Source organism: Loxodonta africana, chromosome 5 (genome assembly GCF_030014295.1).
Source record: "Loxodonta africana isolate mLoxAfr1 chromosome 5, mLoxAfr1.hap2, whole genome shotgun sequence".
Lineage (NCBI taxonomy): Eukaryota > Metazoa > Chordata > Mammalia > Proboscidea > Elephantidae > Loxodonta > Loxodonta africana.
Window position 1 is genome coordinate 157,926,759 of NC_087346.1, and position 136,396 is coordinate 158,063,154.

Below are 136,396 nucleotides of genomic sequence, written 5' to 3' on the forward strand. Positions count from 1 at the left end.
GGCTATCTGCTTCTGAAAGGCCGTAGCCATAAAAACCCTATGGAGCAGTTCTGCTCTGCACACATGGGGTCACCACGAATCAGTATCAACTTGGCAACTGTGCCAAACGCAGAGCTAACAACAAATATGTTATCTCATTTAAAATTCTCATTTACAGGATTTGGGGGAAAAAAAATGAGGCACAAATTGACGAAGATGCCTTGCCTGGTAGGAAGTGGATCCAGAATCAAGGCTAGGGCTGCCTGCCCCCAATAACCTACTGCCGTCAAGTCAATTCCAACCCATAGCAATCCTGTAGACTTTCTCCAAGGCTGTAAATCCCTACAGAAGCAGACTGCCACATCTTTCTCCCGAGGAGCCGCTGGTGGTTTTGAACCACTGACCTTTCGGTTAGCAGCCGATCACTTTAACCAGTGCGCCACCAGGGGCTCCTTCCTTGCACAGTCCCCTGGTCCCCAGCCAGCACCGCCTCTTGGCCCTTGTACTGAAGCGCGCAGATGTAAGACCAGGCAAGAGAGGAAATTAGTTCCTCTCTTGAGACAGGAGCAGTCTTCCTGCTCCTCCTTATTATCACTGGCCTGTGGTCTCAGGGCCCGGATGGCTCGCTGACCACCTGTTCCACAGAACTCAGCGTGCATTTCAACGCGGGCCCCTCTGAATTTCTCTTAGGTGGTGGTAATAAGTCACATTTGTTTTTGAGCACGTGATTGATCTTCCCTGCGCTTCCTCTGGCTACCACCCCGCCGCTGCTCCCCTAAAAGCAAAACACCTAAAGAGTTGCCTCTTATCCCCAAGTTCCTTCCCGCCTGTTCTCTCTGGAACCCACTCCAATCAGATTTTCGCCCAACTACCCTTCAGAGGCTCTTTATCCAAGTCGTCCTGGACTGCCACGTTGCTAAATCCAGTGATCCGATCTCGGCCCTCCTCTCTGACCTGACATGTCAGCCACAGGCGACCCTGCTGACCGCCCCCGCTTCTGAAATGCTGTCTTCACGTAGCTGGAGAAGATCACACCCTCAGCTTTGCCTCCTCTCCTGGCTGCCCCTTCTCAACCTCCTTGGCCTGCTCCCTTCTCCCCCCTCTTCTACCCGTTAGTGCCGGAGGCCCAGTATTCAGTCCCTGGGAGCGTCTCTATGCACCCCTCTCCCTAGCTGATTTCCTGCGGTCGTGTGGTTTTATAAGCCCTTAGGGTTAGTGTTAGGGTTTTTATAAACGATTTACCTGTTCATCGCCTCTCAGAACCCCAGCCCCGTTCACCTATTCATCGCTTATTGGATATCTAACAGTCCCCTTCACACTCAACGTGTCTAAATTGCCCTCTCAGTCTTTCCCCATAAAATCTTCTCCTTCCCCAGCCATCACATCCTCAGCAGAGACCTCAGAGGAGGCACTTGGTAGATTGTGCCCTGGGTCTGTCCTTGACCAACTCTAAGGCCAGGGGCTGTTGTAGCTGCTCAGAGGCTCCCTTCCTGTGCCTCCTTCATCGTGAGGTGGGTGTGTCAGTTAGGATTAGGTTCAGCAGCATGTAACAGAAAACCCCAACATCATAGTGACCCAAATAAGATTATTTATGTTCTCAAAAAGAGATCCACAGGGAGGCAATCCCAGGAGGATAGGGTGGCCCCAAGGTTGTCAGACACTTCTAGCTTGCTCTTCTGCCATCCTTAACATGCTGCCTCAATGCCCAGGATAGCTGCCTAAGTTCCTGCCATTCCCTCCTGCGTCCAGGCAGCAGGATGGGAAAGAGAAGACGGAAATTTTCTAAGAGTTTCACACCCTTTCCACTTCTTGGTGGTGGAAGAGTTTGGCCACGTGACCATACCCAGATGCCAGGGAGGGTGTCCTGACACTCTGGGAAATGTCACCTTTCATTTGAACAGCAGTAAGCCCAGCTAAAAGTCAGGGTTCGTTACTCAGGAGGAAAGGGAGAGTAGAGACTGAAGAGCATCCAGCGGAATGTGCCACTTGGGGCTGTGCTTTGGGCATGAGCCATCGGAGCGTGACTTGGCAGAAACCCTCAGGAGACCAGCTCAAATCTCGGGAAAAGGACATAATTTTAATTAACATACATCTGGGATCTTCTGTAAACGGAGCCTCTTTGTGGCTGGGAGTGTTGAACTTGTATGTCCCCGATAGAATTCAGGCCTCCTCCTGGCATCTCATTTCTGTCTAGGAAGGATTTGCTAAGACAAGAGAAGCTTTAGTTCAGCCCATCTTTAATGTGGCCTTAAATACAAGATCACTGAGCCCAGATTAAACCCGAAACCTGTTGCTGTCAAGTCAATTCCGAGTCATAGCGACCCTGTGGGACAGAACAGAACTGCCGCGTAGAGTTTCCAAGAGCAGCTGGTGGATGCGGACTGCCGACCTTTTGGTTAGCAGCTGAGCTCTTAACCACTGCACCACCAGGGCACCAAGCCCAGATTCACCAAAACAAAAAACCGAGTCCAGATTACGAAAAATAAAAAACAAACCCATTGCTATAAAGTCGATTCCGACTCATAGCGACCCTATAGGTGCTACTCTGTGGCACATGGGGTCTCCATGAGTCAGAATCCAGAAGACAGCAATGGGTTTGGTTTTTTCTTTTGTTTTTCTGGTCCCACGGATATGGTTTTTCACCTTTAAAATAAAGCTGAAGTGTTAAAAGCAGGCATCCAGATTGGATGAGCCTTACTACTTATTTCCTAAGTTCACGGGCTGTCAGTGGGGGTTCAGCACCCAAGACCTCTGCTCCTGGTGCCTGGTGCCCACCCTCGAAGTGTACCTGCTCTATGCCAGATGTGGGACGCAGAGCCCACCAGACAAATGCCCTCAAACCAAGGAGCCCCCAGGCCCCACAGTTCAAGCCCCGCAGGGGCCCCCCTCTCTCCCCACTGCCTGCCACGTACTTCCAACACAACTCCTTCTCCATCTTTGACTCAGCTCCTGTGACTTGTCCTTGGCTGGCCACACGTTCCTTCTAGTTCTTTCCATCCCAGGCCACTCTGGGTTGGGGGGGGGAAATTAGTGTGGTTGTCTCTTGCTCCTTCTTGATTTGCATCACCAAAGGGTCCCTTGGATTGTCCTTTCTTCAGAGTTTCTCAGGCTCCAGGACAGAAGGGAGGGCAGGGAACCAAGCAATGCTGGGAGCCACTGATGCTGCCCACAGGCGCTCACCTATCAGGTTCAGGAGGCTGCCCTGTTCCTCCAGGCACAGCAGCCACAGGGAGGCTGGGGACAAGGATAGGCCCCATCCTGGGGCAGCCCCCACCCCAACCTGACTACCACGTGCGGGGAAGGAACCCGCTCCTTAACACTGTTTCCATAAAAGTAGACTTTTGTCTAGCTATTCTCTCACTGCTGGAGAAAGATATGGCAGTCTGCGTCCGTAAAGATTTACAGCCTTGGAGACCCTGCGGGGCAGCTCTACTCTGTCCTACAGGGTCGCTATGAGTCAGACTCTACGGCAGTGGGCTTGGTTTTTGGTTTTATTCTCACTTGTGCATCTCGAAAGCCAATGTGTGAATGTTATTTTCCTTTATCACTTGTGTTGGTGCGGGCGCCTCTCCATGGTAGGGACAGCTGAGCCTGAGAGGTGATTGAGGTCAAGGCAGAGGGGGCGGGGCCCTCAGGGAGGACGTTAGAGCTCAGACTGGGCCACCCCCGGCTCTGCCTACCTCACCCCAGGCGGTAACAGAGCACTCATCCTTCTGATCACACCCCCGAAGAAGTATGCATTACGGTAATACCAACCGCATTGCTATCGAGTCAATTCAGCTGCTGGTGGGCCTGAACCACCACCATTTCAGTAGCAGCCAAGCACTTAACCACTGCACCACAGGGCCTCTTCCGCAGGACACTGTGGAGCTGTAAAAACACCTCAATAGGGAGACCCTCAGGGTGAAGACAGGGATTGAGGTTGCTGAGCCACCAGGTACACTCCATTTTCTGTGGCTGCAGAGGAGCTGCCTGGGATGGAAGCCACAGGTCCCCCTTCCGTACTGAGTGGTGCCCCAGAAACGTGCCTCCTGCCTCAGCACCCTCGTTCTGGCCCTTCTGGCTGTGCTGTGTCCCCAGCAGGCCCCTCACTGGCCCTATCCAGCTGAGGCCTCCCAAGGAGAGAGCAGGCCTTCAGGGAGTGGCCAGAGTGGCAACAGGGTCAGTGTCACAGGGTCTGTGTCACAGGGTCAGCGTCAACCTGTGAGACAAAGGACCCTCTCTGAACTCACAAGAAGATCCAGCTAGAGGTGGTTGGAGTGAAGGACCCTTGGGGACAGGTGGGCTGGGGGGAGCCCACTGCAGTGCCAGGTGGAAGGTCCCCAGGAGGCTGGCCATGGAGGGCGGCAGAGTGAGCCAAGGGTTCAGGGAGCCCCCTTCTCCTCCAGGAAGCCCTTCCCCCCTCCCCCCAGCTTCACTTCTTGTACTCAAAGCTAGCCCTGACTCCAGAGCCCACATCTCAGCATTTGGTTCTTAGATTTGGGCGGCTGTGGCTCCATCTCAGATCCGATAGGTTTGAATCTGGCGCCATCTGAGCCAGGGCAAGTGGCCCGTCTCCCTCTAATCCCATGTGGTCCTGATGCACTGAGGCAAAGCGAAGTTCCTGCTAGCCTCCGACAAGCGGGAGGGTGGCCAGGGCTCTGTCACTGTTGCAAGCCTGAGTCCACTCTGCTTGGCCGGCCTCCAGGGGCAGTGATGGCATCTGGGCTAGCAGCTAACTTGACACAGTACCCAAATAAAATGGATCACACACTCTTCGGTACAAGAATTTTTACAGAACTGTGAACTCCGGCACCATTGTCATCCTTCATGATGCTCATTGTTGTTGTTAGCTGCTGTCCAGTTGGCTCCCGACTCGTAGCAGCTCAATGCCCGATGGCAGAAACACTCTCTGGTCCTGCGCCATCCCCGTGATCAGTTGGGATTGGATCACTGTAATCCATAGGTATTCGCATTGGCTGTTTTTCAGAAGCAGATCGCCGGGTCTTTCTTCCTAGTCTGTCTTAACCTGGAAGCTCTGCTGAGGTCTGTTCAGCATCCTAGCAACACACTAGCCTCTACTGACAGGTGGGTGGTAGCTGCACACGAGGTACACTGGCTGGGAATTGAACCCGGGTCTCTCAAATGGAAGGCGAGAATTCTCCCCGAACCACCACTTCCCCTGCACAGCACTATTCCATTGCCTCGTCCAGTTTGCTAGTTGTCAGCAGAGCACAGCTTCTAAATCCATCAACTCCCTGGGAAAGGCCTCCAGGGCCTGTGCTCCAGGGCTTCAGGCCACGTTCGTCAGATTTCCGAATTCCCAGATGCCTTTCCCCTGGACTTATTAACGAGCGCCTCCTGCTGGCTCTGGTGACCATGCTGTAGCCAGGATAGGGCCCCAGAGCAGCTCCTAGGAGGATGCCTGGCAGAGACAGGACAGCTCCCGGTTAGGGGTGGTACAGAGGCCTGGATGTGTGGCCATCTGTGAGGGGTGGGCAGAGATGCTGGGCTGGAAGGCAGGCCCTGGAAGAGGCCGCCAGGTGCTGTGTGCCTCATGAGATGGTCCCCCTGGAGCCTCACCTCTACCATGTCCTCTGTGCTCTTGTGCCAATGTCATCCGGGATCACACTGCATCACCTTCCCAGAAGTTCCTGTGGCAACCCCTTGGGTGCAGTTCCCTGCTTCCCAATCCCTCACCTGCCACTTCCTCGGCCCACTTCCCAAGTTTAGCCTCCAAGGGAAGGTGTGGGGCCATCCTTGTCTGAGAGTGTTTCTTCTACCCAAAAAGATCAATGCTTGGCCTAGGTCCAAAGCCATTCCCTGGAGACTCTTGCAGGCATCTCTCCAAACCCCCGGTGCCCCGCGTTGCTGTTGGGGAGCCTGGGACTCCTCTGTATTCCTGATCCTTCTGCACAACCTGCCTTCTCCTCTGGGAGCTTTCAGGGATGTCCCCAGGGTCCTCAGTGTCGTAATGACATCGGCCTTCTTCACTCATGAGGCCAGGGTGTTCACCCAGCCCCTGCAATCCGGGAAACGGCGTCCTTCAATTCTGGGATCTTTCCTTATATCATTTCTTTGATTGTTTTTTCCCCCCTCTGTCTTTCTGAAACTCCTGTTAATTGTAATGATTCCCTAATTTTTTTACCATTTTTCTCCTACTTTCTCATCTTTATATTTTTCTACTTTCTGGAAGATTCTCTCAACTTCATCTTCCTTCTCTCCCATTTGTGTTTTCAGTCCTGCTGTCATAGGCCCTGGTGGCACAGTGGTTAAAAGCTCAGCTGCTAACCAAAAGGTCACCAGTTCAAATCCACTCGCCGCTCCTTGGAAACCCTATAGGGCAGTTCTACTCTGTCCTATAGGGTTACTATGAGTCAGAATCTATGACTATGGGTTGAAATTAACTTGTCGACGATGGGTGTGGTTTTTGGTGGTTGTATTGTTAACTTTCGAGAGCTCTTTCTCCTTCTCCATGTGTTCCCTGCTCCCTGTCTCTTGGATGTGGAGTCTTCTTTTATCTCTCGGAGGTGGCGCACTTGTTTGTTTCTAGGGTTTTTTCGGCTTCCTACGTTGCCTGTTTTCTCTGGTTCCTTTCTTGCTGGTTTCTTTGTTTCTGCATCTTGTGTTAGAGGCTTCTCTGAAGTGTCAGCTGACATTTGGCCCTCTGCTCATCTTTAAATTGATTGGAGGGGACTTATCAGCCAGTGGGCCTCCACCTGTGGACAGTGAGATGGGTCAGCAACTGGCTGCCTCACTGGGACTCTCCAGTGGCCGTGTATGGAGGGTTCTCTTGTCTTTCTCCCCGGAGAGGAGTTGGCCGGTCTCTAGCCTGGAGGGCTAGGGTTGAGGGCTGGCACCTGGAGCTGCCCCAGTTCTTTGGAAGGTGATGGGTGGGGCAGAGGGTACTCCCCCTGGCTTGGCTAGAGCTGGACCATTGCTGGTGCCCAGGAAGACCCACAACGGGGTGGCCTCAAACCTGGCGGAGCACAGAGTAGCCACCCAATCAGTGTAGATTCACCGGGGAGGCAGGAAGGGGCCGTTGGCGGCAGCCCTGAGCAGCCCGGCCATAGCCCAAACTTGCACCCTGCATCGGAGGAGGAGAACCTTTGCTAACGAGGTCCATCTCTGTCTCTGGGCAGTTTGGAGACCACGTGGTGTCCTTAGAGACAGCTCCAGGGTCTCAGCCCCTCCCCACATAGCTTATCCAAGGTCTCCCAGACAGGGGCTTTAGGCAAACCTGTGTGCCCCAGCTGGTGTGGTTCCGGAATGTTCAGTCCCCATACAAGGCCTGGCAAGTTACCAGCTCTGCTTCCTCTCTGGGTCTGGGTCCCCTTATCTTTCAAATGGGGGTTGTCATGTATTGAATTGTGTCCCCCCAAAATATCTGTCAACTTGGCTAGGCCGTGATTCCCAGTATTGTGTGATTGTCCACCAATTTGTCATCTGATGTGATTTTCCTATGAGTTATAAATCCTGTCTCTACAATGTTAATGAGGTGGGATTAGAGGCAGTGACGTTAATGAGGCAGGACTCAATCTACAAGATTAGGTTGTGTCTTAAATCAATCTCTTTTGAGATATAAAAGAGAGAAATGAGCAGAGAGAATGGGGACCTCATACCACCAAGAAAGTATAGCCAGGAGCATGCATCCTTTGGACTCAGGGTCCCTTTGCAGAGAAACTCCTAGTCCAGGGGAAGATTGTTGACAAGGACCTTCCTACAGAGCTGACAGAGAGAGAAAGCCTTCCCCTGAAGCCGGCACACTGAATTTGGACTTCTAGCCACCTAGACTGTGAGAGAATAAACTTCCGTTTGTGAAAGCCATCCACTTGCGGTATCTCTGTTATAACAACATTACATAACCAAGACGGGGTGTTGAATCCGTGACCCCCTAAGGCTACTTCTTGCCCTAACAGTTTGATGCTTTCCCTTGGGGCAAGGCTGCTGAGTAGCCATCCTTGCACACTGGCTGGTCTGGGGTGAGGCGCACAGAAGCCTTCTATACCACCTGTCTGCCAGGTGTCCCCACCCTCAGGCCCAGCCCCAGTAGGTGAGTCGTTCCCACCTGCAGCACAGTGGTGGGGCCCAGGGTCCTGGGAGCAGCTGATAGACTCTGTGCACAGTGGGGGTCCTGGGCCCATAAGGGCAGCTGGGCCCTGGAGCAGCACAGGCCTGAGGGAGACAGTCTGGGAAGTGGGCTGGGGTCACCTGAGTCAAGGTCCGCTCTCATCCCATGCTCTACACCCCACTGGGTCCATGTCTCCACCCCCGGTAGACCTCCAGCCAATGTTGGTAAGGGTCCTGGCAGCCCAGCAGGTGAGATCCAGTGGGAGCCCTCCACAGTGGACGCCGTGACCGTGTAACATTGTAACCTTGTGACCTTGTAGGGCCTGCCAGCCCAGAAGATGGCCTACTATGGAAAATGCATTGAAGTCGTGATTGAGCAGCTCAGCAAGTTTAGACCGGAGAAGGACAGCCCCGAACAGTTCCTGGAGGCTGTGTCCCTCATCCTGCAGGTAGGCTGGGAGCTGCCTTGGGGTCCTGCCGGGCAGCTGAGCCATGACTCCTGCCAGCTTGCTACTGACTCTCAAATCCACGCCCAATAGCTCTTTTCCTTCCTAAAGAAGGAGAAGATTGGGCCACAGAGCCTAGACGCTCCAGGGCTGGACATGTCAATTTCATGCTCTCACAGTGTGGTCACAGGGTTTTCCCTGGAACCCCTAGGGGTGTGACCCTCTCTGTCCCGAAAGATGTTCCCAGCACCCAGAATGTGGCAGACTAGACTCTTATGAACAGTCACCCTGGCACCGTGACTTAGGGACACGTCCCCATGTTGTGCCATCCTCAGCTACAAATACATAAGAAGAGCCACCCCACCGAGCACCTCCATCTCCACCGTGCGCCCATTGGCATCTTAGGAAACTAGGAGAAGCCCTGAAGAGCAGTACCCCTCAGGAATCATGTCCCCTGCCCCAAAAGCCATACTGTGCCCAGAGCAATGAGGATGGCCACAGCCATGCCTCATGCTGTCCTGGTGTGACAGGGCCCTTATCTGGGACTCAGAGACCACTGGCCAGGCCTCCCAGCACTGGGGCCCTCGTCTACTCTTGACTCGGTTCTCAGTCTGCTCCTGGGAAACTTGAGCCTCGAAGAAAGCCACTTGCCCTGGAAGGTGGCAGTGTCAAGGTACAGGCCAGTTTAAGCCACTGCAAAGGGGCTGCTGCACAGCTGGAGGTAGGAGGAGCCCCACCTTTAGGCAGGAAAGGTCTTGGAACAAGAACCTGGGGCCTAGTGTGTCTCTCGAGACAGCAGACCTGGCATCACAGTCCCAGCCCAGCCCAGCCCAGAGGGTAGCTCTGGTAGCCCCATGGGGGAGCCTTGGGGACAGTGTCACCCTACTGTTGTTGTGTGCCGTTGAGTCAATTCTGACTCATAGCAACCCTATATGACAGAACCGCCCCATAGGGTTTCCCAGGCTGTAATCTTTGTAAGAGCTGATTTCCAGGTCTTTCTCCCATGGAGCAACTGGTAGGTCTGAACCACCAACCTTTCTGTTAGCAGCCAAACACTTAATCATTGTGCCACCAGGGCTCCTTAGTGCCACCCTTGAGTGTCTTAGTCAGGGACAAGGCCTCCCACCTGCACATCCCACCAGCTACAGATACTTCTGTAGACCAGGCAGGTGCGGAGCCTGCAGCGTCTCCCCGGAGAGGCAGGTGCTGGCCTGGGGACTGAGAGAGGCTTAACCTCCTCCAGCTCCCACCTCCTCCCACCACCCACACAGGGAGCCCTCAGCCTAGCCGTGCAGCTGCTGAGCAATGATCCCCACACCCTCGGGTGTCCCTGTCCTTGTCTTCTCCTCCATGGCCCACCCCGCTTCAAGTGGCTACAGAGGGGCTGGTGGTTCCCGGCCAGGACAGGAACAGGTTGGTCTTCTACGCAGTGCCCCTCCTACCTCAGCAGCCCCCACTTGAGGCCCCATCACGCCTATGATGAGGTGTGACTGAGTTGAGTCCATCCATTAGGACAGGTGCGAAGGGAGCAGGAGCCCTGATTCCAGGGGTGCTGCCTTCAGGACTTTGGGGTGCTGGCCCCGTGGGATGGTTTGGCCGCCAGAGGCTCAGTCCACGGGAGGATCGATGTATCTCCAGTATGACAGGCACAGGCTTGGGAATCCCTGCCTTTGACCTTGGTCAGTGCTGCTCCAGGGGGGCTGGCCCACATCACCTGCTCAGGTGGCCGTCTGCGTCTGCTAGGCCCCTAGACTGGGAACAGAGCCTAACCAGGGCCAGGCGGGTGGCCCCGCTTCTGCAGGAGGGGCCGGCCCTGGGCAGCCTGTTCAAAGACGGTTTCAGGGACTTCAGGGACCAAGGCTTTGCCATGAGAGGATACCTGAGACCACTGACCATGTCGCTGCTCCCCAACTTCAGGAAGAAGTGTCACCAGCTGGGATTCAGCTAGGACAGGAGCGGGGTAGCAGGGCTGGGGGAAGATGAGGCCCGTGTGCGAAGTGCCAGGTTAGAGACAAGCAGGAAGGGGTCGAACGTGACCATGAACAGCAAGATCCCCGGCTCCTGGCCCGCACCACAAACCACACAGTGCCCTCAGCGGCGCCGGGGGCACCACGGGCAGCCGGCATCACAGCCTCACACAAGGCCCAGCTGGATGGAGTGGCCCCACTGTCCCCTTAACCCTCATCCACAGCAGAGGTCTCAGAGGCACGTCAGGGGGGTCATTTGCACTGGTCACACAGCACATCCATCAGGAGCTGAACGTGGGCCGACATCAGGGTCGACACCATCAGCACGGTGGAGTGGGGTCAGAGATGTGGGGAGGCTGTAAGGAGAGGGGGCTGCTGGATGGGTGCTGTAGATGAGGGAAGGAAGGGCTTGGAAGGGGTTTTGGCGTGGGCAGGCAAGGTGGACACATGGGCCTCCTGGGTGCAGGCACCGCCACCCGGTGTGAGTCACAGGCTGGGAGAGACTGGGCTGGACCTGGTGCCACAAATAGGATAAACTGGGAGAAAGGGGGTGTCATGGGGGCACCACAGGGGGACGAGCCTGGCGTGTTGAAGAGTAGAGCCCTGCAGGATGCGTGGGCAGAGATGGCGGAGAGCCAGAAACGGCCCTGAGAGGGGAGGGTCGGTGCCCTCCTTACCCCTCATTGCTGCTTCTGGCCTTCTCCCTCCCGAGGTAAAGCCACCCCCACCCCGCTCTGAGGCTCACGTCACAGACTCTACCCCACTCTCCTCATTACTGTCGTTTCCTGACCCCGTGGCTCCCCTCATCTCTGACTCTTGTCCACTACAACCCCCACCCCCCGCCCCACCCTCCCCAGGTCTCTAACAGCAATGTCCAGGACCTACGCTAGCTTCCTCCTCCTCCACGCTCTGGGGATGGCACCTCCCCCCACACACCCCCCAGGTCTCTAACAGCAATGTCCAGGACCTACGCTAGCTGCCTCCTCCTCCACGCTCAGGGGATGGCACCTCCCCCCACACCCCCATGGCTTCCAGCTCCTGCCCTGAGACCTGAGCATTTTAAGGAAATGATGGAAACAGCCAAGGCCCAGCCCCCTCACCCTTCTCTTTCCCAGTGTGACACAGGGCAGCGCTCCATGCTGCCAGCACCCCCACAGCTCAGAGCACTTCCTGTCCCACCACCAGCCTGCCCCCTGCCCCCTCCGTCTCCCCTGCATCCCCTCTCTAGGGGACTTCCTGTCAGCACACAAACGTGCTGTTGTTTCTCACTCTTCACAGAAACCTCCAAATTCCTTGTGGCTCCCGCCCAGCCCCATCTCGACTCCCACCTGCAACAAATCACCAATCAGCTCCCTCACTGCGTCTTCCGCACTCTCCTCCCCACCATCCCCAGCCCTGCGCTGGCCGCTGGCCGCTGGCCGCTGGCCGCTGGCCGAGGACCTCCGTGTCTGGTCCAGCCTCCTCACCCAGCTGACCCTCCCAGCCCTGGAAGCTCGGCTGGGCCTCCTCCCTCCCCCCAGTGACGTCCCCTCTCAGCTCGGGTGGGCCCCCCCTTCCTCTGTCCGTTCAACAGTGGGGTGCGTGGGCACACCTGTACACACACCTCAGGCATCTCACCTGCTGGCAGCCCCCCATATCCTCCCTCAGGCCACGGGATTCACCCATCCACAGGCAAATTCGACTCCCACAGGGCGTCTCCAGCGAAAGCGTTCAGAAGAAATAACCGAGCGCCCTCCTACAACCCTCCCACCCACACGAGCTGCTCCCCAGCTGCCCGGCCCCACCCGGCCCTTGCTCAGGTGGGAGCCTTGAGCCCTCCTGGGCTCCTCCCTGTCTCTCCCCTACACCTGTCATCGGCTCCCCCGCCCCACCGATGCAGCTGGCACAGCTCTGCCTGGGTTCATTGCAAAGCCTCCTGACCAGTCTCCTCATCATGCACTTCCCCTCTACAGTGCCTTCTAGAATGTGCTAGAACGTGGGATAGGTAGTACCAGGTCTGCTAAGACCCCCCTACCCTCCCATGTGGCTCCTCTCCCCTCCTCACCCTCCTGTCCACTCTGCTCCAACCACACTGGCCTCCTGGTGTTTCTGGAACATGCTCCCCCCAGGATCCCCGCCTGGGACACGCTCCCCAGCTGCTCAGGGGGCTGTTCGGGTGTTCCTCGTACACACTGCTGGGGACACGGCGGGGCAGGGAGGAGGGCTCCCCCAGGCAAAAATTGTAAAGTTGACGTTTCTGTTTCTTGAGCAACAACATCTCTATTTCTCGGAGGCCACATCTAACAACTTGCCATTACCACACTGATTAAAACTGCCGCATGGATTGATCAGCAAGGGGGGCACGTTACCATCCCTCACCGGACAGCCCTGTCAGGCAGGAAGGCAGGAGAGGGTATCTTGTGGCTTCCAGCCACCTCGGTTTCCTTCGCCTGCTTTTCCGACTTTCGTCTTGGCGCCCTCGATGTATCGGTGACATGAACCACAGACTCCTATTGTGGTTAAGTCAGCATCCTGGCCCGCCACCCTGCCACGGACCCCTGGTCTTGCTCTGCCATTGCCCTGTGGTCCCAGCAGACAAGCTCAGTTCTGGGAACGCTAAGTGACGTTTATAGGAGGAGGTGCCTGGTGATGGTGAAAAGCTGGCAGGCTTCCAGACTCCACTTCCCGGCATCCAGCCCTTCCTCCCCGGCCTGGCTGTTCTCAGGGGGCTGGCCAGGGGCCGAACTTGCCCAAGGCCTGTGATGTCATCCCACACTCAGGGCCCCTTGGCTCTAGGCCCCCCTCTGGCCTCAGGGACGGGGCCGGCCCAGTATTTGGGCCCACTCCCACACCGAGGGCTTCTGAGGAGAAATGGACCTCACCCTGCCTCTCCCTGTGAGTGAGCAGGGGACCTGGAGGAGCCTGGGGTCAGGTGAGCCTAGTATGGGGTCACATTCAGGGAGCTCTCTTACCGGGTGTGTCTCCTCCCTGGGCCTCAGTCTCCTCTCTGCGGACGGGGCTGAGTGCCACATGTCCCTGGTGGCAGAGGACTGGCCATGGGCCCAGCCTGCTCTGTGGGGCTGGGCGACACTTACTGACACCCACCCACTTCCCACTGGGCCCTGCGCCTTCCAGAACACCTCGGCTCCCCTGGGGACTGACAGCATGGGGGCCTGCAGCCGTGGGCTCCAGCCTCTCCCCTCATTAAAAATGTATGTGCACAGTTCCCAAACTCAGACAAGATTAAAGAAAAATGGAGCCGCTGCTGTCAGCCGTGGGATAGGGGGTGGGGTTGTTGACAGGTGCCTGCAGGTTGTCCATACAGCCAGCCGCTGACTCAGGGCACCCTGCAGTGCCAGCCACACTGACTCCCTGCTTTCTGGCCTGCTGCCCCACATGCCTGGGCTTCCTTAGACAAAACAGAGACAGTTAAAGGGTGAGGCCTAGGGGTCAGAGGAACCTGAGAGGGAAGCCGAGGTGGAAGCCCTATTGCTGAGGCCAGAGCCAACCCTGAGCAGGAATGCCCCCTTGTGTGCCAGGCACAGCAGCAGCTCCAGGGAGGGCACTCGCCCATGGGACCTGCTCTGTGCTGGCCTGCGCTCTGTGCCGGACCTCCCCAGGCAGGTATTCCGCTCCCTCGCCCAGCAAACATACACCAAGCACCCACGTGACAGCTTCTAGCTGGGTGACGTCAAACTTTTGGAGGTGGATAGTAGTGATGGTAGCAAGACATGGTGAAAGTAATTAATATCACTGAAATGTACACTTAAAAATGGTTAAAATGGCAGTTTTTTGTTACATATATTTTTTAACCATAAAAAAAGTCACCCAGCATCCCATGCTGTTAGAAGTGTGTTTCCCTCCCTCCATATGTGTTTTACATCTGCTGGGATCCTGGTGTACATTTTCGTTGTATTAACTACTTTATCATCTCATTGTGAAGCCCTGATGGCATAGTGGTTAAGAGTTGGGCTGCTAACCCAAAGATTGGCAGTTTGAATCCACCAGCTGCTCCTTGGAAACCCTGTGGGGGCAGTTCAATTCTTTCCTATAGGGTTGCTATGCGTCGGAATTGACTCAATGGCAATGGGATTTTTTGGGTCATCTCTTTATACATCCTCTAGAAGCATCATTTAATGGCTGCATGATACTTGTCCCTGACAGGGAGATGTTACATTTGATCCAAACCAAACCAGTTGCCATTGAGTCGATCCCAACCCATGGCAACCCCATGTGTACAGAGTAGAACTACTCCTTAAGGTTTTCATGACTGAGACCTTTCGGAAGCAGATTGCCAGGCCTGTCTTTCAAGGTGCATCTGGGTGCATTGAACCTTTCTGTTAGTAGCTGAGTGCTTACCTATTTGTGCCAACCAGGAACTCCATATATTGGACCCAGTAATGCCCCTACTGTTAGATATTTAGGTTGCTTCCACTGCCCTAATGTCTGCTTGTACTTGGCTATGGCCTGCATTCTGGACAGTTCCCTTGGATTCCCAGAGGTGTAATTACAGGATTGAAGGGCACAGAAAACACGAGGTTCCTGACACCCATTTCAGATCACTTTCTGGGAAAGCTGACAGCATCGGTCCCCATCTGTCCTCTCTCCTGCTATGCCAGCAACATTCTCATTCTTTCTTCTTTTCCAAAATGCAATTTTTTTTTGAGCAGGTAATACACCACATGCACGTGACAGAAACCCAAAATTGTTCCTGGGATAAACAGGAGATGGCTGCCCCCACCGCTTCCCCTCCAAGCTAGCTGGCACCTTGGGTCTTATACCTGGCAGGTTCAAGCAGACTTCCCTTCCTCGGCTTGTGCCTCCTTCTTTGTAATGTCTCACCTCGTCCGTGTTTGTTTCTGTCTGCATCCACCTCACTGTTGCTAGTGCAAAGGAGCCTGGTGGCCCCTGGAACCCGAGGCTCCTGCATTCATGACGGCGTGTCCAGTGCCACTGGCTCCTTCTCGCTGAGCTCACTTCCTTCCCTGGCGTGTCAGGGAGTGGCCTGCGAGTGACCTCCTCTGCCTGTCTTCCTCCCAGACACTGAGCCCCCTGAAGCGGGCGTTTATTCTGGAGGTTCTGTCCGGGTGCCTCGAGTACCAGAAGTTACTGAAAATTGTGGTGGACGCTTTCTATGTGCGAGATGGGCAGTTCTGCCTGTGGGCCGACTACAGCCTTTTCCAGGGTAGGTGCCTATCCCTTTAAGACCAGCTGCTGGCCTTCCTGTGTCTTCTGCCTTCTGGGGGGCTCCCATAGCCCTCACCTCACTTGACCCTTAGGGTTGTCCCCTGAGTAGGTGGGCCAGGGGATGTGTTATCTCACCTTACAGACATGCAAACTGAGACCCCAGGCTGGCTAAAGGCCATTTAGTGCCCTTGGGACTTGTGCCCAGCCTCAGGGCAGACAGACCTGGGCCCCAGCCACCCTTGTCTAGAGCTACCTCCAGCCCCCTGAGGGAGGCAGTCTGGGTTGAGAGAATGGCCCAGAAAGCCGGCTTGGGCATAGTGACAAGCCCTTCATAGGCCAAGTTCCTGACCTCTGGCTCCAAGGTCCGTGGGCAGGGTGGACTGTCCTGGGGGGGGCAGGTTAATATGAGACGCTGTCCCTGCTGGGCTTCTGCAGGCCTCTGATGGCCACTGCTGCATGAGGCAGGGCAGCTATCTGTGGCAGGGTAGCCAGTGCCTCCACTGGGGGAAGTCCTTCTAGCCTTGGAACCCTAGTGTGCGAGGAGCAGGGGGCGGGGTTGGCGGCTGCGGGGTGCCACAGTCACCATCAGCATCCTCCGCCCACACACCAGGTGGCATAAGAACAGCCCCTAGCTCCAAGGACCCTTGCCAAGCCCAGGTACGTTCAAGTTCAGTTGCCCTTGAGACCATTAAGACTTTCCCCATTGATAAACTAGAATCCAAAATGACGTAGCTTGTGTGAGAACTTTCTGGAATCTGCGTGGGAGGGTTTTGAAAGCCATGCCCTGCACTACGAGCATAAGACAAGCTCACTCGTACATGGTCGTCACTGTATCGGGGTGGCAGGTGGAGGCTTTGCCTGACTGCCCTACACACGGTGATAGCACGGCTGTGTAGCCCTGGGCCCCCGCCTGGATTCTGGTGGCCCTCTGTGGGGATGGGCCCACACGTCCCACACTCACCCCATCTGCGTTTCCTCAGTGATCTGCTACCTGGCCACTTTCCAGCTGGAGGAGCTCGGCTTCCAACTCTTCTGTGAGATCGTCAAGTCCCAGCCCCTGGACAAGATGCGCAAGGTGAGCCCACCACTTCTCCTCCCACCTGCAGGGCTGGGGCAGGGGAGTGGCCACCTGGGGGAAGCTGAATTTCTCTTCCTAAATCCTAAAGGCAAAGCTGCATCCAATCAGTCGCTGGCCTTTAGCCTCTGCTGCTGGTTTTAAGAAGGAAACGCTGGTGGATCCCTCTGTGTTGACAAGACATTGCGCCCTCTCCGCACTGCGAATGTGCTGTTTGTCCCAGGGAAATGTGATTCCAGGTCCTGGGTGTCACGGTGGGCGGTCCCAACTGGTGGTTAGTTATAAACCAGGGTAGGTAGCCCTTGCCTGTCTGGTCGTCACCCTCTGGGCCTGGGGAACCTGCCCCTGTGCCTTCTGACTCAGGAGCAAACTCCACCCCGAGGGCTAGCAGGCTGTGAGGTGGGAGTCCTGTGGAGCCACCCACCTGGCCTGGCCAGACCACGCCTGTGTCTGCCCACTCACATTGGCGTAGAGCTTAGCCTTATGCCTGTGGACCCTCTGTGCCCGAGCTTGTTGCCATGTACAGGAACCCCTACCGATGGAGTGAGTGCCGTTGTAACCGGACTATTCCAGGTCTGCTCAACGGGGTCATAGAGACATGAAACAGGCAAAAGCCAAAGAAGAAGCCTTATTTGGTTGGCCAAGCAAAGGAGCACGCCGGACTTGCGACGCCAAGATGGCTCCCTGAACAATGGCCGAAACAGTATTGATTAGGGGAAGGGTCCGGGGAAAAGGAGCAAGGTCATTCATTGGTCTGGCCAAAAAAGACATTCCTGGGCCAGCTGGGGCGGGGGGTGGTGGGGTTGTCTCTCAAAACAGATCTTAGGCTCAGACCCCTTGCTTCTCAAAGTCTTCCCCCAATCTTGGGTCACTAAAGTTTGATTCCATCCAGAGAAAAAAAGTTCCAGGGTCACCCAGAGGACAGGTCTGATGGTTCTGTGCATGTTAGGTGGACCAGATTTGGTCTTAACTGGTTCTGTGGTCTGCAAACCCCACCTCTTGTTTTTCTTATCTTGGGCAGGAAGTTGGTCCATTGCCTAAAAAACATCTGGAGAAACCAGTTAGAAGGGGAGGTGGCTCACGCTACTCTACTTACAAGTTGGGGGTTGGTAATGGTGCCTGGAGGCAAGGATCTTACTGTGGCCCAGCTTCCTCCACCCTCCATGCTTATGCTTGCTTTATCCTCACAAGGACTCCGTAAGGTCACTCCTCCAGGAAACTGAAGCCCAGAAAGGTTAAGTAACCTGCCTAATGTCACACAACAAGTAGGATGTGGAGCTGGCTCTCGGGCCCAGGCACGGGTGTGCTCCTTAATTGCTTTGGGAGTCACCAAGCCAGGGGAGCAACTTGTTGGAGACAAGATCTCAATCCCAGGAGGGCTTCATGGGCCCCTCTGAAAGGAAGCAGCAAGCTCTCCAGGGATGGAGCAGGGCATGTGTAAAAATAACGTGGGGACAGTGTCTGACCTCCTCCAAACTCACAAGAGGGAAGGAGAACCAAAATCAACACTACAAGGCTAACTCCCATGAGGTGGAGGCCAGACAAGCCTCCTCTCTCCACCATCTTTACTACTTCTGACACCAAACCTTGCACAGCACTCTCTTCTTCTCTGCCAGGTTCGATAATTTATTGCAATGACCATAAACCATACTCATGCTTATGTAGTTTATTAGGGAATAACAGTTATAATTCAGGATCAGAACACTCAAGAGACAGTTCTTCAATCAGGACAGCCCCTGCCCAGCTGTGCTTGCATGCACGCCTCTCCCTGGCTCCTGGACCCCTGCCCAAAGGCACTGAGCTTTCTCTCTCCATGGGCTGGGAAGCCCACAACGCAGTCTCCTGCTGCCTGGCCTTTCCTGCCACTGCTTCTCATGTTCTTAGGAGTTACAGCTTGCTCTCTCTCTCTCCCTCTCTCTCAGTCTCTTACTTCCAGGAGCTTCTCAGTGCAGGGATCCAGAGCCCAAAGCACTCGTTCTCGGCTCCTGGCTGTTCTTGCTTGGTGGTGGTACAATCCTCCTCTCTGCTCTGGAATTGGCTATTTTTTTTTTTTTAATAATTTTTATTGTGCCTTAAGTGAAAGTTTACAAATCAAGTCAGTCTCTCACACAAAAACCCATATACACCTTGCTACACACTCCCAATTACTCTCGCCCTAATGAGACAGCCCGCTCTCTCCCTCCACTTTCTTTCTTCCAGTCCATTTCCCCAGCTTCTAACCCCCTCCACCCACTCATCTCCCCTCCAGGCAGGAGATGCCAACATAGTCTCAAGTGTCCACCTGATCCAAGAAGCTCACTCCTCACCAGCATCCCTCTCCAACCCATTGTCCGGTCCAATCCATGTCTGAAGAGTTGGCTTCGGGAATGGTTCCTGTCCTGGGCCCACAGAAGGTCTGGGGGCCACGACCACCGGGGTCCTTCCAGTCTCAGTCAAACCATTAAGTCTAGTCTTATGAGAATTTGGGGTCTGCATCCCACTGCTATCCTGCTCCCTCAGGGGTTCTCTGTTGTGTTCCCTGTCAGGGCAGTCATTGGTTGTAGCCGGGCACCATCTAGTTCTTCTGGCCTCAGGATGATGTAGTCTCTGCTTCATGTGACCCTTTCTGTTTCTTGGGCTCCTAATCACCTTTTCTCCTTGGTGTTCTTCATTCTCCTTTGATCCAGGTGGGTTGAGACCAATCGGTACATCTTAAATGGCTGCTTGCTAGTGTTTAAGACCCTAGATGCCGCTCTTCAAAGTGCGATGCAGAATGTTTTCTTAATAGATTTTATTATGCCAATTGACTTAGATGTCCCCTGAAACCATTGTCCCCAGACCTCTGCCCCTGCTATGCTGGCCTTCAAAGCATTCAGTTTATTCAGGAAACTTCTTTGCTTTTGGTGTAGTCCAATTGTGCTGACCTCCCCTGTATTGTGCGCTCTTTCCGTTCAGCTAAAGTAGTTCTTATTTACTATCTAATTAGTGAATGCCCCTCTCCCACCCTCCCTCCCTCCCCCATCTCGTAACCACAAAAGAATATTTTCTTCTCAGTTTAAACTATTTCTCAAGTTCTTATAATAGTGGTCTTATACAATATTTGTCCTTTTGCAACTGACTAATTTCACTCAGCATAATGCCTTCCAGGTTCCTCCATGTTATGAAATGTTTCACAGATTCCTCACTGTTCTTTATCGATGCGTAGTATTCCATTGTGTGAATATACCATAATTTATTTATCCATTCATCCGTTAATGGGCACCTTGGTTGCTTCCATCTTTTTGCTATTGTAAACAGGGCTGCAATAAACATGGGTGTGCATATATCTGTTTGTGTAAAGGCTCTTATTTCTCTAGGATATATTCCAAGGAGTGGGATTGCTGGATCGTATGGTAGTTCTGTTTCTAGCTTTTTAAGGAAGCGCCAAATCGATTTCCAAAGTGGTTGTACCATTTGACATTCCCACCAGCAGTGTAGAAGTGTTCCAGTCTCTCCACAACCTCTCCAACATTTATTATTTTGTGTTTTTTGGATTAATGCCAGCCTTGTTGGAGTGAGATGAAATCTCATTGTAGTTCTGATCTGCCTTTCTCTAACGGCTACCGATTGTGAACGTTTCCTCATACATCTGTTAGCTACCTGCATGTCTTCTTTCGTGAAGTGTCTATTCATATCTTTTGCCCATGTTTTCATTGGGTTATTTGTCTTTTTCAGTTGAGTTTTTGCAGTGTCATGTAGATTTTAGAGATCAGGCGCTGATCAGAAATGTCGTAGCTAAAAACTTTTTCCCAGTCTGTAGGTAGTCTTTTGACTCTTTTGGTGAAGTCTTTGGATGAGCATAGGTGTTTGATTTTTAGAAGCTCCCAGTTATCTAGTTTTTCTTCTATGTTCTTTATAATGTTTTCTCTCCTGTTTATGCCATGTATTAGGGCTCCTAACGTTGTCCCTATTTTTTCTTCCATGATCTTTATCGTTTTAAATTTTATATTTAGGTCTTTGATCCATTTTGAGTTAGTTTTTGTGCATGGAGTGAGGTATGGGTCTTGTTTCTTTCTTTTGCAGATGGATATCCAGTTATTCCATCACCATTTGTTAAAAAGACTGTCTTTTCCCCATTTAACTGTTTTGGGGCCTTTGTCAAATATCACCTGCTCATATGTGGATGGATTTATGTCTGGATTCTCAATTCTGTTCCATTGGTCCATGTATCTGTTGTTGTACCAGTACCAGGCTGTTTTGATTACTGTGACGGTATAATAGGTTCTAAGATAAGGTAAAGGAAGGCCTCCCACTTTGTTCTTCTTTTTCAGTAATGCCTTATTTTTCCAGGGCCTCTTTCCCTTGCATAAGAAATTGGTGATTTGTTTCTCCATCTCATTAAAGAATGTCCTTGGGATTTGGATTATAATTGCATTAAATATATAGATCGCTTCTGGTAGAACAGACATTTTTATAATGTTAAGTCTTCCTATCCACGAGCAAGGTGTGTTCTTCCACTTATGTAAGTCTCTTTTGGTTTCTTGCAGGAGTGTACTGTAGTTTTCTTTGTGTAAGCCTTATACATCTCTGGTAAGATTTATTCCTAAGTATTTTATCTTCTTGGGGGCTACTAAATGGCATTGATTTGGTGATTTCCTCTTCGATGTTCTTTTTGTGGGTGTAGAGGAATCCAACTGATTTTTGTATGTTTATCTTGTATCCCGATGCTCTGCTGAACTCTTCTATTAGATTCAGTAGTTTTCTGGAGGATTCCTTAGGGTTTTCTATGTATAGGATCATGTCATCTGCAAATAGAGGTACTTTTACTTCTTCCTTGCCAATCTGGATGCCCTTTATTTCTTTATCTAGCCTAATTGCTCTGTCTAGGACTTCCAGCACAATGTTGAATAAGAGTGGTGATAAAGGGCATCCTTGTCTGGTTCCTGATCTCAATGGGAATGTTTTCAGGCTCTCTCCATTTAGGGTGATGTTAGCTGTTGGCTTTGTATAAACAAACTAAAAAACCCAGTGCCATGGAGTATAGATGCCCTTTAGTATGTTGAGGGATTTTCCTTCTATTCCTGTTTTTCTGAGAGTTTTTATCATGAATGAGTGTTGAACTTTGTCAAATGCCTTTTCTACATCCATTGGTAAAATCATGTGATTCTTGTCTTTTGTTTATGTGGTGGATTACATTAATTGCTTTTCTAATGTTGAACCATCCCTGCGTACCTGGTATGAATCCCACTTGGGCATGGTGAATTATTTTTTTGGTATGTTGTTGAATTCTATTGGCTAGAATTTTGTTGAGGATTTTTACATCTACATTCATGAGGGATATAGGTCTGTAATTTTCTTTTCTTGTGGTGTCTTTACCTGGTTTTGGTATCAGGGCTATGGTGGCTTCATAGGATGAGTTTGGTAGTATTCCATCCTTTTCTGTGCTCTGAAATACCCTTAGAAGTAGTGGTGTTAACTCTTCTCTGAAAGTTTGGTAGAGCTCTGCAGTGAAGCCTTCCGGACCAGGGCTTTTTTTTTGTTGGGAGTTTTTTGATTACCTTTTCAATCTCTTCTTTTGTTATGGGTCTATTTAGTTGTTCTACCTCTGTTTGTGTTAGTTTAGGTAGGTAGTGTGTTTCTAGGAATTCATCCATTTCTTCTAGGTTTTCAAATTTGTTTGAGTATAGTTTTTCATTGTAATCTGATATGATTCCTTTAATTTCATTTGGGTCTGTTGTAATATCGCCCCTCTCATTTTTTATTCGGGTTATTTGCTTCCTCTCCTGTTTTTCTTTTGTCAGTTTGGCCAGTGGTTTATCAATTTTGTTGAGTTTTTCAAAAAACCAGCTTTTGGTCTTGTTAATTCTTTCTATTGTTTCTCTGTTTTCTATTTCATTTAGTTCAGCTCTAATTTTTATTATTTGTTTTCTTCTGGTGCCTGTGGGTTTCTTTTGTTGCTCTCTTTCTATTTGTTCAAGTTGTAGGGATAGTTCTTTGATTTGGGCCCTTTCTTCTTTTTGGATGTGTGCATTTCTTGATATAAATTGGCCTCTGAGTAACACTTTTGTGATGTCCCAAAGGTTCTGACAGGAAGTGTTTTCATTCTCATTGGATTCTCTGAATTTCTTTATTCCGTCCTTAATGTCTTCTATAATCCAGTCTTCTTTGAGCAGGCTATTGTTCAGTTTCCAAGTGTTTGATTTCTTTTCCCTGCTTTTCCTGTTATTGATTTCCACTTTTATGGCTTTATGGTCAGAGAAGATGCTTTGTAATATTTCAGTGTTTTGGATTCTGCTAAGGCTTGCTTTATGACCTAAAATGTGGTCTATTCTAGAGAATGTTCCAAGTGCGCTAGAAAAGAAAGTATACTTGTTTGCTGTTGTGTGGAGTGTTCTGTATATGTCTACGAGGTCAAGTTGGTTGATTGCGGCATTTAGATCTTCTTTGTCTTTATTGAGCTTCTGTCTAGATGTCCTGTCCTTCACCGAAATTTATGTGTTGAAGTCTCCTACTATTATTGTGGAGCTGTCTATCTCACTTTTCAATGCTGATAGAGTTTCTTTTTTGCATCTTGCAGCCCTGTCATTGGGTGCATAAATATTTAATATGGGTTATATCTTCTTGGTGTATTATCCCTTTAATCATTGTATAGTGTCCTTCCTTATCCTTTCTGATGGATTTAACTTTAAAGTCTATTTTGTCAGAAATTAATATTGCCACTCCTGCTCTTTTTTGACTACGGTTTGCTTGATATATTTTTTTCCGTCCTTTGAGTTTTAGTTTGTTTGTGTTTCTAAGTCTAAGGTGTGTCTCTTGTAGGCAGCATATAGATGGATCTTGTTTTTTAATCCATTCTACCACTCTCTGTCTCTTTATTGGTGCATTTACTCCATTTATATTCATGGTAATTATGGATAGGTATGAATTTAGTGCTATCATTTTGATGTCTTTTTTTTGTATGTTAACCGTTTCTCTTTCCCACTTGATTTTATGTGCTGAATAGATTTTCTTTATATATTGTCCTTTCCTTATATTTGTTGTTGTTGATTTTGTTTCTGCTGAGTCTGTATTTTTCCCTTGTATTTTATTTTGATGAGTAGGATAGTTTGTCTCCTTTGTGTTTACCTTATTATTTACCCTTATTTTTCCAAATTTGAAACTAACTTTTATTTCTTTGTATCGCCGTATCTTCCTCTCCATATGGAAGGTGTATGATTACATTTCTTAGTCCCTCTTTATTATTTTAATGTTGTCTTCTTTTATATAATAACATCTCCTTTACCCTGTGTTGGGCTTTTTTTTTTTTTTTTTTAAATCTTGCTTTGTTTTTTTTGGATTTTCTTGTCTGGGTTGACTTCTAGTTGCTCTGCCCCGTGTTCTAGTGTTGGGCTGATACCTGATATTATTGATTTTCTAAACAAAGAACTCCCTTTAGTATTTCTTGTAGTTTTAGTTTGGTTTTTACGAATTCCCTCAACTTGTGTTTATCTGGAAATGTCTTAATTTCACCTTCATATTTAAGAGGGAGTTTTGATGGATATATGATACTTGGCAGGCAATTTTTTCCTTCAATTTTTTAAATATGTCATCCCATTGCCTTCTTGCCTGCATGGTTTCTGCTGAGTAGTCCGAGCTTATTCTTATTGGCTCTCCTTTGTAGGTGACTTTTCATTTTCGCTGCTCTTATAATTCTCTCTTTACCTTTGGTTTTGGCAAGCTTGATTATAATAAGTCTTGGAGACTTTGTTTTAAGATCTACCTTATGTGGAGTTTGATGAACACCTTGTGTAGATATCTTCTCATCTTTCACAGTATCAGGGAAGTTTTCTGCCAACAAATCTTCAACAATTTTCTCTGTATTTTCTGTTATCCCTCCCTGTTCTGGCACTCCAATCACTTGTAGGTTATTTCTCTTGATAGAGTCCCACATGATTCTTAAGGTTTCTTCATTTTTCTTAATTCTTTTATCTGATTTTTCTTCAAATATATTAGTGCCAAGTGATTTATCTTCGAGTTCAGAAATTCTAGCTTCTACTTGCTCATTTCTGCTCCTCTGACTTTCTACTGAGTTATCTAATTCTGAAATCTTATTGTTAATCTTCTGAATTTCTGATTGCTGTCTGGCTATGGATTTTTCCAGCTTATCAAACTCTTCATTATGTTCCTGAATAACCTTTCTAATTTCTTCAGTTGCTTTATCTGTGTGTTCCTTGGCTTGTTCTGCATATTGCCTCATTTCCTTCCTGATGTCTTGAAGGGTTTTGTATATTAAACTTTTGTATTCTGCATCTGGTAATTCCAGGAATGCACTTTGATCTAGAAGATCCCTGGATTCTTTGTTTTGTGAGCCTGTTGAGGTGATCATGGTCTGTTTGTTTATGTGACTTGATATTGACTGTTGCCTCTGAGCCATCTATAAGTTATTGTATTAGTTTATGCTTGCTTACTGTGTCGTAGCTGCTTGGTTTGTTTTGTTTTGGTATACCCCTATGGGTTGCTTGAGTGAGCTAGCTTGATTATTTTTGCCTTTGGAGCTCTGGTGTCCTGTCCCCAGCTGGCTAGACCTGTTATCAGGTGTATCAGTCTGGGAGTCCATTCACTGTTCTTGTATGAATTCAGCTCAGGTTTCTAGGTAGCTGATATCAAGTGTGTGGTACAGGCTCTGTCCTACAGTCTTAGAGGGGCAGGGGTGATTGGCATATATACCGGTATCTGATTACAGCAGGAGGTCACACTCTGAACAAGGCAGGGAGCTGAGAATCAACCCCCAAGTGCCTCTGAGGAAAACGTGTCTCTGTTCCCTAGAGTGTGCTGGTGAGTGGGTTCTGCAGAGGGACCATGGGCACCCAAAGTTTTTGGTTGGAAGGACTGGGAGGTACCAGTTATCTCTGAACCCCTGTCCTGGGTGGCCAGGTGACCTGAGTTGTAGCTCCACTACCAGCCCTTAGGTCCCTGATGTGGATAGGTGAGGACCTTGTTTAATAGGCAAAGCAATGTCAAATGTCAAACACTCACCTCTCCATCGCACAGCTGAAATGGTTGGAGTTTGCCAACAAGGGCCTATTCTCCCGAAATAGGCCCATACAGGTCCATGCAGAAGGGAAAGGTGCTCAAGGTCCACGAACAGTTTATGCCTGGACAGGAGCCACTTCTCTCCTGAGCTCCCCCGGTTAATGAAGCTAGCAAATTACCTTTTCCCCCCAGTTGCAAATTTTTTCCTTCCCCAAGGCCAGGAGGATGGCTCTAGGTGCTCACCAGGGTCTACCTCAGGCCCAGGGATTCAGCTGCTAAAGGCAGCTTGGGGGTGGGGGGGCGCGGTAAAATATATGCAAGTACTTAGCTTTTGCCAAAAGCGCCCTTCTCAGGTTTTGGAGGTGTGAGTAGGCTGTGTCACTGGCTGCTTCTCCCTGAGGAAACTGCGGCCGAATGCTAGGAGCAGCCCGCTGCCACTGCCGCCACCGCTCCAGGAATGGTGCCTGAGAGCTCCCCGTGATTCAGGTGCGGCAGCTCCTCTCCGCTTCTGAACAGCCTCTTCCTCCCCCTGCCCCTCAGTTCGTTGTCTAAGCTTGTCTTTGATGCTCAGGGCTCCCAGCCTGTCACAAATATACTCGTTCCACTTATTTTTTCGGGTCTTTGTTGTAAAGAGGGCTCGAAGGAAGCATCTGTCTATTCCGCCATCTTGGCTCCGCCTCAAATTGGCTCTCTTTTAAGGCAAAACTTACCAACCACCTTGTTGTTGTTGTTAGGTGCCATCAAGTCGCTTCCGACTCATAGTGACCTTACGTACAACAGAACAAAACACTGCCCAGTCCTGCACCATTCTCACAATCATTGTTATGCTTGAGCCCGTTGTTGCAGCCACTGTGTCAATCCATTTCTTTGAGAGTCTTCCTCTTTTTCACTGGCCCTCTGCACTACCAAACATGATGTACTTCTCTAGGGACTGATCCTTTCTGATAACTTGTCCAAAGTTTATGAGACGTAGTCTTGTCATCCTTGTTTCTAAGGAGTATTCTGGTTGTACTTCTTGCAAGACAGCTTTGTTCATTCTTTTGGCAGTCCATGGTATAGTCAATATTCTTCATCAACGCAACTCAAAGGCATCAATTCTCTTTCCGTCTTCCTTATTGCATGCATATGAGGTGGTTGAAAACACCATGGCTTGGGTCAGGCGCACCTTAGTCTTCAAGGTGACATCTTTCCTTTTTAACACATTAAAGAGGTCTTTCGCAGCAGATTTGCCCAATGCAGTGTCTTTTGATTTGTTGACTGCTGCTTCCATGGGGGTTGATTGTGGATCCAAGTAAAATGAAATCCTTGACAACTTCAATCTTTTCTCCGTTTATCATGATACTGGAAACTCTGGTGGCGTAGTGGTTAAGAGCTACGGCTGCTAACCAAAAGGTCAGCAGTTTGAATCCATGAGGCACTCCTTGGAAACCCTACGGGGCAGTTCTACTCTGTCCTATAGAGTCACTGTGAGTCGGAATTGACTTGATGGCAATGGGTTTCGTTTGCTTTTTAGTATCATGATGTTGCTTATTAGTCCAATTATGAGGATTTTTGTTTTCTCTGTGTTGAGGTATAATCCATACTGAAGGCTGTGGCCTTTGATCTTCATCAGTAAGTGCTTCAAGTTGTCTTCACTTTTGGCAAGCAATGTTGTGCTGTATGCATAAGGCAGGTTGTTAATGAGTCTTCTTCCAATCCTGATTCCCTGTTCTTCTTCATATAGTTCAGCTTCTCAGGTTATTTGCCCAGCATACAGAATGAATAGGTATGGTGAAAGGTACAACCCTGACCTTTTCTGACTTTAAACCACGCAGTATCCCCTTGTTCTGTTTGAACTACTGCCTCTTGATCTATGTACAGGTTCTTCATGAGCACAATTAAGTGTTCTGGAATTCCAGTTCTTTGCAATGTTATCCATAATTTGTTATGATCCACACAGTCAAATGCTTTTGCATAGTCAATAAAACACAGATAAACATCTTTCTGGTATTCTCTGTTTTCAGCCATGATCCGTCTGACATCAATAATGATATCCCTGGTTCCATATCCTTTTCTGAATCCAGCTTGAATTTCTGGCAGTTCTCTGTTGACATACTACTGCAACTGCTTTTGAATGATCTTCAGGAAAACATTACTTTCATGTGATAATAATGATATTGTTTGGTAATTTCCGCATTTTGTTGGATCGCCTTTCTTGGGGTTAGATGTAAATATGGACCTCTTCCAGTCAGTTGGCCAGGTAGCTGTCTTCCAAATTTCTTGGCATAGATGAGTGAGCACTTCCAGCGCTGCATCCGTTTTTTGAAACATATCAATTGATATTTCATCAGTTCCTGGAGCCTTGTTTTTTGCTAGTGCCTTCAATGCAGCTTGGACTTCTTCTTTCAGTACCATCGGTTCCTGATCATATGCTACCCCTTGAAATGGTTGAATAGCAACCAATTCTTTTTGGTATAATGACTGTGTATTCCTTCCATCTTCCTTTGATACTTCCTGCATCGTTTAATATTTTCCCCCTAGAGTCCTTCAATATTGTAACTCGATGCTTGAATTTTTCTTCAGTTCGTTCAGCTTGAGAAGTGCTGAGTGTGTTCTTCCCTTTTGGTTTTCTATCTCCAGGTCTTTGCACAGGTCATTATAATACTTTACTTTGTCTTCTCCAGCCACCCCTGGAAATCTTCTGTTCAGTTCTTTTACTTCATCATTTCTTCCTTTCGCTTTAGCTACTCCATGTTCAAGAGCAAGTTTCAGAGTCTCTCCTGACATCCATTTTGGTCTTTTCGTCCTTTCCTCTCTTTATAATGGCTTCTTGGTTTCTTCATGTATGATGTCCTTGATGTCGGTCCACAACTCATCTGGTCTTAAGTCATTAGTGTTCAGTGCATTAACTCTATTCTTGAAATGGTCTCTGAATTCAGGTGGTATATACTCGAGATTGTTCTCGGCCCTCATGGACTTGTTCTAATTTTCTTCAGCTTCAACTTAAACCTGCATATGAGCAATTGATGGTCTGTTCCACAGTCGGCCCCTGGCCTTGTTCTGACTGATGATATTGAGCTTTTCCATCATCTCTTTCCAGAGTTATAGTCAATTTGATTCCTGTGTATTCCATCTGGTCCACATGTATGGTCCACATGTATAGTAGCCATTTATGTTTGTGAAAAATGGTGTTTGCAATGAAGAAGTCGTTGGTCCAAAAGCAAAGTTGCCTGAATAAACTGAATGCTTTGAAGGCTGGTGTAGCAGGGGCGGGGGTTTGGGAACCATGGTTTCAGGGGACATCTAGTCAATTGGCATAATAAAATCTATTAAGAAAACATTCTGCATCCCACTTTGGAGAGTGGCAACTGGGGTCTTAAATGCTAGCAAGTGGCCATCTGAGATGCATCAATTGGTCTCAACCCACCTGGAGCAAAGGAGAATGAAGAACACCAAAGACACAAGGTAATTATGAGCCCAAGAGACAGAAAAGGCCACATATACCAGAGACTACATCAGCCTGAGACCAGAAGAACTAGATGGTGCCCAGCTGCAACCAATGACTGCCCTGACAGAGAACACAACAGAAAACCCCTGAGGGAGCAGGAGAGCAGTGGGATGCAGACCTCAAATCCTTATAAAAAGAACAGACTTAGTGGTCTGACTGAGACTAGAAGGACCACGGAGTCATGGTCCCCAGACCTTCTGTTAGGCCAAGACAAGAAACATTCCCAAAGCCAACTCTTCAGACAGGGATTGGACTGGACTATAGGATAGAAAATGATACTAGTGAGGAGTGAGCTTCTTGAATCAAGTAGACACATGAGACTATACGGGCAGCTCCTGTCTGGAGGGGAGTTGAGAAGGCAGAGGGGGTCAGAAGCTGGCCGAATGGACATGGAAATAGGGAGTGGAGTGTGCTGTCTCATTAGTGGGAGAGCAACCAGGAGTATATAGCAAGGTGTATAAAAATTTTTTATGAGAGACTGACTTGATTTGTAAACTTGCACTTAAAGCACAGTAAAATAAAAAAAAAAAAGTCATTGGTCTTGCAAAATTCTATCATGCAATCCCTGGCATCGTTTCTAACACCAAGGCCATATTTTCCAACTACCGATCCTTCTTTGTTTCCAGCTTTCGCATTCCGGTCACCAGTAATTATCCTGATTGCATGTTTGATCAATTTCCAACTGTAGAAGTTGGTAAAAATCTTCAATTTCTTCATCTTTGCCCTTACTGGTTGGTGCGTAAATTTGAATAATAGTCGTATTAACTGGTCTTCCTTGTGGGCGTATGGATATTATCCTATCACTGACTGTGTTGTACTTCAGGATAGATCTTGAAATGTTCTTTTTGATGATGAATGCAACACCATTCCTCTTCAAGTTGTCATTCCTGGTGTAGTAGATCATATGGCTTTCCAATTCAAAATGAATTTTCTTAGATTTGTAGTTCATACATTCCACATTCCAATTATTAATAGATGTTTGCAGCTGTTTCTCCTCATTTTAAGTTGTGCCACATCAGCAAATGAAGGTCCTGAAAGCTTAACTCCATCCACGTCATTAAGGTCGACTCTACCTTGAAGAGGCAGCTCTTCCCCAGTTGTATTTTGAGTGCGTTCCACCTGAGGGGTTCATCTTCCGGCACTATATGAGACAGTGTTCCACTCCTATTCATAAGGTTTCCACTAGTTAATTCTTTTCAGAAGTAGACCACCAGGTCCCTCTTCCTAGTCTGCCTTAGTCTGGAAGCTCAGCTGAAACCTATCCACCATGGGTGACCCTGCTGGTATTTGAATAGCGGTGGCATAGCTTCTAGCATCACAGCCACACAAAAGCCCCCACAGTACGACAAACTGACAGAATCACGGGAGCCACAATTATGGCCATTTATGGGCCACAATTACCCTATTACACAGTCCCTCCCAATTACCTGGGTGGGAGTTACAAGACTGTGGCTAGAAAGGCCACACAAAAGTAATCAGTCACACACAGCGTGGAATCAACCACCTGGGACCACAGCCCCCAAAGACCTTGGCCCTTAACAAGGTGAAACAAGACAGAGTGCTGCCCTAAGTCAATATTTTATTTTTAAGGATATTTTTCCTTATCTACATATAAAACCCAGAAAAAAAAAAAAAAACGAGTAAGTACATATTAAAAAAAAATTTTTTTTTTTTTTACATATAAACATAAGTAATTCCCAATGAATAAATACTTTTATATTAAGCAAGGCTTCACTTTTTTTTTTAAAAAAAGAAGCAGAATGAAAGGCATTTCTGAGAGCTCTTTGAGACCGACCCAGGGCTGGCTTCACAGCATGTGAACTGTGCAGGCACATGTGGTCCGCGCTTGGGAGGACCCTGAGCTCAGAAAGGCTCCATGCTCAGGAGGGCCTCATGCTCGGGAGGACTTCAAGTTCAGAAGGCCCCTGACCTCAGAAAGACCCCGTGCTCAGGAAGACCATCATTCAGAAGGAACTGCGCTCAGGAGGACCTTCAGGAGGACCTGTGCTCAGGAGGACCCTCACTCAGCAGGACCCTTGCTCAGAAAGACCATTACTCAGAAGGACCTGTGCATGGGAGGACCCCATGTTCAGGAGGACCTGCATGTGGTTAGCGCTCTGATGTCACCGTCTTGAAACTCTTATGGAGCCCGCACACTTCAGGGCTCTGGGGAGGAGGGCAGCCTGGGTCTTGAGGATGGGATCAAACTGTCAGAACCGGCCAGCCACCCTCTGTCACCTCTGTGGTCAAGAGTGACCCAAGTGGCAGTGTACACTGGTTTACGGTAGCCTCAGCCCAGAGTGCAGACAGATGGACAGTCCTGGCTGGACCTCCCAGCCCACCGTTTGTGGCCTCCAAGGAGGTGATATCTGCCACTCTAGGAGGAATGGCCCTGGGAAAACACCTGGAGGGGGTCAGGCGGTCCTGCTGGCCCCAAGGACCCCCGCATTTACATGCTATTGGAATCAGCTCAATGGACAGAGGGATTTTTCAAACCCACTCCCACCCCATTACGTTCTGTGGTAGGGCTGCCCCCACCACACCCAAAGTGTGAATCACGGCCTCATTCCGGAAAGCCCTGTTTGTGGGCTCTACTCCTGGTTGGGCGACCTGGGAGGAACCAATGGCTGTGCCCAACTGAGGGTGGGCTGGAGGGCAGGGAATAGATCCAGGGGTGCCCAATAGTAGAAGCCACTGCCGCCTTCAGGCAGGAGGTAGAACGGCATGGAAAGATGGAAATGAAATGGGAGAGGGAACGGGAGAGAGGGGGCGGGTGGGGGGCCAAGCCATGGGGGCTTTGCATCCCTACAGGGAGAGAGGGCCTGGCTGGGCTATGCCTGCCCCAGAGGCCTCTTCCTCCCTGGTGTGTGGGCAGCTGTCTCTTTTCATGGGTTCCTGACCCCCTGCAGAATGGCTGTGCCCCTGGCCAGTCTCCCCCTGCCATGACTCTGTTCCCGTGAGAAGGGGGTCTGGACCCAAAGCAGCCGAGCCCCTCTGAGGACTCCTGCTCTCCCCACCGCTCAGTTCCTTGGGTTCTTCTTCAACCCCCTGCACCTGTGCTCCTGGATCAAGGACGAGTGGAGCCTGGTCTATGAGACGACCTACGTCAAGGAGACCTGGATCGACCCCTTGATGAGGTGGGTGTGGACAGTGGGGGGCACAGAGGTGCCGAGCAGACAGAGGAGGGCAGGGGCAGGGCCAAGCAGGCAGAAGGGTGGGCATCACTGCCATCTCACCCCAGGTGGCTCTGTGGGACAGGTGTTCTGTGAGGGGTGGAATGGGTAATTGTGCCATGTTGGGGTGAGGACCTGGAGGCTCAGAGGAGCCCCAGCTACCCTCCAGGCCGGGTGGCTGACTAGTGGCCATATGAGGTGCTGCCAGGTCAGGGGGCGGAGAGCAGCTCCCTCTGCTCTGAAGCCCACCCGCTGAGCAGGGGGCTGGGGTGGTGGCAGCTGGTGGGGAAAGGAAGTGGGCACTCTGGGCCATGGCAGCCCCCAGCCCTGCGGGGACCCTCCCAGGCTCTGGACCTGCCTTAGCCTCTGCAGATCCCAAGGGGGCGGGACAAGGAAACCGGCAGCTGGCCTCCCAGTGGATTCAGGCCTAGATTCCTCTCTGGCATCTCGAAGGCACCACTCCCAGGCCTATCACCCCAAAACTGTCCTTGTTGCGTCCCCCTGCCCCCACAGCCCGGGGCAAACCCTAGAGGTTCTCTTGGTGCAGACTCATGGGCAGAAGAGCCAGCACAGTCTCCTGGAGTCCCTGTCCTTGGCCCCCATGGAGATGCTGCCGGGGCCAGCGTGCCTGCCCCCCAACTGATTCCCTTCTGATATGGCTGGGGGACAAGCCACCTTACCCTCCTGGGGACAGACAGACTGACTGTTCTGGCACACACAGACTGTTTGCAGGAGACCTGGAGGCCCAGGGGAGGTGCAAGCCCCTCCTGTGGGGAGGATGCCCTGGTCCCCAGGGAGGTTGAATGTCTCCTTGAGCTGTCCCTTTCCCTAGAGGAGCAGTACTCAGTCCCGGGCCACCACTGCCAGCCTCCAGAGAGCCTTCAAGTCAGGCAATGGACGGACTTGGCGTTTGCTGCCCACAGGGCACCCACAGAGACTTGGCAGCATCCCCCACCTCCCACCCTGCCACCCCCAGACATGGGCTTCTCTGTCCTCTCTGGAACCCAGCCCATGGCACACCTCCTGCCCCCTCCCCATACCACCCAGGCCCTGGAGGAAGGACTTCAACAAATAACAGACTCTGTGTGGCCCGAAGAAAAGCCCTTTCTCTCTCTTGGTGGCTGTGGTTCTCATGGTGGGCCCAGGGGAGCGATGAAAGGCAGGGCTGGTGTGGAGGCAGGGAGAGGGGCACCCCGACCTTGGTGTGGCCCTGATTCAGGGCATACCCAAGGCTCTACCCGGGGACAGCTGGGTCCCCCATGGAGACACAGGTTCCAGGCTCCGGGCCCTTTGCCCCACCCTACTTTTGCAGCTTCATTCCCACCTGTCCCCACAGTGCAGCTCTGGAATGTTCCTTTGCAATGGCTGCCCCTCCCTCCCCCATGCCATCTGCTCTCCCAGATTAGCTCCATATCCCAGCTGCTCCTCCTCAGATGCCCCACCCCTGCATGGTGCCTGTACTGCCCCCTCCCCAGCTCCCCACTCACCAGTGTGGCCTGGAAGAACGATGCCTCTGGACCTCAGTTTCCTCATCTGAGAAAGAGGCATGCTGATGTGTGTGTCACGGGGGTGGGGTTGGCACTGGGCCTGCAGAGTGGCGCTTCCCAGCAAAGGGGGGGTGTTGATTCCACTATCACCCTCACCTGAGGCAGGCCCCAAGCTCAGCACCTGTTACCTGCTCAGGCAGCAATCCTGAGCAGCTTCTCCCTCTTTGGGCTCCAAGGTGGCAGCCAGAGGTCCAGGAGCTGATCAACGACCTGGAGGCAGTATCGGCCAATCAAGCCCACCTCGTGAAGACCAAGGCCAAGGTCACAGAGCCCAGGGAATTCAAGCTGACTGCCCCCAGGCCCCGTGCCATCCCAGTGCCCAAGCCAGTGCCCATCATGGCCAAGCCCAGGCCAGTAAGTGCAGGCATCACATGTGCATGGGCTTGCCACCACCCACAAGAACCTTACTGCGTCACCATGTCCTGGCCTGGAGAATGGACCACGTGGGCCAGTGGGGGGCTGTACTCCTCCCTAGGGCCACATGGGCAGACCTGGAGTCCATCCACTGGGCACCTGTGCTCCCCATGCTGGGTCCCGTCAGCAGACATTGAGTGAAGCTTTTGGGGCATGAGACTTAGACGCTTCTGGAGATGGAGCTTGGAGCCCACTTTTAACTCTGTGCCAATGTACTGTCTCCTCACCCCCATTAAATATCATGTGTGTGGATCAACGGTATACTCTCTGGGCTGTGGGCAGGCAATAGTCCCTGTCCGTGTGAGCCCCAGTCACACGGGCCTGTCCCCACCCCAGGCCCTTTGCACATCTCTGCCCTCTGCCCAGAGCCTCTTGCTCTTTCTGCCTCACTGACTTCTTATGTCAAGATGCCTTGTATTACAAGTAAGGAAAAAGGACTGTGTTAAACAATAGAGAACTTACTGACTCTCGTGACTAATGTAGGGTAGGCATCAGGCATAGTTTGATCAGGGCTCCAGCTCTGCTTCTCTGTGATCCTCTCCACCCTGTTGTCTATGAGTCAGCTTCATCTTTGAGATAACTTCTCTCATTATAGCAAAAAGTCCAGGCCTCACATACACGCTCTACACCATCCATGGCAGAAGAGGACATCTGGGGCAATCAGACTTTGGAAAGGAAAGGAAAAGTCTGATTAGATCATCTTAGTTCACATGCCTACTCTTAAACTGATCACCATGACCACAGGCACAATGTTCTGATTGGCTATGGACTCTATCCTGAGAGCTTGGGGTGGACTGATCTCCCTAGAACCAGAACAGATCTGAGAGCTCTATGGAAGGGTAAGGAGATGGCACTGGGAGGTCCTGGGGCCCACCCCACTCCCACTACCATTCAGGATTCATAATCTTTGTTTCCAGAGGCTTTCCATGAACCCCTCAACTAAATCAGTTAGTTTCTTTCTCACTGATTCTAGCTCTTTTCTTCACAGCATCAGTTAGTTTGTAGTTGAGTTATTTGTAAGTCTGTTTATTATCTTCTCCACCAGACCTCGTGCATCTTATTTGCCCCATATTCCCAATAACCTGGCACAGTCCTGGCTCAGAGCAGGCTCTTGGTAAATACTTGTCAGATAGATGGATGATAGTATGGGTGGATGAATGGGTGGGTGGGTGGGTGGGTGGGTGGATGGATGGAATGGTAGATGAATGGATGGATGGAATAGTTGGTGGATGGATGGATAGATGGATGGACAATCAGAGCCTCATGGCTGAGCAGCCCAACAGTTACCCCATCTGCAGGATCTTTGGCGTTTCATGCCACAGATTCTCTGGGCTCAGCGTGTTGGTCTTGGTTCATCCTGACAGCTGTATTTCTCTCCCTCTCTACTTGGTGGAACCCCTACCTGGCACCTTTCCATGTCCCGCTCTGCTCCGTAGCTGTGTGCCTCTCAGCACCAGGCGTAAGGTGTCTGTGGGCGGTCACCTCCCCTGGGATCTATGGTGTGGCCGTGCTGAAAGCTCAGGTTCATTTTCTGTGCCACCCCTGCCCCCGCCCAAGACCCCTTCCCTGTCTCGGTGTACCACCCCTGCCCCCCGCCCAAGACCCCTCCCCCGTCTCGGTTTACCACCCCTGCCCCCGCCCAAGACCCCTTCCCCGTCTCGGTGTACCACCCCTGCCCCCGCCCAAGACCCCTTCCCCGTCTCGGTGTACCACCCCTGCCCCCGCCCAAGACCCCTTCCCCGTCTCGGTGTACCACCCCTGCCCCCGCCCAAGACCCCTTCCCCGTCTCGGTGTACCACCCCTGCCCCCGCCCAAGACCCCTTCCCCGTCTCAGTGTACCACCCCTGCCCCCGCCCAAGACCCCTTCCCCGTCTCGGTGTACCACCCCTGCCCAAGACCCCTTCCCTGTCTCGGTGTACCACCCCTGCCCCCCGCCCAAGACCCCTTCCCTGTCTCGGTGTACCACCCCTGCCCCCCGCCCAAGACCCCTTCCCTGTCTCGGTGTACCACCCCTGCCCCCCGCCCAAGACCCCTTCCCCGTCTCGGTGTACCACCCCTGCCCCCCGCCCAAGACCCCTTCCCCGTCTCGGTGTACCACCCCTGCCCCCCGCCCAAGACCCCTTCCCCGTCTCGGTGTACCACCCCTGGCCCCGCCCAAGACCCCTTCCCCGTCTCGGTGTACCGCCCCTGCCCCCGCCCAAGACCCCTTCCCCGTCTCGGTGTACCGCCCCTGCCCCCCGCACAAGACCCCTTCCCCGTCTCGGTGTACCGCCCCTGCCCCCCGCCCAAGACCCCTTCCCCGTCTCGGTGTACCACCCCTGCCCCCCGCCCAAGACCCCTTCCCCGTCTCGGTGTACCACCCCTGCCCCCCGCCCAAGACCCCTTCCCCGTCTCGGTGTACCACCCCTGCCCCCCGCCCAAGACCCCTTCCCCGTCTCGGTGTACCACCCCTGCCCCCCGCCCAAGACCCCTTCCCCGTCTCGGTGTACCACCCCTGCCCCCCGCCCAAGACCCCTTCCCCGTCTCGGTGTACCACCCCTGCCCCCCGCCCAAGACCCCTTCCCCGTCTCGGTGTACCACCCCTGCCCCCCGCCCAAGACCCCTTCCCCGTCTCGGTGTACCACCCCTGCCCCCCGCCCAAGACCCCTTCCCCGTCTCGGTGTACCACCCCTGCCCCCCGCCCAAGACCCCTTCCCCGTCTCGGTGTACCACCCCTGCCCCTGCCCAAGACCCCTTCCCTGTCTCGGTGTACCACCCCTGCCCCCGCCCAAGACCCCTTCCCTGTCTCGGTCCAGCACCCACTTCAGTCCACTCATCCATTCAATATTTTTTAAATTTATTTTGTTATCGAGAATATGCACAGCAAAACATACAACAATTTATATGTGTATAATTCAATGACATTGATTACGTTCTTTGAGTTGTGCAACAATTCTCACCCTCCTTTTCTGAGTTGTTTTTCCCCCATTAACATAAACTCACTGCCCCCTAAGCTTCCTATCTAATCTTTCGAATTGCTGTTTTCAGTTTGATCCCATATAGGTAGTTTTTAAAAGAGTGTAAAGCTCAAGGCAGACTTTGGTTTACTAGCTAAGCTAAACTATTGCTTGGTTTTAAGAAGACTTCAGAGATTTAAAGATTATCTCAGAGCAACAGTTTTTTAGGGGTTCATCCAGCCTCCATGGCTTCAGAAAGTCTGGAGTCCATGAGAATTTGAAATTCTTCTTTGAATTTGCCTCCTTTTGGTCAGGATTCTTTTACAGAAGGCTTGATTAAAGTGTTCAGTAATGGTAGCCAGGCATTCAATAAATGTTTATGGAGTGCCTTTTTCATAGTAGGTGTTGGAAACCCTGGTGGCATAGTAGTTAAGAGCTATGGCTGCTATCCAAAAGGTCGGCAGTTCAAATCCACCAGGTGCTCCTTGGAAACCTTATGGGACAGTTCTGCTCTGTCCTATAGGGTTACTATGAGTCAGAATCGAATTGACTCGATGGTAACAGGTTTGTTTTTGGTTTTTTAGTAGATATCAGGCATAGTTGTAGGTACTGAGGATACACCTGCAAACAAAAATTTCTGTCCTCATGGAACATGAGTCCAGTGGGGAACTTTGTACCTATGTAGGTTTACAGGGTCCTTCTGACCGTAGGGGTGGAGAGGGGTGGTGAGGGGGTGATTTGTGGAGATGTTTCGAAGCAGGTGTCAGGATTTGCACATGAATGTGGGTGTGAGAGACAGAAAGACACTGAGCGGGACCCTGAGAACTTGGCACGGGCAAGGAATCAGGGTTGGGGAGGCTGGGGAATGGAGGGCAATGATTCCGATTTGGACGTGATGCCTGTCAGGCTTGCAGGTGGAGAGGGCGTGGTGTCATAAGAACGCATGTAGGACTCTAGAGTTCAGGAGTGTCCAGGCTGGCTCCCACCTACCCCTCCGTAGACACTGTTCCCTCCAAGGTCACTGAGGGCCTCCCAGAGCTGGACCCAATGGACACGTCTCAGGTTGCCCTGGTCTCTGCAGTATTAAGTCAGGGGCCCCTCCCCTTCATGGAGTCCAGGACACCCCCTTGGCCTCTTCTCCCCGTCAGCCACTTCCCGCATCCACTGCCCAGTCACTCATCCTGGGCCCATCCTTCCCGTAAGCCACCTTCTCTTCTCACTCTTTGCCCAGCCCCTACCCCTGCCCCATGCTGAGCCCCAGACCCCTGTATCCACTGCTGGCTGGCTGTTCTTCCCTTCCCCTCCCCTCCCCAGATACTCACCAACACCCAGTGGGCTCAGGTCCGAGCTCAGCAGCTCCCATGCCAGACCTGCTTTTGCTACGGCTCAGGCACTATATCTGCCTCTTCTCTGTCTGAACCCAGAGTCACCCTGGCCACCGCCTCCCTTCACCCACACCAGGTGGCCACCAGCCTGCATTCTAGACACCCCTCCCATCTGCAGCTGTCTGACCCCGGGCTCTTCTTCCCGCCACCCACAGATCCCACAGAGCACCTATCAGCTGCCTAAGGAGCAGCAGCTGCTGGAGATGACCAAGAGGTATAACCGCTGGAAGGCCGAGGTGAGCTGCATGTGGCCTTGCCCTCTGAGACCACCATCTGGGGGTGTATGAGGGTAGGAGCACCCTCCCCAGCTGATTGTCCCCATGGGAATGAGGCCATGGGACAGGTCACCCAATGCAGCTGGAACGTCCAGGCCCCCCAGGGACAGTCTCAGCATGTTGACCCCTCCCAATCTGCAAACCCCCAGAGCATCAAAGAGCAGAGGGGTTCTCTGCTGAAGGTGTTGTGGGGGACAGAGAAGGGGGGCGAGGTGGGGAGGAGGAAGACAGGCAGGGAGGAGGGAGAGGAAGGGGACGGAGGAGGCGGGAAAGGTGAAGTGGGAGAAGGAGGTGGGAGGGGAAGAAGCATGAAGAGGAAGAAGAGGCAGGAGGACAAGAGGAGGAGGTGATGAGGAGGGAGAGGGGAGGAGGAGAAGCAGGAAAGAAGGAGAATGACCGTGAGGCGAGCAGGAGAAGGAAGAGCTGGTTGGTACCTTCCTGCGGGCCGCGGGGTGAGGCCCAGCCACGTGTTGCTGCAGGAGCTGCTGCTGAAGGCGAACCTGGAGGAGCTGCGCTGCGCCATGCCCAGGTCCCGAGGGGAGTCCCTGAAGCAGGTAAGGCCCGGCTCCCCGTGCAGGCCTCCAGGCAGGAGCGTGTCCTCATGTCGCACGGAAGTTCTTCCAGAAGCCACAAGCCCTTACTGAGCATTTCTCCACTGGGGGCCATCAAGGGGCAAGTGTCTGTGCTGGTGGAAAAGTGCCCCCACAGCCACACTGTTCCTGCTGGGCAGGGTTGACACAGGGAGGTGTAGATGGGGGCAGGTGTAGACAGTCCAGGTGTAGAGGTGGGTGAGTATAGACGGGGCAGGTGTAGACAGTGCAGGTGTAGAGGTGGACAGGTGTCACAGGGGCAGGTGTAGACAGGGCAGGGGTAAACGGGGCAGGCATAGACACAGGCAGGTGTAGAGGCGGGCAGGTGTGGACGGGGGCAGGTGTAGACAGTGCAGCTGTAGAGGTGGACAAGTGTGATCGGGGCAGGTATAGACGGAGGCAGATATACACAGGACAGGTGTAGATGGGGCAGGTGTAGACAGGGCAGGCGTAGACACGGGCAGGTGTACATGGGACAGGTGTAGACACAGGCAGGTGTAGACACTGCAGACATGGGCAGGTGTAGAGACGGGCAGGTGTAGAGGGGCAAGTGTAGAGGAGGCAGGTGGAGACACAGGCAGGTGTAGAGGCCCATCAGAAACAACGGGGAGGAAACTCACAGGGAAAACAGCAACAGCTGCTGCTATCTCTGGGCATTTTATGAATTTTCCACACTGAACATTTAATGTTTCTATAAGAGAAAAACTCACAATATATTTGTGAAAAAAGACAAAGTAGGACGAGGAAGCTCAGGGTGAGGAAGGACCAGTTCTCCTCCTGATACTCCTGCAGACGGGCTGCCTGTGCCCTCCTCTCCTGAGTCCCCACCTAAGTGCCCCAAACAGGCAGAAGTAGGCCACCCTCCAGAGCAGCTAGGGAGTGGCCCTTTACCAGCTATCCCCTGCTGTAGTTCTGACGCCTCCCCAGGGTGTGTCCACAGAGCAGTGGCAGGCAGACCTGGGGAGCAGCCCAGGTCTGTAGGCCCCGCACCTTCCCTGCTTCCTTACCTGGGCAGGCCAATGCCTCAGCAAGGCAGGAGGTGCTGGAGGCCAGAGGTGCTGCCCTTCGGGGACTGTGGGTGGGCAGGGTAGGAACAGTGAAGGGCGCTGGTGTCAGGACGCTGGGGCCCTCACTCACCCAGGCTCGTTTTCTGCTGGGATTTGGGGGCACCTGGTGGGCATAGGGGCCAGGTTGCTGGCTCTGTTCTGTCCTGCAGGGCTCCAAGAAGAAGCTGAAGTTCCGAGTCCCACCCCGGATCCACAGGACACCAAAACTGACCTTCTACAGGGTGAGGGACACACAGACCATCGGGGCAGGCACGGGTACCGGGAGAGAAGGGTGTGAACCTGGTGCCCACCTGCTGTGTCTGTTCTGCTCTGGGGGTAGGATGGCCTGTGCTGGGGGACCTGAAGCCCTCAGGACAGGCCTGCCCCTTGCAGTGGGCAGGTGTGGAGGGCAGGAGGGTAGCAACCCTCCAGCCAGCCCTCTGGTCTCCCACAGCCCAACAATGTCCCAGTCAAGCTGAACGCTGCTGCCATCCTGCGAGAAGGGGCCTTGTACCAGCGGCAGGTGGAGAAGGAGCTGCAGAGGTGGGGCACTGGCCACGTGAGGCTGGGATGCTCCCCAGGGGCTGCTTCTCACAGGGCCCCTCCCAGACCCCACACCTTAGGCAACAGCTCAGAACCCACAGTGTAGTGGGGGGGTGCAGAGGGTGGTGGGAGCAGGGGGGCTGGCTTTTCCGGGAGCAAAGGGGGTGACAGGCAGAGAAAGGAGGCGGAGCACAGGCAGGATGGTGAGGCTACCATGCTGCAAAGGAGAGGTGCCAAGCCAGAGGGCAACAGAGTCATGTCAGCCTTTTATGGAGACTGTCCTGGCTCAATGAGGGTGATGGAACAGGGTAGGAGTCTTAGCAAACACCCGGGCCACCCAAACCTTCCTCAGGGGCCACCTCCTCCTCAAACCCCTTCCTGCTGCTCAACTGTAGGAGGGCAAACCTCTGTGCTCACCCAGGCCGCTCTCCACATCTGTGCATCGGGCTATGCGTAGGAGCTGGGGTGGCTGGCCAGAGGGATGGCAATGGACAGAGAAGTGGATGGAGGGATGGTGGATGGACAGAGGAGTGGACAGAGAGATGACAGGTGGACAGATGGATGGATGGAGGGATGGTGGATGGACAGAGGGGTGGATGGAGGGATGACAGGTGGACAGATGGATGGATGGAGGGATGATGGGTGGACAGATGGTTGGATGGAGGGATGGTGGACGGACTGAGGGGCGAGCAGAGGGATAGACAGAGGGATGTCAGGTGGACAGAGGAATATGGGAGGACAGAGAGATATTGGGTAGACAGATGGGCAGATGGGTAAAGAGAGGGATGGTGGATGGACAGACAGGTGGAAAGAGGGATGGTGGGTGGGAGGACAAGTGAACAGAGATAGTGAATGGACAGAGAGACGGTGGATGGACAGACAGTGGGCAGAGGAATGGCAGGTGGTAGATGGGTTGACAGAGGGATGAGCAGATGAATGAAGGAGTGCACAGATGTGGCTGGTGTCTGGATGGTGGGTAGGGGTAGGGGTAGCGGTAGGGGTGGCCAAGGAGGCTGGCAGCCCACACCTGTGAGGGCCTGGCCAGGCCCCCTGGGCAGTGTAGGTCCTGATCACAGGAGAAACCCCAAGCCATGCCTCTGGGCCATCCTCCCCAGGGTTGACAAGCTTGTGGATGGGGCTGGGGACTTCTCCGAGTTCCTGGAGTGGCAGAAGAAGATGCAGGCAAAGGACCGGGAGGAGCAGCTGGCCACGGAGGAGTACCGGAGGCTGCAGGGGAAGCTCAGCCACGAGGAGGCCATCCTGGCCCGGCAGAACCTGGTCCAGGAGAACAAGCAGAAGGCAGAGCAGAAGAAGGAGGAGGTGAGGGGGCTGCGTTCTGTGTCATGGGGACGTGGGGGCCAGGCCTGCTGAGTTGTCTGACCACCCTGAGCCGTGGCCCGCAGAGAAGCCAAGTGCACAAGTCGTGGTCCTTGTAGTCACTGACCTCCAGGCTGACCCCCGGTCATTTCCTCCTAAGACCCAGACAGTGACAGTGGTTTCTCTGTCCCCCTTGAGTCAGCTGGGCTGAGTGCACTTCTAGCTCAGCCTGCAGGGTCAGTTGTTCCATACACATCTTGGAGGTCCCTCAGGGAAGACCTGCCCTTCTGGCAGAAACTTCTGGAAGGCTGACATGTTTAGGTATGGTGTCCTCTCCTACAGAAAGGTTTGTGGACATCCACTTTACTACCTTAGAAGTGCCTGATGTATCAGTCCTGGCTCCTCCTCCTCTGGAGACAGGCTGCCAAGGTGGGGGCCCCCAACCCGTGTGACCAAAAGCTTATTCCTTCCAGCAAGCCTCGCAGTGACTAGGCTAAAGAGAGAACCCGCTGGGCCTCGGCAGGCAGGACGTGTGGCTCTGTCTGTCCTGAGAATGGGTCCCTCTGAGGGCAGGCAGTCAGGGATGCGATTGTGGGCCACACAAATGACTTCCTTTGATAGACTCATCTGTGTCCGTTTGTATTCAGTTTTAGGGTTTGACTTTCCCTTCCTTTTTGTTGTTGTTAGTTGACATCGAGTCAGCCCCAACTCATGGCTACCCCACGTGCAACAGAACGAAACACTGCCCGGTCCCACGCCATCCTCACAATCACTGCTATGTTTCAGCCTATGGTTGCAGCCACTGTGTCAATCCATCTCATTGAGGGTCTTCCTCTTTTTTGCTGACCCTCTACTTTACCAAGCATTTACCTTCTCTTGGGATTGGTCCCTTCTGATAACATGTCAAAGTAATGAGACAAAGTCTCAGCATCCTCATTTCCAAGGAGCATTATTCCAAAATATATTTGTTTGTTTTTCTGACAGTCCATGTATATTTAATATTCTTCACCAACACCATAAAATCAAAGGCATCAATTCTTCTTCAGTCTTCCTTATTCATTGCCCAGTTTTTGCATGTATATGAGGCGAGTGAAAATACCATGGCCTGGGTCAGGCACACGTTAGTCCTTAAAATGACATCTTTGCTTTTTATCACGTTAAAGAGGTCTTTTGAAGCAGATTTGCCCAATGCAATATGTTCTTTGATTTCTTGACCTCTGCTTCCATGGGTGTTGATTGTGGATCCAAGTAAAATGAAATCCTTGACAACCTCGATCTTTTCTCCGTTTATCATGATGTTGCTTACGGGTCCAGTTGCGAGGATTTTTGTTTTCTATATGTTGAGATGTAATCCATACTGAAAACTGTAGTCCTTGATCTTCATGAGTAAGTGCTTCAAATCACCTTCGCTCTCAGCAAGCAATGTTGTGTCATCTGCATAACACAGGTCGTTAATGAGTCTTTCTCCAGTCCTAATGCTGTGTCTTCTTCATACAGTCCAGCTTCTCAGATTATTTTCTCAGCATACAGATTGAATAAGTATAGTGAAAGGATACATTCCTGATGAATACCTTCCTGATTTTATGCCACGCAGTATGCCCTTGTTCTGTTCAAACAATCGCCTCTTGGCCTATGTACAGGTTCCTCAGTTAAGTGTTCTGGAATTCCCATTCTTCATAATCTTATCCATAATTTGTTATGATCCACACAGTTGAATGCCTTTGTATAGTCAATGAAACTCAGGTAAACATCTTTCTGGTATTCTCTGCTTTCAGCCAGGATCCGTCTGACGTCAGCAATGATATCGCTCATACCAATAGGCTTTTATTATTAGGTACCTTAAAACACTTCCAGCCTCTACCCATTAACCACTTTCAAAACCAGCCCCACATCTAGGCATCTACTAGCTCAGCACCCCACTCCTCTGGCACCAGATTCTGTCTTTGTCACCTACTGCTGCTGTAACAGAAATACCACAAGGGGGTGGTGTCTTAGTCACCTACTGCTGCTATAACAGAAATACCACAAGAGGATGGCTTTAACAGAAATTTATTTTCTTACAGCCTAGGAGGCTAGAAGTCCGAATTCAGGGTGCCAGCTCTAGAGGAAGGTCCTTGTCTCTTCTGAGCTTTTGCTCCTGGGTAATCTTCATGTCCTTGGCATCCCCCCCCCCCGACTCTCTCTTTGCTAGCTTTCATTTAGTCTCTTTTATATCTCAAAAGAGATTGACTCAAAATACACCCTACACTAATCCTGCCTCATTAACACTACAAAGACAACCCATTCCCAGATGGGGTTATAACCACAGGTATTTAAAAAAAAAAAAAAAAACCCTATTGCCATTAAGTTGATTTCTACTCATAGCAACCCTATAGGACAGAGTAGAGCTGCCCCATAGGGTTTCCAAGGAGCAGCTGGTGAATTCAAACTCCTGACCTTTTGGTTAGCAGCCAAGCTCTTGACCACTGCATCATCAGGGCTCTGATTTACAACACATATTTTGGGGGGACACAATTCAATCCATAATAAATAGAGAGCCCCATGTGAAGGTCTGGGGAGGCAGCCAGTTCCCAGGGATGTGTTGGCGAACCCCGGGCCTTGCAGACTGTCGTTATAATTACAGGGCTTGAGAGCGGTATCCCAAACCCAAGAGTTTCATCCTTCCAAGTCTGGCTGGCCTGCTTGGGTCCATCTTTCTATGTCCAGAAGCTCCTCTACACATCTATTATGACCAATATTTCTCCTTAATAAATTAGTCAGATCATTGTTCTTGTTAGGTGCCGTTGAGTCGGTTCCAACTCATAGAGACCCTACATGCAACAGAACAAAACACTGCACCATCTTCACAATCGTTGCTATGCTTGAGCCCATTGTTGCAGCCACTGTGTCAATCCAGATTAACCAACCAACCAACCCACCCATTGCTGTCAAGTAGATTCCGACTCATAGCGACCTTATAGGGCAGAGTAGAACTGCCCCGTGGAGTTTCCAAGGAGCGCCTGGTGGATTTGAACTGCTGACCTTTTGGTTAGCAGCCATAGCGCTTAACCACTACGGCACCAGGGTTTCCCAATCCAGGTTAGTTGGCACTAAATATTTGAAGAGAAAAATAATTTTAATTCTTTTTTTGCAGTTCATTTTGAACTCATTGCTTTTATAGCCTAGTGCTGCCATGACAAAATACCACCAAGTGGGTGACCTTCAAAAATAGAGATTGATTCTCTCACAGTTCTGGAGGCTGTAAGTTCAAATTCAGACAGTTGGCAGGACCACACTCTGTCTGCCCACTGTAAGGGAAGACCCTTCCTTGTCTCTTTCAGCTTCTGAGAGCCCGGGTGTTTTTTGGAGTTCCTTGGGTTGTAGATACAGGGTCACATGACACCTCCTTCCTATGTGGATTCTCTCTCCGGGTCTGTTCTCCCCTTTTATAAGACACCACTCAGAAAGTGTTAGCACTAGGATCCACACTGCACTGATATGACTTAACTAATAATATCCTCCAAGAAAGACCTATTTCCCCGAACAAGGTCATATTCACAAGTACCGGAGTTAGGACTCAAATGTATCTTTCTGAGGGACAGGATTCATTTCACAACACAACTCTCATTTGTTTGTTTTTAATAAGTCTTTCTGCTTGTTGTCCTCTTTTTTAAAATAATTTAATTTTTTTGTTGTTGTTTTTGAGAATATACACAGCAAAATATACACCCATTTCCACAGTTGCTACACGTACAATTCGGTGACATGGTTTACATTCTTCACGTTGCGCAACCACCCTCCTTTTCCGAATTGTTCCTCCGCCGTTAGCATAAATTCACGGCCCCCTAAGTTTCCTGTCTAACCTTTCAAGTTGCTCTTGTCAGTTTGATCCCAGATAGACAGATGGTTCTTTAGAAGAACACAATGCTCAAGGCAGGCGTTCTTTACCAGTGAAGCTAGACTAATGTCTGGCCTAAAGAAGACCCGTGAATTTTTGGTTTAAGGTTTAAAGATTATCTCAGAGCAATAGTTTCAGGGGTTTATTCAGCTTCCATGGCTCCAGAAAGTTGGGCTTCACATGTTTTAATGAACTATCATTTTTACTCCTTTGTGAGGCTCTATTACAACAACCTGGCCCCTTGGGGCCCTTTCTGCTTCCCTGTTGTTCTTTGCGCTCCCTTCTTGGGCCTTTGAAAACACCTTTTCTTTTCAAAAGCAAGGTGTTTTGGGCCCACCTGCATTTTCTCTGCTTAAGACACAGACTCAGTTATTCTCCCAGGACCCCTTCCCCCTGGTCACAGAGACCAGAATTAAGTTCCAAATCTAGGTGCTAGGGAGCTTTCCTGGACTTTTCCACAGTGACCAGTGTTCAGGCACTCTAGCAACAGGGCTGAAAGGGAATGTATGTTTAAACTCATGAGTTTAACATTGGTATTTTTAAGTTAACTCTAATGTTGTCTTAAACTACTTGGATGTATTCTCTTCACTTAACTAATTTTACCCCCTTTAGGAGTCCCTGGGTGGCACAGTTAAGCGCTCTACTACTAGCCAGAAGGTTGGCGGTTTGAACCCACGCAGAGGCCTGGCCATCTGCTTTTGAGAGATCACGGCCTTGAAAACCCTGTGGAGCAGCCTCTACTATGCACACTTGGGGTCGACTCCACACCAACTAACAGCAGCAATATCCCCTTTTAAAAATAGTTTTAGGAGCCATGCAAATAATTAGATATATTGAATAATAAAGTTTACTTTTTTTTTTGGCCATCCTCACCATGAAATGAAGTTAATCCGGAATAGCAGTACCAGTATTCACACCAAACCCACTGGGGTCATGGGTGACCATTCTTTGAGTACATGTTACCAAAAATAGTATAAAATAAATAACAAATCCAGACTTAGATAAGAAGAGGCTTTGTTGAGAAAGACAGACTTATAATAGAGAGAAGGCCCCAGCCTCAGAAATCCACGAGTGTCTCAAGAATTAGGCAAAGAAGATGTTTCTTTTATGCAGACGAGACCGAACGAGCCTGGAAAGAGCCAGGTGGGGAAGCAGGATGAGAGCGTGGGTGACTGGACGACAGATCAGAGACTATTCACGTGAAGGCCAGCCTGTTCCCCTGGAAGGGTCCTCATGGAGGGACTGTCAGCTAGTGCAGGCTGAGGGTAGCCGGGGCTCAGGGACCTGGGGGAAGGAGAGAAGCTTCCCAAAGCTGGGTGAACAAGCATTTTGTTCTGATTGATCAGTGGGACAAGCAGTTGTGTTTCTCATTTCCAGAGGGAGGAGTGGAATTGGAACTAGGGCATCATGAGTCTCACCTAAGTCACGTGGGGTGGGTGGTTCTCTGCAGTGAGCCGTTCTGCACAAAGGTTGCGGCGGCGGGGTGGGGGGACTCCTTTAACCCTCTCTGATTTCCAGGATCACAGGGCTCAGGGAAAATTTGTCATCGTCAGCATTCAGTCAGATTCCATGTGGCTTTGGTTACATAACACTGCTCAGTGCTGTTGTTCATTTTCACCGTGTAGGTGTCCCTGCGAGGACTGTGGAAAGCTCTTACTTGGTGCACAGTAGGTGAGCAGGCCTTGCGGGACCCTGTTTAGCTGCAGGAGGGGTGGGGAAGTGTGTGGAAAACTGGTTGGACCTCTATAAAAACTCTCATTGCCATTGAGTCGATTCGGACTCATAACAACCCTATAGGACAGAGTAGAACTGCCCAATAGGGCTTCCAAGGAGTGGCTTCTGGATTTGAACTGCCGACCTTTCGGTTACTAGCCAAACGCTTAGCCACTGCGACACCAGGGCCCCTGGACCTCCATAAGAAGCCCCAAAGATGCATCAGGCCACCTCTGGCCCCAAGTGGACTCTAGGTTGGGACCATAGGTCTGAGCTTCATATCAGAGTAGACAGAGCCATGCATCTGACCCTGGACTCCTGCCAGTCAGCTGACCTACCATGCACTGCCCTGGTCATCCAACCTCATCTCGGGCCTTGCCAGCCTTGCCAGCTGGCCACACACTTGCTTTCCCCACACAGCACTGCCCACCCCCCGTTCCTGGCCTTTGCACTTTCTTTCCTGTCTTCTCGGTGTGCTCAGTGCTTGTGCTCCATTCTCTGCTGAGTCCTGAAGCTGTGCTGATGTGAAGGCCACAGGGGCAATGTCCCCTTTTCTGTGCACTGGCCACGGGCAGGGCACTGGGGTGGGTGCTGCCACAGCAGCTAGAGGAGCTGGACAGCTGGCCTCGATTCCCAGCAAAGAGCTGAAGCCCAGAGAGGCAGAGGGGTTTGCCCAGAGTCACACAGCTGGCTGGGTGGAGGTGGAACTCAAAGTCCTGTGGGACCTGCTCCCCAGCTGGGCCTTCCCCACTGACCCATCCTGTCTCCCCGATTCTGTGTGCTTCTGTAAAGGCTGAGAGATGTGGCCTCTTCTCGTAGTCGTCTTTCCCTCATTCCCAGGACAAGGCTCCCTGGCACCTCTGCACTGTGGGCCACGCTGAGAAACCCCAGAGGGAGTCATACCCACAAGGGAGGACTCGGCCTGGGGTAGAGGACAGACCACAGGGACCGTGCCTCCTGGGTCCAGGCACTCCTCTGTGTTTGCTCATGGTTGACCTACTTGAGATAAGACTCATGCTATGTTCTAAAAGAAAAAAAAAAAAAGTTCTAGCAGCCCCCTTTTTTTCACCTCACAGTTCCACACAAACATTTCTCCAGCTTATTACAAAGCTTTCAAAAGTATTTTTTTCAAGTAAACTTTTTGTTTTGTAACAGTTTTAGGGTTACAGAAAAGTTGCAAAGACAGTACAAAGGTTTCCCTATACTTTACACCCACCCAGTTCCCATGTTATTAACATCTTGCCTTGCTGTCCAGTGGTGAAAGGAGTTAACAGTCTCAGCTGCTAACCACAAGTTTGGCGGTTCAAGTCCACCCAGAGGAGCCTGGGAAGAAAAAATCAGCCATTGAAAACTGTATGGGGCACAGTTGTACTCTGACACACGTGGAGCTACCACGAGTCAGAAGCGACTCGACCCCACTGGTGGCGGTGGCTGTTGCTGTAGTATATTTGTCACAACTGAGAAACCAGTATTGGTACATTGCTATCAGCCAGGCTCCATAGTTTATTTGGGTCCCGAACCCTGGTGGCACAGTGGTTAAATGCCATGGCTGCTAACCAAAAGGTTGGTAGTTCAAATCCACCAGCTGCTCCTTGGAAACTGTGTGGGGCAGTTGCACTCTGTCCTATAGGGTTGCTATGAGTCGGAACTGACTCCACAGCAACAGGCTTGGGGTTTGTTTGCTGGCACAGTGGTTAAGCACTTGGCTGCTAACCGAAAGGTCATCGGTTCAAACCCACCAGCAGCTCTGCGGGAGAGAGCAGTGGCAGTCAGCCTCCGTGACGACGACAGACAACAGCCTCGGAGACCCGGAGGGGCCGTTCTGCTCTGTCCCGTCCTGTTGCTGGGAGTTGGAGTCCACTCAGTGGCCATGGGCTGGGTTTGGTTTTGATTTTGTGGCACAATGGTTAAACATTCGGCTGCTAACCAAAAGGTTGGTAGTTCAACCCCCCCAGCCATTGCTCCTTTCCCTGGCCACCTGTTCCCGTAAAGATTACAACCCAGAAAACCCAACGGAACATTTTTACTCTGTCGTATGAGTCACAGATCGACTTGACCACACTAACAACAACACACTTTATTCAGCTTTCACCACTTTTTTCACTAAGGACACCACATCACATTTAGTCATCATATCTCCTTACGTTCTTCTTGGCTGTGACAGGTTTTCAGACTTTCCTTGTTTTTGACGACCTTGACAGTTTTGAGGAGTGCTGGTCAGGTATCTGTAAAATGTCCCTCAGCTGGGGTTTGACTGATGTTTTTCTCATTAGACTGGGGTTGTAGGTTTTGGGGGAGGAAGATCACAGAGATGAAGTGGCCTTCTCAGCCCACCATCAAGGGTACATGCTTTCAACATGACTTATCACTGTTGGTATTGACCTTGATCACCCGACTGGGATAGTGCTCACCTGATTTCTCCACTGTAATTATTGTCCCCCTTTCCATACTCTGCTCTTCGGAAGCGAGTCAGTAGGTGTGACCCACACTCCAGGGCAGGAGGCCTTAAGCTCCACCTCTGTGAGGACCACGTATCTACACCAGTTACTTGGAATCCTTCTGCATGGCAGATTTGTCTCTTCTCCCCCATTTATTTATTCATTCAATCATTTATTTATATCGGTGTGGACCCACGACTATTTAGTTTATACTTTTTGTTATAGTCCAATGCTACATTATTTATTTTGTTGCCCAAATTACCCCAGCTCTGACCATTGTGGGCTTCTTCTTTTGGCTCCTGGGTCCGTTTGACATGCACCCATCATTGTGTGTGCTTCCCCACCTCCTGGTACTATCAGATTCTTCAAGCTCGTCTTGTATATTCACTGCCCCAGCCCTAAAATAGCCATTTCCCCAAGGGCCCTGGTTCCTTCTATTGGAGGATGGTACAAATGTAATTTTAATAGTATCCTAAGAGCCCAGTGTGGGATTATAGCACGAAGTACCCCATTTGTATCAAATTGCCTAGAATGAAATTGTACTGGGTTGAGAGAAGTGGCTATTTTTAAGGCTCCTTGATCCAGGCCAGCAACTTGCTTCACAGAAGGATTTCTTTATGCACAATCTCTAAGCCTGGGGGCCAAGCTGCCCCAGACCGTTTCTCTTGACTTATGGTACAGTTGAAGAGGGGCTCCACAAGGCTGGGTTTCCAATGGCTGCCTGGCAGTACTGGCCCAATGACAAAAGTTACAAGTCCCACACTGTCCTTCGTAGCATCTTAAGCACTAAAAATACCGTTCTGAATTGGTCACAGTAGCTCTAGACTGGAAACGCTGTGGCTGTCCGGCAACATTAGAAGGGGTCAGAGTTGTGGTATATGCACAGAAACGTACAGCAAACTATGACGACAGGCAACGGCGTGGGTGAATCTAAGTGCGAAAGAAGCAAGACACAGAAGGGACAAAGCCACGTTCTGTTGTTTAGGAACATATCCTTCTGGGGCACAAGGACAAAGAAAAGCTTGGGAATGACTGTCAGGACCAGCCAGGAGTCATTTCCTCCAGGGGAGGGGACGTGTGATGGGGGAACCAGGCGTTCCTCAGGGCCTGGCATGCCCTACATGTGCCCTACATTGTGGCCTGGACACCCAGCCCCACAGCTCTGGGTAAATGCACTGTCTTATCTCATATCTCGGGGCCAGGAGTGGGTGGGCTTCAGGGTAAATCTAGCATCTCTGACGAGGTTTCCCTGGGACTCTCTTGACTCCACCCCTAGCTTCATCCTCAGATCTGGGGAGGTAGCTGTGTGGTTCTGCGGTTCACACCATCCCCCATGACCACACTGGGAGGAGTGTGGGAGGTGGAACTTCCCCAGCAGGCAGCCCAACCTCCAGGGGACTGCCTGGAGTTGATTGGCTGAGACCCAGGTTCCTGAGTGACCCAAGGTGAAGGGCTGGGTTGAGTCCCCAGACCTTATGCCTCTCTGCTGGGCCAGAGCGACCAGCCCTCACCTTGAGGCCCGTTGTCTGGCAGACAGCGGAGCTGATGCAGCAGTATGCTGAGAGGCGCCTGCAGGAGGAAAAGTCCCTGAAGGAGCTGGTGGAGCAGGTGATGGAGGCACAGAAGAACGTCAAGGTGGCGCAGATGAAGCTTCTGAAGGGCCGCCAGCAAGCAGGTACAGTGGGTGAGCTGCTGCACGGAGTCCATACCCAGCTGCGCTCCCCGAGCAGGGCCTGGGCCTGGCACCCTGCCCACTGCTGGAAAGCAGGCCTGGTCAGCAGGCCCTGCAAGGAAGTCGCTCCCTGGCCCACTCGGCACCCTGCTTGGCCCCCAAGCTCAGGAGATGATGGAGGAGAGCCGGGAGCTGCTGCAGCGCAGTGCGCAGGAGGCCAAAGAGCAGCAGAGGCAGCGGTGTGCGCTCATCTCCCAGCTGCGCGCCATGGAGACGCGGCCCACACGCAAGGGCAAGCTGGTGGACCTGACCCAGGTGGGGACCCGCATCCCCAAACACTCCTCGTCTGATGCCCTAGAGAGCCCTCCTGTGTCTTACTGTGCTGGGCATTGACCTAGAAGGGCATGTCCAGAATTCCCCCCAAGGCCAAGGTGGGGTCTCACCCCACACCGAAATCCACCCGTCCACTCATCACTAGCCATAGGCTCAGCACTCACTGTGCTGGGCCTGGGTCTGGCCCCAGGAGTTCACAGTCCTGCCGCAGGACAGACACTGCCCCAGGCCTCTGCAACCCCTGTGGATGGGGCAAGGGGGAAGGGAGGATAAGGCCCCTGGTGGCTGCATGGAGGAGGCCAGGCTGGCTGTTGAGCTGGTAGGTGGACCTGGGAAAGTGATGTGAGCCGGTTGGGGGCCTAGCCTGATCCCAGGGAATGGGAGCTTCAGGGCTTCAGGGGGTCGGGACTTGCTATAATTGAGAAGCCTCTGGAACACCCAGTTGGAGAGGAGCAGTCAGCCCGGAAGTAAGGTCCGCAGCAGGAGAGGGGGCTGGAGAGGCTGGATGGTGGCTGGGGGAGCCCAGGTCGTTATATGGGCAATACTGAAGCCAAGGAGGAAGGTCTACAGGGCAGGGGGGGTCAGGGCCTGCAGCCAGGAGCCCAGATAGTTCCCCCCAGGCTGTCCTCTGTGCTGCCCGGTGACCCTCCCAGGGGTTGTGCTTGCCGGGATGGGGTCTGAGCAGTGGCTTCAACACGGGGGCTGCAGAAAGGCCAGGGCTTAGCGGTGGGGCCGGTGCAAGTGGGGTGTGAGCTGTGAGGGACTGGCTGAGCCCGAGGCCGGGCCATCTGCGCCCCAGCTCCGGACCAGCTCACTCTCCCTGCCGGACACAGCACACTGCCAGCCTGGGGCCTCTTGCTACCCTGCAGATCCCCGGGTACGGGCTCGAGGGTGAGATGTCCATTGTGGAGCTGCGTGAGCGGCTGGCCCTGCTCAAGGAGACCCAGCAGCGAGTGCAGGAGGAGAAGCGGGACCAGATTATCCAGGGCAAGCGCACCCGGAGCCAGGAGCTGCAGAACACGGTGGAGCGGATCTCCCTGTGCCGTGCGGCCATGGGCAGGGCCGCCGCCCTGAGGTCGGTACCAGGGCACCAGGGTCGGGAGGGCGCCCAGCCACATCCTCCTTCCAACAGCCCACCACCCCACTGCCTGGGCAGTGCCCTGCAACAACTCTTCCCACGCCTATGGTTTTATTAGACAATTTCCAGGCATTCAGAAACGGTGAAAAGTTGTGCAGCGCTGGCTTGGATACCCATGACCTAAATCCTAAATGCAGTCCTTTTGCATCTAGGTTGCGGACATGACCTTTTGCCATATGTGCTTCATCTGGCTAGCTAGCTATCTGTCTTTGCTAACCCCCTTGGAGGTAGTTGCAGGCCGCGGACACCTGGCTCCTAAAATATTTCGGCATACATCTCCTTAAAAATACGCATTGTCCTGCATAATGAGGGCACCGCGGTGCATCCAGAAGAAGAAACAGCAGTCCCCAATGTCATTGAACAGCCAGTCGCTATGCACATTTTCCAGGTGTCTCAAGGCTTCCTTTTCGTTTCAAACCAGGATCCATGTAAGGGTCAGACATTGCATTTGATTGTCAGCTCTCTCCAACCTCTTTCCATCTAGAATGTGCAAGTGCACACAGATGCACACGCGTTTTTGTTTGTTTTGGGGACGTTGTGGCGACTTTTTCAGCCCCGTGTACCTGTCCCGTGACAGCATGGTGAGGCACAGGTCAGTGTCACCCCCAGAGTTAGGCAGGCCCTTGGGCCCTGGCCTGATCTCATGGGCAACACAGCTGCTCCAGGGGAGGTGGCATCCCAGACGAGCTGGAGCACAGCCTGGTCCAGAGAAACTGTCTGCATGGGCCTGGGGTGGGGCAGGGTGACAGGTGGGTGAAAGGAGGGATGGTCTAATTCATGGTCAGTGGGAGGGGAAAGCCTTCATTTGTAGTTCTCTGAGTGACTGTTAGGTCCCTGGGTTGTGCAAACGGTTTACATTCGGCTACTAATTTAAGGTTGGCAGTTCAAACCCACCCAGCAGTGCCAAGGAAGAAAGGCCTGGCAATCTGCTTCCACAAATATTACAGCCAAGGAAAGCCTATGGAGCAGTTCTACTCTAACACGGGGGGTCGCCATGAATTGGAAATGACTCCATAGCAACAAGTTTGGATTTTATTTATTAATTTATTCATCCTGAGTGACTGCTGCTCTGTTTCCAGTTCAGAGGAGGCACATGACAAGCGCAGGTCGGGGCTGCCTGGGGAGGGCTGGCTGGCCACCCAGCAGGTCCCCAAGGCGGCAGCCCCCCAGGGAGACTTCACCACTTCTTTGATGCTGGCTTTCCGCCTGGCAGACCCCAAATGCAGTCTGGTCAGTGTTGAGGAGCCTCTGAGAGTCCAACTCAAGCTAACAGAGCTCTTGAAGTCCCTGCCTGCAGCCAGATCCCACTGGCATTAACTCACAAGGAGCGGTTTAGGGGCAGGAGGCTGCCCAGTCCTGGGGTGGTGCTGGAGAGCAAGCAGGCACAGGGAACAGCACTTGAAAAGGCCTTAGGCTGTGATGTGCCCTTGAGTCAACAGAGAATGTCAGGTGAGTTTCAGAAAGAAAGCTGGTCCACGTATGGAAAAGATTTGGGAAGATACCAAAATATTACCAAAAAACCCAAACCCACTGCTTCAAGCCCATTCCAAGTCATAGCGACCCCATACGGTTTTCAAGGGTTTGAATCTCTGCCAGATCTTTCTCCCACGGAGCGGCTGTTAGTTTCCAGTCGCCGAGCAGTGTAACCACTGGGCCACACAAATATTAGCAGAGGTTATCTCTAATGGCAAAGGGTGTGTGAGATGACAGGTTTTCTTTGTTTTTTACATCACACACATGTATACACGTGTAATACTTATTTTTAAATTCTTAGTAAAAAGAACAAAAAGGTGGAGGCGCTGGCGTGGCCCCACCTCAGCCCCTACCAAAGATCAGCACGGCTGGCGCCGGCTCCTGGGCGGGAACACTCAGCTGTCCTAGGGGCCTCGCCCTCTGTGCCAAAACCCTTCCGGCTTAGTCGCAGCGCAAGTAGGGGCTTCCCCTGGGCGGCCGCCGCGGCCCGTGTCCCACCCGGCTCTGGCCTCGGCCGTCCGCCCTGTCGCCCGGCTCAGGTGGGAGGAGAAGAAAGGCCCGGCAGCTGCCCAGGGCTCCCAGGACGAGCGCGTGCTGGAGCTGCGGCGCCAGATTGCAGAGAAGGCGGCCGAGCGCCAGAGACAGGAGGCTGCGCTGCGCGTGTCGGCGCCGCGGGCCGCGCGCCCCAAGCCCCGGGTGAGCCTGGGCGGCGCGGCGGGCGGGCGGAACGGCGAGCAAGGGGCCCACGGGAGATTTCGGGGGCCGGGCAGGGTGCTGGAGGCGGGGTGCCAGGGTGGGGAAGCCAGCCGGGTGCGGCGGGGGGAGCGGTGTCCGGTGCAGGAGTGCAGAGTACCGGGTGGGCAGCGGGGTACGCGAGAGAGGGCGGAAAGTGTGGGGACTCGGGACGGATTACCCAATGTGCAAGGTAGCACGTGTTTACTTGTGTTTACTCATCCGTAGTGCACAATTCCACCGGGTTTATGTGCGGAAATTAGTAACTAAGCACAAGTCGGCCCGTGGGTATCATGCTTACTGTAAGCCGGTGCTCACTGGTTAATCCGCTCCTGCAGCGGTAGGTGGGCCCGGCGGTGTACTGGGGAGGGGAGCGCGGTGGGGACCCGGGAGGGGTGCGTAGGGGAGGAGGGTGGCGTGGGAGCAGACTCGTTGGTATGCCAGCAGGGCGCGGGGTGCGGCGGTGGGTGCGGGATCTCCGGGGGGGTCCAGGCTGTATGCATGGGGGACGTGGTGAGCGTTCGGGGGACCCGGCTGTGTCCGTGGGGGTTCGGGCCGTGATGTGTGGTGGAGACGCGATGTCTGGTCGTGGCGTGGTGTCCGTGGGGGGATTCGGTGTCCGGTGGGGACGCGGTGTCCAACAGGGCGCAGTGTCCCTGGGAGGCGCGGTATGCGGTGGGGGGAGCGGTGTCCGGTGGGGGCACCGTGTTCTTGGGGACCCATGCTGATGCCCACCCTCCGCAGGCGCAGCTGGAGGCGCAGCACTGGCTGGAGCTAGAGCGGAGCCGCGAGCGAAGGATGCGGGCCGTGCAGCGGGAGGGCCCCGCGCGCCGCCTGGAGGCGGCCTGACCCCGGCGCCTTACCGGCCTCCTGCTCTTCCCCGGAATAAAGTGTGCGGCCCTTAGCGTGCCTCCTTTCCCTCCGACGCAGCGTGCTCCCTCTGCGCTCCTTGTCCGCCCGCCGCCACGCCCCTGCGCGCCCCGCCCTCCCTCCGCCACGCCCCCTGCGCTCACGGTGCCCCCGCCGCCAATCTTCCCGCCCGCTCGCTGCCACGCCCCCTAGTTGCCACGCCCACCATGCACCACGCCCCCTGCGCTCCGCCAATCTTCCCGCCCTCCCGCTGCCACGCCCCCTGCGCTCCCGGTCCCTCCCCCGCCAATTTTCCTGCCGGCCCGCTGCCACGCCCCCAGTTGCCACGCCCCCCCCGTCGCCACGCCCCCTCGCCCAGCCGTCACGCCGACACGCCCCTGCGTCCCCCCGCACCCCCGCCGCCACACCCCGCCTGTGACCCCGCCCCGCCCGGGCCTGCACCTGCCCAGTGAAGGGTTGCAGGTCGAGTACTGCGCAGGCCGTGCCACTGTTGCTTGGTACATATCAAGCTAGATTAGTTTCGGGTTTTTATCTGGAATTTAACTGGGCGTCCTATACTTTTATATGTTAAGTCTGCCATCCTCGCCCAGATCCTGGCCCTTCCCTGGGTCCCAGCCCAAAGTTGCCCCATTCCACCGCCCCCGCCCCCGGCAGCCCCCACCACGGCCCCCACCTCCTAACAGCCCCCTCAGCATACACAAACCTGGAATCTCCAGCACCGGCTTGGAATTGCCATCCCTGTCCAGTGCCAGGTGGCTTTACCTGGGGATCCCCCCAAGACTGGAAGTGGCCAGTCTTCACATGCCTCGTCTCCTGTAGCCCTCACAGTGACCCTGGGGATTAGCAACTGTCCCCCATCCTGCTGAGGCCACGGTTCTCAGAGAGGTAAGGTGACCAGTCCAGAATCAGGACACAAAGTTAAGCTTTGGCGACTTGAGCACCCCACCCCTAGCTGTCCCAGCATCAGCAAGGGGCCAGCATCCAACAAGGTTAAGGGTGCTGGATCACAAGCTCCCCAGGACTGGGACCAGGACAGATTCACTCTCTGGGACCCCCAGCCCCAGCACCTAGGCGTGGCCTTGAGGACAAGCCTTTGAAGTGCATTCACAAGGAGGAAATGCTGCCTCAAGAATGAAGCACAGTGTGTGGTGGGACCCCTGGAAGGAGAAAGCAGGATGGGCCCGTGGTGGGGAGGGGGCGGGGGAGAAGGGGAAGAAAGGAAGGAGGGGCTGGAAACTCCCAGAGCGGATAGACATCCCGGAGAGACTCCCCCACCCCATATCCTCCATAAGCCTTTAGGTGATGGCACGTTAGAGGGGGTAGCTGTGGTGTACCCAAAGGGTGGCCCCTAGGGCACATTCAGACCAGGAAGGTGGGCGTTTCAGCAGTGACAAGAGGAGACGAAAGACCAGAGGCATCTCCTAATTAATATTCTGAGCTGTGTCAGAACGCCAGGATTTCCCCACAACCCAGGCTAGTAAGGAGAGGAATTTCCCACCTTTCTGCTGAATCGGGGCTGGGAGCAGACGAAATTTCACTGAAATAAATAAACATGACATCTCTTACATCCTGTGTTGTGCAATAAAATTCAAATCAATTTCATTCAATATTGAGGAAATACATTGAAGATTACCATCCAGAGAGACTCCCTCAGGGCTCTGAGTGAACTCAGGCCTGTTCAAATGGGCTTCAGTCGCAAGTGACACACCTCTCTCTGGCTTTCAATTCAGTAGCTCATGGAACTAGCAGTTCCTGCAGAGGAAGAAAAGTCTGCGTGGGTGTCTGAGCAAATACCCTGGCAAGTGGGGGGAATTACCCTTCATCTATCAAGCTGGACTCTGGAGCAGAGGGGGTAGGTGGTGGCCAAGCAAAATCGGGGTGCTGTTGGCAATAATAATGAAGGGGGTGGTGGTTCAGTATAGAATTCTCACCTTCCATGTGGAGGCCTGGTGTGATTCCCGGCTGGCCAATGTGCCTCATCCAGAGCCAGCACTTGTCTGTCAGCAGAGGCTTGTGTGTTGCTGTGATGTTGAACAGGTTTCAATGGAGCTTCAAGACTAAGACAGACTATGAAGAAAGGCCTGAAGATCTATTTCTGAAAATCAGCCAGTGAAAGCCCTGTGGTCCACAACCAGTCAGGGAGAAAGTGCAGGACCGAGCAGCGTTTCATTTTGTTGTGCGTGGGCTAGCCGTGAGTTGGGACTGACTCGATGGCAGCTACCGAGCAGCGTTTCATTTTGTTGTGCGTGGGCTAGCCGTGAGTTGGGACTGACTCGATGGCAGCCGCCAACAATATTGGCAATGACGCTGGCTGGCAGGTAACAAGGTCCCTGACCACGTACCACACTCCTGAACCTGGACAGCTGCTCAGAGCTGGCTTGCCAGCACCTGGGGACTCTTCCAGGTACTCTGCTCCTACAAACCTGAGTTAGAGCAGGCCTTGGGCCATTCTCTAGAGGATGTGGCCTGAAGGCAGCCCTTATGTGGTAAACGTCAAAAATGTCTCCTTGTACCCATGCCTTTGCCATATGACTTGACACCTCCTCCCACCAACACGTGAAGTCTGATTCTCCCAGCCCTTGAATCTGACTTGCTTTGGCCAACAGGGTACAGCAGAAGTGGCTGTGTGCCATTTCTCAGCTTGGGCCCCAAGTGGCCTTGGAACTTCCACTTGCTCTCTGGGAACCCACCCTGATACCATGTGAGCAGGCCCAGAGTGGTTTGCTGGGGAGAGGGACCATGTGGAGGAGTTGTCCCAGGGGAGCCCTTCCTAGACCACCCTACAACCAGCTGACCTCCAACATGTGAGCCCAGCCAGGAACCAAAACCATCCAGCTGACTTGTAGACTCATGAGCAACAATAAATATCTATTATTTGAAGCACTGAGCTTTGGGGTGATTTTGTTCGAAAGCAATAGCTAACTGATATACCCTCAAGGGGTCCACAGTCTAGACGCCTGCCTCCCCACTTCCTGTATGAGCCCTTAGAAAGGGGATCAGCCAGGGGGGCATAAGGTCTAGCTGGTGCTGAGAAAGCTCTCTCTGAACCTTTATTTGCTGGACTGCCTAGAGAATTGACATTCTGCTAAAGTGAATTTTCTGGGTAAGTGCAAGTTAGCCAGAAGACCCCTGCTGACAATGTCTGAACCCAGATAGGCAGGGGTTCTTATCTTGGAGTTAAAAAAGCAGACTCTCACGCTCCCTCCACAGAGATTCAAGCTCTAGGGTGAAGCCCAAGTATCTGCTTCGAACCAGCTTCCATGAGAGGGACTGTGGGCATCCCAAGGGGCTAGTCTTTCCTCTAAGCTGGGGACATTTAGCAGGAGGAGGGAGCCAGGGATACTCACACTGTAGGTTCAGTGTCAAGGGAGGTTTGGGAGGCCACGGAGGCAGCTTCTGGGCATGAGAATAACATTTGTAATGACTGTTTTTCAACATCACATTTTAAATATATTAAAATTATAAAGAGAAAATCCTAGCTTTTTCTTAAGCTTTGAAATTCAAATTACGAATCTTATTCTATTTATAAGTCTGATTGTTTTTAACTATCATTTTGATTAATCACTGACGGGCCCATTTATAAACTGAAATTCCCTTAAGCATTTTAAACTGCATTTATAAATGTAAAATCTGATTTTATTTAACATTCCAGTTGTTTGACTTCCCAAGTGTTTAAATAATTTTAATAGATGTATTATATGTATATATCTCTCTTAAATTTACAAGTTCTCTTAAACATTCCAATTACGATCACAAACATTGGAAAAAGCTTTTATTTTTTCAACCTAAAATCACTATCAGATACTCAACCACATAATCTACATTGGATCACATTTATGTCAGACATTCCAACATGCCAAGTTCCCTTACTACCTCATAAAGTATCAACACACAGATTGTTGACGGGTAACTCAAAAATACTAATGCTCTGTTTTTCATAAGGGGCCCTGGTGGCTAACCAAAAGGTTGGCGGTTCAAACCCAGCAGCCTCTCCGAGGGAGAATGATGTGGCAGTCTGTTTCCATAAAGATTACAGCCTAGGGAGCCCTATGGGGCAGTTCTACTCTGTCCTATAGGATCACTGAGTCAGAATCAACTTGTCGGCAATGGGTAAGGGGTTCCAGATCTGCTTTGTCGTTGCCACGCATAGCTCAACCTTCCAGGATTAAAGACCTTCCCCCCAAGGAAGGAGTCCATCCCAGGGCATTTGGGGTGACCTTCTCACTGCCAGAGGGCGCCTAGGGACCAGAGATGATAGCCGTGGCCTGAGTATTCTCAGGACAAGAGGACAAGCTGGGCTCTCTTTTCTGGTTGCCATGCCACGTTCAAGTCCAAACCTGGTACCTAGACTCAAGCCCACCACCCGATTTACTAGTCCAATTCTGGTCTGCAGCCCTTACCAGCCAGGGGGCTAGCATGCACCTGTGCAATGCTGCATTGAATCTGCCCCACATTACCCCTCTGAGGTGGATATTGTCCCCCTGTAACAGGTGAGGGCATTGTTGAGACTTGCTTAAAGGATGGAGCTGGGATTCCAATTCAGGCAGGAGGGGTTCAGTTTGCGACCTTTTGAACCCTAGAGTTGCCCAAGATATCCCAGAGGCCACTGAGCTCCAGGCTTCTGCCACCAGGCTGGCCTCGGCCATGGCCCCTTTCCCAGGGGCCAGCTCAGGCAGAGGTGTTCCTGCACAGGTTCAGGTCCTCCTTTCCCCATGATTTAGGAGATAATATTAGAGCCATTATTCCATCCTAGAATGTGACCCAGCTGGAGCTGGAGTCACAAGGACCCTGAGGTATAAAGACAATAACTAGGACAACCTTGGAAAACACCTTTCAGGGAAATTTTCACATAAACAAATCATAAATGGAGCACAAAAGACCCACATAGTTTCCACTCTTATCTTGTTCTATTAGCATTTAGTGAATAGTAAGATTTGTCAAAACAGTAAAGACCCTCCAGACTGTTGTTACTGAAACCTGTACCAATGATTATTAAGAAAGACTATTCAAAACATATGATCACATTTTCTAGCCAGCCTGTGAAAAGGTGAAACTTTCAACAGTTTTGCCCATTTGTAACGTTAATGTATACTGATGGTTCTGAAACATTCCTTGGACTCTGACAGACTTGGCTCTAGCAGCCATTCTTTCCTATTCTGTACTATATCGTTGGACTCGGGCAGATACGGCTCTAGCAGCATGCTTGTCCATTTTCCCATTCTTGCTTATTCTGTAATATTTCTTTGGACTCAGGCAGACATTACCTCTGGCAGCATCCTTGTCCGATTCCTACTTTTGCGTCTTTGAATATATGCCGGATAAAACCTTTCTTTTTGTTTTACTGCACTTTGTCATGTTTCTACCCAGAGCACCTACACCCGCGGGCCTAGCGATAGTCCACTGTTAACCTGGCCCCTGGCCCTGTCAGACCTGACTCTGCCTCCCCTCCCCAGCTGCTCCCCATCTCTGGGCGTCGGGCGCTGCGAAGCCTTCCGTCCCTGCATTTGCCAGTCAACCTCTCCTCCTTCACTCCCTCACTCCAGCTTCAGGGACACAGGGCTCCCTCTTCTGGAACCCTCTCCTTCCAGCCCATCAGCTCTCAGCTCCAGAGTCACCTTCTCCCCGGACCCCTTCCAAGACCCCTGCAGCGGGCTGCAGGTCCAGGCCCCGCTTCTGGTGGAAGGTCAGGCTCCGAGCCGCGCCAGCCTGGGGGCCCGGTTCCCAGGCGAGGAAGCTGGGGCCCAGAGAGGGGCGGGGGCGGAGCCGGGATTCCGGCGGCGGAACGGCCGGGCCTGGGCTAACGTCCAGCCGCGTCCGGCCAGGAGCACGAGGCTGGTGTCTAGGGCTGTCACCCAGGCGGGCACTCGGAGCCCTCCAGGCTCCGGAGACCTCGAGTCGGGTCGGCACCGCCGGGAGCCGCGGTTTCAGCGCTCCGCCTGGCCGCAGACCACAACTCCCGAGAGGCCTTGCGGCGGGCCGGGGTCGAGAGGGCGGCTCTGCCCGGAAAGCGGGAGCTGGAGCACGCGAGCGTGGGCGGGGCCGGAAGGAGGCGCGTTTCAAAGTGGTAATAGATGGCTCTTTTATCCAATAGCATTGAAAATATCCCCACTGACCCGACGGGCCGAGGGCTAGGGGCGGTGACTGCCAATAGGGACGCGAGGAGGGCGGTGCCGCGGCCTCTAGAGCGGAAGTGGACCGCTGGTAGGCGGCGGCGTCTGGCTGGAGGAGTGCTCCGCGGACGCTGCGGAAGGGTTTCTCCGTCTGGTCGCGCTGCCGGGGGAGGGCTGGACTAAACCCGCTCCAGGTAAGGCCATGCGGCGTGCGGAGGGAGCGGCAAGTCAGCGTCCGGGAGGATTCGGGGCTCGTCGCCTCGCGGCTTGATGAGGCCTCAGCGCCCGCGGCGCCGAGTAGCCTCGGCGCGGCGCTGACCGGCTCAGGGCCCCGACGCCGGGCCTTTCCCCGCGATCTCGGGCCCACGTGGACGCCCGCTCTGCCGGCCGCACGGACGGACCGAGCCCGGCGCGTCAGCGGAAGTGGGTAGGCCTGGGTCTGCGTCTGGGCGCCCCCGGCGGGCGGCGCCGCGGGGCTTAGTCTCTAACTTGAGGGGGGAAACTGAGGCTCCGCCAGGGCTCCGGACGCGTCCAAGGTCACTCGGGGAGTGTGGGCAGGACAGGCCAGGGCTCGGGGCTGTGCGGCCGCTTGGGGAGGCCTCGCGCGGGGTTTTTGTTCCCCACCGACGGTGCCTCCTTTGTGCGCTCGCGCCACCGCGGGTCTGGGCTCGTGGGCCCCGTGGGAAAGCCTTGTCTGGGCATGAACGGGGCGGAAGACGTGTGGGCGGCCGCTCGGGGAGCGCTGGGGGCCTGGCCCTGGGAGCGCCCCGCTCGAGCCCCGGCACCCAGTGGGCCCTCGGCACCGGGAGCGCCTGCCGACCCCGCTGGTGGCTGCGGCCAGGCCTGCCTGCCCCCCGCCCCTGCAGCGCTCTGCGCCCCTGCACACAGGTGTCGGCAGACTGACCCCAGACACCGTGCTCGGTAGACAGCTCTCCTCCTCCGCCTGTGGGTCCTTTGAAGAGGAAAGGAAGAGTCGGAGCCGTTTTTGTGGATATCGGGTTTTGTCTCACCCTCCAGCTGCCCCTCGACGTTGGCGATCACACCTCCTGCTTCTGCCCCCAGTTGTGGGATCTAGTCCAGCGGTCTCGGCTCTGCAGGCTTGCCTTGCGCCTAGGCTGCCGGGGCGATCCGGGAGACTGAGGCCCACAAAGGTCAGGCGGTCCGCCCAAGGGTGCACAGCCAGGTTCCTGACTGCAGGACTAAGCTTCTGAGGTGAACGACCAGGAGTGCTGGGGCCGCCAGCGATCAAAGGGTATCGAAGGGAGAATCATTTCTTCTCGTGGTTTGGTTTGGAAGAGGAGGGGAGACTTGTTTGGCTCACTTTTATCTGAGTTTGAGGTAAAAATGGGAACGTTCAAATGGAAATATACTGCTGGCTTTTGTATTGCCTGAATTTGAGCTCCCAACTCTGATGCAAAAATCTTTAATATAATGTTTTCTAGACCTTTTTTATTTGTTATTATCGTCAGCTCTCTAAGGGACCTTTGTAGATGTATTTTTTTCTCTAATTATTTTCCCCTATGAATTTTTTTTTTTTTTAACTAACGTGTTCTAGGTGAAAGTTTACGCAATGAATTACCCCTTTGTCGAATCGACTTGATGGCAACGGGTTTGATTTTTTTTTTTTTTTTAATGGTTACAGTTTTTACTGTGTGTCAGCATTCTCATTACTGGTGTTCCGTTTGTTCTGTTTCCACTGATCCAGCTTCACTCCCCCTTCTTGCCTTCTCATCTTTGATTTTGGGTAGATGTTGACCGTTCGGTCTCACGTAGTTGTTTAAGGGAGTACAGTCCTCATGAGTGATATTGTTTATTTTACAAGCTGATCTATTATTTGTCTGAAAGGTGAATTGCAGAAATAGCTTCAGTGACAAGTTCTAACGGTATCTTAGAGCAGTAGTCTGGGGGGATTTCTCTGGTCTCTATCAGTCCAGTAGGTCTGGCCTTTTTTTTTTTTTTAGGAATTTGTGCTTTCTACGTTTTTATCCCATTCAATCCACGACCTTCTGTTGTGTTCCTGGTCAGAACAGTCGGTATTGGTAGTCAGGCACCATCTAGTTCTAGTTCTGGTCTCACGTTAGAAGAGGTGCTGGTTTGCATGGGCTTGTAGTCCAGTGAAGTAGTTTCATCTTTGAGACTTTGATTTTCTTCATTTTCTTTTGCTCTATATAGGTAGAGACCAATAGTTATATTTTAGATTTTAAGCTTTTAAGATCTCAGATGCTACTCACCAAACTAGGATGTGGATCATGATCTTTGTGAATTACGTTATGTCAGTTGATTGTGTCCTGAGACTGTGGTCCCAAGTCTTTTAACTCAGTAAACCAATCCTGCAGGTTGTTTGGATATGTCTAGAAAGCCTCTGAAAACTGCCCGTGTGGTTTGTTATATATGCAGATACGTATATGCGTCAACCACAAACGTGCGTAAATGTACGTGTATGTGTCTACAGATACATCTGTGTGCGCGTGTGCATTTGCTCTCATGTTTTTCTGTATGCATATATTTGTCCGTATCTACCTGCTTTAGTATCCTAAGTTAGCACATTTTTGAGGTCTTCTGAGGTCTGTTCTTGGAAATGGTTCTGAGAGACATGCAGCAAGAGATAGGACTGGAAAAATAAACAGGGACCAGATGACCAGTGGTGTTTGGTGTGTCTTCACTTTGAGGAGTTTGGAATTTATTGTAAGGCCAGTGGAAAACCACTGAACTAAGTTTTAAGCACAAGGAAGTGACACAGTTAGAATCACATTTTAGAAAAAGCACTATGCTGTGAGAAGGATGGATTAGAAAAGTGGGTAGGACTAGTGGCCTAGGGATAGTTAGCGCCAGGATAGTGACTGTGGGAATGGAGTGAAATGGGTGTGTTTGAATCTGTGGAACTTGGTGCCTGTGCTTGTCAGCTGGCCAGTCATTCCAGTTCATCACTGGCTCTTAAAGGCTGTGAGCAGAGCCCACGTCCAGTAGTTCATACCCCCATTGGTTTCTGGAAAAGAGTTGAGGGTGCTGCTCAGTAAGTAATTGGCTTATACGCAGTATAAAAGTGAATTTGTAGATTCATTACGTGTGTTGGCAGTGTCCGTCTTTATTGAAATGGTTTACCTACAGTTAACTGTCCTTAAATCAGTAATCTCTGAAGGGTAGGGTGGCTCTTGTAGAATACTACAGGGTTGACTGTTTTTACCGTTGAGATATAATTCACGTCTAAGTATTGTGTTTCTCAGCTGTACTCGGAATTGTGGAGGAAGGCATTTTGAGGTTTCCTGTCTGAAGAGGAAGGCCTGGAGCACAGATATTGCCTAACCCTGAGGTCAGGGTTCAGGTTTGAGAAAACATGAGGTTTGAGCAGAGGGATCTCGAATGGCCTTTGGAAGTACGTAAGTCAGAACTGGCAGGATGGAGGGTAGGAAGGACTTGGGAACTTTTCAAAATGGCTGCTATCATTAGGTTGCTTTGCAAATGGAAGTGTGACCATAAAGCTTTCCTGGAGTCTTCTTTTTAAGCCACATGTTTTTTGGTGTACCCGTTAGGCTATGTTAACTTCTACCTCCAGGTAGCTAAGTAAATTGGCTGGCTGTATAGATTTATTTGATATGCAAATTCAAAATTGAAGCCTGTCTGCTAAATGTTATCTCTTTAGCTTGGAATTGCAATAACAATTTTTCTGCTGTTAAGAATGTAAATCCTGTGTCCCTGTGGGTTTCTCTTGGTTTGTGATGTAGTGATACCTACTGTTTAGCGAGTGCCTGCTTATCTGTTAACGAGTCACCCTGCCACGTAGGCGTGGTTATTCCGTTTTGCGTGTCCTGAGGCACAGGAAGGTCGGGGGTCACTTGGCCCATGGTCACACAGTTTGCCAGTTGGAATCTCAGCCCCTATCTGGCTCCAGTGGCCACGCCTCTCCCTGGGCGTTGTTGTGCCATCCACGTTTTTCTGTGGTGGGAAAGCAAACAACCAGTTTCTCTAGCAGCTCCAAATAGGAAAAAAAAAAAAAACTTAAAAGCAGGGAATATTATCCGTATTTTATGTTTCTTTTTTAAGTAACGTTTACCCATGGGGAGTTCTGGTCATAAATACGCTCAGGTAACTTCCCATTTTGTGACTGTTTTGTAGTCTTGAAGAATCCAGCTATGTTCCTGAGTGAGCACCCCCCAGCCCTCACCAAGGAAGGTGCTCTGCTGCTGCACCTTACCTTTTACCTAGCCTAACTGTTGCCAGTTTCTGCTGCTCGCTCTGGCCTACTAAAAGGTGCTTCCTTTCTAAGCACCGTCTGGATGTTAGTTAGTTCTGGCCTCCTACTCCCTCCTAGGTGAAAACGCCTCAGGTAAAAATGTTCTCTCTGAAATCTCCCTTTGGCTATCTTTTGACTTGCAGTGTTAAGGCTCCATTTTTCCTTTTTTTTTTTTCTCTCAAAAACACTGCCGTATCTTCCAAGAAAATGAAGCAGTCATCTAATGAGTTAATTTAATTTCAGTAGAAAAACATTTGTGTTTATTCAACATGCATGTTTGTGCTAAATACTGTGAGGGGACACTTTTTTAAAAACATGTTGTTGTTAGGTGCCATCAAGTCAGTTTTGGCCCATAGCAGTCTTATGTACAACAGAATGAAATGTTACCCAGTCCTGTACCATCCTTATAATAGTGGGTGTTTTTGAGGCCATTATTGCAGACACTGTGTCAGTCCATCTCATTGAGGGTCTTCCTCTCTTGACCCTTGACTTTACCAATTTTTCTCCAGAGACTGGTCCCTCTCGATAACGTGTCCTTTTTCTGGGACTGGTCCGTCCTGATAACATGTTATTCTCCAGTCTCTGATATTCTTCTCCAAGGACTGGGCCTTCCTGATAACATGTCCAAAGTAAGTGAGACATAGTCTTGGCAGCCTCATTTCTAAGGAACATTCTGGCTGTACTTCTTCCAGGGTGGATTTGTTCATTCCTCCAGCAGTTTATGGTGGGTACACCGTAGTAAGTATTCAGTTTTAGAGTTATGTTTATCATTGAGTCCCTGGACGATGCAGATGGCTAATACTCAGACAATAGCCAAAGGTTGAGGTTGGAGTCCATCCAGAGGCACCTGGAAGAAAAGCCTGGCAATTGATTTTTTGTAAAAATCAGCTGTTGAAAACCCTTTGGAGCCCAGTTCTGACACACATGGGGTTTCGTGGGTTGGAGTGACTTGATGGCAGCTGGTGGTTATCATGTTAAGAGGGACTGCAGTAGAAGAAATGATGAAATCAGATCCTGGGGTCCTGAGGAAAATGGAAGTAACCTTTGAGGTAGGTCTGGAAGGGTGAGCAGGAGTTGCCCAAAATACCAAACTGTGAGAGTGTGAAAGAGCCCACAGTGGGTGACTGGCGGCCAGGATGCCTGGAGCACAGTGCACGCAGCTTGCCTTTGCTGCTTTTTTGGAAACATGAATTTGTTCCAAACGGGATTGGCACATAGGGAACAATATGAACATCATGGGGGTTTTGCCTTGGCTTGTGTACAGTTTTGTTGTGGAAAACAGTAAGTGAACACAGAAAACTGAACCAAGCCACCCAGACATACACTTCAGACATCTGCCAGCTCACTGGTAGACTTCTGGTATGAGCCACGCCCAACACAGGTCTGATGTTTACAATCTTCTGCTTCTTTCCCATGCTTTACAATAACTCAAAAGCTGCAGCGCTTCTAAGGCCCACTTCCACTTCCCCAGGCAAACTTCAGGCCTTTTTCAGGTGAAGTGCCATCCTTATTGTGGTGTGTATATAGTTCTTAACCACTTAGTACGTGTAGGACAGTACTGCCATTTTCATTAGGTTCTTCTCTTTTGTGTGTGTGTCATGGACAAAGTTTTCGAGTGTTGTGCCCGTAATCCATTTTCCCCATAAGCCTTGTGAGTTTTTGCATAGCGCGGTGGTTTTTAAGAATGCACGTGTCACGTTATAACATGACTAACTGCAGCTGAGGCCAGAAAGTTGAGAGGGAAGCCTGGCTCTGTTATAAGGGATTCAATTGAAGGGGTGTACACCAGATTCTGTAGCCACTGGATGTAATCACTCAGGAGCGTTTGCGAAATTCTTGGGTCTTTTGGAGCCTGATGATTTTTTGAGCTACCTTGTGAAGCCTTTGGACTCCATCACACAGACTCATGTTCTCCCTTCTGTTCTTGTGCCTTTCTTTTGTCCATTCCTAGTGTAGTAGGTGCTTGCTGTTCTTCGTGGCTGTGTTTGTCCTGGGGGGCAAGGACCACTGACTTTGGTTTTCTCTTTTATTTCATTGCCTACGTAGACTGTTGAAGAGGGCCTGGAGTAGGGCTGCTCCAGCTCACAGGCCCAGTAGTCAGGTGCCACTGCCAAGATGAATTTCCCTGAGAGAATTGGTTTTGGCTAGCTCCCTGGTGATAGCATGCATCTGTTCACTAGCCAGCCACAGTGCACTGCCTAAGGGAGGAAGGAAATGCTGTGTGAGGGGCCCTGGGAGCCGTGCTATTTGAGCTCACCACACCCCTGCTGCTGGTATGCGAATGAGGGACTAACCACTGTGAGGCACTGCTTGGCTGCTCTCTGCTGTTAGAAGTCAATTCTGACCAATACCAACCCTATAGGACAGAGTAGAACTGCCACATAGTGTTTCCAAGGCTGTAATCTTTAAGGAAGCAGATCATGACACCTTTCACTCATGGAGCGCCTGGTGAGTTTGAACCTCCAACCTCTCAGTTAGCAGCTGAGCACTTAACCACGGCGCCACCAGTCCTCCCTCATGTTAAAGAAGAAGCCCTCTAAATCGCAAAGACCTAAAGTAATAAGAGAATCCCTTCTAGAAATGGCAGTAGGCTGTTGATACAGGTCAAGTGAACCTGTAACCTTCCGGCTTTTTTTTCCCTAGGGCTTGCACCTTAGGCTATTTTTAGTGGATGATATGGACAATTTAGTGTTTCTAGGTTGACTCCCCACACCCTTCTACCCCCACCCCATTCAAGATGTGGTCTAGATTAAGTAGAAGCAGCTCAGCGTCCTGCAGACTCCATTCTGGCACCATTAACACTGGCATGCCTGGCTCCTTCGTGTTTCATAGTGACCGGCTATGAGGGGGAAGGGTGGGAGGTGACTGATGGCTCTGAGGGCCCCGTTCACCGCCTTTCAATCTCCGTGGTTTCCTCCGTTGCATTGTTCTTGCCCCTGTAGAGATGACTTGTATCACCAGCCTGTAGACCACCCTGGCTGAAATAAAATTAAAAGTTAGGGGTCAGGGAGATGGGGAAGCCATTGAGCTTCCATTCTGCCCCAGCGAAACCTTTTTACAAAGGAGTAATTATAGAAACCAGGTAGTCAGTTTCCTACCCGCCAAAGTGAGTAGATTGGATTGATGTCTTCTGTATCCCTCCCAGTTCTGAAAATCCCCCAAGTCAGTTACTTGATGAGACGTGGCTGTTCAGAGAATTAGGGTGCCCCCGCCCCCAGGCTCCAGAGGTTTCCCTGACAGAAGGATCAGCCTAGCATTCTTGGAGAAGAAGAGGCACAAAGTTCAGCTGTGGCTGTGCTGAGTGGTGTCCTGGAGATCTGTGGAGCTTGGGGAGGCCCAGGGTTCCTGCTACAGGAGAGTTTCCCTAGGGTGTTTGTGGGGCTGTGCCCACTGTAGAACATTTTTGGGTACCTGGCCAAACCCTGTCTAGTTACAGTGTTCCTGCAGGCCTCTGAGAAGTGTATTATTAGGTGAAGTTTATTTTTATTTTTTCATAGATTTTGGAAAAGCTCGTTCATAATTCTCATGGCCTGAGTCCCATCCAGAAATAGAGCATCTCTGTGCACAAGCAGCTAGTTTTTTTTTCCTCTAGTAGAAGCAAAAAGTGATCCTCAGTGGGGCCCTCTGTTTGGAGAAAAAAGTGCCCTGCCAATTCTGTGGCAGCTCCCTGAGCAGGTGTGAAAGCCTCTGGCTCTGGAGTTCCTTCAGGCCTCGGGGAGGTGGAGTGAGGACCAGTTGCCCATAGTGGCTTCATCGGGGGCAAAGACAGATGTGTGAAAGAGCTAGTTACACAGTATCTGGATACACCTCATTGCCTCTCCAACCCAGTCTCCTGCTTTCCGCCCTTACCACTTGCTTATTCATCTAGTCCGTGCAAAACCCCAGGGGAGACGTGGTTCCTAAACCACTTCAGGAATAAAGAACTTTGGGAGAGGGCTGCCCTTGCCTTTCCTAAGTCTAAGAGGTCACGATTAGCTACATAACTGCCAAGTCTTCTGGAAATAAGTGGAACCTTGCTCAGAGGCCGGAAACATTTGTGCCTAAACCATAGCAGAAATGAGGAAGCCTAGCCCGCTCTCGTTCCAGCTCCACTTGGGGTTGAAGCTTTGCCTTGCTCTTATATAGGGTCGCTGTGAGTCGGAATCGACTCGACGGCAGTGGGTTGGGTTTGGTTTTGGTTTTTATCTACTAGTACTCACACTGGTAACAAGAGTACACCTTCTGGCCCTTCTGGTGTAATACATATTTATTACCTCATTTATTGGTTGTTTTTCCAAATATATGCTTCTCAAGTGTTCTAGCCCCAGATAGAGTGCCTGACCTTAAGTAAGCACCCATACATGGCTCTCAAATCAATCAGCCTGCAGGGTGCTTGAAGCCAAACTGGGCGGTTTTATTCAGTGTTGCTGTTATCCTAACAGCTGCAGGCTAGCGGGTAGTTTTCCCACATTAAAGATGAGGAGACTGGGTCACAGGGGTCAAGTGTTTGCACAAGGCTCCAGGAGTGATGGTGTCAGAGTCCGATGGTTTGCTGGGCAGCTTTACTGCCACTCCTTTGTGTGACAAGCAGGGGGCTCCGTTGTCTGTGAGAACTAAGGCAGGCTAACGGGAAAGTCAGCTGTTCCAGCTCAGCAGCTGCTCCTCAGGGGGAGAGACCTGGCGATCTGCTCCAATGAAGACTGCAGCCTGGGAAACCCTATGGGGCAGTTCTCCTCTGTGCGGTAGGATCTGTGAGTCGGAATCTATTCAACGGCACACTACAACAAAAGGCGTGGTTATTCGTGTGACAGTGGCGCTCAGTTCAATTTAGGAAGCTTTGAAATCAAAGTTATTGGTGATTTTTAATGACAATGCACAGTGCCCAGGAGGGTGGGTCGCCATGGACATCGCCAGTGGCCCTGGGTGTTTATGACATTCTTTACAAAAGCAGCCTGGCAGTACACAGCGAGTCTTAAATGTTCTCTCTCTTTGACATGCGTTCTCTTGTCCTCGTTTTGAAATCTCCCATCTGTGGAAATATTAATAATAACATGTGAGAAAGATTATGGTTTAAAAAGAGGGAGATTTAAGCTAAACACCTGGTGTGCGGTCAAGGCCTGTTTGCATTGGCATTCTCTGATGAAATGCTTTAGGCTTCTCTCAGCTTTCACCATACCAGCATAAAAAGAGGCTGCCCTGGCCGCCTTGTCCAGATGCAGGGGAGACTAAGGCCCACATATCCGAATGGCTGTTTATGAATTTACGCTGAGAACTAGCTTATAATTGCCACACAGAATACGTGACTTGCTGTACCCGCCTGTCATCTCCCCTCGGAAAAGGCACAAGAAGCCACGTTGGCAACAAGTTTGCATGGTGATCCTGGGACCGGAGCAGAGGGGGTTAGATGGCTGGTTTTCAGCAGGTAATTGTGTCACACTCCGCTGGCCTGGCAAGCTTTGAGGTCTTCATGTACCTGCCCTGAAGTCAGGCTGGGTGGAATGGTGTCCGTTCTCATCAGAATGTCTTTACCCTTGCACTCGCAGAGTAACTGCTGCTGCGTTGCTTGTGGCACGCCCTGCCCCTTCCTCTTTGCTGACTTTTCCCTTTCTTTGGTTGTGTTGTGGGAATGGGTCTGAGATACAATATGGAATCACGCATCAGGCTAACCCACTTCTGTTTCCTGCCTGCGTAACAATCTGTTTCTTCCATTATATACTGATGTTCTCTGACTCCTACCGGAGTTGTGAGGCGGGGAGGAGGAGGGAGGGAGTTGTCTTCTGAAGTGTCCATAATGAAAAAAAAAAATAAACCTTTAACAATAACAGAATGATAATGTAGACCAGTAAATCTTTAAGAACCCAAAAAGGGCTGAACAGTCAACCGCCCCCTCCCATCAGTTACTGCAGTCACCTCCTGCCTCTTCCATCTCTTCTGCCACTGCCTCAGAGCCACGCTCTTTTCTTCTCTCTGCTTGGGCTACTGTAACAGGCTTCTCCTGACCTGTCTGCGTTCTGTCTTGTTCGGTCTTCCATCCATCTCACAGCACACAGGTGCCAGAAGGACCTTTGTGAATACAGATCTCTGTGTTGTCTCTGTCTTCAGTCCCTCAATTGTCCGTCCTTAGGATAGCTGCTACTGTCCTGGCCCTTGTCATCTCTTGCTGCCCTCAGTTCTCTTACGCACAGACACCGTGCTCACAGTACTTGACTAGGACATTCTTCTCCCCTTCTGGGCCGCCCTTCGCCCAGCTCCATCCGTGGGGTTTCTTGAATAACTTTTCCTATTACTGAAGCTTCATCTTCATTGTCACTTCCTCCAGCAAGTCTGTCTTGACCTTACGTATAACTTGGGCTCCTTTGCTGCTGCTTGCACTTGTCAGAAATGGCCCTTCTGATCTCCAGTGACCGTGTTATCAGAGACCAGGCTCACTGGCCTCATTTTTGTTCTCCTCCACCTGTGCGTTGCATCTGACTGTTACTGCTGCTTCTTCCTTGAAACTCTGGATTTCTCTCGTATTTCCAGATCCTAGATTTGTTTCTAATTTATATTTTATTCTTTTTTGCAGGCTCGTCTTTCTATACTTGCCTTCCCAAATTTTCTCAAATTCTGAAATCTCTCCCTCCACCCTAGTTCTTGCCTGAGTTTTCCAGCTGCCTTGTGGACCTTTCTACCTGAATACCCCACACCCAGCATTTCTAAAGGAAAATAACCTGCCCTTGGCACCCACTTCTCTTCTTCCTTCCCTAGTTTGGTTTCATGGTGTCACTTAGCACAGTGACCAGTTTTGCATGAATTGTTTGTGTCTCATCTTTTTGTCAAAGTCTGCCGGATAGATTTCAGGTATACGGCCTTCCTCTCTGTTTTCTGGGCCACTGCGCTACTCCAGATCTTTTTCTTGGCAGCAGGGACCCTCTACTCTCTGCTCACCTGAGTTATTTATTTTTTCAGTAAATACACACCGAATATCTACCTGGTACAAGGTATTCACTGTATTTAAAAAATAAATAAGTTGCCATCAAGTTGATTCCAACTCATGGGGACCCTTTGTGTGTCAAAGTAGACCCGTGCTCGTCAGGGTTTTCGATAACTGAATTTTCAGAAGTAGAGTACCATAGTTTTCTTTCAAGGGGCATCTGGATGGACTTAACCATCAGCCTCTTGGTTAGCAGCCAAACTCTTGACTGTTGTGCCACTGCTATGTGCAGAGCAGTTAAAGCCCCTGTTCTTGTAGAACTTAATACCACAAGGCCACACTGAATGACTTTGAGAACATGCTGAGCAGCTGCAGCAATTTTGAGAAACCAAAGGATGGGGTGCCACTTGGTGTGATGGTAGAATACGAGGCAAGGGCAGGTATGTTGGAGCGAGAGGGAGGCAAGAGTTCCTTTCTGGACAGACTAAATTTGACAAACCTGGCAAACATTGCAGTGCAGTGAGTTACTTGATAGGGCCTTTCTAGCCTGTACTCTTTGTGATTCCCACACAGTGATCAGCTGGGAGTATGTAAATAAGGTGCTTGTGGCCTGCCATGGGGATTGGACAGCTTGCTGCTAATGCAGATAAGGTGTATGGAACCAGTGATGGTTAAGGTTATGTATCAACTCAGCTAGGCCGTGATTTTCGGTGGTTCGGCAATTATGTAATGATGTAATTTGGCGATTATGTAATGATGTGGTCATCCTCCATTTTTGTAGTCTGGTGTAATTATCCTCCATTTTGTGATGTGTTGTAAATCCTGGCCCCTGTGCCTGGGGTTATGGTCCCGTTTGGGTGTGAGTTGCCTGTTACCTTAATAAGGCAGGATTAGGGTGGGGTGTATCTTGAGTCTCACCACTTTATTGGAGGTTGTGACTCGAGGCACCACTGTTAGCGCCCTTATTCACGTCACAGCCTCGTACCGCCATGCTCAAGTAAGGGGAGTTTCCTTGAGGGCATGGTCCGCATCCAGTGTATATAAGAACCCACTGACAGGGTTTTCTCTTTTGCTCTGGATTCTGCATGTGGCTTGTCATAATCTGACTTCTGGCTCTTGGAACTTGGGTCAGCAGCCTGTCATTGGACCTGATTAGCCAGCTTCTGCAGCTTTGTGAGCCAGCAGCCTGTCGTCTGACCTGCTTGCTGATTTGTGTTCATCAGCCCCACAACCATGTGAGTCAGGAGAAGCTTCTGGCCTGATGCTCATCCACGACTTTGGGACTTGGCAGCGCAGCAACCACAAGAGCCATCTCTCTGATGGCGTGTGAGTTCTGTGAGGCATTGCTGCGAATTACAGAACCAAAAGTCGGGAGGGGGAGTACTGAGAGAAGGGCGTGTAGTTGGTGTTAGAGATGACGGAGTGACAACAGCAGCTTGGGGAAGTTGGACGTTGGGGACATCTTTAATCTCCGCTTCCTAGAAACTGATTTTGTGCTGACCCTTATCAAAGCAGTTACTCATTCAATCATCCAGGTCCTAAATTGTTTCTAGGATTAATACATTTGATTCTGGCCCTAAGATAGTATTTATTTAAGAGTGTTGTGGGTTCTGGTGTCAGACTGCCTTAGTTTCAGTCCGGGCTTTGATACCTAACTCCTGGAATTTGGGCAGATTCCTTAAGTCCTGATCGCAGGTAGCTTCCGCATGTGTGAAGTGGTGAAGATAAGAGCACAAGGCTTTGCACATAGGAAATGGCTTGTAGGTTTCAGCTGTTGTTGTTTGTTTTATTATTATTATGATGGCTTCCATCACCTGCATGGACCCTTTGTAGTGGTAGACGCTGACCACCTCCCAGGTCCTCCCAGACCTCTGGCCTTCCTTTCCATGCACCACTGCACGTCTGTATTCCCACACTAGTTCACTTGCAGTGCCCCTTTCCCCCTTCGATTCCCTGTTGAGATTCAGCCCCTTGGTGGATTTCTCTAAGGCCAGCCTTCCACCTTCTTAAGCCCTTCTCACCCCTACCTGTGCTATTCCCAAAAGGGAAACAGATTTGAAATAAATTGCCAGATTGGCCCTCAGAGTGGGAGGGCTTTGCACATAGACACCTCAGGAAAAGCTCCTCAGGGAAGCAAGGAGCTAGCTGGACTTCTGGGCACGCAGGAGGGTGGTTTCAAAGAGCAGTGAAGGGCTGCAGGCTGAGGATTGAGGGCCATTGTCTCTAACGGCCATCTGTGAAAAGACTAAAAATCAAAGTGAGAAAAGACTTAAGGAACAGCCAAGGTATGTGCATAAAATCCTTTCCCTTTGCTCCGAAGACAGATCTCTCCCTCTGATGAAGTGAGTTCCTTTATGTGGCCTTTTGCCTCTGTTCTTTGGAAAAACAGCTTGAGAGATTTTTCCCCTAAAGCCTGGGGAATTTCCTTTGCCCTAGTTTATACCTGAAGGGTTTGTTACTTTTGCCAAGTTGATTGACATTTCCTGGGTTAAGTTGTAAACAACTTGGTTTGATACTTTCTGTCAGGTCCTGGGCTGCAGCCTGCCCTGTGATTTATATGCACCTTGCAGGGATTGGGCAATAGACTATGTAAAATGAAGTATCTGGCCTGCTGAAAGGGCACTGGTCAGTTTGTGGCCCACTGCAGGGAGATGCCATGCCTTGAAATTGACAAGAAGTTGTGTATATAAGCAGCCAACCCCACAGAGATTTTCAAGACAAGAAAAAGCAGAGAGAGAGAGGAGGCAAGAAAACTCCTGAAAGAGCTGTAAAACAGGTCAAGGGTTGTAACACTGAAGACAAAGGGAGGCCCAGAAGGGGCAGAGTGGGCAGCGACAGACAGGTGGCAAGCCCAAGAGGAGCCTGTCCTGGGGGCCGAGAGGAAGCCTAGAGGAGCCGAGAAACCTGTCCTGCTCTGAAGAAGGGAGACTGTGCCTACATGTTTCCTGATCCTGAGTTGTAGCCTGTTGATTGTGACCCCAAGTTGTACCCTGTTTCTTAATAAAGCACTTAACTGTGAGTACAGTTTGTGAGTTCTGTGACGTGTGGTAAGGAATTCCCGAACTCAAAGGTGGGGGGGGGCGCTGAGGGGAGAGAGTGGCTAGTGTGAGAGGTGCACAGTGTGGAAATCTGGGATATACTTGGCCTCCCCCTTGGGAACTGACTTTGTGCTGATTCTTATATTTGGGATTATTCATACACCCTGCTTAAATGATACTTTTATCCGATTTTTCTCAGTTCTGTCCACGAAAAGAAACTACATCATAGGCGCACACCAAAAGATCAGACACTTCTTGGGATTAGAAACTTGTGCGTCAGAAGCCAGGAAATGTAAATCTGGAATTACCAGGTGATCTAAATGGTCTTGTGGGGATGCTGGGGTGCCTCCCCCTTTAAGACAAGTGGATAGTCTTATCCTGGCCAGAGCCCCCACCTGAGTGTCTGAGTGCGAAGGCTCAGTGGATAAGATGTTGCTTTGAGAAGTCATCGTGCCATTCTTTTGTTTGTTCTTTTTTATTGTGCTTCAGGTGAAAGTTGACAGCTCAAGTTAGTTTCTCGTACAAAAATTTATGCACGCATTGTTATGTGACCTTAGTTGCTTTCCTTATAATGTGACTGTACATTCCTCCTTTTCGTCTTAGATTTCCTGTGTCCATTCAGCCAGCTCCTGTTCCCCTCTGCCTTCTCATCTCACCCCTGGACAGGAGCTGCCCGTTTAGTCTCCTGTATCTACTTGAACACTCTTCACGAGTATCATTTTATAGTCCAGTCTATGTTGGAAGAGTTGACTTTGGGAATAGTTTTAGTTCTGGGTTAACAGAGTCCGGGGGACATGTCTTCAGGGGTTCCTCCAGTCTCAATCAGACCATTAAGTCTGGTCTTTTTACTAGAATTTGAGTTCTGCACCCCACATTTCTCCTGCTCCGTCAGGAGCTCTCTGTTGTGTTCCCTGTCAGGGTGGTCTTTGGTGGTAGCCAGGTACCATCTAGTTCTTCTGGTCTCAGGCTGATGGGAGTCTCCGGTTTACGTGGCCCCTTTTGTTTCTTGGCCAAATATTTTTCTTGTGTCTTTGGCGCTTGTCATTCTTCTTTGCTCCAGGTAGATTGGGACCAATTAATGCATCTTAGATGTCTGCTTGCTAACTTTTAAGACCCCAGATACCACTCACCAAAGTGAGATGCAGAACGTTTTCTCAATAAACTTTGTTATGCCAGTTGACCTAGATGTCCCCTGAAACCATGGTCCCCAGATCCCCACCCCTGCTGCTTTGTCCCTCAAAGTGTTTGGTTGTGTTCAGGAAACTTCTTAGCTTTTGGTTTAGTCCAGTTATGCTGACTTCTCCTGTGTTGTGTATTGTCCTTCCCTTCACCTAAGATAATTCTTGTCCACTACCTAGTTGGTGAATTTCCCTCTCTCTTCTTCCTCACAGTCGTAACCATCAAATGTTTTTTTTCTGTGTTGAAACCTTTTCTTGAGTTCTTAGGATAAGTGATCTCATATTTGTCTTTTTGCGAGTGACCAACTTCACTCAGCATAATGCCTTCCAGATTCACTCATGTTATGTTTCGTAGATTCATTGTTGTTCCTCATCATTGCGTAGTATTCCATCGTGTGACTATACTGTAATTTGTTTATCCATTCATCTGCTGATGGGCCATCGTGCCATTCTTGTGGGAGCACCAGTGGGCCTGGTGTGTGCCATCAGATGTCATGCTGCATGCTGGCTACATTGTCTCCCCTCAGAGAGTGACAGAGCTCAGGCATCTTCCCCTAAACCTTTATAGTTAGGGTGGGTGACGCGGTGCCAAGAGAGCTGGCACATGCACAGTGCCCTTCCTCACAGGTGCCAGGCTGCAGGGTGTAGAGAGCACCTCAGATGGTCTTTCCTGGAAAAACCTCTGACCTTTCCTGGTAACACTGCTGGTAGTCCACGGCACACTTGTCCAAACTGGGTGCCCTGAGAGCTTCCTCCTTAAGGAGCTCTCTCGCCAGTACCCTCAGCCCTGCTCCATGCTCAGGGCTCCCCGTAAGGGTCTTTGCACTTTCCACCTGATTAAACCCTGCCTCCTGGTTCCAGGCTCCACAGTTTTGCCTCTCATTCACTCCCTCACCCCTGTGGGTTCCTGACGCAGAACTCAGCTGCAATCTCCAGCAGCCCCAGAATGAAACCCAAGGGCCTCTGGCTCTCAGAAAGCTGAGCCTATCTCACAGAAACACTGATGCTTTATCCGCCCTTCCTGGAGAGTCCCCTCCTTACGCTACTTCCCCACCCACAGTCTCCTGGTTCCCCCCAGTTTACCTTTTGCTAGTGATGGAAGTCTCAGCTGGGCACACAGGTGAATTAGGGGAGTTTCTGTGATCTCTTCAACAAAATCATCAGCTCCCCCAGATGGGGACAGTGAGGCTGTTGAAACAGACAGACTGGGTTTTGCTGTGGCCTTGGTTTCTCTGTGTGTACAATAAAACAGTAATCTCTGTTCCTTCCCAGCTATTCTGAGGAGTAGGTGAGGTCATGTGTGAGGAAGAAGCTTACCTGCATTGTGGCAACTCTGGTTCTTTTTTGCAGAAGTTAGCATAATACTTTCAACGGCAGAAAGGAGGACGGGAGGGTAGTGTAAGGATTATGGTTGCAAGCTTTGGAATCAGGTGGTCCTGCGTTCAACAAGAATTCTCTCACTTCACACAATTACTGCGGGGTTAAATGAAATAAAGTACATAAACGTGTTCAGCAAGGCACGTAGCTTACTGAGCTGAGCTTTGTTGTAGCTGATGCGTGTGGCAGCATTTAATCAACTCTCTCTGTTTTTCAGAATTTGAAGACGCTGGAAGTCTCTCTGGCCCCGAATCCTCAGGCAAGCTGGGAAATGACTAACCAGCAGGTGTGAGAGGTTGAGAAAGGTCACTTCCCTACCCACCCTGGGACAGATCACGTCTTTTCTGTAGGTGGAGTCGAGCACAATGAGCACAGTGAGTTTCTCTATCGTATCTTCAGAGCTGAGCAGCTGCCTGATTCCGTGTGGCACGTCGACGGGAGTCCCGTAAAGATGCCTCTGAGTAACCGAATGTCGGAAGAGCGTGTGTGCGCCAGGGACAGCAGCGAAGTTAAACCAGCTTGTTCGTCTCTCGCTGAACTCTAGTGTCGCGGGTGGTGCTGTGGTTGCGGCAGACAGAAGCCGCGGGATGCACGGCTGGGGTTTGGCCGTGTCCTGCCTTGGGTGCAGCTGTCAATGTCCTGGAAGTAATAGGGCTCCTTGGTTTCCTGGAATAAGCATTTATTTAATCATTCAGAACCAGTTTACAGTTTCCCCAATTTTATTTCCATGTGTTATTTTTGGCCCAGTGGGAGCACGTTCGCAGTAATCTTCGGTGACCACTTTAACTATTATTTGGAGATTTTATCAAACCTCACAAGCACCTCTGGTTTGGGGCAACCTAGATGTCACCTGGAGTCCGGTGGCTCCAGAGAAGATTGCCTGAAGGTCCCCTGCCCCGTTTACTCCCAGCCGACAGTCAGAGCTCACTCGCCAGGGTTGTCCCTTTTAGGCAATCCTAAGCATATGTAGCTGAAAACAGCTGTTTTCAAGACAGTGAACGCTTCTCCAGTGGAGCAGATGTTAAAAGACCTTTGGATGCTATTTCTGCATTCTAGGGGTGCTGGGAATGATACAGGGAAGGCGGGCAAGATGCGATTAAACAAGCAGCCCTGAGACTCCTGTAGACCTGGTCACTGGCTGTTTGACCCCTGTGAGCCCTCTCCCTCTTCTTCCTGTTCCTGACCACCACAGTCCCCACTGTGCCCCAGGCCCACTGCTAATATCCATACCCATCCTGCTCAGAGAACAAAAGGGGGGTCTGCTTAACTAGATCCCCCCTTCTGACAGACAGGTGTGCTTTAAATAGCCACCTCACCTGTTGCTCCTTAGCTGCAGATAGCCACTGAGCTCATTGTAGGAAAGTGGTTACCCTGAGCCTCGGTGCCTCGCCTGGGAAGCCCCCAAGCCTACACAGAAGGCACCAGGACAGGCAGAGCCAGGAAAGAATGAGGTCAGTAACTTCTGTGGTAGTGGTCAGATGGTTGGTTTTAGCTCTAAGTTGGGGGTCTCTGAGGGTTCTGCTAGCTAAAAAAGGAGAGACGCTGAAAAAAATACAAGAGGACAGATGGGAGAGAGTCTCAGCAAATATTCCAGGATGGACTGAGCCTGGCCCTGCAGTATCAGACCCCCCTGCCTGCTGCCTCAGTGAATTCCCACAGTCCCCCCTCTTTGAGGAGAGGCAGAAGAAGAGAGTAGCAGGATGGGAAGACTCTTGGAAGAAGATCGAGAAGTGGTTAGTCCAGGCAGAGCCTCTACAGAGGAGGCGGCTTTTGAGGAGGTTCTTGAAAGTTGTGTACAAGTTGACCAATGAAGAAAAGGGGGAGAGGTCAAGGAGAACTCAGATTAAAGATGTGGAGGTCCCAGAAGAGCAGCCAGGGGATTGAGAGGCTTCCCTGGAGGTGGGAAGGTGGGATGGCAAGTGCTGGGCCGGGCGTGGGGGTGTTACTACAATGCCACAAGCTGAGGCTCAGGGTCCAGGCGGTCCTGTGACTGCTTACTTGGCTCCCTCAGTAGGGACTGGAAACAACACAGGTGCCTGGGGTAGGGACGTAAAGGGTTCTGTTTCAGCAGTGGCTGGTAAAGAAGACTTGTCTGCTGTAGAGGAAGCGGGGGGACACGAGGACAACTTGGGAGAGTAGGATAAAGGTGTAGGAGCCCTAACTAAGCAGCCTGTCCACAGGGGAACACTGGCAGCAGAACTCAGCTGAGGCCAGAGGGGTCAGCTCCCTCGAGGGAAAGAGCAGCTCCTCTCTGCCATCACTTGTCTGTGGCCCTGCCTGGGGACGCAAGTGCTCCTTGGATCCAGGGGACCCTGCCAAACCTCACTCCACTTCCCAGCTTCCTCAAGCTGACAGACAGGGTAGCAGTCTAAATCGCAGATAGAATTAGGCTTCCCCTTATTATCTGGCGAGGCTTAGGTTGAGCAGCTGCTCTTGGGTCCTGTCCTGCCTCTCATCATCCAGTCCTGGCGCAGCTCCCAGGACAAAATGGCAACCAAGCCACAATGGGAAACTGGCCCTAAAAAAGCAAGTAGAGTCCCTGGGTGGCACAGTTAAACTCTAGAGTACTAGCCAAAAGGGTGGTGGTTCGAACCCACCTAGAGGCTCCTTGGCAGATAGGCCTGGCGGTTTGCTTCTGAAAGGTCACAGCCTTGAAAACTCTACAGAGCAGTGTTACTCTGCACGCACAGGCTCACCACGAGTTGGAACTGGCAACTGATACAAAGCAAACACAGAAGTTAGAGTGATAATAGCATCTTCCATCTATGCTCAGTGCTTTATATGCATTATCTCATTTAATCCTATCTCAGTCCTGCAAGGCAGGGACTGGTGAGGAAATTCAGGCTTAAGAAGCTCAGTACCTGTCCCAGGTCACCCAGTAGGTAGGTGGCGGGGCTGTGTGAGGGACGGCAGGACATGCAGGATGGGAATAACAAGGTGGCAGGCTTGTCTCCTTTGAGGACGGCAGCTACAGGGAAGCACATTGCCAGCTTGTCTTTGGGGCCAGCGCTTGGAAACTATGAGGCAGTTCTACTCTGTCCTTTAGGGTCGCTATGAGTCAATTGACTCAACAGGAATGGGTTTGTAGGGTTGCTGTAAGTCAGAATTGACTTGACAGCAACAGGTGTAGGCCACAGGTGGTGAAGCATATTGGCAAGCCAGCAACTTGAGCATGTGGAGGAAAGGCTAGTTCAGAACGTAGGTGCCTACAGCCCGCTGGGTCCCAGCCAACTGTGGGTCTCAGAGCCAGTGAGAGACGCTTTGATTGTAAGGGTGTGAATCACACTGGGTAATACCCTAAATGGTTAGAAGACACATACATTCCCACAGGAGACCAGCTTTCCACAACTGAGTTGTTAACTTTGAAGCCAAACTTATTTGGCCTAAAAACCAAAATAGGCTTAATACGACAGAACACACGTTCAAGGAGGAAAGGGGCCTGTAAAGTGGTTAAAGGAGGGCCATCTGCTACCAAGGCCAGATCCTGACCTGGAACACGAGGCTTCATAGAAGGGTGTGTCATGCTTCTCACATACTGATAATTTGGTACAGTGAAAATTTTACTTTATAAAATTGTTGTTCACTATATGTTTTGGGTGGTTTCTTCCTCTGTAAACATCCAGTGTTCTAGAATCTCAAGTTTTGAAAGGACCCCAACCTCAGGTCTACCCCCTGGCTGCCTGCGGTGTTGATGAGTTGAAACAGTCCCCATTGTTGAGCTTTTTTTCTTCTACTTAGACTTCTTGCTGAATTCATGAATACTTAGGAGCTCATGTGAATGTTTACTCTTTTCCCTCAATACCCTCAGAGAAAACGTCGTGGTGGAACAGTCAGTCCTAGACAAGCCCAGAAGCGAACTCGGGAAGCAGCCTCCACACCCGAGATGGCTGTGGAAGCAGAACCCATAGAACTTGTGGAAAGCGGTAAGGTCGCGCTCAGTACCGTGGAAACGCGGAGAGGCAGTGTGGTGTGGCAGGTGGGCACAAACCCTGTTGATGCCCCACACTGCTACTGACCAGCTGTGGGGCTTGGGGCAACTTACGTGACCTCTGAATCTCCATTTCCTCTCCTGAAACAGGTTCCTGGTAGTACCTACTGCATAGAGTTGTTAGGGCCACAATGAGTTAATAATGGGGAACATTTAGAACAGCGCTTGGCAGGTAGCCCTTAACGTACAAGGGCTAGCTACGATGAGTTCTTCCCCGGTGCCTTTTTAAAATCTCCACAATTTCAGACTCGCCTGTGGATATCCATTGCCAAGCATTTTTTCCACTCACAACTCAAAGCTACCTTGGGTTAGAGCTGTACTATGTCTGCTTTATGGTACCCTAAGACCCCCTCAGGTTTTGAGACTGTCACGCAGCTGGGATAACCGTTCAGCCCACTGGGAACCTGCAGCACGGGAGTGCCATGCTGCCCTGGACCCACCTCTTCTACTTAAATTGCTTCGCTTCATGGAGTACTCAGCTTTCCTCTTAGGTTTTTTCATTAAGACAGGAGGTCACCCAAGGAGGCAAGCTTGTTGGCGGAGCCCCTGGGCGAGAGGCGGGGCCCCCGGGCGAGAGGCGGGGAGCCCGTGTCTGCACAGGGGGTGGCAAGGCCTGCCCCAGTCCCTTTGCGCTGCAGCGAGGGTGTGTTTATAACTGATGCCTGAAAACTGGCGTTGGAAGAGAAGTCACTTGGTCTGAGGTGTACTTCACGCCCACCCCCCGAGTAACGAGTTCTCCGTGCTGTCTCTGGTCACTGAGTTGCACGTCTAACAGGGAATTCCTAAAGGGCCTTGGCTGTGAGTACCTCTTCACCTCTTGGCCTAGAGGCTAGGACCCTGGCCTCCCTTCCCTCCATCCCCAAAGCTGATGCCCTGGTGTCTGAATTCTGCCCTTAAGGCAGTCATTAAATAGAATGAGAAATTCTCTTTGCAATTTACAGATCACGTTGGCTAGTTACGCTGTATTATGGGTTTTATTTTTGCGAAGCATTTTAATACAGGAAGATAAAACAAGGTAGAATATATTAAATGCATTGGAAGCCACTTTCTCCAAACAAATATTACCCATTGCTGTTGAGTCCAAGTCATAGCGACCCTATGAGGACAGGGCAGAACTGCCCCATAGATTTCCAAGGCTGCAAATCTTTATGGAAGCAGACTGCCACATCTTTCCCCCACTGAGTGGCTGGTGGGTTCAAACTGCTGAACTTTAGGTTAGCAGCCAAGCACTTAACCACTGGACCACCAGCACTCTCCAAACAAATATTAGAATCATGCTATTTCTAAAAATCATACTCTCATAGAAATAAAAATTATATACACAAATGAATGTTGTACTCCATGCCTCATTCCTCTGCCCATAGCAATTCCAGCGTTAGCCTGTGCTCACGTGGCATCCGCAGTGTATAGGGCTCCAAAGGGCAGACTGCAGAGCAGAGTCCACTTTTGTGTGTTGGAACACCCCTGTTCTCCATCCAAGCTGGGGAGCACTTGAGAGAGAAAGGGAGGTAAAATGCTTACTCTAGAACTGATGGAGTTGCTGATCTGAGCGTGACTCGGCCTGGGGACCAGGTGGCTGCCACACTCACTCACCCAGGCAGCTTGAACAGCCTGGAATAACCAGTGGGTGGCATTCCCGGCTGAGAGGGTCAGAAGTTACCAGCCGGCTGCTCCCAAAAAGGAAGGCCCTGAGCCGAGGGTGCCCTGTGCCTTCTCCCACCCACCCCAGCCAGTGAGTCACCACCTCTCTATGTGAAGGAGCACGTAGGGTACAGGCCTAGCCACGTGGGAATGTCACCCAGGGAAAGAGGTGTCCACACACGCCCTCCCGATGGTGCATCTGAAAACACTGTACACCTGCTCACAGGAAAGGTGTGTGTTGGCTGTTGCCCCTGAGAACAGGGTCGGGACTGGTGCTTTTCCAAGCTTTGCTCTGTTTTTTTTTTAACGTATATAAACCACTGCTTTTGTTTTCTATATCGTGGTGAAAGCATGCACACCGAAACACCTACCAGCACCACAGCTTCCACATTTACAGCTCGGTGACGTAGACATTTCCCAGGCTGTGCACCGTTCTAACTGTCTCATCCCAAACATTCCACCACGATGAACGTAAACTCAGCGCCCCCAAAGAAAAGCTCCCCATTTCCCTCCCTCCCGCCCCTGAAACCTAATAATCTTTGGTTTCTGTATGTTTGCTTATTTTATGTAAGTGAGATCATACCGTGTTTGTCCTTTTGGACTCGCTGACTCACTCAGTGAGATGTCTCCAAGGTTCATCCACGTCGTGGTGTCCTGGTCTACTTCTGTCTACGTGTTGATGAGGCTCTGCCTTTCTCCTGATGCTTTTTAAATCTTCTCGTTTGAAGCTGGAGATGAAATAGTGGACCTCACCTGTGAGTCCTTAGAGCCTGTGGTCGTCGACCTGACTCACAACGACTCCGTGGTGGTAAGTGTGCAGTGGTGAGAATGGGTTTTCCTCACCTTGGGGCCGCTGCCCAGGACCAGTGCCTGAGGCCTTAGTTACACCTTGTGCTGAAGAAACACTCAGTCATTCATTGACTGGAGACCAAAATGGGAAATGCTTCCAGAAGACCGTTTGTTGTAGCTGTGTTGCTTATGGGCAGTAGGTCCGCGTGACCCTGGCCTTTGCACAGCTGAGTGCGAAGGCAGCCTGGGGGGAATTCCAAGATGACAGGCCCCACGCCTCTCCTTAGTGCCCGATTCTGCAGTTTACACCAGCTGTGTGACCTTGGGCACCTTAATCTCTGTAAAATAAAGCCATCTGTAGGTAGTTATGAGGATTAAATGAGACACTGTATTTGAGTGCCTGACTAGGGTGGGGCCCTCCCAGCTGCAGGGACAGGAGACATTTGATCAGTACTGCTGCTGGGAAATCCCTTGAGTCCCGAGAGCGGCTGAATGTGGCCCTGAGGGATGCAGGTGCCCCGCATTGCCACCTGACACGTGAGAGTGTCATGGCTTCAAGGGGAGCTGGGCCTTTTTCCCCCCTTCCCCGAGACCAATTATAGGCTGACGGTGGCTCAGGCCCCGTGTGCAGCCTGTGAGGAAGGAGACTTAGTGTGGTCAGACACCATTCAGCAGACCTGCGCCACGGCACAAGGGCCACATGCCTGGATATGGGTCTGGGAGGCAGTTGTTCTCTCTGTAGAGGTTGCAACTTTAGCTGTTATTGACCTAGGCTGCCAGGATTGTGGAGCGGACAGCAGATGGCAGGTTTCAGTGTTGGGGAGGCGCTAGCAGGCCTTGCTGAGGGGTGTGTGATACCAGGGGGTGGGGCAGGGAGTGTTTGTCACAGTCTTCCCCTGGACCTGAGCCTCATGGTCACAGGGCTTGGGGTGACCTATAGGCTGTTACTTCCTAATTCTGCTTAGAACTTCAGAATAGGGCTTTACCCAGAAGCCTCAAGATGCAACAGCAGAAGAAAAGGGGAGGGCAGACAGGCTTGACAGGTCTAGCTAGAATCTGGTCTCTGGTTGAAAACCACTGGGATGTCCTGTGTAGATCCCAAAGGGAACAGAGCTACCTGCGTTAAGAGGTCAGCCTGTCCCAGCAGCATCTGCTGAGATCATAGCCCGAGGGAGGCTGAAGGGGACGTGAGTTAAATCCACCTGACTGCCCTGCCCAGATCCCAGAGGGAGGGCAGCTGCTCTTTCTGAGTGGTCAGGCTGCCCCAGTGTCTGCCGAGATTGCAGCTGACGGCGAAGGAAGGGGCCGTGAGCTCCTCAGCAGGAGCCAGCAGTTACCCTGGAGATTGGAGAGAACTTTCTAGGAGCTTGGGTTTAGCTGAGAGTGTTCTTCTGGGGCTTGATGAGTGTGTTTTCTGAGATACATTTGTGCGTACAGCTTTGCTGCCAAGCCTCTAGGGCTCCCTCGTGTTCTGGAAAGATAGCTTAATTTGGTACCTCAGCTGGAGACTGCAGCCCAGTTGCTGATTAACTCTCGAAAGTAGTGGCAAGTGCTTATTTTTGCAAATATTCAGTGACCACCTGCCATGTGCCCGGTCTCTGAACTAGGCCCAGAGGAGAGAGCCAGAATCCTGAAACACTGCTGAGAACAATGACTTCTGTTGGGTGACAAAACTGATATCATAATGTCCTCTTCCAGGCCACTGAGACTACTCTCACTGCACGGGCTTCTTTTCTTGAGCTTTCCTGCGTTCTTCCTTCTCCCCTGGGCTTGGGCTCCATGCTCTGATGCCAACCCTGTGCACACACTTCACTTGGGGCTGCCTGGTTAACCCTTATGGGGTCTGCAGTTGGCAGAGTCCTTGTGAGCCAGGGGAGAGGAATTTTGGAGCTGTGGGGTGCTGTCCTGGGGGTGGATAGATGGCCAGAGGCACTGCTTTTTAATTTTAGCCAATCCGAGGGGTTGCCTGGTAGTATCCCATTGTGGTTTTAATCTGTGCTTTTCCTGATTACAGAAACCCTGGTTGTTTAGTGGTTAAGAGCTGCAGCTGTTAACTAAAAGGTCGGCAGTTCATATCCACCAGGCGCTCCTTGGAAACTCTATGGGACAGTTCTACTCTGTCCTGTAGGGTCGCTATGAGTTGGAATCGACTCAACGGCAACAGGGCTTTTTTCCTTAGAAATAAGATTGAACACCTTTTTACATTCGTTGGTGGTTTGTTCTCTTGTGAAGTGCCTGTTCAAATCTTTTTTCTACTTATTTTTCCAGTTGGACATACACCCTTTTTTCACCGATTTGCAGGAATTCTTTGTAAGGTATAAAGGTGAAACTGCCATTAGTTCTGTGTCTCTTGTCTTCTCCAGGGCCCGCCTCTTCATTCTCTTCCTGCTGTCAGTCGGCATGCGGAAGTCCTTAATTTTAATGTAGTTTAAATTATCAATTTGTTGAAATCGTCCCTTAACTCTTATCATAAAAAAAATTCCTGTACTCTAAAACATTTTACTGTGTTGCTTTTCACGTGTAGGTTTGTAATCCCCATGAATCAACTTTTGTGTATGGCTTGAAGGTGGGGTTCTTTCATGCCCCTCAGTAAAGTTTTATGATTTTCCCTGTAGAGGTTTTGCAAATCTCCTATTAGATTTATTCCTAAATATAGGTAGTCCTCAACTTACAACGTGTTCTAGTTACAACAAACCGCACTTAACGACCGTCTTTTTTTTTGGTACATCTTATTGTTAGTATTATGTACTACATGTGATATCTTAGCACATTGTTTGCTGATGTTGTCATTGTCAAATGTTCATTCACAGGTGTTCAAACATCAGATTTATAAAGATAATGGTAATAAAAGATAATAAAACTTCACACACATGAAAAAGGTATTCAACTTAACATCAGAACGGACTTAAAACAGTCATCAGAACATAACCCTGTCAAAAGTCAGGGACTCAGTTAAAAAATGGGCTAAAGATGTGAACAGACACTTCACTAAAGAAGACATGCAGGTAGCTAACAGATGTATGAGGAAATGTTCACGATCATTAGCCATTAGAGAAATGCCGATCAAAACTACAATGAGATTCCATCTCACTCCAACAAGGCTGGTGTTAATCAAAAAAACACACAAAATAATAAATGTTGGAGAGGCTGTGGAGAGATTGGAACACTTAGATACTGCTGGTGGGAATGTAAAATGGTACAACCACTTTGGAAATGGATTTGGCACTTCCTTAAAAAGCTAGAAATAGAACTACCATACGATCTAGTAATCCTACTCCTTGGAATATATCCTAGAGAAATAAGAGCCTTTACTTGAACAGATATATGCACACCCATGTTTATTGCAGCACTGTTTACAATAGCAAAAAGATGGACGCAATCAAGGTGCCCATCAACGGATGAATGGATAAATAAGTTATGGTATATTCACACAATGGAATACTACACATCGATAAAGAACAGTGATGAATCTTTGAAATATGGAGGAACCTGGAAGGCATTATGCTGAGTGAAATTAGTTGCAAAAGGACAAATATTGTATAAGACTACTATTATAAGAACTTGAGAAATAGTTTAAACTGAGAAGAAAACATTCTTTTGTGGTTATGGGAGGGAGGAAGGGTGGGAGAGGGGCATTCACTAATTAGATAGTAGATAACTGCTTTAGGTGAAGGGAAGGACAGCACACAATACAGGGGAGGTCAGCACAATTGGACTAAAGCAAAAGCAAAGAATTTTCTGAATAAACTGAATGCTTCGAAGGCCAGCATAGCAGGGGCAGGGGTCTGGGGACCATGGTTTCAGGGGACATCTAAGTCAATTGGCATAATAAAATCTATTAAGAAAACATTCTGCATCCCACTTTGAAGAGTGGCATCTGGGGTCTTAAACACTAGCAAGCGGCCGTCTAAGATGCATCAATTGGTCTCAACCCACCTGGATCAAAGGAGAATGAAGAACACCAAGGACACAAGGTGATTACCAGCCCAAGAGACAGAAAGGGCCACATGAGCCAGCAACTACATCATCCTGAGACCAGAAGAACTAGATGGTGCCCGGCTACAACAGATGACTGCCCTGACAGGGAACACAACAGAGAACCCCTGAGGGAGCAGGAGAGCAGTGGGATGCAGACCCCAAGTTCTCATAAGACCAGACTTAATGGTCTGACTGAGACTAGAAGGACCCCGGTGGTCATGGCCCCCAGACCTTCTGTTGGCCCAGGACAGGAACCATTCCCGAAGCCAACTCTTCAGACATGGATTGGACTAGACAGTGGGTTGGAGAGGGATGCTGGGGAGGGGTGAGCTTCTTGGATCAGGTGGACACTTGAGGCTATGTTGGCATCTCCTGCCTGGAGGGGAGATGAGCGGGTGAAGGGGGTTAGAAGCTGGCGAAATGGACATGAAAAGAGAGAGTAGAGGGAGAGAGCAGGCTGTCTCATTAGGGAGAGAGTAACTGGGAGTGTGTAGCAAGGTGTATATGGGTTTTTGTGTGAGAGACTGACTTGCTTTGTAATCTTTCCCTTAAAGCACAATAAAAATGAAAAAAAAAAAAAAAAAGTCGGGGACTACCTGTACATATTATTTTAAGATAGTGGGTGGGTAGTAGTTTTTTTTTCCACATTATTTGCTGATATATACTTGAATTTAATCTGTTATTATACCTTAGATGAAGGTTTACAGGACAAACTAGTTTCTCATTAAACAGTTAGTACAGCTAATGTTTTATAACATTGGTTAACAACCCCACAACATGTCAGTACTCCCTTCTCAACCTTGGGTTCTGTATTACCAGCTTTTCTGTTCCCTCTGGCCTTCTAGTGCTTGCCCCTGGGCTGGTGTGCCCTTTTAGTCCCGTTTTGTTTTACGGGCCTGTCCAATTTTTGGATGAAGGGTGAACCTCAGGAGTGACTTCATTACTGAGCTGAAAGGGTGTCCGGGGGCAGTACTTTAGGTTGCTCTAGTCTCTCTCAAGCCAGCAAGTCTGATCGTTCTTGTTGAGTTACAGTTTTGTTCTACATTTTTCTCCAGCTCTGTCCGGGACCCTCTGTCATGATCCCTGTCCGAGCAGTCAGTGGTGGTAGCTGGGCACCATCTTGTTGTATTGGACTCAGTCTGCTGGAGGTTGTGGTAGATGTGATCCATTAGTCCTTTGGACTAATCTTTCCTTTGTATCTTTAGTTTTCTTCATTCATCCTTGGTTCCGAAGAGGTGAGACCAGTGGAGTATCCTAGATGGCTGGTCATGGACTTTTAAGGCTCTATTCATCAAAGTAGAATGTAGAACTTTTTTTTTTATAAACTTTGTTACGCCAGCTGAGCTAGGTATTCTCTGAGACCATTATGCTTAGTGCAATAGGTCAGTTACAAAAGGACAAACGTTGTATGAGACCGTTACTATAAAAACTCATGAAGAGGTTTACACACAAAAAGAAACCATCTTTTGTGTAATGAAGGCGGAGTGGGGTTGGAAAGACACTAAATGGACAATAGTTAAGCGGTGACATTGATGAAGGGTAAGACAGTACACAATTTTGGGGAAGCCAACCTAGGAATTCTTAATCTGCGGGTCTTTGGGTTTCTACCTGTTGTTGTTAGGTGCCACCGAGTTGCTTTGGACCGATAACGGCCCAGCGTGTGACAGAACAGACACCGCCCGGTCCGGCGTCATCCTTCCAGTCGTCATTACGCTTGAGCCCACTGTTGCAGCCAGTGTGTCAGTCCACCTGGTTGAGGGTCTTCCTCTTCTTTGGTGATCCTTCACCAAGCGTGATGTCTTTCTCCAGGGAGTGGAACCTCCTGATAACACGTCCAGAGTATGCGAGATGTGGTCTCTGCTTCCATAACACGTCCAGAATATGCGAGATGTGGTCTCTGCTTCCTTCTAAGGGGCATCTTGGCTGTACTTCTCCCGAGACAGATTTCTGTTTTTCTGACAGTCCATGGTATATATTGTTTGCTAACACCACTATTCAAAGGTGTCATTTCTTCTTTGGTCTTATTAATTGTTGAGCTTTCGCATGCAAAAAAGGCGATTAAAAACACCGTGGCTTGGGTCAGGCGCAGCTGAGTCCTTAAAGTGACATCTTTGCTTTTTAACACTTCAAAGACATCTTTTGCAGCGTATTTGCCCAGTGCAGTGTGTCTTCGATTTCTTGACTGCTGCTTCCACGGACATTCATGGTGGACCCAAGTAAAGTGAAATCCTTGACAACTTCAGTCTTTTCTCTGTTTATCATGATGTCATTTATTGGTCCAATATCTGTACAGCCATATCATCAGCAAATAATGATGGTTTGGGGTTTTTCCTGTTTTTTTCCCCCCTTTCCTTGATGCATTGGAGAGGCCTTACTTAAAATACTGAATAGAAGTGGTGAGAGTCACAGATATTCTTGTCCCGTTCCAAATCTGGGATAAACCTCTCAGTGTCACCATTAAAGATCTTTGCTGTAGGTTTTTTTGTTGTTGTTCTCCTACCCCATATCAGATTGGAGGAATTCCCCTCTATTCATGTTTGGCTACAAATTTTTATTGTGAATCAGTGTTGAGTTTTATCAAATGGAATCATTGAGATAGTTTTTTTACTTTCAGTATGTTGAAGTGAATTACACTGTTTTCTGTCATTAAACCAGTTAAAATTATTGTCCTGATGTGCTGTCTTTTTGAATACTGCATTTTTACGCAAATAACGTGTGTACCTTCTGCTTTTGACAACTGCACCCACAGCTCTCAAGATACTTTCAAAAGCACTGCTATGCCATTTTTTTTACATGTTGGTTGGCTGTAGAAAAAAAAACAATTAACATAGCATATTTACGAAAATACCTTGTGAGAGGAGGGAGCAGTTGGCAGACAAATGTAGAAAGCACAAATTACTTGAGTAAAAATACGGTATATTGCTAGATTTAGTTTGCTAATGTTTCATATTTAACTTTTGCATCTGTGAAATGGCGGGAGTAATAGTAGCCTCAGAACCTGTCTAACTTCAAGGGGTAATGACCAGAATCAGCCTCAAGCTGCTGCCTGTGAGGTGGACGTCAGACATACCTCCACCCTCCAACCTTTTTACCAATTCTTATACCAGCTGTCCCTTCCATGGCACTCTTTCTTTACTTCTCTTCTGGATTCGATAATCTGTCAAAAAGGCCACACAGAACTCACAAACCATACTTACAGTTAAGTGGTTTGTTAAGGAACAGGGTGCAACTCAGGATCAGGAAGCATGGAGGCAAAGTGTCCCTTCTTCAGTGCAGAACAGCTCTCGGCTTTCTTGACCGTGCAGGCCTCCTCTCAGGACAGGTTCTGGGCCTGCCTGCTCTGCCGCTGAGCCCCTTCTGGGCCTCTCACTATTGTCAGCGTTGAAGCCCTTGACCTGTGTTATCGCTCTTTTAGGCGTTTCCCTACCTCCGCTCTCTGTCGCTTCTCTTTTCTTTCTTCCTTCTGCGGCTGCTTTTCCTGTCTCAAAAACTTCTGTGGGGTTGGCTGCACATATACACAAACTATCCATTTCAAGATATGTCCTACTCACCAGGACCACAAACTGACCTAGGCCACAGACTCTTCTTTTGCTTACTAGGCTATAAACACTTCATTTGCATAGTTTATTGACTAGTCTTGCAGGATGCATACCAATCACAGGGCAGCCTGCAGCCCAGGGCCAGACAAAAAGTATCTAACCGGAAGTTGTTTACAGCTTACCCAGGAGATGTCAATCAGCTTAGACAAAAGTGACAAACCATCTAGGTTAGAAAACTAGGGCAAAGGTAACTCCTTAGGGTTTAGAGGAAAAATCTCTTAAGCTGTTTTTCGAAAGAACCAAGGCAAAAGGAGACATAAAGGAACTCATGTCACCATAGTATCAGTTTTATAAGTGAGACTGGTCTGTATTGGTAGCCTTATGAAACGAGTTGGGGAGTGCACTACCTTTTTCTGTTCTATGAAAGATTTTCTAAGATTGGAATGATTTTTTTCCTTGTATGTGTGGTAGAACGAAACAGTTCAAGTGTCTGGGCCTTGCATTTTAATCAGTTCTAGTAATTTCAAATTTTTAGGAGTTTGTCATTTTCTGTCTCAACATAAATTGTTTATAATGTTTTCTAATATTTCTGTGGGTTCTGTTGTGTCTCCTTTTTCATTCCTGTTACTGGTTATTTGTGTTCTCTGTCTTTTTAGATTAGTATTGCCAGATATTTGTCAGCTTTATTAGATCTTTCAAAGAACCAGCTTTTAGCTTTGGAGATCCTTTCTCTCGTAAGTTTGTTTTCTATTTCATTGATTATTTTCTTTGTTTATTTTGCTATTCTCTTTCTAACCAGGGCTACAAACTGGCTCAGTCATGGCCGTCTTAAACCCAGGCAGTGTACACACGTTGCACAGCAGCCAAATCTGATGCCCGTTGGATTTTGACCAGACAGGAAACAAACAGTGGGGCCCTGCTCAAAGATGGCAGCCGACTGCACCACTTTAAATGTTTCAGGAGCCTGGTGCAGGAGATTGAATTATTGGCAGGACTGTGGAGAGTGACATACGTTCAGAGTGGCAGAGTCAGCAGCCATCTTTGACCAGGGCACCATTGTTTATTTCCTACTTAAGTCAAAGTCTGAGGGGCAATAGATTGGTTGCTATGCAATGTGTGCACTGCCGTTGTTTATGATGGCCGTGACTGAACCAGTTCAAACCCCTGTTTCTAACATACTAGTTTTCTTCATTTCTTTTCTAATAAATGCATTTAAGATATTTCCTTTAGCTGCATCTTACAGGTTTTTGTATGTTATATTTTATGTTCAACTAAAAATATCAAATCCCTTTGATGTCTTTGACTAATGGGTTATTTAGAAGCATGTTTTTTAATGGCACACGTACAGAGATTTTCTTTTCGTTGCTCATTTTTTGTGTTGTATTGTGGTCACAAAACATTCTGTTTGAGGTCATATCTTTACAATTTGTTTACCTGTCCCTTCCCTCCCCACCAGATCTCTTACCTTACCCCCGGGCTTTGGTTTCTGCCTTCTGTTAGGCTTTTGAAATCATGCTGCTGTTTTTGAGATTCTTCTGTGTTCTTACTTCCCTGGATTATTGTTTTCCTTTCAATTTTACCCAAAAACCACTCTCGTCAACATAGATTCCAACTCAGAGTGACCCTACAGGACAGAGTAGAACTGCCCCATAGAGTTTTCAAGGCTGTAATCTTTACAGAAGCAGACTGCCACGTCTTCTCCTGTGGAGCAGCTGGTGGATTCGAACCGCCAACCTTTTGGCTAGCTGCCAAATGCTTTAACCACTGCACCATAAGGGCTTCTAATTTTGACCTGATCATTCCTTATTTTTTTTATCATCTCTTTTATTTAAAAAATGCTGTATCTTGAATTTTGTTGTTCCCAGTAGGAAAATTGATCCAGATAACATGCTTCAGTTTATGGACATCTCTGCAATGGTGCCAGGCTCTGCTCTCCTGGCTGCAGTGCATGGTGGACAGGAGACAGCCTCCTCTCTCTGAGGAATGAGCCTGTGAGGACAGGGCTGCTAAAGAAGTATTTGCTTGGGCTTTTTTCCTTCGCTGAATTTCAATATCGCGTCTTTTAAAGTCAGATTAATTTTCCTGGAATCCTTTCTGGTCTCTTTTTGTAGTTCACTCATGAGTCGTGCTGCTGTGTTTATAATATGTGTCCTGCCCGATAGGACTTTGACGCCATATTAAAAGGATCTGATTAATGAAGTCCTCCTTGCCGACAGGGCAGAGTCCTGTCTATCTCTCTGTCTGGGTATAGTAAAGGGTAGGATGGGCACCCATTTAGTTTCAGAGTGAAGGTACCGGTGCGATACAGTAAAGAAACAAGAGCTTAGCCATCAGGGCACAGCTGCACGTGCATTCAGAGGGGACTCGTTGCTTGACTAGATCGTTAATGTTGGCACCAGCCTGCCGGGTATTCCTGGCAACGCTCCAGTAGCAGTACAGGCGGTCTCCAAGTTAGCAGCGAGATCTATTCCTGAGTGTGTCTTTAGGGTTTCGTAGGTAAGTCGGCACAGGTGCATACAGTTTTTAACCAGCCTTACTTTAGGGCAGGATAGCCCTGGTGGCATAGTGGTTAAGAGCTCAGCTGCTAATCAAAAGGTCACCACTTCGAATCCACCAGCTGCTCTTTGGAAACCCTGTGGGGGTATTCTGCTCTGTCCTATAGGGTCACTATGGTCAGAACTGACTCAGCAGCAGTGGGTTTAGTTTGGTTTTAGTGCAAGAAAAGGCCAGAAGGCTTTGCAACAGTTTAAAAGTTACACGTGCTTGTCGAGGTGATTGTGATGAAGAATTTCTCGTAAGCATTGTTTTAATCTTTTCAAAGGGAAGGCAAATTTAAGTAACATTAAAGGGCAGATATGAGTTGCCCGTGAGTCAGACCTTCGTAACCAGGGGACTGCCTGTAATCTGTAAATTGTGTGATGTGTGCACCTTCTGGATAGAAAGAGTAGCCCTTTATGCACACTGTGGTTGGAAACAGCTGTTTTTCCTGTCAGACAACGTGCAGTCCCGTGAGGGGGAGGTCATCCAAAGTCCTCTCAATGAATGTGCCTTCTGAGAAATGCTGGGAATCATCTTGAGTCCACAGTGACTCCAAGATTGCTGCTACTTGATTCTGGAAGGTTCTTTTGCTCCAGGGTGCTGCTGGAGCTGCAGGAGGTCCCTAGAGTGCCACGTGTTCTGCCATGTCCATCAGAAGAGGAAGGGCCCGTGTGCCCTACTGACTAGGCGACTGTAGCGTGGCTGCCAGCATTCGCCGGGGTTTGAGACTCACGTGTGCTTCAGAAGGGGTGCGGGGTGACCAACCTGGTGCCAGCGCCCAGAGTGCAGCTGCTGCAGCCTGTTTATTCTCTACATGCCAGCGAGGACGCTTGGGACCCAAACAAGAGGAAGGCCTGGTGCTGCCTTGGGGAGGGACAGCAAGGGGCCATTCTGGGACAGGGCACCTTCACTTGTCTTCTCGTGCTTTCTTGACTCTGGTTTATCCAGAGTAGGGAAAGAGAAGCCAGACGCAAAGTAAAGTCGAGTATGTGAGTTTCGGATCCTGGGCCTCTTAATTATGGTGGTGGTTTTTTGTTTTGATTTTTCACTTCTGTTAAAGGCCTCTCAACCCAACTAGAGGCCCTGGTGCTTGTGTTATACCTGCATCCCTTGGTCCCCTCATTCAGTAGACAGTCTTCCCCGGCCTCTGTCTCTGTGCCAGGTAAGTGCTGTGCTGCTCCCTGCAGGACCACAGCCTCGGGCAGAACAATGTGCACCTACCTCTCGGGATCCTGGGATTTGATGTGGTGTGGCTGTGGGTGGAGGGAAGGCTGGTAGTGAAGTTGCTGTCTCGGTTCTGTCAACTGGAAGGTTGTACAGGGGTATGGAAAGGCCCAGGGCATGGAGGGAGGAGGCTCAGGCTGTGGTGCCTTGCTCACGCTGCCCCTTGGGCTAGAGGCTGGGTTGGTCGCCCAGAGCTCTGACTTTCTTATTGAAGGTGGGGGCAGTCAAGTTCATCACCAGCAAGCAGTCTCTGTGGCCTTCATTCACCCAGTGGTGATGTAGGAGCACCTGCCACGTGCCAGGCAGGGTCCTGGGTGCTGCAGCTACAGAGCTCACATCTCCCCGGGGCAGGGGGCCACAGTGTTCAGGTCTGACCCCAGAGGCACCCTGTCTCGTGAGGGCCTGTGGAGACCCGGTTCTTGCGTGCTGATTGTCAAGGGATGGGATTGTCCTGTCGGCCGTCTCTCCACGACCTTCAGGTGTGCAAACCTAGTCAGTGGTCCATCTTGGCAAAGGCCGGTGGGGTAGTACTGGGGCTCTGGAGAGCCCAGGTCATCCCTGCCCAAAGCAGAATTTGCTTCTGCTCCCGGCCAAATTCAGGGCTTTCCCCAAGGGCCAGCACTGTGGGCAGAGCCTCCCTTTTGAGACCCCTTTTGTAGACTTCACGTGGACGGCTTCCTTCTGCCAGCCCAGGCTTTTCTTCAAGTAAGTGTGGTCTACCCAACGAGGTTGGCTAGCTGTTCCTACTCTCTGCAGCCACTTGGGGTGGGTGGCGGAGGAGAGCACCTTCAGTAGCTCCAGGTGGGAAAACTGTGTTCTCATCTGCGAAGTGAAGACCTTTATACCTGCTGCCTTTCTGTTGGTCTGTTGTATCTGTCAGGGTTTAGTTTGGGAAACAGAAACCGCTCTAGTTATTCTTAAGCAGAAGCGAGTTTTCATATGTGGAAGGAGGTGCTTACAGGGCACTGAGAAGTCTGGGGGAGCCAGCTCTAAGCTAGGGTACAGTATTTCCAGGGCATCTCAGCACTGACCTAGCAAGGAAGCGGCCACCTCTGCTCAAGCAGAAGGCTGGTCGGGGGGAGTCTTCAGATTCAGATGGACACTACTGCGGCTAGCTTTTAGAGGAGAGGAGCCTGGGTTTGGGGCCTTGCTGCCTCCACCAGAGTTGCCTCTGGATACCTGTAGCCGAGTCTGCCAGACACAGCCTACCCCCACACCCACCCTCTGTGCTTGTCACTCTGTGAGTCCTGGAGAGTACGTTCCCAATGTAGTTCATCGTACGTGACACCTGGGAGTGGACAAGTGTGCTGCTGGGGAGGCCCTGAGCTGGACAGGTTGGAGAGTGCTGGAGGGACCTGGTTTGAAACCGTTGTGGGGAAGATGTAAGTTCTGGACAGTTAGGCCAGGGCTTAGTCAAGTCCTTACCTTTTTTGCGTACCTCAGGTACACAAATTGAATAGATCACAATCCTTGGTTTGTGCCACTCACATGACTGATCCACGCATGGCCTACTTCTGCTAGTTATTTTTAATAATGTAGTAAGCGTGGCAACGCCACTCCTTCAAGTGAAGGCTCAGACCTTAGTCGTAGCTGCATCACATGTAATCCTCCACGTGGGCACTGTCGCCCGGGAGAGCGTGTGGAGCCTCACGGCAGCACTGGCTGCACGCACGCCCTAGCCCTGTGCCGGATGTTCGGGCCTCCGTTACTCCTCACAGCAGTGCACTAAGGTGGCAGCCCTGTGGCCTGTGAGAGGGTAAGTGCCGTCCCAGGTCAGGCACCCGTCCAGGGCTATGCTCACGCTCGCAGGCTCTGCAGAGCCCCTCATGCCCACACAGACACTGTCACACACATGGCGGGGGAAGCACAGCGAGCTAAGTGTCCCTCAGGGCAGAGACCATGCTGGTGGTCAGCTGTGAGTGACTAGGTGAGGGGCCCTTGGCTGAGCAGAAGAGGCAGGCAGGTCTGCTGCTGCTGGGTGCTGGGCGGGAGCAGGGGTCGAGGGGCCTTCCCTCACAGAGGGGTAGGGGTTCCACAGTGTCTAACACATTCGAAGCAAGAAATGCTATAGTTTTGTTGTTCAAGAGATGTGTTTTGTAATCGAATGTTTTACGTCAAACTGATGGCCTCTTTTTTTTTTTCCTTCCCTATAAAAGATTGTTGACGGTGAGTACTTTCATTTTTCATGGGGTTGGAGTGGAGGCTGGCCATGGTAAGGGTTGTGATTCTGGCAGCCCTCGTCAGACGCTTCTAAAGCGGTCCAGGAACGGAAGCAGGGAGACACGTGAGGGTATTGTGGTTAGACCTGCACACTCAGGCCCCTGTCAGCTGCTGGGGCAAATACAGCTTCCAATGCTGCGTCCTGCCTGGGGGCTGACTGGATTTTGGAGGAAGCTGACAATCTTAGAATGGTCCACAGCTCAGGCCCCTCTTGTGGGAGAGATGGGGTGATTTCTGCTGGGAAGATGGGGGTCATGGCCTCTGTGGAGGCTGGTGGGACCTTTAAGGTGTGGTGGGGCATGGTAGCAGTTTCTCTTTGGGGATTTGGATGGATGGCCTTTCTCGGGCAGGGAAGGAGGGTCACTTGGAGGCACCAGGGTGGGGTGGTAAGGAGGATGAGTGGCCCAGGGAGACCCAGCCCTGACAGTCACCTCAAACCTCAGAAAGGAGGCGACCCAGGAGGAATGCGAGGAGGCTCCGCCAGGACCATGCCGACAGCTGTGTGGTGAGCAGTGACGAGGATGAGTCCCCCAGAGACAGAGACGTGTATGTGACCCCACACACGCCCAGAGGCGCCAGGGAGGAGGGCGCGGCCGGACTCAGGTACAGAGGCGCCCACTCAGCCATCTGTCAGGGAGAGCGGGTGGGGAGTGGTCAAAAACGCTGTGGCTCTCAGCAAATGCTCTGAGCCCCTAGGTGTGGGGGCTTGCCTGAACAGTCGGAGCTGGGCACAGAGCTGGGTTCAGCTCTTCTCATGGTGACCGGGCTGGGCCAGGCGCTGGGCAAGTGAATGGAGCAGCCTGGGCCGCTAGTGAAGAACAGACATGGTTCCCCGCTGCTGGCACCAGGAATGCTGAGTGGGTCCTGCCTGGCCTTGCCCAGGGTTCACCCTCTTGAGGTCTGAGGTGGCAATGTGGGGCTGGCATACACTTGTAAGGGCCAGGGGCTCTGAGTGAACATAGAGGGGCATGAGGGCAGGATGACTCAGGGTGTTAGCCCCTTCTTTTGGTCTGGTCTCTTTTCCCTCTGCCCCTCTCTCTGGTCTCCTGCATCCCCTGGAGGAGCCGGGTCCCTGCAGGTCTGCTGGGCACCTGTGCTCAGACCGGCATAGGAGGCCAGGGAAGGCCTGGCAGAGGCTTGCAGGGCCTGGGGCCTGGCTACGTGCAGCAGCTGCACCAAGTGGTGAGTGCTGGTTTGCTGAGACACTTATGTGACGCCCTGTGGTTTCAGGCCCTCCGGTACTGTCAGCTGTCCCATCTGCATGGACGGTTACTCTGAGGTAAGCCAGCTGCAGGGAAGGAATTAGACCAAATAGAATGCTTTGCAACGGGTGGGGTTGGACATACCTCTCTGCGTTTCCACCCTGGGAGAACATGCTGGCTCCTCCTGCCCTGGGCCTCCCCACATGACTTTGTCGGCTGTGGCCCCTATCCTGGCCCTAAGCAGAAGCTTCTAGTATCTTCTGACCCACCCTGTGCCTAGTACAGCAGCCCTGAACCTCACTGAGCCCCTAAGGGTTCCGGTGGCCGTGGCCCCTCGTGACTTTCCAGCTGAGCCTCTGGCCCTGGCTTTTTCTGCGGCAGCCTCGCGGCCCTTCTTGTCTTCTCAGTTCCCAGTCTTAGGAACAGGCGGCAGTGACCAGGATCAAATTACCTCATTTATTAATGTTTTTCTAGATTGTGCAGAATGGACGTCTCATTGTTTCTACAGAATGTGGCCACGTCTTCTGCAGCCAGTGCCTCCGTGATTCCCTTAAAAATGCTAGTACCTGCCCGACTTGTAGGAAAAAGATCAACCACAAACGGTATCACCCCATTTATATATGAAGTATACAGTGCTGCTCAGGAGAGATGGAGGGACAGACAGACAGCATGGCTGGATTCTCCCCACAGCCTTCCGCAGAATCTGTGGGTTAGCTGCCTCCAATTTCCTGAGTTCAAAAGACTCTCAGAATCAATGCCTGATGATATCATCCGTTCTTTTGTTTCCAACCTCTTCTTTGATCTTTTTGTTATCTCCAGTTTGCTGTGGGGCTGGACCAGGGGGCCTTCCCAGACCAGGGTCTCCAGCTCTGCTCCTCTGGGGTGGCGTGGTTCCAGGCTGGGGGCGAGGGAGTCAGCCCCACTGGCCACCCACCAGCCTGTAGGCCCAGGGTTCCCTGCTCTGGGACCTCATGTGGCTTATGGGCTGGCCCGCACAGTGGAATTGAGAATTGTGCCTCCAGCCTCATTCCGGAACCTGCATGTTTGCCAAGAAGTGTCCCCGTCTCCTAGCTTCCTGCCGGCAGCGTCACTGTAAGGGCAGCCCCTAGGCAGTGATCGAGCAGGTCTTTCCCGGCTTTTTTGGGCCCACCACCTCTCTTCACAGCCACCGCCACTCAACCAGTCTGCCCATCGCACAGTGACCAAACAGTCCACCTTGCTGAGGATCCCAGCAGCAAGAGCAGCCGAGACCCACCCAGCCTGGAGACCCTGGGAAGACCCACCACCGGACTCCTCTGGGGAGTCAGGGCAGCTGTGGTTCCGCCTGCACCTTAACTTGGATGGGCTGTGATCTCTGCAAATCCAGAGAAGCTCTGCAGGGCACTGCCCCGTTTCCTGCGACTAAAACCGTGCAATAAAGGCCGTCCTTCCTTCCCAGCAGCCAGGAGACGCAGCACCGTCAGCCCTCCCAGAGGCCTGATGAAGCCTGGGAGCAGTGCCGTCCCCCCGCTGCTTCTGTTCACCAACCGTTCTCAGGAACCTTACCCATGCCCCAAAGGTCTCCACCTGGCACAGAACCTGCAGGGTCAGCAGGTGGGCCCGCGGTCAGGGTCTTCTCTGTTTTCTGATAAAATTAATCTTGTGCTCGCCACATGGCCTCTGGCCCTCAGTTCCTATAGTGTAATGTCTGGTCGCCTGAGCACAGGCCCTGGGAGCTGGTGCCACTAACAATGGCCTTATCAGCCACTCACCTCCACGCCATTGTCCAAGTTACTTCTACCCTTTGTTTTAAAGAACTTGGCCCCTCACTTGACCTCAGCTGGGCCACCGACTTGGCTTTCTCACCCACCCCACCACTTGACAGTTTGTCTCAGAAGCTGCTCTTCTGGCTTCCTGGGCTTTTGACTGCTCCATGGGTTTGATTGGCAAAGCATGGCGGCACTTCCTCCCCAAGGAGCCCAGGGAAAAACCCCCTCCGTTCTCTCCAGTGAGCAGGCTGCTCTGGAGGGCAGAGGGGAGAAGCCTGTGGTGCCAGCCTGCCTCCACCTCGTGCCCCGCCGCCCTCAGAGGGCCTCAAGCCAAACCAGCAGCCTTTGTGGTGGGGGAAGGGCCACCCCGGCTTTGCTAGCAATAACTGACCTTCAGCTGACCTTCCAAAGGAGCAGAATTCACTTTACATGGGGCCGAAGGAGTGTCCTGCAATGAAGAGAATGGTTTTATTCTTCGTTCTTCAGCTGTTTGGTTCACTTCCAGTTAGTCTGAATAAAAGTAATAATTTTCTACTTAGCATTACAGAGGGTAGGACCATCTGGCTTTCATCAGAGGGACGCGGACAGTGTCTGCCCTCAGACTGGACGTGGTTACAGTTAGGTTCCTTCCGGACTTCACGTAAATGCTTTTTTCTCATATTTCAAATGGTACCCAAACTTCAGGAACCCATTCGACCAATTCACTAACACCTCTGCCGATACGCTTTTCAAAGTGTAATGTTTTTTGCTTAACTGGTTGATCATTCATCTTGAATTAAATTGGGGAGAATGTGTGCTTAGTTTCTTCTTTGAATACTGCAAAATAGGAGAAGGTTAATATGAAAATAAGTCCCTTCCCCTTCCTCTGTACATAAGTCACACCTTCCTTTGTTCCATCTGAACTATAACCACGTAGGGCGGTCTGTTTTGGACTCCTACTTGTCTTAAAGATGGAAATAAACCATTCATTTGAACCAGGTCCATTGTTGGTGCATTCATTTCATCTGTGGAACCAGTTCTCCCCCTTTTGCAGATGTGTGTGTCTCTCACCCACCTTGCCTGTGGTGTGTTCTGCCTCTGGCGGGGAGAGTCTGCTCATCTGCTACCTGCCCAGAAGGTGTTCGTCCAGCAGGGCCCACAGTCTAGGCCCCAAGATCCCTGAGAACAGGATCCTGGCAGGAGGCTGGTGCCCAGCTGCACAGGAGAGCAGCTCTGACTCTGCCGTGCCCCTCGCACCTGACCACAGAGCCCACCTTATGTGGGGAGCCATGGTCCAGAGGTGTGTGCTGTGCCAGATATCCCCCCCAAAATGGGCAGTGCCAGAGAGGTGGGAAATGGGCATGGGTTTCCTGGCTCTGCCCTCTCCACACCTGTCCAGCCAGCGATCTACTGGGTACCTGGGCTTCTGGGCAAATGACAGCACTAAACCCCAGAGGCATGAATGCCTCCACTCCAACATGCACCCGGAGCTTATGCTCCTGGCCCTGTGCTTGGCTCAGAGATGTGAGGAAATCAGCCTTCCTTACAGAGCAGAGCGTATGGTAGTGCCAGAGACAGCTAGGCAGACCCCCAGATCAGTGGATTGCAGGAGAGCCTGAGGCGGGAAGTTTGAGCTGCCGTCCTGAACGCTGAAAAAAAGGCTTCCAGCAAAGGAGGAAAGGGAGGGTTCTGAGCAGAGACCCCAGGCCCAGAGCCTGACAGGTACTGAGAGACCTCGGCACACCATAGGGCCAACCAGCCTCTGGTAGCAGGGTGTTGATTGGCGAGACACTTCTGGGTGGCTACTCAGGGCTTGGCAATGTCTTCACCTCTAGTCCAGGAGGCAGATGAGGCCTCTGTCCTGGAGAAGCCCAGGGAAACCAGGAGGAGGGGTCTGAGGGCACAGAGTTGTGTCTCCACAGGCCGGGGCTTCAACAGGAGGGAGGCCTGAGGCTGCCTGCTTAAGGGAATGTCTAGGCTGGTTGGTTCTTAATGATTTTATTTTGTTCAGAATGTACACAGCAAACCATATACCAGTTCACCAGTTTGTAGACGTGGAATTGTACGTACACAATTCAGTGACATTGATTACATTCTTTTGAACTGTGCAGTTCTCACCCTTTTTCTGAGTTGTCCCTCCACCATTAACATAATCTCACTGTCCCCTGAGGTTCCTGTCTAATCTTTCTAGTTGCCGTTGTCAAATTGATCCTGTATAGATAGGCTTTTTATTTTTGAAACTTCTTAAACAATGTTTTGCCTACATTTTTACAGTTACATTTTTACAGCATAGAGAAATGGAATTGATTTTTGCATATTTATTTTTCTCCAGCACCCTTGCCAAAGGCTCTTATTCTAATAAAAATCTCTCATACTTTGGGGTTTTCTACCTTCACAGTCGCGTCATCTGCAAATAAATGTTCTTCTGATCCCTGTGGCTTTCTTTTCTCACTGAGCTTCCAGGACCTGTGGTGCAGGGTGAAGCAGAAATGGTGGGCATCCCGGGGTTTCAGCATTCCACCGTGAGACAGGACACCTGCTGTAGGTTCTCAGTAGACAGCTTTATCTAGGAAATGAGGTTCCTTTCCCTACCCAGAGTGTCGTTCTGTTTTTCTTCTGTGTTTTTGTTCCTGGTCACAAGCCTGATCTTACCAGTTTTCTTCTGTTAACACATCCACAGATTTTCCCCCCATTAGTTAACGTGAATTATATTATTTGATTTCCTAACATCCACCATCCTTGCACTTCTTCGGTGGACCCACCTCAAGCACTATGTTTTGTCTTTATATATATTGTTTTTTTTTTTTTTTTGCCAGTATTTGTTCTAGAGTAGTTTTTATAAATCCATGTTCGTGAGCCATTGTCTTAGTCATCTAGTGCTGCCGTAACAGAAATACCACAGGTGGATGACTTTAACAAAGAGAAATTTCTTTCCTCACGGTAAAGTAGGCTAAAAGTCCAAATTCAAGGTGTCAACTCCAGGGGAAGGGTTTCTCTCCGTCGGCTCTGAAAGAAGGTCCTTGTCCTCAATCTTCCCCTGGTCGAGGAGCTTCTCAGGCCCAGGGACCCCCGGGTCCAAAGGACGCGCTCTGCTCCTGGTGCTGCTTTCTTGGTGGCATGAGGTCCCCAACTCTCTGCTTGCTTCCCTTTTATGTCTTGAGAGAGAAAACGTGGCACAGGCCACGCCCGAGAGAAACTCCTTTTACATTGGATCAGGGATGTGACCTGGGTAAGGGTGGTGTTACAATCCCTCCCTAATCCTCTCAACATGAAATTACAATCACAAAATGGAGGACAATCACGCAATACTGGGACTCATGGCCTAACCAAGTTGATAAACTTTGTGGGGGACATAATTCAATCCATGACAGCCATACTGGCCTATAATTTTCTTAGACCCCTTGTCCGGTTTTGGTTTTGAGGTACGGCTAATGCCTTACGATGAAATTAAGGGGAGTTTTCTTTCTATACTCTGGACTTGAACTATTCATTCCCTGAATGTCTAGTAGAACTCAGCAGTAAGATCTTCGGAGTCTGTGTTTTTAAGACAGGGAGCAAAGGCCCTGAGATCAGAGGGCGCCTGTTTGAAAAACAGCAAAGAGACTGGTGTGGTTAGAGGAGAAACAAGTAAAAGAAAAATACCCAATAAAACCCAGTGCCAAAAATAGACTAGACTAAAACCCAGTGCTGTCAAGTCTATTCCGACTCCTAGCGACCCTATAGAGAACTGCCCCATATAGTTTCCAAGGAATGCCTGGTGGATTTGAACTGCTGACTCTTTGGTTAACAGCCATAGCATTTAACCACTACACCACCAGGGTTTAGGGGGTTGCATGTGGAACCTAGAGACTTAGTAAGACAAGGAACAGAGGGGCCCCCAAATCTGCAAACAAGGTAACAAGAAATGGGCCAGGGTGCGGAAATAAAGCCATTCCCCAGAACAATGGGGCAGGGTATCTAAAAATAGCCCGCAGACTTCTTTAAAGTTGCCTTTCAGAAGCAGCTGGAGAAAACCAGGCCCAGGGACATGCGCAGAACATCCACCTGTGATCTCTGTGTGACCTTCCATCAGGGGCAGTGAGGGGCTCCAGCCCCGGCTGGGGACTCGAACCCAGACACCGGGAGACTGCGCAGGTGTGACACCCCACAATAAGTCCTGCTACAATTCCCAGAGCCCTCCAGGACAGGAGCCATCTTGGAAAGCTGCTGCGGGGGCACCTTAGTTAACATATCCCCGCCTGTGTCTATGAATAAACATGAATCTTGTTCCGCCCAAGAGCTTTCAGAAAGTCGGGCCTGTCTTTTGTCCTGTGAGAAGAGGGTAAGCGTTGCTCTAGGCCCTCCTCGTCTCCGCTTGAAAGCATCTTCAATAAAGCTTTGCTTGTGTGGAAAACTACATGTCTTACCTGCTCATTCTTGACCAGTGAGAGCCAAGAACCTTATTCCGGTAACATTTTCATTAAGAAAAGATTTTAAAATACTGATTCTGTTTTCTTTAATGTTTTAGAACTATACTTCTTTTGGCAAGTTACAAGTTCAGGAAATGTTTACCTTTCATCTACATTTACAAGGTTTTGGAGCCCGGTGCAGCGATTGAGATCTTGGCTGCTAACCAAAAGCTTGGCAGTATTAATCCACTAGCCTCTCCTTGGAAACCCTGTGGAGCAGTCCTACTCCATCCTTTGGGTCGCCGTGAGTTGGAATTGACTCAACGGCAACGGGTTTGGTTTCTGGTTACCTGACATAAGAGATATTTCTTTGACTCCTGCCACTGGAATGTAAGCTGTAGTAGGACAGAGTTTTTGTTTTAATTATTGCTGATTCCAAAGTGTCTAGCTCAGTACGTTCTCAATGGTTTGGTTTTACAAGTTTCTGGCATAAAGTGGCCTTAATATCCTCTTAAAAGTTAATTAAATCTTCGCAGCATCTGTCGTGTATCTTTCATCATTCTTAATATTAATTTGTGACTTTCCTTTTTTTAAAAATCAGCCTTGCCAGAGAGTCATTGATTTTATATTTTGTATAAGAAGCAAGGATTGTGAGGTTTTGGCTTGCTCACTTGAGACACGTTATCGGGAAAAGACCAATCGCTAGAAAAAAGACGTGTTTGGTAAAGTAGAGGGTCAACAAAAATGAGGGAAACCCTCAGTGAGAGGGATGACACAGTGGCCGTAATAATGGACTCATATACGAACAATCGGGAGGGTGACGCAAAACTCGTCAGCGTTTCGTTCTGTTCGGAGTCAGCTTGATGACAATAACAATATGATAATTCCAGTATCCAAATTCCTTTTTTTTTTTTTTCCAGTATCCAAATTCTTCGTGGGTCTAATGCCGAAGTCTTTTGGTCCTGCATAATGAATTGTTTCCTTGTGTTTTGTGGCTTTTTCTCCTTGCTGTGAGCCCACATAGCTTTGTCTACTATCTCAACACACTCTGAGACCTGGGCCGAAGGTGGTTTCCTCCAGGAACAGATTTACCTTCGCTGCTCTGAGATTTGTGAGGTTGTTACCATATATTTTTTTTTTTTTACCATATTTATTTGTTTGATTATTCATCCTTTTCATTGTGAAATAAAAGCACGTCTCAATGAATTATCTCAAAAGTATAGCTCAATGAATTACCACAAAGCAAATACGCACAACCACCCAAATGAGAAGTAGAATATTGCTAACACGTGAAAAGCCACTCCCCTTGTGCCCCCTCCCCATCAGTACCATCTCTTTTCTTCCTAAAGCTAATCACTATTTTGACTTTTGTGAAAATCACTTACTTGGTTAGAATTCTAGTTTCTACCTAAACATACACCCCTGATTACATAGTTTAGTTTTGGCTTTTCTTTGAACTTTAAATACCTGGAGTCGTACACTATGGCCTGGGAGTGGATCCTGAGGGTGCTAGATCAGGAAGGGCAGAATAGAAGTGTACGTATAGGACAGCTTGCCAATATGTCAGCTCTCTCCTGGTACAGTATTTAATACCTAGGCAAGTGCCCCAGGAGGTAAGTCTAACAGACCACTGGGATGACTCTTGGAAGTTTGGAAAAAATGATGATGGCCCACGTGAAGTTCATATCCCTAAACTGCTATGGCAGACTGGGAAAGGAAAGAACCAAAAGACTCGGCTAAGTGGACATACTTGAATAAATCTAACCTGTAAGACCAGAAAACCCATCAGCTGACTGTAATTCCTTAGGAGAGAACAGGATTTTCTATTCACCAAAGTGAAAAGGGCGATGCCAGCATTGTTGAGCTCCATGGTGGCTGTTGTGTGTGTGTATGTGTGTGTGTGTGTATATATATATATATATATATATATATATATATATATTAGTAAAAAGAGACCAAGAATGTTTGCTCAAAAAGCTGAGGTCTAGACTTCTTGCACAGTTTCTGTATCTGCCAACTCTTAGGCCCAGAGCCCATAGACTGAAGGGGAGGCCAGGTCCCATAGGGAACGACACTGTAACATCATGGCAAGCATTCACAGTAGTGATGACCATTTAGTTGGTAACCATACTGTGAAGAAAGGAGAATACCTAGGTCTTTTGAGGGCCCTCAGATACAAGGTCTGAGTTGATGCTGACAACTGGGAACCCAAAGCACCATCATGTCTCACCTGTTAGAGTAGGGTTTATATGCAGAAGTGAAGGAGTAGGTAAGGAATAAGTGGAGTCCTGGCCCAGATCCATCTCACGGTGAGTCCAGTGGAAACCACTGACTTGTTCCCAAATATATAATCTTAATAATTATACTTAGCAGTTGGCTAAGTGGTAGAAGATGTAATTACCTGTCCTTTAATTTAGAGGGGATGTTTTTGTATGCCATTGGACCCCTAAAATCTTTTATTAATGTAGCATGCCCTGAATCTTTGCAGGGTGTAACTCCTGCCCTCTGGTATGCTAGCTGCAGTATTTGCTAGCCACTGGCCTGTCAGTCAGTTTGTCGGACTGTGGGGGCTTGCATGCTGCTGTGATGCTGGAAACTGTGCCACCAGTATTTCAAATACCAGCAGGGCCACCCATGGTGGACAGATTTCAGCTGAGCTTCCAGGCTATGACAGACTAGGAAGAAGGACCTGGCAGTCTACTTCTGAAAAAATTGGCCCGTGAAAACCTTATGAATAGCAGCGGAACATTGTCTGATATAGTGCCGGAAGACGAACCCCTCAGTTTTAAGGGCACTCAAAATATGACAGGGAACGACCTGCCTCTCAAATTAGAGTTGACCTTAATGACATGGATGGAGTCAAGCTTTTGGTACCTGCATTTGCTGATGACGCAGGACTCAAAATGAGAAGAAAGAGCTACAAATATTCATCAGTAATCGGAACATGGAATTTACGAAGTATGAGTCAAGGAAAATTGGAAGTCATCAAAAATGAAAAGGAACACATAAAGATCCATAAAGATCCATATCCTAAGCATTGTTGTTCTAGTTATGTGCCGTCAAGTCGGTTCTGACTCGTAGCAACCCTATGTACAACAGAATGGAACACTGCCTGGTCCTGCACCATTCCCACAATTATTGTTCTGCTTGAGCCCATTGTCCCAGCCACTGTGTCAATCCACCTTGTTGAGAGTCTTCCTCTTTTTTGTTGACCCTCTACTTTACCAAGCATGATGTCCTTCTCCAGGGACTGGTCCCTCTTGATAACATGTCCAAAGTATGTGAGATGAAGTCCTCCCATTCTCACTTTTTTTAAAATAATTTTTATTGTGCTCTAAGTGAAAGTTTACAAATCAAGTCAGTCTCACACAAAAACCCATATACACCTTGCTACACACTCCCAATTACTCTCCCCCTAATGAGACAGCCTGCTCCCTCCCTCCAGTCTCTCTTTTCCAGTCCATTTTGCCAGCTTCTAACACCCTCCGCCCTCTCATCTCCCCTCCAGGCAGGAGATGCCAACATAGTCTCAAGTGTCCACCTGATCCAAGAAGCTCACTCCTCACCAGCATCCCTCTCCAACCCATTGTCCGGTCCAATCCATGTCTGAAGAGTTGGCTTCGGGAATGGTTCCTGTCCTGGGCCCACAGAAGGTCTGGGGGCCACAACCACCGGGGTCCTTCCAGTCTCAGTCAAACCATTAAGTCTAGTCTTATGAGAATTTGGGGTCTGCATCCCACTGCTATCCTGCTCCCTCAGGGGTTCTCTGTTGTGTTCCCTGTCAGGGCAGTCATCGGTTGTAGCCAGGCACCATCTAGTTCTTCTGGTCTCAGGATGAGGTAGTCTCTGGTTCGTGTGGCCCTCTCTGTCTCTTGGGCTCTTAATTACCTTGTGTCCTTGGTTTTCTTCAATGTCCTTTGATCCAGGTGGGTTGAGACCAATTGATGCATCTTAGATGTCTGCTTGCTAGCGTTTAAGACCCCAGACGCCACTCTTCAAAGTGGGATGCAGAATGTTCTCTTAATAGATTTTATTATGCCAGTTGACTTAGATGTCCCCTGAAACCATGGTCCCCAGACCCCTGCCCCTGCTACGCTGGCCTTTGAAGCGTTCAGTTTATTCAGGAAACTTCTTTGCTTTTGCTTTACTCCAATTGTGCTGACCTCCCCTGTATTGCGTGGTGTCTTTCCCTTCACCTAAAGTAGTTCTTACCTACTATCTAATTAGTGCATGCCCCCTCCCACCCTTCCTCCCTTCCCCCTCTCATAACCACAAAAGAATGTTTTCTTCTCAGTTTAAACTATTTCTCAAGTTCTTATAATAGTGGTCTTATACAATATTTGTCCTTTTGCAACTGACTAATTTCACTCAGCGTAATGCCTTCCAGGTTCCTCCATGTTACAAAATGTTTCACAGATTCCTCACTGTTCTTTATCGATGCATAGTATTCCATTGTGTGAATATACCATAATTTATTTATCCATTCATCCGTTGATGGGCACCTTGGTTGCTTCCATCTTTTTCCTGTTGTAAACAGTGCTGCAGTAAACATGGGTGTGCATATATCTGTTCGTGTAAAGGCTCTTATTTCTCTAGGAAATATTCCGAAGAGTGGGATTGCTGGATCCTATGGTAGTTCTATTTCTAACTTTTTAAGGAAGCGTCAAATCGATTTCCAAAGTGGCTGTACCACTTGACATTTCCACTAGCAGTGTAGAAATGTTCCAATCGCCACAGCCACTCCGAAATTTATTATTTTGTGTTTTTTGGATTAATGCCAGCCTTGTTGGAGTGAGATGAAATCTCATTGTAGTTTTGATCTGCATTTCTCTAATGGCTAATGATCGGGAACATTTCCTCATATATCTGTTAGCTACCTGAATGTGTTCTTTAGTGAAGTGTCTATTCATATCTTTTGCCCATTTTTTCATTGGGTTATTTCTTTTTGCAGTTGAGTTTTTGAAGTATCATGTAGATTTTAGAGATCAGGCGCTGATCAGAAATGTCGTTGCTAAAAACTTTTTCCCAGTCTGTAGGTAGTCTTTTTACTCCTTTGCTGAAGTCTTTGGATGAGCACAGGTGTTTGATTTTTAGGAGCTCCCAGTTATCTAGTTTTTCTTCTGTGTTCTGTATAATGTTTTCTATACTGTTTATGCCATGTATTAGGGCTCCTAACGTTGTCCCTATTTTTTCTTCCATGATCTTTATCGTTTTGGATTTTATATTTATGTCTTTGATCCATTTTGAGTTAGTTTTTGTGCATGGAGTGAGGTATGGGTCTTGTTTCATTTTTTTGCAGATGGATATCCAGTTATGCCAGCACCATTTCTTAAAAAGACTGCCTTTTCTCCATTTAACTGTTTGGGGCCTTTGTCAAAATCAACTGCTCATAGGTGGATGGATTTATGTCTGGATTCTCAATTCTGTTCCATTGGTCCATGTATCTGTTGTTGAACCAGTACCAGGCTGTTTTGACTACTGTGGCGGTATAATAGGTTCTAAAATCAGGTAAAGTAAGGCCTCCCACTTTGTTCTTCTTTTTCAGTAATGCCTTATTTTTCCGGGGCCTCTTTCCCTTCCATATGAAGCTGGTGATTTGTTTCTCCATCTCGTTAAAGAATGTCATTGGGATTTGGATTGGAATTGCATTAAATGTATAGATCGCTTTTGGTAGAATAGACATTTTTATAATGTTGTCTTCCTATCCATGAGCAAGGTATCTTCTTCCACTTATGTAAGTCTCTTTTGATTTCTTGCAGACGCGTACTATAGTTTTCTTTGTATAAGTCTGTTACATCTCTGGTAAGATTTATTCCTAAGTATTTTATCTTCTTGGGGGCTACTGTAAATGGCATTGATTTGGTGATTTCCTCTTCGATGTTCTTTTTGTGGGTGTAGAGGAATCCAACTGATTTTTGTATGTTTATCTTGTATCGCGATACTCTGCTGAACTCTTCTATTAGTTTCAGTAGTTTTCTGGAGGATTCCTTAGGGTTTTCTGTGTATAAGATCATGTCATCTGCAAATATAGATACTTTTACTTCTTCCTTGCCCATCTGGATGCCCTTTATTTCTTTATCTAGCCGAATTGCTCTGGCTAGGACATCCAGCACAATGTTGAATAAGAGTGGCGATAAAGGGCATCCTTGTCCTATCTCAGTGGGAATGTTTTCGGGCTCTCTTCATTTAGGATGATGTTGGCAGTTGGCTTTGTACAGATGCGCTTTATTATGTTGAGAAATTTTCCTTCTATTACTATTTTGCTGAGAGTTTTTATCATGAATGAGTGTTGAACTTTGTCAAATGCCTTTTCTGCATCCATTGATAAAATCGTGTGATTCTTGTCTTTTGTTTTATTTATGTGGCAGATTACATTAACTGTTTTTCTAATGTTGAACGATCCCTGCATACCTGGTATGAATCCCACTTGGGCATGGTGAATTATTTTTTTGATATGTTGTTGAATTCTATTGGCTAGAATTTTGTTGAGGATTTTTACATCTACATTCATGAGGGATATAGGTCTGTAATTTTCTTTTCTTGTGGTGTCTTTACCTGGTTTTGGTATCAGGGATATGCTGGCTTCATAGAATGAGTTTGGTAGTATTCCATCCTTTTCTATGCTCTGAAATACCCTTAGTAGTAGTGGTGTTAACTCTTCTCTGAAAGCTTGATAGAACTCTGCAGTGAAGCCGTCTGGACCAGAGCTTTTTTTTTGTTGGGAGTTTTTTGATTACCCTTTCAATCTCTTCTTTTGTTATGGGTCTATTTAATTGTTCCACCTCTGTTTGTGTTAGTTTAGGTAGGTAGTGTGTTTCTAGGAATTCATCCATTTCTTCTACGTTTTCAAATATGAGTATAGTTTTTCATAGTAATCTGATATGATTCCTTTAATTTCAGTTGGGTCTGTTGTAATATCGCCCCTCTCATTTCTTATTCGGGTTATTTGCTTCCTCTCCTGTTTTTCTTTTGTCAGTTTGGCCAGTGGTTTATCAGTTTTGTTGAGTTTTTCAAAAAACCAGCTTTCGGTCTTGTTAATTCTTTCAATTGTTTTTCTGTTTTCTATTTCATTTAGTTCAACTCTAATCTTTATTATTTGTTTTCTTCTGGTGCCTGTGGGTTTCTTTTGTTGCTCTCTTTGTGTTTGTTCAAGTTGTAGGGATAGTTCTTTGATTTTGGCCCTTTCTTCTTTTTGGATGTGTGCATTTATTGATATAAATTGGCCTCTGAGCACTGCTTTTGCTGTGTCCCAAAGGTTCTGATAGGAAATGTTTTCATTCTCACTGGATTCTATGAATTTCTTTATTCCATCCTTAATGTCTTCTATAATGCAGTCTTTTTTGAGCATGGCATTGTTCAGTTTCCAAGTGTTTGATTTCTTTTCCCTGCTTTTCCTGTTATTGATTTCCACTTTTATGGCCTTATGGTCAGAGAAGATGCTTTGTAATATTTCAATGTTTTGGATTCTGCTAAGGCTTGCTTTATGCCCTAATATGTGGTCTGTTCTAGAGAATGTTCCATGTGCACTAGAAAAGAAAGTATACTTGGTTGCCGTTAGGTGGAGTGTTCTGTATATGTCTACGAGGTCAAGTTGGTTGACTGCGGCATTTAGATCTTCTGTGTCTTTATTGAGCTTCTTTCTAGATGTCCTGTCCTTCACCAAAAGTTGCATGTTGAAGTCTCCTACTATTATTGTGGAGCTGTCTATCTCACTTTTCAATCCTGACAGAGTTTGTTTTCTGTATCTTGCAGCCCTGTCACCGGGTACATAATATTTAATATGGTTATATCTTCTTGGTGTATTGTCCATTTAATCATTGTATAGTGTCCTTCCTTATCCTTTCTGATGGATTTAACTTTAAAGTCTATTTTGTCAGAAATTAATCTTGCCACTCTTGCTCTTTTTTGATTGTGGTTTGCTTGATATATTTTTTTCCATCCTTTGAGTTTTAGTTTGTTTGTGTCTCTAAGTCTAAAGTGTGTCTCTTGTAGGCAGCATATAGATGGATCTTGTTTTTTAATCCATTCTGCCACTCTCTGTCTCTTTATTGGTGCATTTAGTCCATTTACATACAGGGTAATTATGGATAGGTATGAATTTAGTGCCACCATTTTGATGTCTTTTTTTTGTGTGTTGACAGCTTCTTTTTCCCACTTGATTTTATGTGCTGAGTAGATTTTCTTTATATATTGTCCTTTCCTCATATTTATTGTTGTTGATTTTGTTTCTGCTGAGTCTGTATTTTTCCCTTGTATTTTACTTTGATGAGTAGGATAGTTTGTCTCCTTTGTGGTTACCTTATTATTTACCCTTATTTTTCTCAATTTCTAACTCACTTTTATTTCTTTGTATTGCCGTATGTTCCTCTCCATGTGGAAGGTGTATGATTACATTTCTTAGACCCTCTTTATTATTTTAATGTTGTCTTCTTTTATATAATAACATCACTGTTACCCTGTGTTGGGCTTTTTTTTTTTTTGGATTTCCCTGTCTGGGTTGACTTCTGGTTGCTCTGCCCAGTGTTCTAGTCTTGGGTCGATACCTGATATTACTGATTTTCTAACCAAAGAACTCCCTTTAGTATTTCTTGTAGTTTTGGTTTCGTTTTTATGAATTCCCTCAACTTGTGTTTATCTGGAAATGTCTTAATTTCACCTTCATATTTAAGAGACGGTTTTGATGGATATATGATTCTTGGCAGGCAATTTTTTTTCTTTGACTTTTTAAATATGTCATCCCATTGCTTTCTTGCCTGCATGGTTTCTGCTGAGTAGTCTGAGTTTATTCTTATTGGCTCTCCCTTGTAAGGTGACTTTTCTTTTATCCCTCGCTGCTCTTGTAATTGTCTCCTTATCTTTGGTTTTGGCAAGCTTGATTATAATGTCTTGGTGACTTTCTTTTAAGATCTACCTTATGTGGAGTTCGATGAGCATCTTGGATAGTAATCTTCTCGTCTTTCAAAATGTCAGGGAAGTTTTCTGCCAACAAATCGTCAACAATTTTCTCTGTATTTTCTGTTATCCCTCCCTGTTCTGGTACTCCAATCACTCGTAGGTAATTTCTCTTGATAGAGTCCCACATGATTCTTAAGTTTTCTTCATTTTTTTAAATTCTTTTTCTGATTTTTCTTCAAATATATTAGTACCAAGTGATTTATCTTCGAGTTCAGAAATTCTAGCTTCTACTTGCTCATTTCTGCTCCTCTGACTTTCTACTGACTTATCTAATTCTGAAATCTTATTGTTAATCTTCTGAATTTCTGATTGCTGTCTGGCTATGGATTTTTCCAGTAAAATATACGCAAGTACTTAGCTTTTGCCGAAAGCACCCTTCTCCTCAGGTTCCGGAAGTGTGAGTGGGCTGTGTGGCTGGCTGCTTCTCCCTGAGGAAACTGGGGCTGAACGGTAGGACCAGCCCGCCGCCGCCTCTGCCGCTGCCGCTCCGGGAACGGTGCCTGAGGGCTCCCCGCGATTCAGGCCCATTAACTCCTCTCCGCTTCTGAACGGTCTTTTTCTTCCCGTGCCCCTCAGTTCATTGTCTAAGCTTGCCTTTGATGCTCAGGGCTCCCGGCTTGTCACAAATATACTCGTTTCACTTGTTTTTTTTGGGTCTTTGTTGTAAAGAGGGCTCGAAGGAAGCGTCTGTCTATTCCGCCATCTTGGCTCCGCCTTTCCTCACTTTTTTTTGGTATATTTTTTTAAATTGTACTTTAGATGAAGGTTTACAGAAAACTAGTTTCTCATCAAACAGTACACATATTGTTCTGTGACACTGGTTAACAACCCAATGACATGTCCACACTCTCCCTTCTCAACCCTGTGTTCCCTGTTACCAGCTTTCCTGTTCCCTCCTGCCTTCCAGTCCCTGCCCCAGGGTTGGTACGCCCCGTTAGTCTTGTTTCGTTCCATGGGCCTGTTCAGTCTTTGGGTGAAGGATGAACCTCAGGAGGGACCTCATTACTGACCTGAAAGGGTGTCCAGGGGCCATATGCTCAGAGTTTCTCCAGTCTCTGTCAGGCCAGCAAACCTGGCCTTGCTTTTTAAGTTAGAATTTTGTTCTGTGTTTTTCCCCAGCTCTGTCTAGAACCCTCTATTGTGATCCCTGTCAGAGCAATCAGTGCTGGTAGCCGGGTACCATCTAGTTTTCCTGGACTCAGCCTGGTAGAGGCCATGGTAGATGTGGTCCATTAGTCCTTTGGGCTAATTTTTCCCTTCTATCTTTAGTTTTCTTCATTCTTCCTTGCTCCTAAAGGGGTGAGAACAATGGAATATCCTAGATGGCTGCTCATCAAAGTAGAGCATAGAACATATTCTTTACAAACTCTTTTATGCCAATTGAGCTAGATGTTCCCTGAGACCATGGTCCCCACAGCCCTCAGCCCAGGAATTCAGTCCCTCAGGGAGTTTGGATGTGTCTGTGGAGCTACCACGACCTTGTCTTGTACAGGTTGTGCTGGCTTCCCCAGTAATGTGTACTGTCCTACCCTTCACCAAAGTTTCCACTTATATATTGTCTATTGTTTTCCATGCCCACCCCTCTCCTCCCTCATAACCATCAAAGATTGTTTCTTTTTGTATGTAAAACTTTTCTTGAGTATTCACAGTATTGGTCTCATATATTTGTCCGTTTGTGATTGACTTATTTCACTCAGCATAATGCCCTCTAGATTCATCCATGTTAGGAGATGCTTCGCAGATTCATTGTTGTTCTTTATTGTTGCGTAATACTCCATTGTGTGTATGTACCACAGTTTGTTTATCCATTCATCTGTTGGTGGGTATCTAGGTTGTTTCCATCTTTGCCATCCTCACTTCTAAACAGCATTCGGGCTCTACTTCTTCCAAGACAGACGTGTTTGTTCTTGTGGCAGTCCATGGTATATTCAATATTCTTCGCCAACATTGTAATTCAAAGGCATTGATCCTTCTTCAGTCTTCCTTATTCATTGTCCAGCTTTCACATGCATATGAGGTGATTGAAAACACCATGGATTGGGTCAGGTTTACCTTAGACTTCAAGGTGTCATCTTCCGTTTTTAACATAACACTTTAAAGAGGTCTTTTGCAGCAGATTTGCCCAATGCAATGGATCTTTTGATTTCTTGACTGATGCTTCCATGGGTGTTGGTTGTGGATCCAAGTAAAATGAAATCCCTGACAACTTCAGTCTTTTCTCTGTTTATCTTGATGTTGCTTATTTGTCCAGTTGTGAGGATTTTTGTTTTCTTTATGTTGAGGTGTAATCCCTACTGAAGGCTGTGGTCTTTGATCTTCATTAGTAAGTGCTTCAAGTCTTCTTCACTTTCAGCAAGCAAGGTTGTATCATCTGCATAACACAGGTTGTTAATTAGTCTTCTTCCAATCCTGATGCCATATTCTTCTTCATGTAGTCCAGCTTCTCGGATTATTTGCTCAGCTTATAGATTGAATAAGTACGGTGAAAAGATACAACCCTGATGCATGTCTTTCCTGACTTTCAACTGTGCAATATCTTCTTGTCGTGTTCAAGCGACTGCCTCTTGCTCTATGTACAGGTTCCTCATGAGCACAATTAAGTGTTCTGGAACTCCCATTCTTCACGATGTTATCCATAATTTGTTATGATCCTCACAGTCGAATGCATTTGCATAGTCAATAAAACACAGGTAAACATCTTTCTGGTATCCTTTGCCTGTAGCCAGGATCCATCTGACATTGGCAATGATATCCCTGGTTCCAAGTCCTCTTCTGAATCCAGCTTGAATTTCTTGCAGTTCCCTGTCAATGTACTGCTGCAGCCACTTTTGAATGATCTTCAGCAAAATTTTACTTGTGTGTGATATTAATGATATAGTTAATTAATTTCTGCATTCAGTTGGATCAGTTTTCTTTGGAATAGGCATAAATATGGATCTCTTCCAGTCAGTTGGCCAGATAGCTGTCTTCCAAATTTCTTGACATAGATGAGCAAGCACTTCCAGTGCTGCATCCGTTTGTTGAAACATCTTAGTTGGTATTCCATCAATTCCTGGAGACTTGTTTTTGCCAGTGCCTTCAATGCAGCTTGGACCTCTTCCTTCAGTACCATCAGTTCTTGATCATATGCTACCTCCTGAAATGGCTGAACGTCAACCCATTCTTTTTGGTATAATGACTGTGTGTATTCCTTCCATCTTCTTTTGATGGTTCTTGCATCCTTTAATATTTTCTGAGTAGAATCCTTCAATCTTGCAACTCGAGGCTTGTGTTTTTTCTTCAGTTCTTTCCACTTGACGTTCCACTATTTCAGGAGGTAGCGTATGATCAAGAACCGATGGCACTGAGGGAAGAAGTCCAAGCTGCACTGACAACATTGTTGAAAAACGAGGCTCAGGAACTGACAGAATACCAGTTGAAATGTTTCAACAACATATTCAATGCTGGAAGCACTCACTGGTCTATGCCAAGAAATTTGGAAGACAACTAACTACCTGGCAACCGACTGGAAAAGATCCACATTTGTTTCCATTTCAAAGAAAGGCGATCCAACGGAATGGTGAAATTATGGAACAATGTCATTAATATCTGTCAGAGAGTAAGAGCTCATACTCTGTGAAAGTAAAGCAGAGATTTATTGAGGGTGCAGAAACAGTTTCAGCCGGGGAGCGCTCAGTCCACAACGTGAAACTGGATGCTACATGTTAGGGAAGCTGCAGAGAGGTTTTTATAGGGTGAAAACAAGGTACACTATTTTGATCAGAAGTTAAGTAAGTGTAAGGCAGGATTACTTAAAGGGGAGGGCTTGAAAGCGATTGATTTATCAGGGGTATGTGGGCATTCTGGATTGGTGGCTTACAGTTAAGCTGTTTGTTTCAAGGTTCCTTGGGAACAAGCAGCTGATGAGCTGTTTATTTTAAGGCTCCTTGAGAACTAGCTAACAATATTCTGATTGGTGTCTGGTGAGGTAAGTTGTGGAAGGCAGGACAACTCCAAGTGGGGCTTTTGCTCTGATCGGTTTACGAAGTATATTTGGGCTAAGGGGATTGGATACAGTGTATAAATGCAGAGGGTTACAAGAGGGTCACATGATGGATTTCCTGGGAGAAATGGTAAAAATTAACCTGCTTAGGGGAAAGTTCTTTTGGAAACATCTCACACAAAGGGCTTCAATATACTTCCTTCTCCTGGTCTCGCAGGATGTCCTTTTGACATTCTGTAGCCTAGCTGTGGAGAAGAACATTCCCTCGCCTGCAGGATTAGGTCTGCATAATGATTAAATTTTGGTAAGACGAAAGCCCTAGTGGTGCAGTGGTTAGGGCCTCGATGCTAACTGAAAGGTCGCGGTTCAAATCCACCAGCCACTCCTTGGAAACCCTATAAAGCCATCTTACTGTGTCCTATTGGGTCCCTATGAGTCAGAATTGACTTGACAATAATGGTTTTTTGTTTCATTTTGTTTTGAAGACAAAAGCAGAAGTTATAAAATGGAGTTGAGCCCAAGCCTGAACTAACCATTTCGGCTATGTCAGGCACCTCAATTTTAAAAGCACCTGCACACATCACAGTAATGAACACTAATGATTGAAGGCCAGAGGAGTTGTGGAATGACGTCAAGGATATCATTAATGAAGAAGGCAAAAGATCATTAAAAATACAAGATAGAAAGAGAAGACCAAAACTGATGACAAAAGAGACTCCGAAACTTGCTCTAAAACGTCGAGTAGCTAAAGCAAAAGGAAGAAATGATGACGTAAAAGAGTTGAATGGACGGTTTCAAAGGGCGGCTCTAGAAGACAACGTCAAGTATTATAATGACATGTGCAAAGACCTGGAGTTAGAAAACCAAAAGGGAAGAACACGCTCCGCATTTCTCAAGCTGAAAGAGCTGAAGAAGAAATTCAAGGCTTGAGTTGCAACATCGAAGGTTCTATGGGGAAAATATTGAATGATGCAGGCCTGGGCAGTGTTTCATTGTGTTGTACATGGGATAGCTATGAGTTAGAACTGACTCAATGGCACCCAACAACAAAAACAGCATATGCATATGAAAGCTTGACAATGAATAAGGAAGACTGAAGAAGAATTGATGCATTTGAGTTACAGTGTTTGGTGAAGAATATTGCATATACCAGGGACTGCCAGAAGAAAAAGCAAATCTGTCTTGGAAGAAGTACAGCCAGAAAACTTCTTAGAAGCGAGGATAATGAGTCTTCATCCCGCATACTTAGGACATGTTATCAGTTGTACATAGGGTCGCTGTGTGTCGGAACCAACTGAACGGCACCTAACAACAATCAGGAGGGACCAGTCCCTGAAGAAGGACATCATGTGTGGTAAAGTAGATGGTCAGTGAAAAAGAGGAAGACCTTCAATGGAAGACCTTCAATGAGATGGATTGACACAGTGGCTGCAACAATGAGCTGAAACATAGCAACAATTGTGAGGATGGCGCAGGACAAGGCAGTGTTTCCTTCTGTTTTGCACGGGGTCACTATGAGTCAGAACTGACAGAACGTCCCCTAACAGCAACAGCATGGCCCTGAATCTTTGTGGGGTGTAACTCCTACCCTCTGTCATGCTGGCTACAGAACTGACAGAACGTCCCCTAACAGCAACAGCATGGCCCTGAATCTTTGTGGGGTGTAACTCCTACCCTCTGTCATGCTGGCTACAGAACTTGCTTCTTCATACTCACGAGGTCCAGTTAACCTGATACTATCAATATAAAGAAAATGCGTCACGTTCTTTAAAGGCCCAGGATGGTTGAGGTCCCCGCAGGTTATAGTACCGAGCGCTGGAGAATTAGCACGGCTCTGGGAGAGATAGTGAGTGTTCACTGCTGCCCTGGAGTAAAGGCAGATTGTTCCTGATTGTCCACCGTGACGGGGTAACTGCGAGGGTGGCACTCAGCTCTGCAATTCCTTCTGGGAAACGGTATTGCTTCTGATTTACTTTTTGTTATGAGGATAAACCTGTTGCTGTCGAGTTGTTTCTGGCTCATAGTGACCCTATAGGACAGAGTAGAACTGCCCCGTTTGTTTTTCAAGGAGTGCCTGGTGGATTCGAACTGCCGACATTTTGTTAGCAGATGAACTCTTAACCACTATGCCACCAGGGTTTCCTTGGGATGAGGATACCACTTAAAAAAACCCACTGCCTTCGAGTCAATTCCGACTCATAGTGACCCTATAGGACAGAGTAGAACTGCCCAGTAGAGTTCCCAAAGAGCGCCTGGCAGATTCAAACTGCTGACCTTTTGGTTAGCAGCTATAGCACTTAACCACTACACCACCAGGGTTTCCTTGGGATGAGGATAGAGGTTGTCAATTCATGAGCTTCAAATTGGTCCTTCCTCCCAAAAAGGCTCTTACTACACATAGCAGGGAACCTGTGTGAATATTCTACAAGATGCTCAGTATATCTATCCCAATTACGTATCCAGGGTACAAGGAAATAAATACAGGGCAGCTCTGCAGACCCATTAGGGCCACTGTGAGATGGGTTTGGGTCACAACTCCATTTATCTTTTTCTCTTCATAAGCAAAACATATTGGTTCATCTTAACTAGAGCCGTGTTAATTTTCCAGCTCTCTGTACTGTAATCTAACAAAAAACCATAATGGCATTTTGGTTTCCCTCATATTAGTGTCACCTTAGACCTTGTATCTAACAGTCCTCAAAAAAGTTCCTTCCCAAAGCTAACTCTTCAGACAGGGATTGGACTGGAATAAAATAGGGGATGGAAAATGATACTGGTGAAGAACGAACTTCTCGGATCAAGTGGACACATGAGACTATGTTGGCATCTCTTGTCTGGAGGGGAGATGAGAGGACAGAGGGGGTCAGAAACTACCCAAATGGACACAAGGAGAGAGAGCGGAGGGAAGAACCGTGCCGTCTCATTAGAGGGAGAGCAATTAGGAGTGTATGGCAAGATGTGTATAAATTTTTGTACGAGAGACTAACCTAATTTGTAAACTTTCACTTAAAGCACAATAAAAATTAATTAAAAAAAAAAGTTCTTGGTGTTGTCCTTTTGTATTTTTATATATATATATAGTTATTCTTAAATGGCCACGAAAGTCTTTGTGGAAAAAGTGCGAGAATATTTATGGTATATACTTGGTGTAGAATTGCAGGATCATTATTTAGGGGGACTGGCTTTCCCTAAAATCTATGGGCTCTGGATCTTGGACATGATTGAGGGATTAAAATTTCCCAGTAGGGAGTTTGTCTTCAGCCTTCTGCTTAGCAAATCTTTTATTTTGTTTTTTCAGTTGAACAGGTCAAGCAACTCCTTAATTGGCTGAACCTCTATCTCGCCTCCAGGAACACCATGGTCTATTAGCCATCACCTTAGATTTCTGAGGGTCAAAGCACTCAGATTTTGCTGACCACTGTGTTTAGTATGTCCACCCTGCCTCTGATAATTCAGTGCTGACCTCTGCTAATCCATGATGCTATCCTCATTGATTTTGCGGAACCCAGTCTCATGGTAGCACCCCCTACTGTCAACCCTGGCCTTCAGAGGATAGGCACCAACCACCAAGCTACTCAGTGATGCTCATCAGAGCATTTCTTATTGCAGGGCAATGGGTTTCTCTTTATGTACGGCCTTTCTAGCTCTGGGTTTGTACTTATGCTAAAATGATTTGTTAGCCCACAGTTTTACACAGCAATTGGTTAGTCTACCAGGCAAATAAAGTGTGTAAAACCCCCGTCCAAAAAAAAAAACCTATTGCCGTTGAGTCAATTTCAACTCATAGCGACCCTATAGAACAAAGAACTACACCATAGGGTTTCCAAGGAATGACTGCTGGATTTGAACTGTTGATCTTTTGGTTAGCAGCCAAACTCTTAAACACTGTGCCACCAGGGCTCCAAAACCCCTAAAGGGATTGGTCAATTACTGTGCAAAGTAGGTGGCAGTGTCCTGAGGAAGAAATTGGTTGGTTTTGTCATCTTGCTAGGCTTAAAAGAGCCAATCCCACTGAGGCTGAGGGGGATCTCCCTGCCATCAAGAAGAGCCAGGAGCGTGCACATCCTTTCCACTCAAGGTCCCTGTGCTGAGAATCTCCTTGACTCAGGAGACAGCTGTAGTGCTGGAGATGGCATGAGACCATGAGAGACTGCAAGAGACAGCATGGCAAGAGTGGCAGTGGTGCAAGGCAGCTGCAGTGGGCTCACCAACTCACCGAGAGAGCTGAGCACCTTCAGGCAAGAGGCTTGCTTGTGGAGTAGGGTACGTCCAGGCACGTGTCGGTGGAGCTAAGGCATTGTAACACTTGCTCGAGCAGGGCAGAGTCTGGCAGCAGAGGTCTGGTCCTAGCAGGGGCTGGTAGCAGAGGCCAGAGTAGAGGGCCTGCCTGTGGGCATAGCCAAGAGGGAGGCGAGAGCTGTCTTGGTTGGAAGCTGTCCTGATTGTTGAACAGTATCCTGTCTCCTGAGTTGTATTCTGTTACCTCCAAGTTGATCCTGACCCTGAATTGTAACCTGTTACTTCTCTAATAAACCCCATAACCATGAGTGTGGTCTGTGAGTTCTGTGTGGCCATTACAGTGAATTATCAAACCCAGCAGAGAAATAGTGCCATGGGAGGGACAGCTGGTGTCAGGATTGTTTATAAGTTGAAGAGTGGAGTTATGTCTAACCTCCACCTCATAGGGACCAGCTTCGGACTGATGCTGATTCTCATTTCTCCCTATAGAGTTAGACAAGGTCTGATGCCACCACATCACACTGACTGTTTCAGGGAAGGAAGTGTCCTCTAGACTCTCTCAGGGAGTGTAATGAAGTGGTGGATTGTCTAGTCTCCCTTGATAAACTTACTCCATCGTCTCTCTTTCCCTGAGCCTTCTCATCTTCCTCTGCAAAGTAAGTCCCAGCATCTCTTCTTCATTTATTATAGGACAATGTCTAAGTTTTGAGGAGACATTTCATCAGTGTATCTAATATTCTTTTCAGGACACTAAATTTTGAGTCATGAATGAGCACTCCCATGGCAACAATTTCTCCTTTTTCAGTTTATATTCGGAGGGTATTAGTCCAATACCATCAAGATCCACCCAAGTTTTGCAATTCTTTTTGGAATAAGCTCTTTCTTCCTGGAATGGGTACTGTTATTTTTCCACTGGTGATATCTAACCCTAGTTATTGGTATGAAGGCAATAAGGGGAGCTGGGGCAGTTATCTTGAGAAGAACAAACACCTTGAAAGGAATCTGCATCAGGGAAGGTTTCTTTATCATCTCCAGTTAAGGGAATGCTACTCTCTACTGGAGAGAAGGAGGCTGTTGCTTCTACCAACTCAGAGGTTTCAGGGATGGGAGGTGGGGCTGGGAGGCGTGGCTAAGATTTTCAGGTTCATCCATACAGATAGCCCTATCTCAAGGTCATACTCTTTCCTTATCAGGGCTCTGAACTTTAACTTAGGATACCTGTTGAGGCTCCTATTTTAGTTGAAAGTGCTTTTTCAACTAAATCCTAAGCCTGTGTTCAGGATTGTCCTATGTCTGCAAGAGGTAAGAGTCTCTTTAAACCCTGCCATAGATGTCTTCTGAATTCACAGTGTTCCCCTAGTTGATAGTTGATTGACCTGAGCTTCTATTTCTTTTCAAAGATTCCAAAACAGTTAAAATCCAGACAATTCTGTGATACTTACAATTATGAACAAAAAAAACCCAAACCCACTGCCATCGAGTCAATTCCAACTCATAGCAACCCTATAGGACAGGGTAGAACTGCCCCATAGGGTTTCCAAGGGTATAATCTTTACTGAAGCAGACTGCCACATCTTTCTCCTACTTACAGTTACCGTGACCCCAAACTGCCTGTCTTAGTTATCTAGAACTGCTGTAACAGAAATACCACAAGTGGATAGCTTTAACAAACAACTTCGTTTTCTCACAGTTTAGGACAGAAGTCTGAATTCAGGGTGCTGGCTCTAAAGGCAGCCTCTCTCTGTCGGTTCTGGAGGAAAGGCTGTCTCTTTTCAGCTTCTGTTCCTCAACGGTCTTCATGTGGCTTGGCATCTATCTTTCCCCAACTCTACTTGCTTGATTTCTTAATCTGCTTTTGTATCTCAAAGTAGATTAATTTAAGACACACCCTACACTAATCCTCCCTCATTTACATAACACAGAATACCCATTCCCAAATGAAATTATAACCACAGGTATGGGGGTAAGGATTTACAACACATATTTTTGGAGGACACAATTCAGTCCATAATACCGCCCAAGTGCTAAATCACAATGAGCCCCCACCCCAGTGAATCCAATAATTCACCGTACACTTCTCTGTCATTCCAGCAATCTACCAGTGAGAGTCTTAGTAATTGTGATGCTATCACGTATCAGGGGTTACCACTTCCCCACCTGTCATCTGGCTGGTGATGGCAGAATTCCAGAATTCTACCCTGACATTTTGCTTTCATTGGCCACTGTTGTACTAATTGCCTTAGCTTGGTTCGCCTGAAAGGGGAGACTGAGATAAGGACTTGTGCCAAAGTAGTTTGTTTTGGTTGTGATCCCAGGGAACCTGAGAAAGGGACCTGGGAGAGTAGTATGAGAAAAGAAAAAAAGACAGTGCGAAGGGGTGTTATCAAGGCTGTCACTGGGGAACAGGCTTGATGCCACCAGGACCTCTTGAGATGTGTACAGAAGGCCCCCTAGAAAAATAGAAAGCAGAAGTATTTATCTTTCAGCTCCCAACCCTCACTGTCGAAGGTTGGCCTTTGAGCTGTTAATTTCCATGTACTTCTTTTTTTTTTTTTTTTCCAACATGCCCATTGCAGTGTGATGGATTGATTTTGTGTAGCCTTTCTCGTTATGGTCTTGTAACTCCCACCCAAATGATTGGGCAAGACTGTGCAAATAGGGTAATTGTGGCCTACCAAGGGAACTGGTCATTTTTGCTATCTCTCTGAGCTTGAAATGAGCCATTCCAGATGGGGGAAGGAGAGGATCCCACCACTACCAAGGAAGGACAGCTGAGAGCAGAGCATGTCCTTTGGACTGGGGATCCCTGTGCTGAGAAGCTCCTGGAACCAGGACACTGAGAGAGAGAGCTATAACACTGAAGACAGCAAGAGGTGGTAGCAGAGGGAGGCGGAGCCAAGATGGCAGAGTAGATAGACGCTTCCGGCGAGCCCTCTTTACAACAAAAACCCGAAAAAACAAGTGAAACTAGTGTATTTGTGACAAGCTGGGAGCCCTAAGCATCAAAGGCAAGCTTAGACAACAAACTGAGGGGCAGGGGGAAGAAGAGACCGTTCAGAAGTAGAGAGGAGTTACCAGATCTGAATCGTGGGGAGTCCTCAGGCACCATTCCCGGAGCAGCGGCAGCGGCAGGATGGTACTAGCGTTCAGCTGCAGTTCCTCAGGGAGAAGCAGCCAGCCACACAGCCCACTCACACCTCCGGAACCTGAGCAGAAGGGAGCTCTTGGCAAAAGCTAAGTACATGCATGTATTTTACCACACCCCCTCTACCCTCAGCCCAGCTTCAGCGGCTGAATCCCTGGGCCTGAGATAGACCCTGGTGAACACCTAGAGCCATCCTCCCGGCCTTGGGGAAGGAAAAAATTTGCAACTGGGGGAAAAGATAATTTGCTAGCTCTGCTAACCAGGGGAGCTCAGGACAGAAGCAGCTCCTGTCCAGGCATAAACCGTCCGTGGACCTTGAGCACCTTTCCCTTCTCCATGGACCTGTGTGGGCCTATTTCAGGAGAATAGGCTCTTGCTGGCAAACTCCAACCATTTCAGCTGTGCCGTGGAGAGGTGGGTGTTTGACATTTGTAATTGCTTTGCCTATTAAACAAGGTCCTCACCTACCCACATCAGGGACCTAAGGACTGGTAGCTCCACTCAGGTCACCCAGCCACCCGTGACAGGGGTCCAAAGATAACTGGTACCTCCCAGTCATTACAACCCAAAACTTTGGGTGCCCATGGTCCCTCTGCAGAGCCCACCCACCTGCACGCTCTAGGGAACAGGGATGCACTTTCCTCAGAGACACTTGGGGGTCAGTTCTCAGCCCCCTGCCTTGTTCAGAGTGTGACCCCCTGCTGCAATCAGATACCAGTATATACACCAATCACCCCTGCCCCTCTAAGACTGCAGGACAGAGCCTGTACCACACACTTGATATCAGCTACCTGGACACCTGGGCTGAATTCATACAAGAAAACTGAATGGACTCCTAGACTGATATACTGATAACAGGTCTAGCCAGCTGGGGACAGGACACCAGAGCTCCAAAGGCGGAAATAATCAAGCGAGCTCACTCAAGCAACCCATAGGGGTATACCAAAACAAAACAAAGCAAGCAGCTACGACACAGTAAGCAAGCATACACTAATACAATAACTTCGAGATGGCTCGGAGACAACAGTCAATATCAAGTCACATAAAGAAACAGGCCATGATCACCTCAACAGGCTCTCAAAACAAAGAATCCAGGGATCTTCTAGATGAAAGTATATTCCTGGAATTACCAGATGCAGAATACAAAAGTTTAATATACAGAACCGTTCAAGACATCAGGAAGGAAATGAGGCAATATGCAGAACAAGCCAAGGAACACACAGATAAAGCAACTGAAGAAATTAGAAAGATTATTCAGGAACATAATGAAAAGTTTAATACACTGGAAAAACCCATAGACAGACAGCAATCAGAAATTCAGAAGATTAACAATAAGATTTCAGAATTAGATAACTCAGTAGAAAGTCAGAGGAGCAGAATTGAGCAAGTAGAAGCTAGAATTTCTGAACTCAAAGATAAATCACTTGGTACTAATATATTTGAAGAAAAATCAGAAAAAGAATTAAAAAAAATGAAGAAACCTTAAGAATCATGTGGGACTCTATCAAGAGAAATTACCTACGAGTGATTGGAGTACCAGAACAGGGAGGGATAACAGAAAATACAGAGAAAATAGTTGAGGATTTGTTGGCAGAAAACTTCCCTGATATTGTGAAAGATGAGAAGATATCTATCCAAGATGCTCATCGAACTCCACATAAGGTAGATCTTAAACTCACCAAGACATATTATAATCAAACTTGCCAAAACCAAAGATAAAGAGAATTGTAAGAGCAGTGAGGGATAAAAGAAAAGTCACCTACAAAGGAGATCCAATAAGAACAAGCTCGGACTACTCAGCAGAAACCATGCAGGCAAGAAGGCAATGGGATGACGTATTTAAAAAATTGAAGGAAAAAAATTGCCTGCCAAGAATCATATATCCGGCAAAACTGCCTCTTAAAAATGAAGGTGAAATTAAGACATTTCCAGATAAACACAAGTTGAGGGAATTCGTAAAAACCAAACCGAAATTACAAGAAATACTAAAGGGAGTTCTTTGGTTAGAAAATCAATAATATCAGGTATGAACCCAAGGCTAGAACACTGGGCAGAGCAACCAGAAGTCAACCCAGACAGGGAAATCCAAAAAAACAAAGCAAGATTATAAAAAAAAAAAAGAAAAAGCCCCAAACAGTGTAATGGTGATGTTATTATATAAAAGAAGACAACATTAAAATAATAAAGACGGACTAAGAAATATAATCATAAACCTTCCAAATGGAGAGGAAGATACAGCGATACAAAGAAATGTTAGTTTTAAATTTAGAAAAAGAGGGTTAAATAATAAGGTAACCACAAAGGAGACAAACTATCCTACTCATCAAAGTAAAATACAAGGGAAAAATACAGACTTAGCAGAAACAAAATCAACAACAACGAATATGAGGAAAGGACAATATATAAAGAAAATCTACTCAGCACATAAAATCAAGTGGGAACAAGAAACTGTCAACACACAAAAAAAGACATCAAAATGATAGCACTAAATTCATACCTATCCATAATTACCCTGAATGTAAATGGACTAAACGCATCAATAAAGAGACAGAAAGTGGCAGAATGGATTAAAAAACAAGATCTGTCTATATGCTGCCTACAAGAGACACACCTTAGAGACACAAACAAACCAAAACTTAAAGGATGGAAAAAAATATATCAAGCAAACCACAATCAAAAAAGAGCAGGAGTGGCAATACTAATTTCTGACAAAACAGACTTTAAAGTTAAATCCATCATAAAGGATAAGGAAGGACACTATATAATGATTAAAGGGACAATACACCAAGAAGATATAACCATATTAAATATTTATGCACCCAATGACAGGGCTGCAAAATGCATAAAACAAACTCAATCAGCATTGAAAAGCGAGATAGACAGCTCCACAATAGTAGTAGGAGATTTTAACACACCACTTTCAGTGAAGGTCAGGACATCCAGAAAGAAGCTCAATAAAGACACAGAAGATCTAAATGCCACAATCAACCAACTTGACCTCGTAGACGTATACAGAACACTCCACGCAACGGCAACCAAGTATACTTTCTTTTCTAGTGCACATGGAACATTCTCTAGAATAGACCACATATTAGGGCATAAAGCAAGCCTTAGCAGAATCCAAAACATTGAAATATTACAAAGCATCTTCTCTGACCATAAGGCCATAAAAGTGGAAATCAATAACAGGAAAAGCAGGGAAAAGAAATCAAACACTTGGAAACTGAACAATGCCATGCTCAAAAAAGACTGCATTATAGAAGACATTAAGGACGGAATAAAGAAATTCAGAGAATCCAATGAGAATGAGAAGACTTCCTATCAGAACCTTTGGGACACAGCAAAAGCAATGCTCAGAGGCCAATTTATATCAATAAATGCACACATCCAAAAAGAAGAAAGAGCCCAAATCAAAGAACTATCCCTACAACTTGAACAAACACAAAGAGAGCAACAAAAGAAACCCACAGGCACCAGAAGAAAACAAATAATAAAGATTAGAGTTGAACTAAATGAAATAGAAAACAGAAAAACAATTGAAAGAATTAACAAGACCGAAAGCTGGTTTTTTGAAAAACTCAACAAAATTGATAAACCACTGGCCAAACTGACAAAAGAAAAACAGGAGAGGAAGCAAATAAACCGAATAAGGAATGAGAGGGGTGATCTTACAATCCAACGGAAATTAAAATAATCATATGATTACTATGAAAAACTATACTGAAACAAATTTGAAAACCTAGAAGAAATGAATGAATTCCTAGAAACACACTACCTACCTAAACTAACACAAACAGAGGTAGAACAACTAAATAGACCCATAACAAAAGAAGAGGTTGAAAAGGTAATCAAAACACTCCCAACAAATAAAAGCCCTGGTCTGGATGGCTTCACTGCAGAGTTCTACCAAACGTTCACAGAAGAGTTAACACCACTACTACTAAGGGTATTTCAGAGCATAGAAAAGGATGGAATACTACCAAACTCATCCTATGAAGTCACCATATCCCTGATACCAAAACTAGGTAAAGACACCAGAAGAAAAGAAAATTATAGACCTATATCCCTCATGAATGTAGATGCAAAAATCTTCAACACAATTCTAGCCAATAGAATTCAACAACATATCAAAAAAATAATTCACCATGCCCAAGTGGGATTTATACCAGGTATGCAGGGATGGTTCAACATTAGAAACACAGTTAATGTAATCTGCCACATAAATAAAACAAAAGACAAGAATCACAGGATTTTATCAATGGTTGCAGAAAAGGCGTTTGACAAAGTTCAACACTCATTCATGAAAAAAACTCTCAGCAAAATAGGCATAGAAGGAAAATCCCTCAACATAATAAAGGGCACTGCCAACAGCACCCTAAATGGAGAGAGCCTGAAAACATTCCCATTGAGATCAGGAACCAGACAAGGATGCCCTTTATCACCACTCTTATTCAACATTGTGCTGGTTGTCCTAGCCAGAGCAATTAGGCTAGATAAAGAAATAAAGGGTATCCAGATTGGCAAGGAAGAAGTAAAAGTATCTATATTTGCAGATGACATGATCCTATACACAGAAAACCCTAAGGAATCCTCCAGAAAACTACTGAAACTAATAGAAGAGTTCAGCAGAGTATCGCGATACAAGATAAACATACAAAAATCAGTTGGATTCCTCTACACCCACAAAAAGAACATCGAAGAGGAAATCACCAAATCAATGCCATTTACAGTAGCCCCCAAGAAGATAAAATACTTAGGAATAAATCTTACCAGAGATGTAACAGACTTATACAAAGAAAACTACAGTACGCTTCTACAAGAAACCAAAAGAGACTTACATAAGTGGAAGAAGATACCTTGCTCATGGATAGGAAGACTTAACATTATAAAAATGTCTATTCTACCAAAAGCGATCTATACATTTAATGCAATTCCGATCCAAACCCGAATGACATTCTTTAATGAGATGGAGAAAAAAATCACCAGCTTCATATGGAAGGGAAAGAGGCCCCAGATAAGTAATGCATTACTGAAAAAGAAGAACAAAGTGGGAGGCCTTACTTTACCTGATTTTAGAACCTATTATACCGCCATAGTAGTCAAAACAGCCTGGTACTGGTACAACAACAGATACATGGACCAATGGAACAGTATTGAGAATCCAGACATAAATCCATTCACCTACGAGCAGTTGATATTTGACAAAGGCCCCAAACAGTTAAATGGGGAAAAGGCAGTCTTTTTAAGAAATGGTGCTGGCATAACTGGATATCCATCTGCAAAAAAATGAAACAAGACCCATACCTCACTCCATGCACAAAAACTAACTCAAAATGGATCAAAGACATAAATATAAAATTCAAAACGATAAAGATCCTGGAAGAAAAAATAGGGACAACGTTAGGAGCCCTAACACATGGCATAAACAGTATAGAAAACATTATAAAGAACATAGAAGAAAAACTAGATAACTGGAAGCTCCTAAAAATCAAACACCTATGCTCATCCAAAGACTTCACCAAAAGAGTAAAAAGACTACCTACAGACTGGGAAAAAGTTTTTAGCTATGACATTTCTGATCAGCGCCTGGTCTCTAAAATCTACATCATACTGCAAAAACTCAACTTCAAAAAGTCAAATAACCCAATGAAAAAATGGGCAAAAGATTTGAATAGACACTTCACTAAAGAAAACATTCAGGTAGCTAACAGATACATGAGGAAATGTTCACGATCATTAGCCATTAGAGAAATGCAGATCAAAACTACAATGAGATTTCATCTCACTCCAACGAGGCTGGCATTAATCCAAAAAACACAAAATAATAAATGTTGGAGAGGCTGCGGAGAGATTGGAACTCTTATACACTGCTGGTGGGATTGTGAAATGGTACAGCCACTTTGGAAATCTATCTGGTGTTATCTTAAACAGTTAGAAATAGAACTACCATACAACCCAGAAATCCCACTCCTCGGAATATACCCTAGAGAAATAAGAGCCTTCACACAAACAGATATATGCACACCCATGTTTATTGCAGCTCTGTTTACAAAAGCAAAAAGCTGGAAGCAACCAAGGTGTCCATCAACTGACGAATGGTTAAATAAATTGTGGTATATTCACACAAAGGAATACTACGCATCGATAAAGAACAGTGATGAATCTGTGCAGCATTTCATAACATGGAGGAACCTGGAAGGCGTTATGCTGAGTGAAATTAGTCAGAGGCAAAAGGACAAATATTGTATAAGACCACTATTAGAAGATCTTGAGAAATAGTATAAACTGAGAAGAACACATACTTTTGTGGTTATGAGGGAGGAGGGAGGGAGGATGGTAGAGGGTTTTTTACTGATTAGTTAGTAGATAAGAACTACTTTAGGTGAAGGGAAGATCAATACTCAATACACGGAAGGTCAGCTCAACTGGACTGGACCAAAAGCAAAGAAGTTTCTGGGATAAACTGAATGCTTCAAAGGTCAGCGGAGCAAGGGCGGGGGTTTGGGGACCATGGTTTAAGGGGACTTCTAAGTCAATTGGCAAAATAATTCTATTATGAAAACATTCTGCATCCCACTTTGAAATGTGGCGTCTGCTGTCTTAAATGCTAACAAGCGGCCATCTAAGATGCATCAATTGGTCTCAACCCACCTGGATCAAAGGAGAGTGAAGAACACCAAGGTCACACGATAACTATGAGCCCAAGAGACAGAAAGGGCCACATGAACCAGAGACTTACATCATCCTGAGACCAGAAGAACTAGTTGGTGCCCGGCCACAACCGATGACTGCCCTGACAGGGAGCACAAAAGAGAACCCCTGAGGAAGCAGGAGATCGGTGGGATGCAGACCCCAAATTCTCACAAAAAGACCATATTTAATGGTCTGACTGAGACTAGAGGAATCCCGGTGGTCATGGTCCCCAAACCTTCTGTTAGCCCAGGACAGGAACCATTCCCGAAGACAACTCATCAGACATGGAAGGGACTGGACAGTGTGTAGGAGAGAGATGCTGATGAAGAGTGAGCTATTTGTATCAGGTGGACACTTGAGACTGTGTTGGCATCTCCTGTGTGGAGGGGGGATGGGAGGGTAGAGAGGGTTGGAAGCTGGCAAAATTGTCATGAAAGGAGAGATTGGAAGGGCTGACTCATTAGGGGGAGAGCAAGTGGGAGTATGGAGTAAGGTGTATATAAACTTATATCTGCCAGACTGGCTTGATTTGTAAACATTCACTTGAAGCTCAATAAAAATAAAAAAAAAAAAGGAAGCCAGGAGTCTTGATAGGAAGTCTTCAATAGCCAGGGGAGGTAAATATGGTCCAGTTTAAAACCCTATTTGTTAGCAGCCTGGGAATATTTTTTTTTTTTTTGGGAATCATTTGTCCTTAGGGGCAGACTTCTAATAACCAGTCACAAACACTGATATATAAACCAAGATATCAGTTAAAATATTTTTAATAAAAAATATTTTTAAATTGTTAAAAAAAAAAAAAAGACAACACAATGAAAAAATGGGCAAAAGATTTGAATAGACACTTCGCTAAAGAAAACATTTAGGTAGCTAACAGATATATGAGGAAATGTTCACAATCATTAGCCATTAGAGAAATGCAGATCAAAACTACAATGAGATTTCATCTCACTCCAACAAGGCTGGCATTAATCCAAAAAACACAAAATAATAAATGTTGAAGAGGCTGCGGAGAGATTGGAACTCTTATACACTGCTGGTGGGAATGTGAAATGGTACAACCACTTTGGAAATCTATCTGGCGTTATCTTAAACAGTTAGAAATAGAACTACCATACAACCCAGAAATCCCACTCCTCGGAATATACCCTAGAGAAATAAGAGCCTTCACACAAACAGATATATGCACACCCATGTTTATTGCAGCACTGTTTACAATAGCAAACAGATGGAAGCAACCAAGGTGTCCATCAACGGATTAATGGATAAATAAATTATGGTATATTCACACAATGGAATACTACGCATCGATAAAGAACAGTGAGGAATCTGTGAAACATTTCGTAACATGGAGGAACCTGGAAGGCATTATGCTGAGTGAAATTAGTCAGTTGCAAAAGGACAAATATTGTATAAGACCACTATTATGAGAACTTGAGAAATAGTTTAAACTGAGAAAAAACACTCTTTTGTGAGGGGAGAGGGAGGAAGGGTGGGAGGGGGCATGCACTAATTAGATAGTAGGTAAGAACTACTTTAGGTGAAGGGAAAGACACCAGGCAACACAGGGGAGGTCAGCACAATTGGACTAAACCAAAAGCAAAGAATTTTCTGAATAAACTGAATGCTTCGAAGGCCAGCGTAGCAGGGGCAGGGGTCTGGGGACCATGGTTTCAGGGGACATCTAAGTCAATTGGCATAATAAAATCTATTAAGAAAACATTCTGCATCCCACTTTCAAGAGTGGCATCTGGGGTCTTAAATGCTAGCAAGCAGCCATCTAAGATGTATCAGTTGGTCTTAACCCACCTGGATCAAAGGAGAATGAAGAACACCAAGGACACAAGGTAATTACAAGCCCAAGAGACAGAAAGGGCCACATGAACCAGAGACTACCTCATCCTGAGACCAGAAGAACTAGATGGTGCCTGGCTACAACCGATGACTGCCCCGACAGGGAACACAACAGAGAACCCCTGAGGGAGCAGGAGAGCAGTGGGATGCAGACCCCAAATTCTCATAAGACCAGACTTAATGGTCTTATTCAGACTAGAAGGACCCCGGTGGTCATGGCCCCCAGACCTTCTGTTGGCCCAGGACAGGAACAATTCCCAAAGCCAACTCTTCAGACATGGGTTGGACTGGACAGTGGGTCGGAGAGGGATGTTGGTGAGGAGTGAGCTTCTTGGATCAGGTGGACACTTGAGACTATGTTGGCATCTCCTGCCTGGAGGGGAGATGAGAGGGTGGAGGGGGTTAGAAGCTGGTGAAATGGGCACAAAAAGAGAGAGGAGGTAGAGAGCGGGCTGTCTCACTAGGGGGGAGAGTAATTGGGAGTGTGCAGCAAGGTGTATGTGGGTTTTTGTGTGAGAGACTGACTTGACTTGTAAACTTTCACTTAAAGTACAATAAAAATTATATATATATATATATATATATATATATATATATATAAAATGAGGTGGTAGCAGAGAAATAGCAGCAGGAGAGCCCAGCAGGAGACTGCACAGGGGGCTTCCTGGCCCCTGGAGCAGGAAAACTGAATGGCTTTTGGCCAAAGCTTACTGATACAGTGGGCACTTATTGGTAGGGGCTAAAAGAGCTTTATAACACTTGCCTGAGCAGGGCAGAGGGTAAGGGGATGGAGAGAGGCGTGCTTGTGAGCACAGCTGGGAAGAGGCTCTCCTGATGGAAGAACTGTATCCTGAGTG

General features: G+C 48.7%; 2 protein-coding genes across 10 annotated transcripts; both read left to right on the top strand.

Annotated features, from left to right (window-relative positions):
• The first annotated feature begins 8,366 nt into the window (after positions 1-8,366).
• Positions 8,367-56,631, top strand: CFAP99 (cilia and flagella associated protein 99). Its single transcript, XM_064286151.1, has 15 exons — positions 8,367-8,477; positions 15,461-15,605; positions 16,588-16,682; positions 32,164-32,276; positions 34,036-34,213; positions 38,750-38,830; positions 39,349-39,423; positions 40,676-40,747; positions 40,960-41,048; positions 42,164-42,368; positions 51,927-52,068; positions 52,229-52,380; positions 53,268-53,473; positions 55,549-55,705; positions 56,486-56,631. The coding sequence occupies exons 1-15, from the start codon at positions 8,367-8,369 to the stop codon at positions 56,588-56,590; spliced, it is 1,926 nt and encodes a 641-aa protein (XP_064142221.1). The 3' UTR covers positions 56,591-56,631.
• Positions 56,632-62,801: 6,170 nt separating this feature from the next.
• Positions 62,802-103,278, top strand: RNF4 (ring finger protein 4). 9 transcript variants are annotated; one of them, XM_064286154.1, is made up of 9 exons: positions 62,808-62,915; positions 77,082-77,193; positions 79,655-79,811; positions 83,246-83,360; positions 85,795-85,874; positions 99,291-99,300; positions 99,798-99,957; positions 100,585-100,633; positions 101,031-103,278. In XM_064286154.1, the coding sequence occupies exons 3-9, from the start codon at positions 79,803-79,805 to the stop codon at positions 101,178-101,180; spliced, it is 573 nt and encodes a 190-aa protein (XP_064142224.1). In that variant the 5' UTR covers positions 62,808-62,915; positions 77,082-77,193; positions 79,655-79,802; the 3' UTR covers positions 101,181-103,278. The 9 variants fall into 9 exon arrangements, with proteins under 9 accessions (XP_010589648.1, XP_064142224.1, XP_064142222.1 ...); XM_064286152.1 differs by having other exon boundaries at positions 79,655-79,723; XM_023549696.2 differs by lacking the exons at positions 62,808-62,915; positions 77,082-77,193 and adding exons at positions 64,044-64,059; positions 79,837-79,958 and having other exon boundaries at positions 79,655-79,723.
• Positions 103,279-136,396: the final 33,118 nt, after the last annotated feature.

Bases quoted from the DNA above. Each gene is read 5' to 3' on its own strand.
- CFAP99 (XM_064286151.1), top strand. From the start codon at position 8,367: ATGGCCTACTATGGAAAATGCATTGAAGTCGTGATTGAGCAGCTCAGC. The intron at 41,049-42,163 runs GTGGGGCACTGG...CATCCTCCCCAG, and splicing joins GTGGAGAAGGAGCTGCAGAG to GGTTGACAAGCTTGTGGATG. The intron at 52,381-53,267 runs GTGGGGACCCGC...GCTACCCTGCAG, and splicing joins AGCTGGTGGACCTGACCCAG to ATCCCCGGGTACGGGCTCGA.
- RNF4 (XM_010591346.3), top strand. The intron at 99,958-100,584 runs GTACAGAGGCGC...CTGTGGTTTCAG, and splicing joins GAGGGCGCGGCCGGACTCAG to GCCCTCCGGTACTGTCAGCT. The intron at 100,634-101,030 runs GTAAGCCAGCTG...ATGTTTTTCTAG, and splicing joins GCATGGACGGTTACTCTGAG to ATTGTGCAGAATGGACGTCT.